The 107,464-nt window shown below is 45.1% G+C and overlaps 1 protein-coding gene across 1 annotated transcript; it reads right to left on the reverse strand.

Annotated features, from left to right (window-relative positions):
* Positions 1-16,106: 16,106 nt before the first annotated feature.
* OCLN (occludin) lies at positions 16,107-82,859 on the reverse strand. Its single transcript, XM_040341562.1, has 9 exons — positions 82,752-82,859; positions 69,055-69,127; positions 53,461-54,145; positions 50,543-50,704; positions 31,681-31,817; positions 28,798-29,001; positions 27,840-28,011; positions 17,936-17,977; positions 16,107-17,345 (listed from the first exon to the last, which is right to left on the reverse strand). Exons 2-9 carry the CDS (start codon positions 69,102-69,104, stop codon positions 17,247-17,249), a joined length of 1,551 nt encoding a protein of 516 aa, XP_040197496.1. The 5' UTR covers positions 69,105-69,127; positions 82,752-82,859; the 3' UTR covers positions 16,107-17,246.
* Between the last annotated feature and the right edge of the window lie 24,605 nt (positions 82,860-107,464).

Here is a 107,464-nt window from a genome sequence, read left to right on the forward strand (position 1 = left end):
ATTATTTTATATATACTGAAAAGCTCCCAACTGTCCCTGATTGAGGGACTGTCCCTGATTTAGGGCAATGTCCCTCTGTCCCTTTTTCCTCCTCATTTGTCCCTCATTTTAATCTGATCTGTATAGTTGTATATAAAATGCACCTTTTTATCTTTCAAAAAGTGTTTCCCAGTGCTTAACCTTTCATCAAAGCTGCTGATTGATGTAAACATTATATTATGGGTGGACCTTCCCTTTAATGCACAGAATGCATTAAAGCAGAGCTCCAGCCCGCCCACCAAAAATGTTTTAAAGTCAGCAGCTACAAATACTGTAGCTGCTGACTGTTAATATTAGGACACAGAATACCCAAAGGGCACAAAGATGGAGTTTTGAGGTTCAGAAAAATTGATCAACATCAAATTATCAAAAAATAGAATTTTTTTATTATATTACATAGACAATATAAAATTACTATAAAATATTTGGGCATAAACAGCCCTGTGGTTACAATACAGAAGAATTGTTGCCTCTACGTGTTTCACCACAATGGTGGCTTCTTCTGGAGCTTCTGTAGTACCTTTACATACACTATCACCCTTAATGTGTGTATGACTGTGTGTCCCAAGCGTGTCACGATCCCACGGGGTAAAATGACCACACCAGCCAAGCAGACTCTGGCTGGAAAAGGCGCCCAGAGGCGATTCAGTTCGCATGAGTAGCGCTATACAAGTCATTCATTCATTTATTCATTCATTCAATGATTATGGTTCCAAACAGTGGCGGCCCGTCCATAGGGGGCGCATGGGCGCCGCCCCCCCTCTCCCCAAAGCCAGTAAAAAAAAAAAAAAAAAAAAAATGAAAAAAAAAATTTTTTTTTTGGGCCCTTTAAGAAAAAAAAAAGGTCCTTTAAGACGGTGCATGTTCAGGGTGAGCGCCGGTCAAAGACTCAGAGCACTGCTATAGCATCATTGAAGCGTCATGCCAATGCAGCAGGCAAGACGCTTCATTTGCAGTTTTTTTTTAAGCTCTGTGGCTATGTGCTGTGCGCCATGAGCCAATCACTCTCCAGTGTCTCCACTCTCCTCTCTAATTGGGTCCTGCTGCTTCCTCACTGCAGAAGGAAATGGGCGGTGCTTTCCCCAGGGCAGTGTTACTTCGCTTTTGACTCCAGGAGGAATCAAGGTAAGAAACTTTATTAAAAACACTTTATTTGTCTCATTGTCTGTCCTGTCCACCCCATCATGTCCAGCACCCAGGCCCGTCGGAACAGGACAGGCAATACAAGCAACTGCTTGGGGCCCCGACCTGGTCAGGGGCCCCCCCAAGCAGCAGCCCGCATGCCTGTCCACTCTGGCTACGGCGCCGCAGAGCGCCAGGGTATCCTGATCGTTAGTCCTGATTGTGCACCCCCTCGCGCCTGGCGGCTGTTGTGTATTCTGCATGTACGAGGAGGAGGTAGGCTGTCCCACCTCTTCCCCATGTGTTAACTTCCTCCTCAGTACCTACTGATTTGCTCCACCCACCTCTTCCCTGCGTCCAAACAGCAGAATGCATAAATTCATGAAGGAAAGGATAATAAAAGGCAAGTACAAACCGATGCACTCACCATGGCAGTTTGGGGTTAAAATGCTCAGTTAGATCTCCCCCAGCAGCCAGCGTGCTGTGCTGAACTGTCAGCACTTCACAGGAGCTCCGAGTGTGTGTCAGCCTGGAGCAAACACTGATAAGAGGACGGGGTCGGCAGGAGAGGACACCAACAGATGAGATTACACCCTCGAGGGATGGAAGGAGGACAGATCCTTAAATATCAGGGCAAGGTTCATGCTGGGATGGGCCCCCCCCCCCCCCCCCAAAGTTAAGGACTACAGGTCCCAGCATGAACCCCCCCAGAACTGAAGATGCCCCCCTCAATCAGTGAACTACAGGTCCCAGTATTAGCATGTGAAATCTATGAGCTCACAGTAATTCTCAGGGGCCCATGCTGGGACCTGTAGTCCTTCAATATGGGGGGGATCACATTCCTAGATGTCAGGGGTCCATGCTGGGACCTGTAGTCCTTCAATATGGGGGGGGATCACATTCCTAGATGTCAGGGGTCCATGCTGGGACCTGTAGTCCTTCAATATGGGGGGATCACATTCCTAGATGTCATGGGTCCATGCTGGGACCTGTAGTCCTTCAATATGGGGGGATCGCATTCCTAGATATCAGGGGTTCATGCTGGGACTTGTAGTCCTTCAATATGGGGGGGGGATCACATTCCTAGATGTCAGGGGCTCATGCTGGGACTTGTAGTCCTTCACCTTTGGGATGTGACCCCCCAAACGTAAAGAACTACAGGTCCAAGCATGAACCCCTGACATCTAGGAATGTTATCCCCCCCATATTGAAGGACTACATGTCCCAGCATGGACCCCTGACATTTGGAGGCAGGCTACAGGTGGAAAGTGGCACACTGGTCTCTGAGCATTTTCTGTATCATGTCTGCAGACTCTGACCACCTCTTGTATGATATCTGCGGGGGTATATACTTATTGGAGGGGGGGTCCGTACTGAGGTAGGGGGCCTATACTTAGTGGAGAGGGGGGTCCGTACTGAGGGAGGGGGTCCATACTGAGGTAGGGGGCCTATACTTAGTGGAGAGGGGGGTCCGTACTGAGGGAGGGGGTCCGTACTGAGGTAGGGGGCCTATACTTAGTGGAGAGGGGGGTCCGTACTGAGGTAGGGGGCCTATACTTAGTGGAGAGGGGGGTCCGTACTGAGGGAGGGGGTCCGTACTGAGGTAGGGGGCCTATACTTAGTGGAGGGGGGGGTCTATTATTACAATGTAATAATGGAATTATATTCCAAGCATGGTATTTGGATGATATAAGTGCTATAACCAGCCATTCACCTGACAAAACACCCTGCACCGAAATCCCGCCAACCCTGAAATTACATTCAACACGACCCCCCTGGTCCTTGGCAAAATTGTCCCTGAATGGCAGTTTGGAAATGTGGTCACCCTAGATGGGGACACCTGCTGTGGGGGGGGGGACTCTGATGGGGACACCTGCTGTGGGGGGACTCTGATGGGGGCACCTGCTGTGGGGTGGGAGGGGGGAGTAAGAAATATGTTGGATTTAGTTATTGTGCACTTTTTTATGTATATTAATTGATTTTATGGTACAGTGGTGTTTTTTGCAAATGTTCAATTGTTGAAATTGTTCAAATTTTATGCACATTATATGCAACAGCAGTATTTGCACTGTAAACCTTTTTTATTTATATAACGTATGGGTGAACTTAAACTGTATCCCTATGCTGTGGTTCCTGTAGGCTTTGCGTGCGTGCCGGGGGGGGGGGGGGTCGGGGTTTCTGGGGTTTGGGGGCCTCCATGTCCATTTTGCTTGGGGCCCCCAAATTCCTTCAAACGGCCCTGCCAGCACCTTATGCTGTATGCTCAGCCTGTACTGTGATCGGACTGAGAGAGGACAGGAGGGAGGGGGAGGGTGCCGTGCTTCACATCTCCTGTCTGTGTGTGAGGGCTTAGAGTGCCTGCGTCCTGCAGCTGTGCTTTACAAATCTCTTATCTCTGTCTGTCTATCTAATCTATCTGACTGTCCTGCCTGTCCCCTCTCTCTCTCTTTCTCTCTCTCTCTCTCTCTCTCTCTCTCTCTCTCTCTCTCTCTCTCTCTCTCTCTCTCTCTCTCTCTCTCTCTCTCTCTCTCTCTCTCTCTCTCTCTCTCTCTCTCTCTCTCTCTGTCTCTCTCTCTCTCTCTCTCTGTCTGTCTGTCTGTTTAATTATCTATCTATCTCTCTATCTATCTATCTCTCTCTATCTATCTATCTCTCTATCTATAGCTCTATGTCTCTATCTATCTATGTCTCTATCTATCTATCTATAGCTCTATCTATCTCTCTCTCTCTCTCTATAGATCTATCTCTCACTCTCTCTATAGATCTATCTCTCTCTCTCTCTATCTATCTATGTCTCTATCTATCTATGTCTCTATCTATCTATGTCTCTATCTATCTATCTATCTATTAGCTACCTCTGTCTAATTATCTATCTATTTATCTATCTATATCTATCTGTCTGTTTAATTATCTATCTATCTATCTATCTATCTATCTATCTATCTATCTATAGCTATCTGCCTAATTATCTATTTATCTATCTAATTATCTATCTATATCTATCTGTCTGTCTGTTTAATTATCTATCTATCTATCTATCTATAGCTCTATGTCTCTATGTCTCTATCTATCTATCTATCTATCTATCTATCTATCTATCTATCTATCTATCTATCTATCTATAGCTCTATATCTCTATGTCTCTATCTATCTATCTATCTATCTATCTATCTATCTATCTATCTATTTGTCTGTCTATCTAATTATCTATAGCTAGCTGTCTGTCTGATTATCTATCTATCTATCTATCTATATCCATCTAATTATCTATCTATATCTATATATCTGTCTGTTTAATTATCTATCTACAGCTCTATCTATCTATCTATCTATCTATCTATCTATCTATCTATCTATCTATCTATCTATCTATCTATCGCTCTCTATCTAATTATCTATCTATATCTGTCTGTCTGATTATCTATCTATCTATCGATCTATCTATCGATCTATCTATCGATCTATCTATCGATCTATCTAATTATCTATATCTATCTGTATGTCTAATTATCTATCTATCTAATTATCTATAGCTCTATCTCTCTCCCCCTCCCTCCATCTATCTATCTGTTTAATTATCTATTTATCTATAGCTCTATCTAGCTATGTCTCTCTATCTATCTATCTGTCTGTCTATCCAATTATCTATCTAATTATATATAGCTCTATCTCTCGCTCCCTCCCCCTCCCTCTATCTATCTATCTATCTATCTATCTATCTATCTATCTATCTATCTATCTATCTATCTATAGCTATCTGCCTAATTATCTATTTATCTATCTAATTATCTATCTATCTATCTATCTATCTATCTATCTATCTATCTATCTATCTATTTGTTTTATTATCTGTCTGTCTATCTATCTATCTATCTATCTATCTATCTATCTATCTATCTATCTATCTATCTGTCTCTCTGTCTGTCTGCAGGTCCCATTGTCTGCGAGTGGCGGGGGGGGGGTTGACTGGGGTTTTGTTTGCGCCCCCCCAAAAAAATAGAGCACCAGCCGCCACTGGTTCCAAATAATCCCTAAACCCCTCCAGGATGTCCGATCGGGGATGTCTGTGCCAAGAGCAGGATGGCAGAACAAATACCCTCCAGTTGAGCCTGTTTGCCTTAGAGAAGGGCGCTTAACAGATTTAATCAGTCAGTATCCTTTTTCCTTTTTCTAGTGAGAGCTTGAGACAGTCACGGCAAATTTCAAAGTGCTTGTGCAATCTAAGTGCTTCCCTCACAAAAATGGAACTTCCACTTTTCGGAACCCCCCCCCCCCTCCGGTGACACATTTGGCACCTTTCAGGGGGAGGGGGGTGCAAATACCTGTCTTCGCACCCACTTCCGGGCATAGACTCCAGTGGGAGTCTACGCCACTCCCCCCCCCCCCCTGCTGTCTCCTGGGAAACACACTGTTCCCAAGAAAGAGCGGGAACCAGTGACGGCGTGTCACGCTACTCGCGCATGCGCAGTAGGGAACCGGGCAGTGAAGCTTCACTTCCTGATTCCCTCACCGAGCATGGCGGTGGCAGCATCTGAGGATCGAGCGATTGCTCAGCCTCGTCTGCCGACATCGCGGGTGCGCTGGACAGGTAAGTGTCCATTTTATAAAAGTCAGCAGCTCCAGTATTTGTAGCTGCTGGCTTTTAAAAAAAAAAATTCGGGTGAACATCCGCTTTAACTTTGAATTGTCTCCGTTCCTTAATTCAGTGTCAATAAAACATCTGTTTAACTGGAAAGATCGGCATTAAAGTTGATCCAATCCAAGGGAATAAAATAACCCTTTTTGAGCAGTTCAGTTATTAAACGCTTCACTGGCAGCAGGACAAATGGCAACAGCTGTTAAAAAAGGGTTATTCTCTTGGATTGGATCAACTTTAATGCTGATCTTCCCAGTTGAACAGGTGTTTTATTGACACTGAATTAAGGAACAGAGGCAATTCAAAGTTAAAGCGGGGGGGTCACCCTAAAAAAAAAAAAAAATTCTAACATGCCATCCAGCATACTAACGCGAGCTACAGTATGCCTTTATTTTATTTTTTTGCGCCGTACTCACTGTTTAATCCCGTAGTTAAGTTTCAGACTAGTAGGCGTTCCTATGCAGAGGGGAACATGATTGACGGCCGGCTATGGCGCGTCACAGAAATAGCCGAAATAGGACTTGGCCGTATAGCGCCGTGAAGAGCCGAGTCCTACTCGGGAAGCGTGACGCGCCATAGCCAGCCGTCAGTCATGTTCCCCTCTGCATAGGAACGCCCATTCCCCGTGGGGAGTCTGAAACGTAACTACGGGATTAAACAGTGAGTACGGCGCAAAAATAAATAAAAAATAAAGGCATACTGTAGCTCACGCTAGTATGCTGGATTTCATGGTAGAAACTTGCTTTTTAGGGTGAACCACCGCTTTAAGGAAGCACTTACACATGTACACATGATCGGAAATTCCAACAGCAAAAGTCCGATGTGAGCTTTTGAACGGAAATTCCGACAGTGTGTATGCTCCATCAGACTTTTGCTGTCGGAATTTCCACGTGTATGCAAGCCAAGCTTGAGCGGAATTCCATTGGAAAAACCATCCAAGTCAGTAAATAAAGTCCCAACATATAAATTCATGACCGTCAATCGCAGCAGCAGGAATCAGTAGACTGTTGCCGCTGGAAATTGCAGCGCGGTTAAATGCCCGTGTGTGTGCATCCCAACTGAAAGATTGTACCTCAGGATGGTGGAGCTGGAGGAGGAATCTGCAGTAGTTGGCATTGCGCGCACGATTTACCGATTGAGGTCAAAGTTTTGTAGACTCATTTGCAATTGAGTAAATAAAATTATTTTTCTTTCTGCATACATGTGCATTTATTGTTTGTTTTTTTGCAAAAGGTGGACACATGGTTTTTAGTCAATCTAAAATAATAAAACGCATATATTTTTGCAGGAAATAATTTGTGCAATTATTTTTCCCCAACGGGAGCCAGCACTGCAGTTGCGATTGTTGGAGGCTCCTGCAGACACATCCTCCAGTTTTCTACTTGTACCTCTGTATAGGCTTTGTTAGAAAGCTGCAGGAAGTGTCAGTGGACTACACGTGCGCTAAAATTAGTGGCGGCCCGTCCATAGGGACGCACGGGCGCCACCCCCCCTTCCACAGTCACAAAAAAACAAAAAACGGGCCCTTTAAGAACTTTTATTCGGCTAAAATGTCATATTGACATTTTAACCGCAGTTCTGGCGGCCGTCTATAGAGGGTGCTGCAGCCCCTCTCGCAAATAACACACATTCGTGCATAAATGCACGAATGTATGTTATTGGTTGGTTGCCAGCTGCCTTGTCTATTCAATAACCGGACGCGGGACGCCGGTTACCCGAATAGCGGCAGCTGGTTGGCTGAGGGGAACTGCCTATCAAAGCCAGCGGCTCTGATAGGCTTTTCTCCGGCTCTCAGATGTCTATACTCGGAGCGCAGGCAATCTGCGCTCCTTGCATAAGACAAACGGCCGTTTCAGCCAATCAGGTTCCCGGATTCTGGTTATCAGGAACCTGATTGGCTGAAGCTTCACCACAGCGGCAGAAGACATCGAGGGAGGACATGGAATCCTCAAGTAAGTGCTTTTTACAGGGAAAGGGGCACAGTGACATCATGGGGCACAGTGGTGACAAAGGGCACAGAGGTGACAATTGGCACAGTGGCATCATGGGGCACACTGGTGACAAAGGGCACAGAGGTGACAATTGACACAGTGGCATCATGGGGCACAGTGGTGAGTGACAATGGGCACAGTGGCATCATGGGGCACAGTGGTGACAAAGGGCACACAGGTGACAATTGGCACAGTGGCATCATGGGGCACAGTGGTGAGTGACAATGGGCACAGTGGCATCATGGGGCACAGTGGTGACAATGGGCACAGTGGCATCATGGGGCACAGTGGCATCATGGGGCACAGTGGTGACAATTAAAGGGCACAGTGGTGACAATTGGCACAGTGGCAACAATTGAGGGGCACAGTGGCTGCGTTTGATGGCATGGCACAGTGGTGACAATTGATGGAACAGTGGCTGCATTTGATGGCATGGCACAGTGGTGACAATTGATGGCACACTTGCTGTGTTGCATGGCACAGTGGTGACAATTGATGGCACAGTTGCTGTTTGATGGCATGGCACAGTGGTGACAATTGATGGCACAGTGACTGCATTTGATGGCATGGCACAGTGGTGACAATTGATGGCACAGTTGCTGTGTTGCATGGCACAGTGGTGACAATTGATGGCACAGTGACTGCATTTGATAGCATGGCACAGTGGTGACAATTAATGGCACAGTTGCTGTGTTTGATGGCATGGCACAGTGGTGACAATTGATGGCACAGTGGCTGCATTTGGTGGCATGGCACAGTGGTGACAATTAATGGCACAGTTGCTGTGTTTGATGGCATGGCACAGTGGTGACAATTGATGGCACAGTGGCTGCATATGGTGGCATGGCACAGTGGTGACAATTGATGGCACAGTTGCTGTGTTGCATGGCACAGTGGTGACAATTGATGGCACAGTGGCTGCGTTTGATGGCATGGCACAGTGATGACAATTGATGGCACAGTGGCTGCGTTTGATGGCATGGCACAGTGGTGACAATTGATGGCACAGTGACTGCATTTGATGGCATGGCACAGTGGTGACAATTGATGGCACAGTTGCTGCATGTGATGGGCACAGTGAGGCTGCAAATTTTTTTTTTTTTTCGTTTGCGCCCCCCCCAAAAAATTTTGAGCACCAGCCGCCACTGATCAGTACACTCATAGTCCTTTGAGAACTACAAATCCATCCTCTGTGGTGGAAGATGGGACTTGTAGTTTATTTATTCACAGATCTCCATTTCAAATCTGACAGCTGCTCCCAGAGAAGAAGTCACCCAGCCCCACACATCTACCCTTATTTTAAATGTGTGTGTGTGTGGGGGGGGGGTAATGATAGCACACGTTACACCCTAAACACAGGTGTAACATGTTCTAAAGATGAACTTATCCTTTAACTGCATCTGCTGACATTTAGAACAATTAAACAATATTCACCAGACAGATGCTTGTTGCTACCAACGATCATTAATTGGTACATTGCAGAATCATGAAGTGTGGATAATCACAAAGATGCAATTGTCTAGAAAACACTGTAGCACTGAATAGGCAAGTCAATTAGCAGCTTATTGTGAGAATTTTTATAGTCATACAATAAAGAAATCACCCAAAGCATTGTTGTTTTTAGGTGTTGGCTTAAACATAAGCGTCCTGGACTTTAATTATAAATACTGTAAAAAAAAGTCTCCTATTCACAGAAAACATGTCTATTGATCCAACATCACAGTCCATGTGAAATTAATAAAAACAAAAGTATGGCTATTCCAATATTAATATCGCAGTCAAAAAGTATAAGGGCTTGTGCACACCATTTTACTAGTGCAGAACGAGCATGGATACACAGAAAACAGGTATTTTCTATGTGCCCCATGTCCCCTGCCCCACACTAAAACAGAGTTGTCAGATGCAGAGCAATGTTGTGTGGAAAAATGCATGCTGGATGCATTTTCCCGCAACAGAGCAGTGCATGGAAATAAAATGAAGTCTCACCAACACAGAGCTACATTTAATATTTTTGGCCAAATTTTATGATAACAGACAAAATGGAAAAAGTGTCTCTTTGATACCAAATTAAAGGGTCACTAAAGGAATTTTTTTTTTTTTTTTTTTTTTTTTCTGAAATGACTGTTTACAGGGTATAAAGACATAATAGTTAACCGATTCCTTTTAAAAATGATTAAAAATAGATAAAAACCAATCATATAATGTACCTGCAGTTTAGTTTCGTTTTTGCTGTTGTTTCCTGGTTCTCTGATGTACAGAGACAAAGAGCCAATAGAGGGCAGTGATGCTTTGTAAAACGAAACGGGATTGGTGCTGACACACAGTAATCACACCTCCTTGATTAGTCACCACAGTGAGAAATGTCCCAGTACTGTGGTGATCAGGAAACAGACAACCAGGAAGTGTCCAGAACAGAGAGGAATTACAGCAACATCAGAGCAAAAACGAACAATGAGGACATGAAACCAGGACTGCAGTAAGGTAAAGGAAGCTATTTAGCTAAAAAAAAAAAATCCTTTAGTGACCCTTTAAATCCCCTTGAGAAAATAGAAATACTTTTTATTAAAAGACTAAAATATATATAAAAATATTATATGTTCCTCCAAGTGGTGCTTTAAGTCAGGAATTCAGTAACATGAATAAACTAAACTAGCCATGAAGCAGTTAATATCAATAAAAGCAAAATATAACTAGGATTATCAAATCAAAAGAACAAATGGCTCCCTAAGGAGACTTCAGTTCCAAGGGATCATTTGCCAATACTAGCGATTAAAGAGGAACTGCCGTCTGCTTACATAATTTGTAATATATATATATAAAAAAAAAAATCATTCTGAAGCTTCCCTCCAACCACTTTGCATATTATTTTATATATACTGTGATTCTGTACTTGACAAATATGCTGCAGAAATCTCCCTTCACTGAGACTGGCCATTTTAAAGCGGTTGTATACCCGCAGCAGTTTTTTTTATTTATTTTTTTACACCTGAAAGGGCAAAAAGGCATAATGAGCTAGTATGCACCACATACTAGCTCATTATGAAATACTTGCATTGGAAAGAGGTGTGGAGAACTTACCTGATCCTGATATAATCTTGCCTCGGCGTGTCTTCTGGGTATCGCCGCTCCAGCGCTGTGATTGGCTGGAGCGGCGATGTCGTCACTTCCGCGCATGCGCGGGAGACTTTATTGCGGCAAGGTCCGGCGGCTGCCGGCCCTTTAGCCAAGGATCCCCGCTGCGCATGCACCGCTGCAATCAGATGGAGATGGAAAAGTTGAAAAAGGACTGAAGGTCCACTTTAAGCTTTAGCAATTATAGTAGCAGGGTCGAGCTACTAAAAATCTCCTTTGTAGCTGTAGCATAATGAACTGAATGCCAGTTGGGGGTTTGTAAGGTGTGTTGAGGTGCCATTTAAAGTAATGTTACGCTTTTGCATGTGTGAAGCTAGCCTAAAGTGTATCTGTGGTCAAAATTGCAGTTATTTCTAGCCTATTCTTAATTAGAAAAAACATCTTGACGTCTGAAAAATGTACTTTTCAAAAATCCCAACATATTTACTTTCCTGAATTCTGTGGTACGAATTTACTATGCCCTGTGAACAGGCACGGCTGTGTCACACATTTCACAGAGCCTGCCGTCAGAACTGCAGAGGTGCTGAGAGGAGGGGTTTCAGGGGGTGGAGTTAGTAGAGGAAACACTGGTTGCAGACAGCAAGGTACCTTGGGATATGTAGGCCTTAGAAATTGAAAAAAAAATGGCAGAGGAGCAGCTGCAAAGCATGCATGGAATCCAGGAAGTTGTGGAAAGAGGGCCAGCAGACAGGCAGCACTCACAGCATGAATGGAGATTGTTCCCAGTAGGCCTATATTGGAATGCCAAAAATGTTTGTATTGGCAATAAAATTCTGGAGGTTATAAAATGAAAGTGTATGTAGTGATTAGAGGTTTGATATGGTTTAAAAAAAACAAACAAACACACACACACCTTTAAAAATTACCAAATTCTGCAAGAAACACATTTTATATGTAGATATGAAACATATAAAAAAAAAAAAAAAAGAAAGCACACCTGTTGGCATTCTTCTCCTAATAAACAAAACCACACATACAGTACCTACACAAAGCCAATGCTCATTGGAACTGTCAAAATGGGAATAAAATAAAAAAAATCGTTACTCTCAAATCTAGTTAAACTGACCCACATTGAAACCTTTCTGGGGGGGGGGGAGCCTAGACCCACACACCAGTAACTTCCTTACCGTTAATGTTTATCCTTGCTCTAGTTATAAGTTCAACATTACTAGGGTCAATATCTTGTGCAAAAAGAAATCTTTGTAGGGTCTTTATTTCTGTGGCTAAAGCCCTTATCCCTAGACACAGATGGGTTCCGGGTACCAAGCATGGACATGAATCTTCTGGCATTATCTTCCACTCAGGCCCAGATTTACTCCCTTTGCCGCCCCAAGGCCGGGTCCTTCAAAGCCGCCCCCCCCCCCCCATTAAAAGGGGGGGGGTGACGCGCGAGGGTAAGCGATTTCTCCCAGACAATGACTGGTGTTCGTGCTTCAATCATCCCGGCACCATAGTTGTTATGGTGTCAGGATGATTGAAATGCATTATTTCTATCATTACATTGTAATATAAAATTAAATAGTTAAACTCAACATAAAGCAGAATGAGTGTGAGCCCTGAGCGTGTCACTTGCCACCGTTGCTTGTCACCAGATGGGAATGTCACTTGCCACCGTTGCCTGCCACCAGATGGTGAGGTCACCTGCCACCAGATGGTGAGGTCACTTGCCACGCTGCCTGCCACCAGATGGTGAGGTCACTTGCCACGCTGCCTGCCACCAGATGGTGAGGTCACTTGCCACGCTGCCTGCCACCAGATGGGAATGTCACTTGCCACACTGCCTGCTAGCAGGATGGGAATTGCCACAGTTACCTGGCTGCCACTCAAAAAGTATTAGTTTGTCACTAATTGCATGTAAAATCAAGCCCCCCTCCAGCATTGCAGAGTACTTGCAGCCAGGTACAATGCCGTCAGCCTCTCCTCTCCCACGCGGGGAAACTAGCTGCAGGTTAACCGTGAAACAGAGGCAAATGAGACTCGAGTGAGAGCGGGTGGTGAGAGATGACGTAATTGTCTCTCTTCTGTGTCACGCAGCCTGTAAGTAAGGGTGGAAGTTGGAACAGCAGTGCGAACAATGAGAGAAGATGTAATCTCTCTCTGCCACCGCATGGCCCGCACCGCTGAAAAAATTCCTTGTCTCCTCCGCCGCGCGGTGCCGCCCCTGCACACAGTGCCGCCCCGAGGCCTGGCCTTGTGGGAAATCCAGCCCTGCTTCCACTAGCTTTATACTATAAAACATTAGCACATTGTCTTTATTCCCTCTTTTGGACTTTTCCTTTCCACCTCAGACCATTTACATCCAACTAAAACAATTCTTACATCCTCTCTCCAAAACACACAATGCCTCTCTACATGGCAAGAAAACAATGAGATGAAAATGCTGGTCATTGAACACCTGAAGACCTGTTCGCTTGTTACAATGATTAAAAGATTGTACTTGTTTCTAGGGCTGCAACCAACGATTTTCATAATCGATTAGTTGGCTGATTGTTTTGATTAAATCGATTAAAAACCTAAAAAAACATTTTTGGCCAATTTGTTGTTGGGCAGATTAAAAAAAACACAAATTGCCGCAAAAATACATTACACGCTTTTCTGCAGCTTCTCCATTGAAGTATATTGAACAAAAAATAAATTAAAAAAATAGCACTGGTTTGCGTTAAAAAAAAAAAGTCCTTGCCCTTTCCAAATATGCAGGAGCTGAAAAAAAAATCATGGATGTGAATGTGTCCCATAGGAAACCATGTAAAATGAACTGTAGTGAGTTTCTGCAAAAAGCACCAAAAAAACACAGAGGTGTGACACAGGTCTGAGGTGTTTAGTAACATAATGTGGTAAAAAAATTTTTTTTTATATATATATATATATATATATATATATATATATATATATATATATATATATATATATATATATATATATATATATATACACACACACACACACATATACATATACATATACACACATATATATGTATTACAGTTGTGTTCAAAATTATTCAACCCCCCCAATGCTGTAAAGGGTTTTAGGGAATTTAGTGTACATTTGTAATTGTATTAAGAATGAAATCCTACAAGGACTTCTTAAAGAACCATATGCAACTAAAATGACATCAATCGGTTTTGTAATACAGTAGTAAATGTTTATTTTGTGAATTCTTCATTTACACAATTATTCAACCCCTTAAAGACTACCACTCTGAAGAACAGAGGTTCATTGAAGTGTTTTCAATCAGGTATTGAAAACACCTGTGGATGTCAGGGAGCAGCAATAAAGCCTAATAAGCACCAATCAGGCAGCTTTAAAATGACTGTGATACTCAGCTCCTTCTAGACATTTACTTGTGTGGTTACAAACATGGTGAAGTCAAGAGAATGGTCGGGGAAGACAAGAGAAGAGGTGATTACTCTTCACAGGAAGGGCAATGGCTATAAGAAGATTGCAAAGATGTTAAACATACCAAGAGACACCATAGGAAGCATCATTCGCAAATTCAAGCCAAAGGGCACTGTTGAAACGCTACCTGGTCGTGGCAGAAAGAAGACGCTGACTGCGACTGCTGAGCGCTACCTGAAGCGTAGAGTGGGAAAAGTCCCTGTGTGACTGCTGAGGAACTGACAAAAGATTTGTCAGATGTGGGTACTGAAGTTTCTGCTCAGACAATACGGCGCACACTGCGTAATGAAGGCCTCCATGCCAGAACTCCCAGGCGCACCCCCTTGCTGTCTCCAAAGAATAAGAAGAGTCGACTGCAGTATGCAAAAATCATGTGGACAAACCACAGAAGTTTTGGGATTGTGTTCTGTGGACTGATGAAAAAAAATTAGAAGTGTTTGGGCCCATGGATCAACGCTATGTTTGGAGGAGGAAGAACAAGGCCTATAATGAAAAGAACACCTTGCCTACTGTGAAGCATGGCGGGGGGTCAATCATGCTTTGGGGCTATTTTGCTTCAGCAGGTACAGGGAAGCTTCAGCGTGTGCAAGGTACCATTAATTCTCTTCAGTACCAGGAGATAGTGGATAACAATGTGATGCAGTCCGTCGCAAACCTCCAAGTCCACTAGAGCATGGTTGCAGATTAAAGGCTGGAACATTTTGGAGTGGCCATCGCAGTCACCAGACTTAAATCCGAAAGAGAACCTCTGTGGGAATTAAAGAAAGCAGTTGCAGTGCGCAAGCCTAAGAATGTGACTGAACTGGAGGCTTTTGCCCATGACGAATGGGCGAAGATACCCGTAGATCGCTGCAAGACACTTGTGCCAAGCTATGCTTCAAGATTAAAAGCTGTTATAACTGTAAAAGGATGTTGTACTAAGTACTAAGATTGAATGTCACTTGGGGGTTGAATAAAACTGATAATGATGTGAGCACAGAAAAGACATTTGTGGTTATTTCATTATAAATGTTATGTTATATTTGTCGGACCTACACGTGCCTCTTTGATTTAATTGTAAGCAGGATGACTGAATGATCAAAATCAATGTCAAACTGGGCAAAACAATCAATTTCAGTGGGGGTTGAATAATTTTGAATACAACTGTATATACACACACACACACACACACACACACACACCAAAATTACAAAAAGAGAAAATTATTGCTACTGTAGGGAATTTATTTTTTACTGTTGGACAGTGAAAGTAATATTTACAGTAGCGATTTGCTTTTTTGTACTATAAAAGGGATAATTTTTTTGTTTTTTTATAAACCCCATTATGTTACTGGCCGATTAATCGATTATGAAAATGGTAATAGATTTCATAAATCGATTAGTTGTTTCGACCCTACTTGTTTCCATTGGATTTGTATTCTTAATCATACTCGTGATTATGGTAACAGTCTGCCTTTTAGGTCTTTAATAAAATAGTGTAAAAAAATTAATAAAAAACTCACTGCATTTGAAACAGAATTTTTTTAACATTTATTATCAGTTTACGTGAAATATGCATCCATTTTCTGCATTTGAAAAGGTTATAATATTTTGTCATATAACTCAAGTGCCAAAAGGCTCAATATCGTGAAGTAGAAATACACATTCTTTATATCTGTAACAATCATATGGTATGTTGAATCAAAAAAAAAAAAAAAAAAAATTCAAAACAAAAAGGGGAGGGGGGGGGGGGGGGGACACGGCAAAGAAAATATATACACACAAAAATATTTGTTAAAACACAGTACATAGCAAAGAAAAAAGTAATTTTTACATTCATTATAGCATAGTTGTCATACTGATTTCAGCGACTTACACCTAGTAAAGTACAAAATAGAAAAAAAAAAACATTTTGGGCTGCATCATCATTTACAACACCTATTAGACAAATATTAAAATGAAAGGAAACATTTTAGCCCTTTACGATAGAACATAATTGAACACTCTTGTAATGAACATTGCATTTGTAAAGTTTTAGTTTTAATAATAAGCAAGAAAGATGGCTTGATGGCACACAGACGCACTACCGCAGATAATGTGATCACCATCTGGCTTATTCTGGAAGTCGGTGTCAGGATTACAAGATGGGGACCATAATTAAGACCATTATTCAATTATTGCCCGATTGCTCTCTGGGTTGCTCATCTCTACCAATTCCTTAACCACATCCTTTGGTTTTTCCATTTAGCTTTTTTTGTGCGACACAGATCTGTGACAACACATGCATCATACACTACTTATTCCAACAAGATGCACCTATGGATTTCTTCATACTATCAAGTGGACCAAAACAGTGAACAGTGGTCCCCAACAGATAGATACCCAAGTTGTACAGCTATAAATAGTCAAATGCACTGGCTGCCATATATTGGTACAAAAATCAGTGCAAAATGCCATCTAAAATCTCAAACCCTTTGGTGTCTTTCCTTTTTAAATCAAGGCATTCAAATTTTAAAGATGTGCTCCATACAAAACATATATACACATATTCTAACTTGAAATGGGACAGCACAAGTTTAAAAAAAATAAAAGTACAGCTTAGTAGTTAGCTTTTAAGAACTATAAAAAGATATGCACAGATGGCCCTTTGTGGATTTAGGAGGCCAAATACGATGCCAATTTGGAGATGTTCTGCACCCATAAAATGGAAGCTCAGATATTATACACGATTTATAAATGCACATTTAAATCTTTTAAAAATTGAAAAAAATAAAATGAAGAAAAAAAAAACATACAAGATCCAAGGCTTATTCATAAAAATATATGAAATCTGTATTATCTATAAGCCACTACCAAAATCCCGTACATGGCTCAACCACATTAATACAAAATTTTGATGGCCAGGACCACAAAGTTTGGCTTGTGTTTTCAGCATGAAAGTCCAGATGGTTATTTGTTGTCGTCATAGTTGCTGACCATACTTTTGATGTGGTTTAGTTTGGCCTTGAGCCCCTTGCAGCGGTTCCGTTTGTTCTTGAAATCTGAAGACTGGAAGGAAACAAAGGCTCATTTTATCGTAACCAAAAGATTCTCACTGTAATTCGTAAACCTTTATTTCTTTGTCAATTTACTATAGTCATATAATTACATACAGTACATCTAGTTTCTTTGGGTTATTGGATTGTGTTCGTAGTAGTCAAAGGCTGCACAAAGAATTTAAGTGTATTTAATGTGTCCTAGTGTATGCAGTCCCCCGGTCAGGACACATCAGTACAGCTGGGAGAGTTCTGTACCAACATTGCATAGTTGGGGGGGTGCACTGTGATGCAAAGGAGGGGGTGCACATCTAGTATTACAGACACATCTGGTTCTTTGAGGGTAACCATAATGTTGACGCAGCCCGCAATGAAATAGAGTTTGACACATTCATAAACGATGCAATATTAACAACGTTCATTTTTGTAGTAGGTTCCTTTTAACATGACATCCCTAGGATAACTTTTTTTTTTTTTAAATAACAAAGGGGTTATGACCGCCAAAGGCCATTTATCCTTACTGCTGCCTATAGGTCAAATAGGCTTATAAAACAGATCAAAAAAATTATTGAATATCTCCACTTAAACTGTAAATCTACATACCGATTTAATGTTCTTTAGACGGTTGTATTCATCAGCAACAGCCTGTAACAAAAGATAAGAATATTATAATGAAATGATTGACTGGAGTATAGTAATCTTTCCTCCCTTATCAGTGTATACAATTTATTCTGTGAGTGTTTTAACAAGAGGTCCTTGGGACAGAAGTAAAATGTTTATTGTTGCTTTATTAACATGAAAGGGCAATTCAAGTCCAAAATGAATATTTTCCTATTAATAGTAGTACGTTAAATATCTTTATCTTAAATTTTTGGCCTAGCTGTCTAGCTTAGAAAGTGTTATCCAAGCTAGGCAATCAGTTTCTTCACCGACAACACTCTCTCCCTTTATCTGAATTTGCCAAGCAGTCTTTCACTTCCTGAAAAGGTTGTCAGTCTTAGACAGGCATGCCTAGTCCTGCTCAGCCCCACCCTTATCCCTCACAGAACATGACCTCCTGTCCTTATAGCCTCAATTTGGCGTACGCAAGCGAAAGAGCTTTGGATGTATGTTATGCTCATTCCCTAAGGTTCAAACAGCACATAACACACACACACACACACACACACACACACACACACACACACAGTTAGAAACTGTAAAGGCCCGTACACACAATCTGACTTTTTGACAAACTTTCAACGGACCTGTTTTTGCCGACAATCTGACCGTGTGTACACTCCATCGGACAAACTTTTTTTGCTTTTTCATTGGAGAAATGTTCGCTGTGAGAACAAACGGTCTGCTGAATGCAGAGCCTGCCTTGGCAATTCTGCAGTTAACCTTGATGTCAATCTTTACTGCGTGGGAGAGGGTACTGTTAAGGTATGCAAGTTGGTCCACTGCTTGCAGCTTTTGTCCCTTCAATGTGATGGGTCTTGGCGTTGTCTCCAAGGTGATTGGGAAGTGAATGGCGTGCAGGGTGACAGCTGGGCCACAACTTTCAGCAGCCCCTACAAGGGTACTGCTGAACTACAGAGAATAGGAAATAACATTGGGCAAATTACAGAATGCTTAAGGCATTTGCACAGAGTCTTTTATAAACAGACCCTTTGACGTTACAGTTCTCAATGAGCATTTAAATGAAGTCCGAATGTTTGCGTGAATGCCATTTGGGTGTTGTATTTGCCTCCTACATTGAAAAAACATAGCAGTAATTAAACGGAGACAGCCATTAACCAGTTCGACAACCCACATGGTGCGGCAGGGCAGCCTGGCTGCACGAAACAATGTACCTGTACGTTGTCCGCGCACTGCTCCCACTGTGATTGTGCACAGCAGAATCCAATCAGCGTGGCCGCCGGCCACCCGCGATTGTTCTCGGGAATGACAGAATGGCGGCATGCCTATGTAAACAAGGCAGATCGTTGTCCTCTCAAAGATCAGCGATTCCTAGTAATCAGGAACACAAATCTGTCTAGTGTCAGCATCCCCCACACAGTTAGAAGGCACTCCGAGGGAACACATTTAACCCTTTGTTTGCTGGTGTTCACCCTTTCCCTGCTAGTGTCATTTATACTGTGTGAGTGCATTTTTTTTAGCACTGATCACGGTATTGGTGTCACTGGTCTCCAAAAAGTGTCACTTAGTGTTCAATTTGTCCGCTGCAATCTTGCTATATATAATAATAACAATAAAAAAAAAAAAAAAAGTACCTAAATCTATCCCATAGTTTGTAGACGCGATTACTTTTGCACAAACCAATCAATATGCGCCATATGGGATTTTTGTTTAACAAAAATGTGTAGCAGAATACAAATTGGCCTAAACTGACTTACTTATTTTTAAATCGGATATGTTTTGTAGCAGAACGTAAAAACTTTTTTTTTTGTTTATAGCACAAAAAATAAAATCCGCAGGAGGTAATCAAATGCCACCAAAAGAATTCTCCATTTGTGAAAAAAAAGAAAAAAGACAATTTTGTTTGCCTACAACATTGCACAACCGCGCAATTGTCAGTTAAAATAAGGCAGTGCGGGGGCGTGGCCTGGACATGGCTGAGTGAGGACGCAGGAACTTGGAGCTCCCGGCCCTGTCCCCTCTTTAACCGGCCAAACTCAGCGAATTTAGGCATGCAATCTGCCAAAAAGTCCAAAAGACGATCTGCAGCCCGCACCACCCGCTCCACCACGAAATCGGGAGATTTACACCGTTTTTTTTGGCTCCTCTACGGCGATTCCTCCGGGCGCGAGGGTGGCGGCGCCAAGAGCAAGCCCACGTGGCGGACCAGCGGAGGAGCTAGAACAAGACCTCTGGACCTTTCGACCGGAGGAAGCAGCAGTACACCCCGCTACTCCGGGCACACCCGAGGACCGATACCCAACTATGGCGGCCCTCTCCCCTCCGGCCGGAGGCTCCTCAGCGGAACAGGAGATAAGGGCGCTGCTGCAGGCCCTCCCCACAAGGCAAGACATAGAGTCTCTCATCCTCAAGCTGGAGGAGACTCATAGGAGAGACGTCCAGGAGGTACGAGCGGAGATATCCACGCTGTCAGACAGAGTGACCACCGGGGAGGGATCGCTGTCGACCCTGGAGCGGAGAGTGGCGGATCTGGAGCGGGACCGTGACCACCATAGAGAAGCGGCTACTACGCTCCAACTGCACCTGGAAGAGGTCGAAGACAGGAGCCGCCGCAACAATCTTCGGTTGCGGGGGATCCCTGAGACGGTAGAACCCGAGGCCCTGGATGATGTTCTGCTGGGCCTGTTCCGCGACTTGCTAGACAACCCGGCGGAGATCGTGGAGGTGGACCGTGCACACCGCGCCCTGGGCCCAAGGTCGGCCGATCCAGACAGACCGCGGGATGTAGTGTGTCGGCTGCTGCGTTATACACAGAAGGAGCGCATCATCCGCGGCGCGTGGGACAGAGGGGAGATCCTCCTGGAGGGGGCAGTGGTGAAGGTGCTCCCGGACCTTTCAAGAGCGACACTGCGCAGAAGGGCGATGCTGAAGCCCGTCCTGGACCTAGCTAGACAGCGGGAGTTTACCTACCGTTGGGGCTACCCGCTGGCGGTGACCTTCAGGAAGGATGGAGCAGCTTTCACGGTCCAGTCACCAGCGGACCTACCGGCCCTCTTCCGTTTTCTGGATGCGGACCAGATACCGATCCCCGACTGGCTGCAGATACTACCCCGCGCGGCAGGAAGATCAGGTCCCTCACACTACAGACCGGGAATGGAGAACCGACAGAGGGGACGTGGACGGAGGAGACAGCGAGCCCCCTCAGGAGAGGAACGCCGTGAGTAGGCCTTGGGCCACGATTCCCTGACCCCCCCCAGACTCCCACCTAATCCGTTCTCCCGGTCCCTCCGGTACCCTTCAGTAGATGTCCCGGTAACTCTCCCACGATGGTGTGATGCGAGCTCCAGAACACTGGACACCGCTCTTTGCGGCTCCCCCGGGACTAGGCAACCACTAGCCACTCAGATCCCTGTTGAGGCCCCCCCGGCCCGTACCATGCCCCGAGCACTCTAAACTATGTCACCTACACTACTGGGGACCCATGGTTTATATCCGGGCCTTGGGGGTATACTGCAATAATGGGGCTCCCGCGCTGTTAGAGCGCGCCCCGATCTACCCTATAGATGCATAAGTGCCCCCCACGAGAGAGAGAACCCCCCTGCACCAATGAAGACTTTGCCATGCCAAGGATATTCACACGGGACAAACGGGGCTCGTCTACCCTCCTTTGACTGTGTTCTTAAATCACCTGATCTGTTTTTCACTTTTTATTTTCTTTGCTCTGCCCGGGCATGATCTTTTTGTTCCCCCTTTTTTTTTATTATGCCTACCCAACCGTTGGCAAGGCGGACCACTGGGGGAAACTTTGAAATCGGGGGAGGGAGACTGCCCCACTGGCCAATGCTCATGTTGAGAACGAGAGACCATTGCTGGGATATGAGCACGTGTGTTGTGATGAGATGCAGGAGGGGAGGTGATGCGGCTTCCCCGGGGGGAGGCGGGTAGGGGGGAGAGGAGACTGGCCCTTTACCATCCTGAGGAGAGATATGAAGTTGGGAGACGCCATGAGTTATTGGGGCGTTATGAGGGAGAGGACGGGAGGAGGGATCTGACATTACGCGGGAGGGGTGCCAGGGGAGATGGGTCATATATATCCCTTACTGAGCCCACTGATCGGTCCCCCTACCGGTTGTGCCCCCTCGATGTTGAGTGGGGTCCCCCGGAAGGGTGCCTTACGGGATACGGGCTCCTTATGTTATATGTCACTGTTTGCCACTTAAATGCTGTTATATGTATATATGGTTTAAGATTGATTGCATTGCCATACTTATCTTATTTACGTTGGCCGGGGGGGGGGGTTGGATAGAGTCGGGAGCTCGCAGTGCTGGCTCTGTCCAACCACCGACCCACATAGGCCTGCGCTCGAACTCCGGACTAGCTCTGGTGAGCGCTCTAGCTAGTTAAGCTAATTTAGATTTCTCTACCAGCCGCACTCTCTGGTGTCGGCCTTTCTTACTACACTCTATATCTTCTCTATTCTCTTCTTTTTCTGTACCCTATAACTTTTCCATCCCTGGACTCATCCGGGACACCTCCCACTACCTTCCCTTGACCCTCCCTGACTGACCTAACCCCCCCCCCACTTAACACCCCCCCCCCCCCCCGCCCGCCCACGAGCATGGAGGCACTGACAATTGTTTAGTTGAACACTAAGGGCCTAAACACCCCCGAGAAACGCAGGATGCTGCTACAGGAGATGCGCAGCCTGAGAGCAGACGTGGTAATGCTACAGGAGACGCACTTCAGGGAAGACAGGCTTCCAATCTTAAAAAATAGATATTATCCGACGGTTTACCACTCCTCCTTCTCCGAGGCAAAATCCCGAGGTGTCTCTATTCTGATTGCGGCCGGTGTACCTTGGACACTAGACGACATACAGAGAGACACCGGGGGACGCTTCCTGTTTCTAAAAGGACGGATAGGGTCGACAGGCGTTACCCTGGCGAGCTTCTACGTTCCTAATGACAACCAAGACACCTTCCTGACGAAACACCTAGACCGACTGACGAGATTTGCCACCGGGCAGGTGATAGTAGGGGGCGATTTTAATGTTCCACTATCTCCCTTGGAGGACACATCCTCGGGGACATCCTCCACCTCGGGGAAAATGCGCGGACGCATACAAGCAGCACTTCATGCATGCCAACTGGTGGACACATGGCGTCTATTGCACCCGGGGGAGAAAGATTTTACCTTTTTCTCTAGACCCCACCAGGTATACTCCCGGATAGACTATTTTTTGGTCCATCATAGGAACCTGATGGCGGTCAAAGAGGCTAAGATAGGCTCGATAACATGGTCAGACCACGCCCCGGTAATATTAGTATATGCCCTGACAGATAGAGAGACGGAGAGAAGACACCCATGGCGGCTAAACGAATCCCTTTTGCAGGACCCCGAAACACTAGCAGACGTGGTTAAAGAATTGGGACACTATTTTTCCGCCAACACAGTCCCAGACAGTAGTCCGGAGGTGGTCTGGGAGGCCCACAAGGCGGTCGTCCGCGGTATTTTTATTAAGCACGGGGCCAGACGGAAAAGACTTAGGACAGAACAACTAACAACATTAATGGCTAAACTAACATCCTTAGAGACGCAACACAAAAAATCACCGAAAGAAACAACTGGGCTTGGACCTGGACACAGTACGACGACAGGTGACGGACGTCCTTACGTACAAGGCCAAGGCGACCATCCAGATCTGTAGACGCAAGGTTTATGAGTCAGGGGACAAATGTGGGAAGATGTTAGCCCGCTCACTGAGGACACAAACTAGTGCAGCATATATACCCCACATTGCTACAGCCGGCGGGCAGAGGGTGTCGATGCCACAAGAGATCGCCAGAGAATTCAGGGACTTCTATGACACGTTATATAATATACCCTCAGCGACTCGGAACCCCGACGGAGACCCTTCCCGAGACTATTTGACCACTTCAACCATGCCAACACTCCCAGTCGAAGCCAGAGAGGTATTAGAGGAACCCATTACCCTGCAGGAGCTTCAAGCCGCCCTTGGTAACACCAAACCAGGCAAGGCTCCGGGCCCTGACGGCCTGACAGTGGCGTACTACAAAGCATTGCTCCCTACCCTGGGCACGCATCTGGTTGAGTTATTTAACGGTCTAGGCCTAGGGGGGAGGCTACATGTATCCACCCTACAGGCGCAGATAGCTATCATCCCTAAAGAAGGGAAAGACCCCAGTCAGTGCGGTAGCTACCGCCCTATCTCGCTCCTTAATGTGGACCTTAAACTCCTTACCAAAATCGTGGCGACTAGAATCCAACAACACCTGACGAGCCTTATCCACCTGGACCAAGTGGGATTTGTTCCTACTAGGGAAGCTAGGGACAACACTGTCAAAGTCCTCAATCTATTGCACGCGGTGAACACCTCAAAGACGCCATGCGTCTTGGTGAGTACGGACGCCGAAAAGGCGTTCGATCGTGTTAACTGGCGATTCATGTTTGACACTCTAAGACACATCGGCCTGGGACATAGGATGATGAACTGGATTTCGGCGATGTACACAGAACCGACGGCGCGGGTCAGGGCCAACGGGGTGGTGTCAGAGTCCTTCCAGATTAGGAACGGAACGAGACAGGGATGTCCCCTGTCGCCACTATTATTTGCGTTGACCCTCGAGCCATTCCTGAGACATGCGAGACTGAACACGGACATATCAGGGGTCAAGGTGGGAGAGGGAGAATATAAAGTGTCTGCCTATGCAGACGACCTAATGTTCACACTGACTGACCCTGAGGTATCCCTACCGAGCCTGATGAAAGAGTTCGAGACTTATGGGAGACTGTCCAATATGAAAATCAATATAGGAAAGTCGGTAGCAATGGGAGTGGGAATCTCGAGCCCCCGCCTAGATCGACTGCGCCACGGCTTCAGTCTACAGTGGACGGATACAGCCATAAGCTACCTGGGAACCCGTATCCCTCCGTCACTGCCTCAACTTTTTAAGCTCAACTTCCCGCCACTATTGAAAACCACTCAGAAGCTGCTAGACCAATGGACAACCGGGCTGCACTCCTGGTTCGGGAGGTGCGGTATACTTAAGATGTCCATTCTACCTAAATTCACCTACCTCCTTCAAGCCCTGCCTATACGCATACCGACGGAATACTTCAAACAGGTGCAATCCATGTTTAAAAACTTCCTGTGGGCTGGGAAACATCCCAGGATTCACAAAACAGTGTTGTCCCTACCCAAGGCATATGGTGGATTGGCTATGCCCAATATCCGCACGTACTACCACGCGGCACACTTAAACAGACTAGTGGACTGGTGTAGACACGGGAACACTAAACTATGGCCCCACATAGAGCAAGCTCAAAGCGACATCCCCTTGCGGAGAGCCCCGTGGTGTGTTACGGGGCTGCCCAAACCTCTACGATCTCACCCGCTGATAGGTGCCACGACCAGTATCTGCGAGAAGCTGCTTACTCAACTGGGGTCACCGCCGGCGAATTCGTCCCTAAGACCAGTGCTAGGTAACCCGAATTTTGAACCAGGGCTACGAGACGGTAGGTTCCGAGCGCTAAGAGAGTCGGGTGTGTGTCAGGTCTCCCACTTTAGCATAGCAGGACGCTGGAGGACACCAGCAGAACTAACGGATCAGGGAGGGGGATTCCAACTAGACTTTATGAGGGCAAACCAGCTGAGCCACTTCCTACATACCATGAGACCCCCACAGACAGGGACCCTACCTCTCACACCAATAGAGGAGATATGCTCGGAGACGGGCACATTACCCCACGCGCTATCCATCTTACACAACATACTAGTAACACCGCAAGAGGGATATCAACTCCCCTGTATCACGAAATGGGAACAGGAACTCCAATGCACGTTTTCGACCAAGGTGAGACAGCAGATTCTGACTTTCACACACAAATCCTCTATCTGTACCAAAATACAGGAAACAAACTACAAAATCCTGACTAGGTGGTACCGCACCCCGGCTTTGCTTCACAAACTCTTCAGGTCTACCTCAGAGACATGCTGGCGCTGCCAGGGGGACGTAGGTACACTGACCCACATTTTCTGGTCATGCCCACTGCTGAAGCCCTTCTGGGCGGAGGTCAGGAGAATATCACAGAAATTTACTGAACGCCAGATCCCTGATGACCCAGCATACCTCTTGCTACACGCTAACACATATCCTACACGCGTATACAAGAAATCGGTTATCCGACACCTTCTAGACGCAGCCAAGGCATGCATTCCAGCCTGTTGGAAATCTCCACACCCACCGACGGTGACGATGTGGCTCCGGAGGGTAGATGATATCAATAGAATGGAGGATCTTATCCTCACAGATCAGGATAGACAGGAGTCATATATAAAGACTTGGCAGCTATGGAATGTGTTCACCTACTCAGATGAAGGACAAGCACTTAGGGGACAGACCTAGATTCCTTGACACGGCTCCCCCCCTCTTCAGGGGGGAGTTGGCTTGGATACTCGGCGGAACGTTGACAGGCCGGATGGCTGACATGCTCCATGCCCGTGGGCAAATCCCTTCACTTCCCCCCCCCCCCCTCTCTTTTCTCTTTCTCTTCCCTTCCTTCCATGATGCTGTCGGGAACCCGGCTCCCGAGGCGACAACTTTTCTCTAATCTTTGGATGGGTGGCGGGAGGGGTTACTCCCTGCCGCTCCATTCTCTCCCTGTTTTCTGCTCTCCCGATAATGGAAAAGAGAGGGCGTGTCCGCGGATCCTTGACTTCACACCGCACTCCGTTGCTGGAAGCTCCCTAGGAGCAGGGTTATCACGAGGAAAGATGGTGAGCCCGATGCCACGAGTACGGAACAGACGGACCACGGACTAGGTCATACTCACTACCCTGCCACACTGTACTGGTATACTCTTAAACGTCTGAAAATGTTACTGTTTATATGCTGTTAATGTGATCTACGTGGACATGCTCTTTGGTGTGAGTAAATAAAGAATTTTGAAAAAAAAAAAAATAAGGCAGTGCTGCATTGCAAAAAATGGCCTGATCATTACGGGGGTAAATCCTTCCAGGGCTGAAGTGGTTAAGTGTGCATTTTATTAAAAGAGACTGATGCGAGTGATAAAAATACACCTTGCAAAGCATTATAAAAAAAAACACAAACAACCAGAGCATTGCGTCTACATATATGGAAAAGAGATATAGATTTTTTTTTTTTCATTGCTATAAAGTCACTGGTGCATAACAGTAATAATTTGGCAGAAAATTGATTAGATTTTAGCCTTGAAATCGCATTTTAGTTTTAGTCCCATTTTAGTCTTCTGCAATCGTTTTAGTCGTACTTAGTTAACTAAATCTCAAGTACATTTTAGTCGACAAACTAATTTTAGTCACCTAAAATCTAATGGGTGTAATGCAAGAGTTAACATTTCTCTACAATTTCCAAACCCATTATATACTGCTACAGTGAAAAATCTCATATTTAAAGGTATTGAGGTATGAACTTGCACTACAGACCAGTGTTAATTTAAGTCAAATTTCAATTTAGTCTTAACTAAAATGCCATTTTAGTTTTAGTCGTATTTTAGTCATCAATTGTTTTAGTCAACTAAAATTAGTATTCATTTAATCAACTAAATTTTATTCGACAAAATTAACACTGGTGCATAACATCCAAGCATAGGTGTGTGCAGCCTATTGCATTAGGGTGTGCACCCTAAATGTATTAAAACATGGACGGTGTCAGTAGAGCAGTGGACAGGGTCAGTAGCTTTTTATTTTTAGTATTTTAATATTTATTTTTTTCAGAGGCATTAGTGCAATGTCAGCAGTCTGCACCTCAATCAGTGATTAGGGTGTGCCTAGGCACACCCCCTGCGCACGCCTATGCAACCAAGTTAAATATTTCGGAGATCGTACCTTGTATGATTGGCTCCCTGGTGGATGTTCATCCAATTCTTTGTCCAGCCTGGATAGAGATTTTGTGACATCATCTAGTTCAGCTTGCAGCTTCTTGTATTCCTGTAGGCCTGTATCAAAGTCTCTCTTGTACTCTTGTCTCTGTTGGTCTGAAGCGATAGGGGGATACTCGCTGTATAAAATAACAATATGGCGAGCAATTGTCAATACAAGGTATAGTCACATCTGGTACCAACGTCTAAGGATATCATTGTTTAAGTGATCGGATTTTAAAGTGGTATTAAAACAAATATATATTGCAGCTTACAAATTAAAATGTTGCAGCTGCATTCTTTTTGGATCTGGCCAATTCCACTCCTCCTTATTAGAGTGCCTATACTTTGAATGAAGGGGCACCTTTTCACAGCAACATTGTCAGTCTTGGGGGGGTGTTAGATGGACTAGCAGATTTGGATACACTAACCAAAAAGCCGAATTCCAGCTAACACTTTATAAGCAGTTACAGCAAAAAATTCCACGTTTGGGATAAAGGTTTAACATAAATAAAAGCTGATCATTATAAGCACCTACACAGTGTTAAATGGTTTGTCACAACCAAAATCGGGTCTCAAGACCCACTTCCTGTTCAGCCGGGAGGAGAAGCAATGGCCCCAGCATCAGTCTCCTAAGCGAAGACCACTGATCGCAGCTGTCCGTATACCGTGGAAGGTTCGCTGATCACCACTGTCACTCTCCTGCAGGGGGTTGCAACGATCATTTTTAGTATCCAACAGGGGGTTTGTTTCCCACCACCGCTCCCAAAAAATATTGAGCACCAGCCGCCACTGTTGCGATCACTACACTAAAAAGGGGTGAAAAGCTTTTTTTTTTTTTTCATGGGTTCATTTTGATCTTAGGGTTGGATACATTCCTCAGTGCGGCATTTACAAGTTTGATGTAAACACATTGCTCATCATACCTGTCCCAGTCCTCATCCTCTAGCTCCTCCCCAGATTCTCCTCCTGTGGTATAGTCTGCATCATAATTCTCATTAGGAGATCTCACGGCTCTTCCTGGTCTTTTATGGCGAGGTGGACCTTTCTTGCTTGCATCTGAACTGCTACTGTAAGCATTTGGAGAAAATCCATACTCTTGCCTTACCGGAAGCACTTCTTCTGGAATCCTAATAATGAGAAAAGTGCAGAGCGACAAATGAAATTATTCCTCTTCAAAAGAAAAAGCCACTGTTCTTCAGATTACCCAAAGTACATACACTCCTGGTGCTTCAATGACACCATCATGTGTTCAAGAGCTTAACACACAACCCTGCAATCATCTCTTCTCAATGCTGCATAAAGAGTTACCAGAGTAGCAATGGCAGACACAGACTGTGGACAGTTCCTACAGGACGCAGTTTTGTCGACCTTGACAGTCACCAATGTAGCAAAATGTCTTTATGGTGCACCCCTGCAGACCACCTAACTTGCTCTATGCACAAACACCTTCCCTTGAAATCATTTCATTGGCCACACCCAACATCAAATAAATCCAGGTCACAGAAAACATGAAAGTATAAAATGCGCACACTTCTTAAAGCGGAGTTGCACCCAGATTTTTTTTTCTGTCACCTGTTTTGCTGCTAGGAATTAAATACTGTAAAGCATGCGATTAATAAAAATAAATTGCCGTTCAATTACAGGTTTAATTGACTTGCGTTTGTTTTGTGTATTCCTGAGCGCTTCCATCTTCAATGTGGGCATGTGAAGCCCACAGAATTTTTGTTCTGGGACAAGGTGCTGCTAGCTACCCAGCATGCGCCTCCCGATCTCAAGCATGCGTGCATTCTAACCAGGGCGTAACGAAGAAATATCATCTGCGGCGATCCCGAATAACTCCTGGGAGTGATGACACATCTCCCAGGAGTCAAGGTGCCGCATGATATGACATACACCGTGGCCTGGAAGGGGCAAATTACAAGGGACACCCTAGCAACAAGCCACAAACTGCAAGACACAAAAAAATAAAAAAAACACACACAAGTATATTCACAGCCTTTGCTCAATACTTTGTTGAAGCATCTTTGGCACCAATTACAGCCTCAAGTCTTTTTGAGTATGATGCTAAAAGGCTTAGCACACATTTTTAGGCAGCTTCTCACATTCTTCTTTGCAGGACCTCCATCAAGTTGGATGGGGAGTGTCGATGCACAGCCATTTTCAGATCTCTCCAGAGATGTTCAATCTGGTTCACTCAAGGTCAGTCACAGAGTTGTCCCATAGTCAGGGGGAATGCACTGTATGTAGGTTTTTCAAAGAGATGGAGCAGATTTGAACTTTCAAACTCTAAGGGACAGAAGCACATTTCGTTCCTTTACTGGATAGAGGAAGGCTCAAAATGTTATGGTACTTGGAGGTTGTATGCACTCAACATGAGCACCATGTGTTGCCCGACATACATCAAAACTGTAGGCCAGGGAAGTGCAATTAGCGGACCTTCAGCTGTTGCAAAACTACAAGTCCCATCATGCTTTGGGTGTCATGCTTGTGGCTGTCAGAGTTTTGCTATGCCTCATGTAGTTCTGTGTAGTTCTGCAACAGCTGGAGGTCTGCCAATCGCATATCCCTGCTGTAGGCCATTTCTTGCCACACATCAACTGGTCGCTAGTTATTTAATTCATAGCTTCAACAACTCGATGTCTCAGATCTTGAAGAGTAGCAGACATAAATGGGTCATGTTCAACAACTATGCAAGGATTTTTGCTCCCCCAAATTCGGACATTGTAGCGTTTAACCTTACCGGAGCTAAAACGATTCATCCGAAAAACCCATATGTGGCACTGAATGAAACTTTTAGGTGGGCTTTAAAAACTTTCCTCTATCCAGAGATGTGTGGAATGTGCTTCTATCCCTTACAGTCTGAAATAAAAAGTTGAAATATGCTCCATCGTTTTGAATAACCCTGTATTTTACCAGGCAGCAGTTGATAAGCCAGACACATTACATACATACCAAACATGTAACTTCACGTCAACAGCCTTTAGAAAAACCAGCAGCACCATGGTAGTTCAAAACCATCAATGATAATCAAAACAGTTGACAAATCTACCCCGGGTTACAAACATCCAACTGACAAACGACTCCTACTTACAAATGGAGGGAGACAACAGGAAGTGAGGAAATCTACCCCTAGGAAGAAAAATTCACTACTGTAAGTTATCATTGGAAAAAAAATCCAATTGTCATTAGGGACAGAAAAATTAGGTGAAATATTCTGGACAGAAAAACAAATTTTACAGGGGTGTTGAGCTACAAATTCAACTTAAAGCTGAGTTCCACCCAAAAGTGGAACTTCCGCAATTTTTTTTGGGGGGGGGGCGAGTGGGGGCTTTGGTAGGAGTGGGACTTCCTGTCCTACTTCCACCTAGGGACTGCCTAGGCGGCGAATCCTTTGCCCCTAGGGCGGTCCCTCCCTCTAAGCGATCTCCTGGGACACGTGACAGGTCCCAGGAGATCGCCTGTCCATTCCGGGAGGGCAGCACGACTCACGCATGCGCAGTGTGTGCCCGGCCGTGAAGCCGAAAGTCGTCACGGCCAGGTGCCCAGAATGTGAATGGAGGCGTGACGCTCCGTGCGGCATCGCTGGACTGTGAAACAGGCAAGTCAGTTTTTAAAAGTCAGCAGCTACACTTTTTGTAGCTGCTGACTTTTAACAAACATTAAAAGGCTGGAACTCCGCTTTAAGAAAAACCTACAGACCCCATCTTGTTTGCAACCTGGGAACTGCCTGTATTACATACACAGGCAATACTTAAGGAATAGATTCCCAATATTCTTTTGTTAGTAATGTAAAGGTTTATACTTACACACGTGATCCAATGTTGTGATCTGAATAGGCTTGCCCACCATTCACACTTCTATAATCCAGAGCAGATCCATTTAATTTCTCATTGTATTCTGACATTGAAGGTACGGCTTCAGGATTGGTTGCCACAGTTTTTACCTATATTTGAGCAAATACAGCAATATTATTTTTTTTCCATGCACAAGTCATCCAGACACAGTATAGCCAGTACCATTGAGTATCTAATCTTACTTAGAATGTGCTCCCCCAATCTGCAGACCAAGTCTAGTCAGAATTCCAGTAATTTTAAGTATTGTGCAAATCTATACATATACCTCTGCCCAGACACTAGTTGAATGCAGTGATTGATGCCTGAGCAGCCAAGCACCAGGACCCAGCACTGATCACATGGGGTTTTCAGCAAACGTTATACAGAAAAGTTAACTACTTGACCCGCGGAACATTTACCCTCCTTCATGACCAGGCCATTTTTTGCGGTACGGCACTGAGTCACTAACAGAAAATTGTGCAGTCATGCAACACTGTAGCCAAATAAAATGTATGTTTTTTTCCCCCCACAAATGGAGCTTTTGAGGCATTTGATAACCACTGCATTTTTTTTATTTTTTTTGCACAAATAATAAAAAAAAAAAAAAAAAAATTATGTTCTTTATAAAACTTTAGCCCGATATGTATTCTTCTACATGTTTTTGGCAACCTCCGCCGCCCCCGCCCCCCCCCCAAATAAGCGTATATTGATTTACGCAGTCTCCAACAATGCTATTTATGCAATTCGTTTTTTTAACCACTTCAGGCCCGGAAGATTTTTTCCCCCTTCCTGACCAGAGCACCTTTTACAATTTGGCACTGCGTTGCTTTAACGGACAATAGCACTATAAAACAAAAGGTGACAAAGTAAAAATCGCAATAAGTGTATATTTATTGGTTTGCGCAAAAGTTATAGCATCTACAATTTATGTGAAAGATTTGTGGCATTTATTTTTTACTAGGAATGGCGGTGATCTGTGATTTTTAGCGGTACAGCAACATTGTGACCGACAGATCGGACACTTGACACATTTTTGGGACCATTAACATTTATACAGCGATCAGTGCTATAAACATGCACCAATTAATGTGTAAAGGTCACTGGCAGGGAAGGGGTTAAGACTAGGGGGCAATCAAGGAGTGTGGGGAGATGGGATTGACTAGGAGACACATCGTTGTTCCCACTTAGACACATGATCAGTCTTTCGATAGGACAGGGATTTGTGTGTTTACAAACACACAAATCCCCACGCTGCTCCTCATGCACACGATGACTCGTTGGCCAGTAATATGCACCATCACTGTACTAAATGGGAAGGGGTTAAACATTTAGGGGGATCAAAAGGGTAAATGTGTGCATAACCGTGTTTGTGTACTGCATGGACGGCATTTACTAGGGGAAAGAGATTGATGTATTGCCTGCTTTGCACAGAATCCATCCCATGCAAAAGGGATTGAACATAAAATATTAAGTACAAATTTTAGCAACATTTTCAGGGGCTCAATTGTAAACGGACAAATATAAATCAAATAAAATGTTAATTTTTTAAATATTTTGTTGAGAATCTTTTTACTGGCAATGATTGCCTTAAAGTGGAGGTTCACCCAGAAATGTTAATTTTTAACCTTAGATTCATGCTCATTTTGTCAAGGGGAATCGGGTAGTTTTTTTAAAATCGAAGCTGTACTTACCGTTTTAGAGATACATCTTCTCTGCCGCTTCCGGGTATGGGCTGCGGGACTGGGCGTTCCTATTTGATTGACAGTCTTCCGACAGGCTTTCGACGGTCGCATCTATCGCGTCACGATTTTCCGAAAGTAGCCGAACGGTGTGCAGGCGCCGTATAGAGCCGCACCGACGTTCGGCTTCTTTCGGCTACTCGTGACACGATGTATGCGACCGTTGGAAGCCTGTCGGAAGACTGTCAAATAGGAACGCCCAGTCCCGAAGACCATACCCGGAAGCGGCGGAGAAGTACTGCTTCGTTTTTAAAAAAAATACCTGATTCCCCTAGACAAAATGAGCATGAATCTAAGATTACATTTTTTTTTTTTTAGGGTGAACTCCTGGTTTAAGTCTGGAACCCATAGGCATTGCCAAATATTGGGTTTCCCTCTGATGCTTTGCCAGGCTCTGACTGTATTCACTTATTTGTTAGTGTGTGCACTTTCAGCCCATATCCATTATAGAACTATAGCTTGAATATGTTTTGGTAAATACCTGAAAAAACGAAAAATTGTGCCTGTGATCCATATCATATCTATATATCTAAATCTATACATACACACACACACACACACACACACACACAATCCTGTGCAGAGCTGCCGCCCTGCAGCAGTAAAACTGCTATAGGGCAGTCAGCAAGTGGTTAAACAGATAACCAGTATGCTTAAGAGTAGAGGTCGACCGATATGGGTTTTTCTCTGGCCGATACCGATGGCGATATTCCAAAATTGGGGCGGCCGATGGCCGATATTTTAGGCCGATTTTTAGGCCGATTTTTGCGGCCGATATTTTAGGCCGATTTTTTTTTCCTATTATATCAGAAAATCTAGGTTGGGGAGGAGGTTATTGTTTAGGGTGGAGTGCAGCCTATCAGTGTCCATCAGTGCCCACCAATGCAGCTCACCAGTGTAGCCTATCAGTGTCCATCAGTGCCACCTCATTAGTGTCTACCAGTTCAGCCTGTCAGTGCAACCTCATCAGTGCCTACCAGTTCAGCCCATTAGTGTCCATCAGTGCCACCTCATTAGTGCCCACCAGTGCAGCCCATCAGTGCCACCTCAATTATTAAAAAAGAAAAAAAATACACTGGGCATGGGTGGGGATGCATTGTGGAGAGGGGTGGGTGGGGATGCATTGCGGAGAGGGATGGATGGTGCTGGGGGTGGGTGGGGATGTGTTGTGGAAAGGGATGGATGGTGCTGGGCGTGGGTGGGGATGGGTTGTGGAAAGGGATGGATGGTGCTGGGTGTGGGTGGGGATGCGTTGTGGAGAGGGGTGGGTGGTGCTGGGCATGGGTGGGGATGCATTGTGGAGAGGGGTGGGTGGGGATGCATTGTGGAGTGGGATGGATGGTGCTGGGCGTGGGTGGGGATGGGTTGTGGAAAGGGATGGATGGTGCTGGGTGTGGGTGGGGATGCGTTGTGGAGAGGGGTGGATGGGAATGCGTTGTGGAGAGGGATGGATGGTGCTGGGTGTGGGTGGGGATGCGTTGTGGAGAGGGGTGGGTGGTGCTGGGCATGGGTGGGGATGCATTGTGGAGAGGGGTGGGTGGGGATGCATTTTGGAGTGGGATGGATGGTGCTGGGCGTGGGTGGGGATGCGTTGTGGTGATGAGTTGTGGAGAGGGATGGATGGTGCTGGGCATGGGTGGGGATGTGTTGTGGAAAGGGATGGATGGTGCAGGGAATGCGTTGTAGTGGGGTGGATGGTGCTGGGTGGGGATGAAGATGATTGTGTTGCATTGTGAAGATGGATGAGGATGACTCTGTGTGGGGATGAGAGTTACATTGTGAAGAGGATCTCCACAATGTAACTCTCATATCCACCCAGAGTCATCCTCATCCATCTTCACAATGCCAGCCTCAGCCAGGTTTCCCTTTTAAAAGGAGTTTAAATAAATTCTGCAGGGGGGCACAGTAGCACATAATTTGGGCAACTTACCCTCCATACATGCTGGGTATCATAATCCAATTCTATCTGCATGCACCTAATAGGCTAGGTGCATGCTGATGAGCGGATCAGCCAATCATTGTTTAGAACTTGGTGTAATGCCAGCAGGTTCCGCCTCAGCAGGGAAGGAAGACATTCCTGCTGGGGGGAGTTACATTAGTCAGGCGGCAGTTGTAAGCCAATGATTGTTTCTCCCTGTCCCTAATACAGCACGCTGAGGGGGCGGGGCACGGCGGACGGCGTGATGCCAGTGAAATCTATATCCCTTCTGTGGTGGCCGTGCAGATAGGAGGAATCGGATACATGGGAGCGGGGTCAGTACTGCAGGGCAGGCGGCCATGCGGGCCGGACACTTTAGCCGCGAATCGGCCGATTCTTTCACAAAAAATCGGCCGATGCCGATTTCACAAAAACGGCCAAATATCGGCCGATATATCGGCCGACCGATATATCGGTCTACCTCTACTTAAGAGTCAGGTAGAGTTCTGACTTTTAGTTACGGTAGTACATATTTGTTCTCCACCAGTTGCTCTGCTTTTTATGTAACAGCACAACAGCCAAGCAAGCAACATTTTCAGAAGGCCAACAATGACAGCCCATGTTTAACAAAAGTTTCTATTCTTGCAAGTGTACAATAATGTACAGCAACACAATGGCATTCATTAGTCCAATACCCATTTTAAAGTCTTGTTACTGTGGATTATTGTGCAATACTGTACTACGGTTTGCAATTGGTTATTAAACAAACCCATTACAATTAAAACTTTCCATAGCGGTGGGACAAGATCCTGTGTACATAGGCATCTTGGATCCAATCTTTTCTCTGTGTTGCGTCTTGAGGACAAGAAAAGATGACAACTATCACGAAAAGTGTAAAAAAAAAAAAAAAAAAAAAAAAAAGCAGCCAAACAACCCTTTCTACCACTCCCGGAAATGCCTCTCACGCTTTGTCCGTTAAAATGACAATGCACATATATAAACCATCCCAGTGTTTTAAATCTAAACAGAAAGGAGACAAACTGGTTTTTCTTGCTTTTATTACCATCACAAATGGATATGGAAAAAAAAAAGTGCCAAAAAGTACAAGAATGCAATGAATTATAGGAAGAAAGCCATGAAGGGGGGGACACACACACACTTTAAAAACAGACCACACATCCAAATGACAATACATGTGCAGTGTGTAGAAATGCTTCCTAATAAACACTTCTGCTAACCCAATTCCTTCTAAAGAGGGGCTTCCATGAGCCACTGCACTGTGTCTTGGCATTTAAAAAAAAAAAAAAAATATAAATATAAATATAAATATAAATATAAATATAAATATATATATCTGTCACAATAATAGACATACACGTAATGGTGATTTGGGCAGCCCTCAAAAATTCCACTCGCCTGCTTACATTTTGCAAATGGAATTTGAGGGCTGGCGAGGAAGGGCTGCCTGGGAGCGGAGGCGATCTCCGCCAGCAGGCAGGTTGAATGGGAGTCCTTCTCCCAGCGATCGCTGAGGGGAAGAGTGAGGAGAGAGCCAGACGGATGATTAGCATGAATACAGCAATTGAAATTAAATCTGTTCTAGTGATGTTCACCATGCTCTGATCACCCAGCTGGCAATTCTCTGTTGCCCTGCACATGTAGGATTGTACTCGTTGGCACAGGCATGCTGCATTAGTGGGCATGCTGCATTGGTAGACACGGATAAAGTTAATATTTTTATAACTTAATTCTGCATGAAACAATTAAGTCATTTATGACTTTTGAGATAATTTATAAGGGCATGTTTAGGGGCAGGGGTGGGACAACTGGTGGCGAGTAACACTTGAGGCCTGGTTAGTAGCTCATGACTTTAAGTGGAGGTTCACCCAAAAAAATAAATTTTTAACATTAGATTGAGGCTGATTGTGGGAAGCACAATCGGGTGTTTTTTTTTTTTTAAATCAATGCAGTACTTACAGTTTTAGAGATAGATGTTCTCCGTGGCTTCCGGGTATAGGCGGCGTTCCTATTTGTTCCCATTTGATTGACAGCCTTCCGACCGTCGCATACAGAGCGTCACAAGTTTCCGAAAGTAGCCGAACGTCGGTGCGCAGGCGCCGTATAGAGCCGCACCGACGTTTGGCAACTCGTGACGCGCTGTATGCGACCGTCGGAAGGCTGTCAATCAAATAGGAGTGCCCAGTCCCGAAGATCATACCCGGAAGCCACGGAGAACATCTATCTCTAAAACGGTAAGTACTGCATTGATTTAAAAAAAAAAAAAAAACACCCGATTGTGCTTCCCACAATTAGCCTCAATCGAATGTTAAAAAAAAAAATTTCGGGTGAACCCCCGCTTTAAGTTTTGAGCCTCGATTTGTGCCCAATTCAACAAAGGTTCTTTAGCTTTCTTTTAGGTCCAAAGTGGCGTCATTTGGTTTACCTTCTATACAATAGGAAAGTGAAGTATCTGCATCAACTTTATTCAACCATCTGCTTCTTTGCCAGATCAGTGGTCATCGATACAACAGATCACACAAAATGTTTGGATACTTGGTCTGATAGATACCGTGTTTCCCCGAAAATAAGACCGGGTCTTATATTAATTTTGCCTACACAAAACACACTAGGGCTTACTTTCAGGGGAGGTCTTATTTACAGCATGTAAAATGACGATCTTAAAAGTGGTTGTAACCCTAAAATAAATGTTTTATAATATATCACAGTGCTTGGTGCTGTGTCATTTTACCCCTTGTTCTAAAAATCCTGGATTAAATCAATAAAATATTCCTATTTCTCCTGTCTTTTCTCCCTCTCTCCCAGTCAGGTCAGTATTTTGACATTAAACAAAAAAACATCTTGCTTAAAATTATGTCATACGGTACTGGTATAAGTGTGGCAATGTGTCTCCCTTTCCAACCGTTTTTGGAAATACGGTACTTTTCTACGGTAACAGATGCCATGGGCCCGCACATGATCTTCTCTTCTCTGAGATACCTGACGTCGGCCCGCTTCGAGGAGAGAGGGGCCGAGATCCCTGCTGACGTCAGCCCGCTCTGAAGAGGCAAGGGCTGCAGACGTCACCGGGAGGAGGGAAGAGCCGAGATCCTGCTGACGTCGGCCCGCTCCGAGGTCTGAAGAGCAAAGGGCTGCAGATGTCAGCCGGGAGGAGAGAAAGAAACCTCCGGCAGAGCAGTGGCTGTAAATATGGGATTACTGTATTAAATGCAGTTACAAAGGGAGACACGCACTGCACCATATACCAATTTTACAGTTTAATGAACGTAACTAGGGCTTATTTTCGGGGTAGGGCTTATATTGCATCCCTCCCTGATAATCAGGCTAGGTCTTATTTTCGGGGTATGGCTTATTTTCGGGGAAACACGGTAGATATTTATTTTTTACCATGACAAAGGCTACAAATAGTCAAGGTATAGAAGAGGGTGTTGCAAGATACCAGCATTTCACTAAACCAAAATAGATACCACACCTACACTATCTGGGTAAAAAAATAAATAGATATTAAAAAAAGTGAACTGTTCCTGGCTATGGTCCATTTCAATCCAATGTTGGCAAGGCTGCCAGGTACCCAATTAATCATCTGTATTATCTGAATAACTTTTTCTGTGCTAGCAGAGTTATTACATTGTTGGTATTCTAGTCTCAGTTTATTGCCTTTAAAGCTTCTCCAACTGAATAAGACTTGCAACGTTCTCTTATCATAACCTTTACTGCATATCTCTGGAATTTAAAATGTTATTACCATTGATACAGTTTTACTTAATTTACAAACCTCTTGAAGTAAAATCAAGATAAACATTTCACCTAATCACTATGCAGAACGAGAAGTTAACATGCACCGGAGTGATCCAGATGAACTCAATTTCACTTTATTCTATTGCAACTAGTGAAAGAAATTCCAAAAATTCTACTAGGTAAAACACACTTCCCTATATGTTTGGACACAGGCACAATTTAATCTCCCCCCCCCCCCCCCGGTATTTACCAAAACATAGTCAAGCTATAGTTACATAATGGATATGGTCAGGGCTCGACAAATCCCAGGCGCCAGCTCGCCATTGCGACTAGAAATTTCACCCTGGCGCCTGGCCTTTGATCAGTGACAGGTGCTTCTGCTAAAGGGCCAGTTGCGGGGTTTTGGCCAGGAACGTGATTAGCAGTGGCAGCGGGGATGGAGCAGGAAGAGAGCGGCACAGCAGCGGCTGACACGATGGGAGGAGATACGCTGAAGCAGATGTCCGAGGTAGGCGGCCGCCTTTGAAAACACGTCCAATGTGTTTACATTACCAATACGTGTTTTACACGGGAAGCGGTGTTCTCTGTCCAGCTGAGCGGCAATAGGTTGCAGCTTCCTCTCAGCGAACTCCCGGCATGTGTCCCGCAGTGTGTATCAGGCAACTTGGCGCTCTGGTAGACAGTGTGCAGGCAGCGGGAAGCTGACGTCATCTGAAGTGGCCATCCTCCCGGTGTGTACCGTTAGAGTGTAACAGACATGTACCGTGGGTTGACGGCTGTGTGCCGCGCTTGGCGGCCGCTTCATTCAGGTGAGCACGGAGTGAATATGGTAACCTTGTGCTGACCACCGTACCCCTGCTGACCTCTTTTTTTTGTCCCCAAAGCTTCCCGCTGCCTGCACACCGTCTACCAGAGCGCAAAGCTGCCCAATACACACTGCATGCTGCGGGACACATGCCGGGAGTTCGCCGAGAGGGAGCGCGCCCCCCCCCCCCAAGTCTTAAACAAGACTTAAGCACTGCCATCCTAGCAACATATATGGCACTACAAGTCCTAGCAAGCGCTGCCATCCTAGCAACATATATGGCATTACAAGTCCCAGCATGCACTGCTACCCTAGTGTTCTCTATAGAACTACAAGTTCCTGCATGCACTGCCACCCTCATGTTATGTCACTACAAGTCCCAGCAAGCACTTTTACCCTAGTGTTCTCTATGGAACTACAAGTCCCAGCATGCACTGCCACCCTAGTGTCATCTATGGAACTACAGCATGCACTGCCATCCTAGCAACATATATGGGTGCTACTCACGTATGTGTTCGCTTCTGCGCGGGAGCTTGGCGGGACGGGGCGCGTTTTCTGGCTGTTAACTTTTTTAGCTGGCTCCTAGATTCCAATCAAATTTGTCAAACCCTGGATATGGTGGTATTTGATCACCTCTGCAGTTTTTATTTTTTGTGAACACACACACACACACACACAAAGTAAAAAAAATTGAATATCGTGCAAAAGTTCATTTATTTCACGAATGCAATTTAAAAAGGTGAAACTAATATATGAGATAGACTCATTACATGCAAGGCAAGATAGTTCAAGCCGTGATTTGTCATAATTGTGACGATTATGACTTAAAGCTCATGAAAACCCCAAATCCACAATCTCCGAAAATTTGAATATTGTGAAAAGGTGCAATATTTTAGGCTCAAAGTGTCCCACTCTAATTAGCTAATTATTCCATAACACCTGCAAAGGGTTCCTGAGCCTTTAAATGGTCTCAGTCTGGTTCAGTAGGAATCACAATCATGGGAAAGACTGCTGACCTGACAGTTATGGAGGGTGTCAATGATGGTTTTCTGCACAAGGAGGGAAAGCCTCAAAAAAGGTAATTGCAAAAGAAGTTGGATGTTCCCAAAGTGCTGTATCAAAGCACATTAATAGAAAGGTTTCGTGGAAGGAAAAAGTGTGGAAGAACAAAGCAGCACAAGCAGCAGGGATGATGGCAGCCTGGAGAGGATTGACAGGAAAAAGCCATTCAAAAGTGTTGGGGACTTTCACAAGGAGTGGACTGAGGCTGGAGTCAGTGCATCAAGAGCCACCACACACAGACGGATCCTGGACATGGGCTTCAAATGTCATATTCCTCTTGTCAAGCCACTCCTGACCAACAAACAACGTCAGAAGCGTCTTACCTGGGCTAATAAAAACACACCTGGTCTGTTGCTCAGTGGTCCAAAGTCCTCTTTTCTGATGAGAGAAAATGTTTCTCATTTGGAAGCCAAGGACACAGAGTATGGAGGAAGAATGGAGAGGCACACACTGCAAGATGCTTGAAGTCCAGTGTGAAGTTTCCATAGTCTGTTGATTTGGGGAGCCGTGTCATCTGCTGGTGTTGGTCCACTGTGCTTCATTAAGTCCAGAGTCAACGCCACGGTCTACCAGGAAATTGGAGCGCTTCATGCTTCCTTCAGCAGACGAGCTCTATCGGGATGCCAACTTCATTTTCCAGCAGGACTTGGCACCTCCCACACTGCCAAAATCACAAAAACCTGGTTCAATGACCGTGTGATTGGGTCATCGGTGTTGATTGATGCGACAGAAGCAGCCGGATGAATTCTGCAGCGTTGAGATACTGTCAGCCCAGATTCAGCCAAATGCAGCAAAGTTGATTGGACGGTGCTTCACAGTGCAGAGCTACCATGATCCAAAACACTGCAAAAGAAACCTAGGAGCTTTTGAAGAAGTGGAATATTCTGCAATGGCAAGTCAATCACCTCAACCCAACCCATTTAAGCATGCATTTCCACTTGCTGAAGGCATAATTAAAAAGGCAGAAAGACCCACAAAAGAACAACTGAAGACAGCTACAGTTAGAGCCTGGCAAAGCATCAGAAAAGGAGGAAACCCAGTCTTTGGTAATGAATGGTTCCAGACTTCAGGCAGTCATTGCCAGTAAGGGGTTCTCAACAAAATATTAACAATTTATGATTAATATTCATTTTTTCAATTACATTTTAGCCCCTGAAAATAAAGGGGGGGGGGGGTCTGTGTATAAAAATGGTAGCAATTCCTTAAAAATTTGTACTTGATATTCATGTTTAACCGCTTGAATTAAAGTTGAAAGTATGCACTTCAAATTCATTTGGGATTGGTTTTGTTTTAATTTTATTCTGGTGGCATTCAGAACCAAAAGTATTAAGAGACAGAAACACATATACATAACATAGTGAAACAGAGGTAGGCATCAAAAAATTGCCTTAGGACATCTCACATGCACTTAGATGGACAAAACAGTGATAGCCTGGCCAAGCAATTTTTTACTACTCTTTGTATTTTGTCCAGTCAAGGGATGGCACTGTGGAACCCAAGGGGTTAATCCTGCGCACTGTGTAAAAAGCTGTTTGATCCCGTCTTCCACAGTCTCCATGCCATCTCCTGATAGAACAGAGCACCTTGGGATCAGGCTGCAAATGCTCAGTTTGGCAAGTATTGCTAGAGAGCTTTTTTTTTTCTTGGGAGGGTGCATGTGATGAATGAATGAATGAATGAATGAATGAAAAAACGTATAAAGCGCGGCGCATGCGAACTGAATCGCTTCTGGGCGCTAGTTCGTGTCTCATGACATCAAAAGAGCAGAGTTTTGATTCGTCTTCTGAAAGTCAGGTGGTTTTCCTCCAACCGAATGCTGGTTGGTAAAGCGTTCCATAGTCTAGGACCCTGAAAAGCAAACCTTCTTTCTCCTTTGGACTTGTATTTGGTTTTTGGTACCCTGACCAGATTTTGGTCGGTGGATCGCAGAACGCGATTCGAATTGTGAGGTTCTATCTTGTCGCAAAGATATTGCGGAGCCTTCCCATGGATGCACTTATGTGTCAGGCAGAGTGCTTTAAATACAATTCTGTCTTTTACTGGCAGCCAGTGAAGGGTTCTCAACGAAGGTGAGATTGATTCCCATTTTTTTTTCCCAGTCACCAGTCTGGCGGCCGTATTCTGAACGACTTGCAGACGGGAGATTTGGTACTTTGGGAGTCCGAGGTACAGGGCGTTAGCATAGTCCAGTCTGGAATTCACGATTGTTCCCACCACGACTGCTACGTCTTCTTTGGGGATAAATGGAATAAGTCTGCGTAGTAGGCGCAACAGATGGTGCGCTCCGCTGACTACTGACCCTATTTGTGCGTCCATTGTCATGAAGGTGTCGAAGATGACCCCGAGACTTTTGACTTTGGAGCTAGGGGTGATGATTTGGCCCAGAATGGGCGGCGGTGTCCAGGTTGTTGCCAGTTGACTCTTTCGGCTGGCGTGAAACATAAGGAGTTCTGTTTTTGAACTGTTGAGTTTAAGATAACTCTTAGTCATCCAGTTTTCTATCAAAGAGAGACATTTCTCTAAACTGAGATGATGATCCTTTTTGTTGCAGATGCGAAAATACAGTTGCGTATCGTCTGCATAAGAGTGATAGAGTAGTTCTTGGCTACTGATAATATCAAAGAGAGGGCGAAGATAGATGTTGAAAAGCACCGGTGACAGGGGGGATCCTTGGGGGACTCCACATGACACCGTGCGCTTTTCCGACGTGAAAGAACCCAATTTAACTGTTTGTGATCGGTTTTCAAGAAAGGAAGAAAACCATGGTAAATCACCTTCTGCGACTTCTGCTACCTTGGCTAGTCGCATCAGTAACAGTTTGTGGTCTACCGTGTCAAAGGCTGCGCTTAGGTCCAGCAGAACCAGGAGACAAGATTCTCCTTCGTCTGCGGCCTCGAGGGCATCGTCCCATATTTTGAGTAAGGCCGTTTCTGTCCCGTGTCCGGGACGGAAGCCTGATTGTAATGGATCCAGTAGATTGTGGGTATCTAGATGCTGTTGCAGCTGTTGTACCACTACTTTCTCCATTATCTTGGAGAGAACATTTAGGCCTGTTATGGGACGGCGGTGAGTTGGGTCCTTGGGATCCAGGTTAGGTTTTTTCAAGATGGGCTGGATTGTGCCCTCTTTCAACAGGGATGGCACTGTGCCTTCCTTAAATGACTGGTTTATAAGCTGTGTGATGGGTGGTGCCAGGATGTCGGCACATTCCTTCAGCAGTTTGGTGGGGATGATATCATTGGGCGATGTGCTGTTCCACAAAGCACCAATGATATTTTTTGTGGTATCGATGGAGATCGGTTCCAGAGTGAACTTTGTTGATTGTAGAGCGTTTCTGAGGGTGTTTTGTGGTTGATTGACGGTGGGGTTGAGGGGGGTATTGTTTTGCATGATGCTTTCCCGGATTCTTTCAATTTTGTTGATGAAGAAATCCGATAGTTCATTGCAGAACTCTTGGGTGTCTGAGTTGGGGACTTCAAGACATCCTTGATTCATGGTCTGGGTGACCATCTTGAAGAGTTTGCGGGGGCGGTTTAGGGCGCTGTTAATCGCCATAGAAAAATGATGTTTCTTGGCTTTGAAGATTTCTTTATGATATCGTGTTGTTATTGCCTTGTAGATGATGAGGTTATCCTCTGCAGGACTTCTTTTCCAGGCGGCTTCCGCCCTTCTGCGCTCTTGCTTCAGAAGCGACAGCTGGTTGTTGAACCAGCCAGACTTTCTTTTTCGGATGCAGGCTTTGCGTTTCGGTGCTACTAAATCGGCTGACTGTAGCAGAGCTGCGTTTATGGCATCCAGTGTATCTGCGGCTGTTTGATGTGGATGGATTGTTTTGATTCTGTTTCCCAAGGTAGATTTGAAGAGTTCCGAATGGAGCTTTTTCTGAGATCTAGCCCAGTGTATTGTCACCGGCTTGGGTGCTTTTATCACTGGGGGAATTTTGGAGATTATGAAATTAATTGCATGGTGGTCTGTCCATGGCAATGGTTCATTTTCTAAAATGCTTATTTTCAGATTTTGTCTGAAAATTAGGTCGAGTGTGTGACCTGAAGCATGTGTTGGCCCGCATATAAGTTGCTGTAGCCCTAATCAACACAGGGCCAATCAGCACGTCCAAACTAAAGAGCAGGGGGTTTTGCAGCGTCATAGGACAGTCAGTAGAATGAAAAAAATCCTCCTACAAGCTGTAACGAGACACTCATAAGACTGCTAAATCCTGCTGATGAGAAAAGGTCTTTAGCATTTTATATTTACTAAACTACTTGCATTTTCATGTTCTGTGGGAGACCAGATATAGTGCATCCAGAAAGGATTCACAGCGCTTCACTTTTCATTTTGTTACAGCCTCATTTCAAAATGAATTAAATGCATTATTTTCCTCAAAATTCTACAAACAATACCCCATATTGACAATGTGAAAGAAGTCTGCTTGAAATTTTTTTTTTTATATATAAATTTGAAAACACACACACACTTTGCCGTGACACTCAAAATTGAGCTCAGGTGTATCCTGTTTCCACTGATCATTCTTGAGATGTTTCTACAACTTGGAGTCCAGTAAAGTCAGTTGAATTGGAAAGGCACACACCTGTCTATATAAAAGGTCCCACAGTTACCAGTGCAGGTCAGAGCACAAACCAAGCCATGGAGTTCGAGGAATTGTCTGTAGACCAAGACAGGATTGTATCGAGGCACAGATCTGGGGAAGGGTACAGAAAAATGTCTACAGCACTGAAGGTGCCAATGAGGACAGTGGCCTCCATCCTTAAAGGGAAGCCGTTTGGAACCACCAGGACTCTTCCTAGAGCGGGCCGCCCAGATGGTCACCGACAGAGCTCCAGCATTTCTCTGTGGAAAGAGAAGAACGTGCCAGAAAAACAACCATCTCTGCAGCACTTCAACAAGCAGGCCTGTATGGTAGAATGGCCAGACGGAAGACACATGACAGCCCGCCTGGAGTTTGCCAAAAGGCGCCTGAAGGACTCCGACCATAAAAAAACAAAATTCTCTGGTCTAATGAAACAAAGATTAAACTCTTTGGGCTGAAGGGCAAGCATGATAGAGGAAACCAGGCACCGCTCATCACCTGGCCAATACCATCCCTATAGTGAAGCACGGTGGTGGCAGCAACATGCTGTAGGGATGTTTTTCAGTGGCAGGACCTGGGAAACTAGTCAGGATCGAGGGAAAGATGAATGCAGCAATGTACAAAGACATGCTAGATAAAAACCTGCTCCAGAGAGCTCTGGACCATTTTGGAATAAGGCTGTAACATAACAAGATGTAAAAAAAGTGATGCGCTGTAAATACTTTCCGGATGCACTGTATAGTGAATGCAGGGTCCTGGGTTTATAACACTATTTTTATCCTCAAATACTACACCACACCCTTTGCGGACCAATCCAAATATGATTTTAGATTCAGAGGGCACTACCATCGCAAGCAAATTACATTTATGGCTAGCATTAGTCTGGAAGGCAGTAAAATGTAAGCATGTATAGCCATCCAACCTGCTCAACAATTATGTGGACCCATCATGAGGTCAATGAGAAGATGGTATTGAAAATTTGTCACAGGTTCCCATGTACACTTGCATGTACTTTGATAGCCAGAACACAATGGTAGTAGGTAGGCTAGACATTTAATTCCATTTACTACTTTTAGTATTTTGTCCATACAAAAGGCAAGGAATGGTCATTTTTTACATGTAAAATGATGCCTGGAATAGTGGAATTGTTATAGGTCTAGCAATTTGTCCCTTTCACTTTGCAGTATAAAATGTGCTTTCAAAGGGTAGCAATGAAAGCAGACCACAGACTGCACGCTCTGTTGTAGATCTCAGCATGAAGCCAGAACAAACAAGCTGACAATGTCATGAAACTACAGTCCCCTCCCAGAAACTCGAGTCTCTCACTACAAACACGTCCCTATCGTGAGACATCATCTTACATCATCTCCAAGCAGCTGAAAGACTTATCAGCGCCCTCATCTTTGACTTGGAATTCTAACCTGGCAGGCATACAAGGCAGCAATACCTGTATATCTTGTCACAATCCCTGTTGCCCATATTTCTGCTAATACAATGAAATACTGTCAAAATTCTGAAGTGTCCTTTGACACTTTTCATAGCCAAAAGTAATGCTCTTGCTGTGGCTATACCCCACCGATTACCAACACCTTGTCAGTGGTGTGCCATTATCTTAACCTTTGCCATATTTAATAAAAGAAAACCACCCAACCCACTACACAAGATACTGTTCGCAAGACATATCAGCCTTGTCGTTGAGGGGGCAAATGCCCAACCTTTACCCACCCTTTGTCACGGTTTCACTGGTACACTTTGCACAGACATCTTTACCTTAAGAATACTTTACTGAACCTATTGTGAACACTGTACTTGGACATCTTTAGCCTTCTTCACTACAAGAAACATATTGCTTCTTACCACACCCTAGCAGATTAAAGTTAATGAGCTCCTACGTACCGGTGAAGACCATCAGATCTGCAACGGGGACATTACTGATACGAGGGTCACCACACTATTACTTCCAGGCCCCTTCTTGTGTCATTCAGGGGAATTCCTTTGCCGAGTTGGCGCTGTTGCCCAAAATTTTAATTCTATTACCTCCTTGTGGCAACATCCCTTTAATTGGATCAAGTAAATATTATTAGACTATAGAGTGTTGCCCGATTACTTTACAGTGGTACAAGGATGTCGGAACCCAGAGTGTCAGGTGAATTGGAATGTTCACCAGGTCACGGCAGTGCAGATGACCAGGTAATTCCAAGCAGTCCCTTAGGGTGATCGTGCTACAATAGCATTACAGAACATGCAAATATTCTGTTCATGAATTGCTTGGCAAAGCTGTAAGTAGGCGCTTGTGGGGTATCATTGAATGTACTGTATTTCTGCTGTTGTATTAGATGCTCTGAGCAGCCATATAGTTTGTTCAGGCTGCCCATGATGAGTAGGGCGACTAGACTCTTTCCCAGGCGTTCTGGGTCCTGCCCTGTTGTAAGCAGCATAACTACAAGAGTGGGGCTCAGAGCTACTCTTCCTCATGGGATTTGCAGAAGGACTACTGCCTCATGTAGTCCTACAGGAACACATGGCTCCCTTCTAAGACCTGCCAGCGAGGCAGCACGGTAAGCAGTAAGGGCCGGATCACCAGAAAGATTTAACCCAACGCATCATTTGTCTTCCACCCCCAACTGGACTTTGCTAGTGTTGGACTTGCACCTATACAGGCAAGTCTGGGCAACCACAGTGTAGTTAGTTTGGAAAACTAAATGTGCACTGAGACCTGTATGTTAAAGAAGAGTTCAGTTAATTACTGTTAAAAAAAAAAAAAGAAGAGTTCAGTAAAGTTCAAGAACTGTTCAAATGCCTGGTCTGAAAGTACTAAAAAAGGAATACATGGCGTATCAGAAGAACAGGACCTGTAACGCACACAAGATACAAAACGAAAAGCCACTACAAAAAAGTTAACTCAGCAGAAGTGTAGTTGCCATGGGTACCCATAGCACATGCCATGGTATAATGGGAGCCCTAAAAACCTACAAGATTCTTGAGTTTCACAGCTATTCTGAAGTACAAGTAACTTCTACAATAAAGCATTTGTTTGATGGCTGTGATGCAACATCTTTTTCCTTGGCAACCCTTAGTGTTTGGCAATTGCATTCCCTCCAACATTTTTTTTTCTTTGTCAAACAAGTTCTCTTAAAGAAAGGTAAAAGTAAAGTATAAAGAATAAAAAGTGATCCAGGAGACGCATCAGTAAATGTGACCATCGGGTATTAAAATAAACCTGCTCTTCATTGCAAGCAAAGATTTGTGGCTATGTTCTTACACAAAATAAGAAAGCAAATCTGGGAGATTCACAGCATTAAATAAAAAAAAAAGTCAATCTGTGAAATCTGCATGGCAGAGCCATAGCCAACTGGTTTTAGCTCTAACCAATCTAACATAAAAAGTTAATCAACTCTGCCCCCCCCCAGAATTAAATGAGAACAGTTTCAGAAGTCTAAGGACAGTGGAGGATTGGCAGTGCTACATTGCGGCCCAAATGCAACATTTGATTGGATCCATGGCCCAGGATCCAGCAGGCTCCTCGGCACAATTTTACATTTTTTATAAAAAGGGGGGTTGCCATTCGGGCCCCTTACAGGTGTACTGCCTGTACCCCACTGATGGAGGCCCTGGATGCTACCAACTGGGCCCTGTCAAGCACCCCCATTTTTCACTTGCTACAGACTAGCACTGGAACTAAGGGGATCATATCAAATTGTTACCAAATGCTACTGACACCACTAAAAAAGCCCATCCCACTAAGGCACCATCCCTGTGGGAGATAGATGTAGGTCCACTTCACGGGAGACCAATGGGAAGAAGTCCTGCAGTCAATTACTACTTGCTCTTTGAACATGGCCCAAAAGGTTTCCCAACTGTACATTGTACTTAGGGTGCATTACACCCCACTTAAATTGCATAAGATGGGCAGGCGGCCTGACTCCCTGTGTAGCAGATGCGAGCGACATCAGGGTGACCTCATCCATCTGCTGTGGAGGTGCCCAAAACTCCACAGATACTGGAGCGAGGTGCTGGGGGTGCTTAACCAAGTGTTCTGGACGACTGTCCCCTTGGACCCAATTCATTGCATATTAGGGGTGCTTGAGGACGCCGTCCCGAAGGAGGTGTCTAGAATAGTATTCTCTAGGGCATTGTTCCAGGCGCGTAAGCTTATCTTGATGGGTTGGAAGTCTCCCCACCCTCGGTAGCCTCCTGGATAACACATATGGGGAAATTCCTTGCTTATGGAAATATATGTTTTAGGGCCGAAACAACTAATCGATTATGAAATTAATCAAGTAATCGGCCAGCAACATAATGGGGTAAAAAAAAAACTAAAAAACTAAAATTAGCCCTTTATAGTATAAAAAAGCAAATCGCTACTGTAAATATTACATTCACTGTCCCACAGTAAAAAAAATGAACCCCTTACAGTAGCGATTATTTGCTCTTTTTGTACTTAGTTTTTTTTTTAAGCCCATTATGTTACTAAACATCTCAGGCCTGGGTTCACACCTCTTTTTTGGTGCTTTTTGCAGAAACACACTACAGTTCATTTACATGTTGTTTTCCTATGGGACACGTTCACAATTTTTTTCAGCTGCTGCGTATTTGGAAAGGGCAGGGACTTTTCAATGCAAAACTGTACTATTTTGTGGTTCAATATACTTCAATAGAGAAGCTGCAGAAAAGCATGTAATGCGTTTTTGTGGCAATTTGTGTTTTGTAATCTGCCCAACAACAAATTAATCGAAACAATAAAATCGCCCAACTAATCGATTATGAAAATAATCGTTAGTTGAGAGATATAGATACATACATACATACATACATATATACAAAGGAATACAAATAAGCACCTTGTGGTGCCTCAGATCATGGTCTAGCGATAGGTTATTTCTAAAGATGCTGAAATGGAATTTAATGGTAAGGGAGAATAAAAAGGTAATTGACAATTACAAAAGTGCTCTTGAGCTCAGACTCACCCATTCTTCCACATGCGGATCTCCCTCGCCCCCAAGCCTTTCTTTCCTCCAGAGAATGTTCATTTTACCATGTTCGTTGATCTTTCTTCTGGTTTTCACAGCAAAGAATATGATAATGGCAAATGCCACTACTATCAGGAAACCCAGGACAATGGCAATGGCCTAGAAGGAGAAAACCATGACATTACGTAGGGTTTTGGTGCTTCTTGAAACGAAAAATACAAAGACGACCCATAACTCTGGAGAAGTTAAAATCCTAATCAGGCAGGAATGGGACAACATGACTCTGCAAAAGCTCCAGCAACTGGTCTTGGTTTCCAAAATTGTTAAAAGAAGATGAGATGCTACACTGGTGCACATGGCCCTGTCCCAACTTTGAGATATGTTGCAGCCATCAATTAAAAAAAAAAAAAAAAAAAAAAGAAGGTTTATATAAAAATTCTTAATACATTTTCTTAGTTTAAAACATTTTGATATTTTATATTCTCCATTATGAATAAAATATGGGTTTACGAAATTTGTAAATCATTGCATTCTGTTTTTATGTAGATTGTACAGTGTCCAGGGAGCCAGGGGTTGTAAAATGGTCATTATTACAAAAAAGAAAAAACAACACACACACACACACACACACAGCGTAGAAAAGAAAAACATTCAATTGTATAGGCAGCAAAATCAACCGTTTTACCCTGTTATGACCACATAACAGATAAAGGTTCTGAAAGCCACTGGCAAGATGAATTCCGGGATCTAAATATGAGAGACTTAGAAGCACTTGTTTATTAATAGTATTATATGTTCTAATAACTGGAAGAGTGGACCTCACAAAAACAAATTTATTGGGCCTGGCAAGGGTTGGACAGAATGCATTCATTTTAAAATATTTATATTTTACACTGAACAGGGCTTAATAAATCCCAGTCACCGAGGTTAATAGGGGCATTTAGCAAGCATATACAGTACAGACCAAAAGTTTGGACACACCTTCTCAAAGAGTTTTCTTTATTTTCATGACTATGAAAATTGTAGATTCACACTGAAGGCATCCAAAATATGAATTAACACATGTGGAATTATACATAACAAAAAAGTGTGAAACAACTGAAAATATATTTCATATTCTAGGTTCTTCAAAGTAGCCACCTTTTGCAGCAGACACATCTCTAGAACTGGTAAGAGGAGACTGTGTGAATCAGGCCTTCATGGTGGAATATCTGCTAGGAAACTACTGCTAAAGAAAGGCAACAAGCAGAAGAGACTTGTTTGGGCTAAAGAACACAAGGAATGGACATTAGACCAGTGGAAATCTGTGCTTTGGTCTGATGAGTCCAAACTTGAGATCTTTGGTTCCAACCCCCGTGTCTTTGTGCGACGCAGAAAAGGTGAACGGATGGACTCTACATGCCTGGTTCCCAACGTGAAGCATGGAGGAGGAGGTGTGATGGTGTGGGGGTGCTTTGCTGGTGACACTGTTGGGGATTTAATCAAAATTGAAATCATACTGAACCAGCATGGCTATCACAGCATCTTGCAGTGGCATGCTATTCCATCTGGTTTGCGTTTAGTTGGACCATCATTTATTTTTCAACAGGACAATGACCCCAAACACACCTCCAGGCTGTGTAAGGGCTATTTGACCAAGAAGGAGAGTGATGGGGTGCTGCGCCAGGTGACTACCTCTTGAAGATCATCAACCCAATGCCAAGAGTGTGCCAAGCAGTAATCAAAGAAAAAAGGTGGCTGCTTTGAAGAACCTAGAATATGAAATATATTTTATTTATTTATTATTATATTTAGTTTTGATGCCTTCAGTGTGAATCTACAATTTTCATATTCATGAAAATAAAGAAAACTCTTTGAATGAGAAGGTGTGTCCAAACTTTTTTTTTTTTTTTAAAGTCCATAAAAATGAAGGCCAATTTGAAATCTGCACATCACAACTCCTAGCCTTCCACCTTCCCAATCTCACACTATCCTCCCTCTCAACTAGTGCTTTTATTTTTACTGGGTATAAACTTTTTGAAGTTGGCACCTAGACTTAGGAAGATTTGTACAGGCTAGCATCAACAAATATACAGTAAAACCTTGGTTTGAGAGCGTTTTGCAAGACAAGTAAATTTTTTTAATACATTTTGACTTGATATACAAGTGATGTCTTGATATACAAGTAGCGTCACAATGCTATAGAAGGGAAGAAAGGAGCCTCTAAGTGTAGCTATAGGTTTACATTTATTGAGGGTACAAGATTTTGCTACGCTTCGAGGCATCTCTTCTCTTTTATACTCTGTGGCTCCTGCTGGATTTTGCTTCCAATCACCTTGTGGATGGACATTTTATGGTTACACAACCCATCACATTGCTATAATATTTTTATATGGACTATAAACTGAAGGACCTATGAATAAATGGTTGGGGAACAAATTATTTGAGTTTCCATTATTTCTTATGGGGAAATTTGCTTTGATTTACAAGCATGTTTCTCAGGAACGAATTAAGCTCTCAATCCAAGGTTTTACTGTAGTTTCAATGTAATAAACACTAGTTCATGACCTAATTGCACCGTCAACATAAATGCTTTCTGCGTCATATTTATTAAATGCTTAGATAGTGTTGTGACAGGATGTCTACAAAAAGTAAAAGTATATTCTATTTCCTTATCTGTGCCATTTGTGTCCCATTGGGAAGATTTTCCTTTCAATTCCTGTAGCCACAAGAAATTGTGAAGAAGAAATCTCAACAAAAAGGGAGAAGGTCCTTTTAGACAGTTATTAGAAAATGTCTCCCTTTTTCTGGAGACAACTCCAAACTTTTGGTCTGTCACCTACTATCCCAGGGACAAATCGTCCATGACAAAGGGGCAATGGTTTATAAAAACTCCCAATCCGTTTGTAGATTTTAATTAAAAAGGACAAGCTTACCTCCTGCGGCTCAACTACACAGTAGTGGTAAAGGTACTGATTCACAAAAACTCCAGTTGTGACTGGTGAATAGAACTGGTTGCACAAGGACACAATTTGTGTGTAAAAAGCAGATCCAGATGCCTGTGCTACAGGATTCACTCCTATGGTGTACACGATTGTTGCAATAAAGACCAACGCTCCGATAATCGCACTAGCAACCATAACAATCAGGTAAAACCGTCTGGTAGTAGAAGTTTCCGTCCTTGTCACAAGCATCACAAAAAGCACCATACTAATAATAAAGCAAATAGCGGCCATGGCGAGGATGAATCCTTTGGCAGCTCTCGGGTCAGTATAATTTCCTCCATAGGCAAAACCCATTCCCATCTGAGATGTACCAAATCCATAGCCATTGTATCCTCCAGAGTATCCAGAATATCCTCCTCCTCCTCCCATGCCGTAACCCATAGATTGTCCTGTGACATCCAAATCCCATGGCAACGTGGAAGCTACACAAGCAAATATGCCAACACACATGACAACAATAAGGATAGCCATAATCTTGATGATGCCAGGTGGGGAGCTCCATTTGTAGAAATGCTGAGTCATAGGGACCTCATCGTCTGGATAGTAAGAGTAAGCTGGCTGTGAGCGAATCTCTCCTCCGTACATATCTCGACTTGGGGCATAGTTAGAAGGCCGGCTACAAAAAATAAAAAAATAATTACAAAACAAATAAGACAAAAAACCCAAAAACATCTTTTCCTATATAGCAGCAAAAGCTTGGATGTTATTATCTGAATGATAATCCTTTAGAAAGAAGATATGCATTGCTATGCCAGATTACATACTTGTCCAATTACATGTGCATTATGTTTCATATACAGTGGAGGAGAATTGCGTTAGCTTCATATTAAAAAGGGGTTGTAAAAGGTACAATTTCCCCCCCCCCCCCAAATAGCTTCCTTTACCTTAGTGCAGTCCTCCTTCAATTACCTCATCCTTTGATTTTGCTTTTAAATGTCCTTATTTCTTCTGAGAAATCCTCACTTCCTGTTCTGCCTTCAACGACACATCGTAATGTGAGGCTTTCTCCCAGTGTGGAGTGTGGTGCTCGCCACCTCCCTTGGGCTACAGGAGAGTCAGGACGCTCTCTACGTTGCAGATAGAGAAAGGTTCTGTGTTAGTGGGCGTCCTGACTCTCCTGTAGTCCAAGAGAGGGGGCGAGCGCAACACTAGGGAGAAAGCCTTGCATTACTATGTGGAGTTACAGACAGAAGAACAGGAAGTGAGGATTTCTCAGAAGAAATAAGGACATTTAAAAGCAAAATCGAAAGAATGAGGTAAGTGAAGGAGGACTGCACTAAGGTAAAGGAAGCTATAGGGAAAAAAATAAAATAAATTGTACCTTTACAACCCGTTTCAGACTGTGTGCACTGCAGCCAGTCCGGCCGGCTTTTGTCGAAGGGGCATGACTGAAAAAGGGCAACAGGCACTTGCCAGGGGCTTTGGGGGGGGGGGGGGCAAGACTTCCCCCTTTTAGAACACAATAGAACAGCAGGGGAGATCGCTATACTAACATCGCATTGTTGGTAAAGCAGCTCCAACATGAGCTTTTTTTTTCGTTCAGCCTGCTGGGTTGAACGGAAAGAAAAAAAAAAAACCTAGCAGTGTGTACCAAGCTTTAAACATGTCCATGTTCTCAAAATATTTCCACCAGGGTCTCATTACCAAAAACGGGTTCATAAATAAATAAGAGGTTTGTGAATAATAAAAGCATTTTGTCCTCTAGGAAAAACATTCTGCAACAAACAATAGGTTCTAAATGGAAACTTACATGGAGGTTCCCCATTTGTGTTTAAAAGGAACATAGGCAAGATGGAATTTTCTGCATGGACCCAAGTTTTAGGAAGAAGACCACAGCAATGACAGCTTTTAGTTCATTTTATGCTTTTTATATTGTCCATTTGTCTTATAGTTCTGGTATAACTTGCAAGCTTCAATATAAGTAAAGCAGCAATAAGCTGGCAAGCAAAAATTACACTAAATAGGCAATGTTAAAAAAATAAAATAAAAACCATTCTGTGTTGACAAATTCAAGCATGCCTGCATTTGTCTGAGGACTGTCTATTTACCAAAATCCCAGGGTCCTGCAGGTCCACCCCCATGTCCCAGAACCCAATGGCTAGAATAATGCCTAAACAGCACAGTGTCTGCACAATAGAATGGCAATGTCTAACCCCAGCTACTGCTTCAGGTCCTATAACAAAATGTTTTTACAATATATATTATCCTCTAGGAGCAGTGTTTCAACCTTTTTTTCAGTCACAGCACCCTTTAATTATGGACAATCTTGAGGCACCTCAATGTAAAAAACGAGACTTGTATAACAAAGCAAGAGCCACACGTAGGACACCCAACTTAAAAAAGGCCATTTATTCTTAGATTACATTACACATTTGTACACTGGTAGTCCTAAGTTTCTTTTCTCCCCCAGAGCCACTTTCACACAGGGACGACTTTGGATCCGACTTCAAGTCGCCCCTAGTCGCGCTGTATGAGAAAATCAATGTAAGTGAATAGAGCCGTCTTAATGCACACCACTGCAGTCGCTCCGACTTCAGAAAAGGTTCCTGTACTACTTCAATCCGACTTCTAGGCAACTTGTACCCATCGATTTCAATGGAAGTCGCCTCAGAAGTCGGATCACTGTCTTAACTGAAGCAACAATACAGGAAGAGAACATACATTTCTCAGGCAAACCCCTCCCCCTCCCTCCCACAGAGCCGATTGTTGTTTGATTGGCCACTGGAAAGCCTCCAGTCCTGGAGGCGACTTGAAGTTGCCTTGTACTGTCCTGGAGGCAACTTGAAGTTGCCTTGTACAGTCCTGGAGGCGACTTGAAGTTGCCTTGTACTGTCCTGGAGGCGACTTGAAGTTTCCTTGTAAGTTGCCTGATGATTCATACTCAAGTCGTGTCCAAGTTGCCTCCCAAAGTCGTGCTGGAAGTAGTGTTGCCCCTGTGAATGGGCTCTTAGTTGCTCTCGCTCATTCAGCGAACGTTACATCAATACTGATGGAGAGTGGCAGGAAGGGGCAAACAAGGATGCTGTGCAGGCACCCAATGTCCTCATCAACCAATGGCATCATTGGATGCTAGGACACTGTCCGCTAGGTTATTTTTGGGCAATTTTTTGGCATTTCCCCCCCCCCCCCCCCCCAAGGCACCCTGGTTGAAAAAGGCTGCTCTAGAGTACGTACATGAACACACACGTGTGATAATATACAGTGTATACATAATGTCAACACTAAACCACCAAGTATTGGGGGCTCTCTAACCACCTTACAAAGGGGGGATTGTACAGTACCTCCCAATGAAAGCTTAGCATACCTATTTAAGCCACACTCAATATTCAGCACGATTTAAATAAGCTCACTTTTTGCCAGGCCATGCCAGCGCACTACATATCATTCCTGCGTCTGACCGTCCAGTCTTGTTAGCACTGTAGGTGAGGACCATGGATGAGTGGGAATCAAGTACTATTCACATTATTCAGCACTCTAATAAAGTGGATATCAAGTGTTTGCCACAAATCTTTCATGTTCAGGGATCAGAGGAACTTATTGGAAATATTTTAGTTGAGTAAATCTAGAGCAAATACATATATTTAAGAGATGCACATTACTACTTAAAATACAATAAGATGTATGAATTTTACAGCAGCAAACCAGACAAAGGTGTCCGTTTATGAAGCAGTGAATTCTATTCACTGCTTCGTTCTCCGGATATCACAGTGAAGACTGTTCTCCTCTGTGTACCGGTTTATCAAGCGGAGAAGATCGTTTCACCCTTGGAGGAGTGAAGTGATCTTCCAACGCTTCTAACAGTGGAGAACGGCCCCTGATACTGGAATCTCGTGAGACTCTACGAGATTACAGTACCAGAAATTCACAGAAACACAGAGATGTCAGTTTATTGAGCGGTGATAAATTATCACCGCTCATTACACCGACAGACCGCGTGGTCAATGTAATTAAAATAACGAGTCCCCCTACATAATATATACATGTATACACACACACACACACTATATACATATACATGTATATGTATATGTATATATACACATAAATATTACAGGGGGACATGGTTACAGTGTTGGGGGGTCTGAACGAGGTAGAAAGAAGTTAAAAATCTTCCTCCTTCCTCCTCAGAACCCCCGGGATTCTCTCTTCACTCCCCACTTCACCAGCTCTGAGATGGTGATTCGGGGGTTTATGGGCTGGGATCACCGCTCTTCACTGCTTCATAAACGGACACCAAAATGTGAAGAGAAGCTGAAACATTGATGCACCTTGCATTAGATTTGTAAAATAAGGATTTTATATGTAGCACTACCCCCGAAGGAGCTGCTGGTTTTGGGTGGCATGTTACCTCTATTGCTTCGCTGTCTAGGGTATACAATGAGAGTTGAGAAGAACTGCATCGTCCACACTTTAGGTGTCTTTTTCTGTGCTTTATTACCCAATGGGGTAGTAGAATAAAAGGAGTAGCTGAAGAGGTAGAAGGTTAGTAGGTTCAGGTGTAAAACTTTGTTCAGAAACAATCCTGCTTCCAGCAATGTAACTTCTGTCGCCACTCTAGCCAGAGTGGGTAGTGTGCACCCGGATAGGCCTCTCTCACCAGCCTAGCTGCCAAAATGTCAGACGGAAACTTCAGCAAAGTCTCTGCCACAGACCTTCCTAAATGTAGAGACATATTTGGTCCAGAATCCTTCTCAACACAGGATTAAGCACCCGGATTTCTCTTGAATAAACTTGAGAACTCATAACTGACAGGCGACCATCAATCAGTCTTTCAGCAATCGTGTTTCCTTCGATGAAGTTCAAGGCCTCTCCTGAGATACCAGCCTCATGCACGGTGCTCTCCAAGACAGGTGCTTCATCGGGTGGCTTCCTCCCTCAGGATGGACAGCACAGGACCACTCTGCAATTGTAGACCCAGTCTGACTACCAGGCTTACATAGTAGATCACAACCCCGGACCAACGTGGTCCTGAAGCCAGGAACACTTAAACACGCACCCCCGGCCACAAGGGATGACAGACCAGCGATCGACGACCAGAAACTATTGACGTCTGCCCCTTAAGTACTCTCCCCCAGCATGCACAGCGAGGCGATCAACCCTCACTGATGGGTGTTTTTCCTCAGCAGCCAAATACACCCTGGCTCGACTGCTGCCACCCTCAGGCCTGGGGTGGGACCAACACCCCAGACAACAACAGTGGTCACTCACAGTACAGCCATGGCTGGAACAGAGGCCCAAATTTGGTAAAACAATACAGTCAGAGGTAGTTAAATCTCTGACAACCCTCTAAATTGAAGGCAGTGCCAGCTATGAAAGTAGCAGGCTGCTACATATACAAAAGAAGATTATTATAGGTAAACTTTGGAATAAGCGAATATTGTCTAAAAATACAATAGGCATGTGCATGCTTCCTTGAATCATGGTATGCTTTGTCTATTTCTTCCAGGTCTGTTTAGTAACCCAATCTGAAACTCGGAGGAGCTTCCTTTAATAAAGACCAGTTCCTGACATTCGCTCTGTGTTCAGACTGACTGGTCTTGTATCCTCCCCCTCTGTAGTTTTTTGCAGGCAGCATGTAGCGTCTAACTTCACACAGTATTGCGAGGCTTTATCCTTGGTGTGGAGTGCCGTGCTCGCCCCCTCCCTTGGACTACGGGAAAGTCAGGACGCCCACTAACACAGCTCCCGACTCTCATGTAGTCCAAAGGAGGGGGAGAGCACGACACTCCACACCAGGGAGAAAGCCTTGCATTACTGTGTGGAGTTACAGACAGAAGAACAGGAAGTGAGGATTTCTCAGAAGAAATGACATTTAAAAGCAAAAATCGAAGAATGAGGTAAGTGAAGGAGGACTGCACCAAAAGGTAAAAGGAAGCTATAAAAAAAGAGAAAAAATAAATAAATAAAAAAAAAAGTACCTTTACAACCCCTTTAAGAGCCATGGAAGAGCCGTCGCTTCCGCCCTGCAATTGTATGGAGCCGAGTGGGGGCCATATTCCCTTCACTCAGCTCCAAACCTGACACGGAAGAGGACGAAATTGCCTCCGCTGCTGCCGGTGGCTCCCATAAGTGGCGGAGGACACCCGCCACCGATAAAAGTGATCTTGGGGCGAATCCACCACAGAGACCACTTTTATCTAAAAGCAGACCGCCCACTGAAAAAGGGGATATCGGGGTTATGGCAGCTAGCTGCTGCCATAACAATGATATTCCACTTTAAATTACCACTGTATGAAGGCAGCAGGCTGTCCATAAGTGGTTTAAAGGGTCACTAAAGGAAAAAATTTTATCAGCTATATAGCTTCCTTTACCTCATTGCAGTGCAGTTTTCATTTCCTGCTTCTTCGTTTTTCCTCTGAATTCTGAGTTCTGTCTTCTCATTTCTCTCCACTTCCTAGTTGTGTAGATAAGAAAATGATCACTGAGCGAGGAGTTCTCAGTGTGGTCAGTAACGTGCTCGTTCCCTCTGCTTAGACTACAGGTCTGCGTGAGAACGTTGTGCACGTCTCTGTAGACTAGAAGAAGCTGTGAGATCGTGGGTGTGTCTAACACCCCAGCACCTCCTCTCTATCTGAAAGATTTGTTTCAGGCTCTGCCCTGCCTGGATCCCGCCCCCTTTGCTAAGAGGAAAACTTCACTAAAGACACTGACTTTCCAAGCAGCTGCTGAGGGAGGACAAACGTTGCAGAAAAGCCCCCCCAAAAAAATGGGAAATCTTTCACTCGGTTTCATCATCAGATACAATATCATTGCAATATAAAACTTATTATCAAATTTATGTTGCTGGTTTTTCTCCCTATGCAATAATGTATGTGCCTCCTAATCCCATCCCATCCCTCTCTCACCTCAATATGACCTCCATCCATCCGTTCATCCCATCCCTCTCTCACCTCAATATGACCTCCATCCATCCATCCATCCGTTCATCCCATCCCTCTCTCACCTCAATATGACCTAGATCCATCCATCCGTCCGTTCATCCTATCCCTCTCTCACCTCAATATGACCTAGATCCATCCATCCGTCCGTTCATCCCATCCCTCTCTCACCTCAATATGACCTAGATCCATCCATCCATCCGTTCATCCCATCCCTCTCTCACCTCAATATGACCTCCATCCATCCATCCGTTCATCCCATCCCTCTCTCACCTCAATATGACCTCCATCCATCCATCCGTTCATCCCATCCCTCTCTCACCTCAATATGACCTCCATCCATCCATCCATCCGTTCATCCCATCCCTCTCTCACCTCAATATGACCTAGATCCATCCATCCGTCCGTTCATCCTATCCCTCTCTCACCTCAATATGACCTAGATCCATCCATCCGTCCGTTCATCCCATCCCTCTCTCACCTCAATATGACCTAGATCCATCCATCCATCCGTTCATCCCATCCCTCTCTCACCTCAATATTACCTCCATCCATCCATCCGTTCATCCCATCCCTCTCTCACCTCAATATGACCTCCATCCATCCATCCGTTCATCCCATCCCTCTCTCACCTCAATATGACCTCCATCCATCCATCCATCCGTTCATCCCATCCCTCTCTCACCTCAATATGACCTAGATCCATCCATCCGTCCGTTCATCCTATCCCTCTCTCACCTCAATATGACCTAGATCCATCCATCCGTCCGTTCATCCCATCCCTCTCTCACCTCAATATGACCTAGATCCATCCATCCATCCGTTCATCCTATCCCTCTCTCACCTCAATATGACCTAGATCCATCCATCCGTTCATCCCATCCCTCTCTCACCTCAATATTACCTCCATCCATCCATCCATCCCATCCCTCTCTCACCTCAATATTACCTCCATCCATCCATCCGTTCATCCCATCCCTCTCTCACCTCAATATGACCTCCATCCATCCATCCGTTCATCCCATCCCTCTCTCACCTCAATATGACCTCCATCCATCCATCCATCCGTTCATCCCATCCCTCTCTCACCTCAATATGACCTAGATCCATCCATCCGTTCATCCTATCCCTCTCTCACCTCAATATGACCTAGATCCATCCATCCGTCCGTTCATCCCATCCCTCTCTCACCTCAATATGACCTAGATCCATCCATCCGTCCGTTCATCCTATCCCTCTCTCACCTCAATATGACCTAGATCCATCCATCCATCCGTTCATCCCATCCCTCTCTCACCTCAATATGACCTAGATCCATCCATCCATCCGTTCATCCCATCCCTCTCTCACCTCAATATGACCTCCATCCATCCATCCATCCGTTCATCCCATCCCTCTCTCACCTCAATATGACCTAGATCCATCCATCCGTTCATCCCATCCCTCTCTCACCTCAATATGACCTAGATCCATCCATCCATTCATCCCATCCCTCTCTCACCTCAATATGACCTAGATCCATCCATCCATCCGTTCATCCCATCCATCTCTCACCTCAATATGACCTCCATCCATCCATCCGTTCATCCCATCCCTCTCTCACCTCAATATGACCTAGATCCATCCATCCGTTCATCCCATCCCTCTCTCACCTCAATATGACCTAGATCCATCCATCCATTCATCCCATCCCTCTCTCACCTCAATATGACCTAGATCCATCCATCCATCCGTTCATCCCATCCCTCTCTCACCTCAATATGACCTCCATCCATCCATCTGTTCATCCCATCCCTCTCTCACCTCAATATGACCTAGCTCCATCCATCCGTCCGTTCATCCTATCCCTCTCTCACCTCAATATGACCTCCATCCATCCATCCCATCCCTCTCTCACCTCAATATGACCTCCATCCATCCATCCGTTCATCCCATCCCTCTCTCACCTCAATATGACCTCCATCCATCCGTCCGTTCATCCCATCCCTCTCTCACCTCAATATGACCTAGATCCATCCATCCATCCGTTCATCCCATCCATCTCTCACCTCAATATGACCTCCATCCATCCATCCGTTCATCCCATCCCTCTCTCACCTCAATATGACCTAGATCCATCCATCCATCCGTTCATCCCATCCCTCTCTCACCTCAATATGACCTAGATCCATCCATCCATCCATTCATCCCATCCATCTCTCACCTCAATATGACCTCCATCCATCCATCCGTTTATCCCATCCCTCTCTCACCTCAATATGACCTAGATCCATCCATCCATTCATCCCATCCCTCTCTCACCTCAATATGACCTAGATCCATCCATCCGTTCATCCCATCCCTCTCTCACCTCAATATGACCTAGATCCATCCATCCATCCGTTCATCCCATCCATCTCTCACCTCAATATGACCTCCATCCATCCATCCATCCGTTCATCCCATCCCTCTCTCACCTCAATATGACCTAGATCCATCCATCCATCCGTTCATCCCATCCATCTCTCACCTCAATATGACCTAGATCCATCCATCCGTTCATCCCATCCCTCTCTCACCTCAATATGACCTAGATCCATCCATCCGTTCATCCCATCCCTCTCTCACCTCAATATGACCTCCATCCATCCATCCCATCCCTCTCTCACCTCAATATGACCTACATCCACATGTGCGAAAGTGATTTGATGAATGGATGGATGGATATAGGACAGTCTGATCCGTGCATCAAATCACTTTTGCACGTATCAGACTGTCCTCTATCCATCCATCCATTCATCAAATCCCTTTAGCTCTAATCATTCTGACCTACATCCATCCATTCATCAAATCCCTTTAGCTCTAATCATTCTGACCTACATCCATCCATTCATTCATCAAATCCCTTTAGCGCGTATTAAACTCTCCTCTATTTATCCATCCATTCATCAAATAACTTTGGCTGTTATGAGTTTGTTCTACATTCATCCATCCATTCATCAAATCCCTTTCACATGTAATAAACTGTCCTATATCCATCCATCCATTCATCAAATCTCTTTCGCACGCATAAGACTGTCCTATATCCATCCATTCATCAAATCCCTTTCGCTTTTATCAGTCTGACCTACATCTATCCATTCATCAAATCACTCTCTCAATTCAGTCTGACCTACGTCCATCCATCCGTTCATCAAATCTCTATCGCACGTGTGGATGTAGGTCAGACTGAGCTGTGAGAGGAATTTGATGAATGGATGGATGGATAGAGGAGACTGATACGTACGAAAGGGATTTGATGAATGGATGGATGTAGTTCAGACCAATAAGAGCAAAAGGGATTTGATGAATGGATGGATAAATAGAGGACAGTTTAATACGTGTGAAAGGGATTTGATGAATGGATGGATGGATATTAGGACAGTCTGATAACAGCGAAAGGGATTTGATGAACGGATCAGACTGTCCTATATACATCCATCCATCAAATCCCTTTCGCTCTTATCAGTCTGACCTACATCCAGAGACAGCGGACATGGTACAGGAGGTGGAGGACAGAGACAGCGGACTTGGTACAGGAGGTGGAGGACAGAGACAGCGGACAAGGTACAGGAGGTGGAGGACAGAGACAGCGGACATGGTACAGGAGGTGGAGGACAGGGACTGCGGACATGGTACAGGAGGTGGAGGACAGAGACAGCGGACATGGTACTGGAGGTGGAGGACAGGGACAGCGGACATGGTACAGGAGGTGGAGGACAGAGACAGCGGACAAGGTACAGGAGGTGGAGGACAGAGACAGCGGACAAGGTACAGGAGGTGGAGGACAGAGACAGCGGACATGGTACAGGAGGTGGAGGACAGGGACTGCGGACTTGGTACAGGAGGTGGAGGACAGAGACAGCGGACATGGTACAGGAGGTGGAGGACAGAGACAGCGGACATGGTACTGGAGGGGGAGGACAGAGACAGCGGACATGATAAGGAGGGGGAGGACAGAGACAGCGGACATGGCACAGGAGGTGGAGGACAGGGACAGCGGACATAGTACAGGAGGTGGAGGACAGAGACAGCGGACATGGTACAGGAGGTGGAGGACAGAGACAGCGGACATGGTACAGGAGGTGGAGGACAGAGACAGCGGACATGGTACTGGAGGTGGAGGACAGGGACAGCGGACATGGTACAGGAGGTGGAGGACAGGGACAGCGGACATGATACAGGAGGTGGAGGACAGGGACAGCGGACATGATACAGGAGGTGGAGGACAGAGACAGCGGACATGATACAGGAGGTGGAGGACAGAGACAGCGGACATGGTACAGGAGGTGGAGGACAGAGACAGCGGACATGGTACAGGAGGTGGAGGACAGAGACAGCGGACATGGTACAGGAGGTGGAGGACAGAGACAGCGGACATGGTACAGGAGGTGGAGGACAGGGACAGCGGACTTGGTACAGGAGGTGGAGGACAGAGACAGCGGACATGATACAGGAGGTGGAGGACAGAGACAGCAGACATGGTACAGGAGGTGGAGGACAGAGACAGCAGACATGGTACAGGAGGTGGAGGACAGAGACAGCGGACATGGTACTGGAGGTGGAGGACAGAGACAGCGGACATGGTACAGGAGGTGGAGGACAGAGACAGCGGACATGGTACTGGAGGTGGAGGACAGAGACTGCGGACATGGTACAGGAGGTGGAGGACAGGGACAGCGGACATGATAAGGAGGTGGAGGACAGGGACAGCGGACATGATAAGGAGGGGGAGGACAGAGACAGCGGACATGGTACAGGAGGTGGAGGACAGAGACAGCGGACATGGTACTGGAGGTGGAGGACAGAGACAGCGGACATGGTACTGGAGGTGGAGGACAGGGACAGCGGACTTGGTACAGGAGGTGGAGGACAGAGACTGCGGACATGGTACTGGAGGTGGAGGACAGAGACAGCGGACATGGTACAGGAGGTGGAGGACAGAGACTGCGGACATGGTACAGGAGGTGGAGGACAGAGACAGCGGACAAGGTACAGGAGGTGGAGGACAGAGACAGCGGACATGGTACAGGAGGTGGAGGACAGAGACTGCGGACATGGTACAGGAGGTGGAGGACAGAGACAGCGGACAAGGTACAGGAGGTGGAGGACAGAGACAGCGGACATGGTACAGGAGGTGGAGGACAGAGACTGCGGACATGGTACAGGAGGTGGAGGACAGAGACTGCGGACATGGTACAGGAGGTGGAGGACAGAGACAGCGGACAAGGTACAGGAGGTGGAGGACAGAGACAGCGGACATGGTACAGGAGGTGGAGGACAGAGACTGCGGACGTGGTACAGGAGGGGGAGGACAGGGACTGCGGACATGGTACAGGAGGTGGAGGACAGAGACAGCGGACAAGGTACAGGAGGTGGAGGACAGAGACTGCGGACATGGTACAGGAGGTGGAGGACAGAGACAGCGGACAAGGTACAGGAGGTGGAGGACAGGGACTGCGGACATGGTACAGGAGGTGGAGGACAGAGACAGCGGACATGGTACAGGAGGTGGAGGACAGAGACAGCGGACATGGTACAGGAGGTGGAGGACAGAGACTGCGGACATGGTACAGGAGGTGGAGGACAGAGACAGCGGACATGGTACAGGAGGTGGAGGACAGAGACAGCGGACATGGTACTGGAGGTGGAGGACAGAGACAGCGGACATGGTACAGGAGGTGGAGGACAGAGACAGCGGACATGGTACAGGAGGTGGAGGACAGAGACAGCGGACATGATAAGGAGGGGGAGGACAGGGACAGCGGACATGGTACAGGAGGTGGAGGACAGGGACAGCGGACATGATAAGGAGGTGGAGGACAGGGACAGCGGACATGATAAGGAGGGGGAGGACAGAGACAGCGGACATGGTACAGGAGGGGAGGACAGAGACAGCGAACATGGTACAGGAGGTGGAGGACAGGGACAGCGGACATGGTACCGGAGGTGGAGGACAGAGACAGCGGACAAGGTACAGGAGGTGGAGGACAGAGACAGCGGACAAGGTACAGGAGGTGGAGGACAGGGACTGCGGACTTGGTAGTGACAGCCAGGCAGACTGGTATTGTTGGTAATGACAGCCAGGCAGACTGGTATTGTTGGTAATGACAGCCAGGCAGATTGGTATTGTTAGTAGTGACAGCCAGGCAGACTGGTATTTTTGGTAATGACAGCCAGGCAGATTGGTATTGTTTGCAGTGACAGCCAGGCAGACTGGTATTGTTGGTAATGACAGCCAGGCAGACTGGTATTGTTAGCAGTGACAGCCAGGCAGACTGGTATTTTTGGTAATGACAGCCAGGCAGACTGGTATTGTTAGCAGTGACAGCCAGGCAGACTGGTATTTTTGGTAATGACAGCCAGGCAGACTGGTATTGTAAGCAGTGACAGCCAGGCAGACTGGTATTGTTGGTAATGACAGCCAGGCAGATTGGTATTGTTCGTAGTGACAGCCAGGCAGACTGGTACTTTTGGTAATGACAGCCAGGCAGATTGGTATTGTTCGCAGTGACAGCCAGGCAGATTGGTATTGTTAGTAGTGACAGCCAGGCAGACTGGTATTGTTTGTGGGTAATGACAGCCAGGGAGACTGGTATTGTTTGTGGGTAATGACAGGCAGACTGGTATTGTTATGCAGCACATAAAAGAGCTGGATCACCTGCATGTAACACAGACACCATTCTGTAAACTTGGAGGAAGGTTAGTGGGCTGGAGGAGGCGGGAATATGTGTGGGAGGAGGGAGGAGAATCGAATGTGTATAGGCAGAGAGGCGGGAATATGTGTGGGAGGAGGGAGGAGATACTAATGTGTATAGGCAGAGGGGCGGGAAGGGGTGTATACTGGGGGTGGTTTGGGCGGAGTGCTGCTAAAGTGTGCATGAGAACTTTGCTCGTTCTCATCCACACTTGGAAACTAAAAAATCGCTTCTGCACATGCGCGAACCGCTAAGCCTAATGGGAACTGTAGTTCCCATTAGGCGGTGATGTTTAGAACAAGAACGCGCACCGCAAAACCAGCATGTCAGGAGAAAGAAAACTCAGGACGGACGGAAGATACAATGAATGTCCTTTTAAACAGGTACAGCAAGATTTTAAACAATAATTATGACGTTTTTCGTTCACATATGTGTGAAGACTATATTTTAAACCAATAAAATTTTTTCCTTTAGTGACTCTTTAAGTGATTGTAAACAATCACCTTGTAAAACAACCCATTCCGTTTTAAACTGAAATCAAAAAAAAAAAAAAAGACAAAACATTTGTGTATAGATCTAAAAAAACAAAACACAAACAAACAAACTATAGCTTTTTTTGTTACAGGTGATCACATTCCCTCTGTTCTCGGCTTCATAAGAGCTGGAGGAGAAGCAGCAGCAGTACACTGAACTCTACAGTGAATGAATGTGCAGAGTGGGTATGTCAAGACAAGTCTAATCATTGGAGGAGGGCAGGTCGAGTTCCCAGCATAGCTAGAGAACTGACCACGGCTGTGCTCCCCTGCTTAGTTTCTAATAGGAAAGCAGAGGGACTAGCAGAACACCAGGGATTTCACACAAAGGAAGCAATATAAATAGCACAGGATACTTTTCCATACAAGTACATGGTACAGTAGCCACATATCAGGAATATGAAATGCTGGGGTAACAAACAATTTAAGTCACAGGTGTCAAACTTAAGGCCTGCGGGCCGAATCCGGCCCTCCAGGTCATTTCATGTGGCCCAATGCTTTTAAGTAATGCATCTAGCTTCTTCCCAGCAGCAGCATAAGGAAAGGGGGGTGCACTGTGATGTAAGGGAGAGTGGGGGACTCAACTTCTGATGGTGGGGTGCCTCTTGACATCTAATGTAAGGGGAGGGGATGCGCTGGACATCTAATATTAGATACAACCGGCCCTTTTGAGGACAATCATAATGCTGATACAGCCCACAATGAAATTAAGTTTGACAACCCTGCTTAAATGATTAAACTGCCCTAATTTACAGACCCATCCCTGTTATTTAAAAGAACCAAACGATACAATGGTTTTTATTTTGTTTATTTCAGCACTAAGCAATGTTGTGATAAACTTGGCAGGCTGCTTTTTTGTTTTGTTTTTTTGACAGCCGTCAGCTGTGAGCAGAGAACTCTGCACTGAATCATAAAAATGCTGGATTAAGATCATGAAGGATGTTGAATCGAGATAGCAATTTGTTAATGATTAATCGTGCAGCTCTATACATTATACAATATTCTGTTGCAACGTTCCTTTAGCTTTACTAAAACCATAGAATATGGAGGTCAAACTCAAACATTTTCAAATTGTATGCAATCAGGCAGGCACTTGCACTACATAGTTGAAGGTACCGGTAAATCAAAAAGGAAATTGAATAAGAAAATTGTATAATGTGTGGCCAGCTTAACCCTTTAAATATAACAAGCATGTAAAACCAAGCTTTGGAGATGGAAGAGATCTTTCTTTGCCAGCAGAAGCATTCTAAATCCTTCTACTGGCTAATCAACTTACAAGTGTACATAAAAGTTAGACACTATCACCCGCTTATCACATAAGCTCAGTGTAACAGGCGGCACCTAGTTTACATTTCTTATCAAATGTTTATTTGATATTAAATAAAGACAGATACGTACTACTCATCGGGCCTGTACGGAGGAGGACTTTCAAATGGCTTGGAAAACATTTTTGATGCTGGTCAGAAGGAACCTAGAAAAAAGGGAAAAGGAAAAATGTGGATTAACGAGCGTGTTCTGTCCAGATCAGCTACTCTGAACTTTAATATACTAAATCCTACAAAGCACACAAATGACAGTTCTGTAAGTATAGATCTGAAAACATCCTTTTTGTATAATAGTAGGTATAAACATAAGAAACAAAGATGCATTATTCAGTAATCACAGTCACCAATTCCCTGTGTCCTGTGCCACACTGCAGAAGACAATGGACTTACTATTAATGGAAGATCACAAAGGCATATATTACAAAAACTGCTCACTAGTTATCTAGTGTAATGAGCGGTTTGTGAATAGGTAGCACTGGGAAAATGGACACAATAGAGTCCATCAGCAGCTACTTGTGATGTTGAAATTCCTCTATCCTCTAAATTACACACTGCCGTCACAAAGGATTAAAAGGTATACAATTTGGAAGAGCACATCCTTTGAAAATTATGTTTTTCAAGTCAATTTCCTGTTGGGTGCACGGAGACAATTATGATTCTACCACGTTTGTGAACATAAGCAGCACACACATATAGATGTCTTTCCAGAAAAATTGTAAGGCAATGAGTAACAAAAACTATTTTATCACAGATGCACTCTTCATTGTATAGATCATAAAAAACAAAGTCCTGCTACCTATAAAAAGACAAAATGTACAAAAACACATTCCAATCCAAAAAGGTATGACTAGTAATTTCCGTACGCAAACATTTAGGCAACATCCTATGTCTGGCCATACTTCATCTTCACAAAACCAAAACAAACCCCAGGAACAGAGTACCCAACGCAGCTGAAAACACTAATGCCGCGTACACACGATCGGACATTCCGACATCAAAACCGTGGATTTTTTCCGGCGGAATGTTCGCTCATACTTGTGATGCATACACACGGTCACACAAATGTTGTTGGAAATTCCGAACGTCAACAACACTACGACGAGCCGAGAACAATGAAGTTCAATGATTCCGAGCGTGCGTCAAATTTATTCCGCGCATTCTTAGGATTTTTGTGCGTCAGAATTGGCTACAGATAATCGGAATTTCCAACAAGAACTTTTTTTTTTACAACAAACAAAAAATTCCGACAGCAAATGTCCGATGGAGCATACACACGGTCGGATTTTCCGACAACAAGCTCACATCTAACATTTGTTGTCGGAAATGCCGACCGTGTGTATGCAGCTTAAGGCTGGATTCACACCTATGCATTTTTAGTGCTTTCTGCATTTCGCACTATAGAATGTGTTCCATAGGAAACCATGGTAAATATTCTGTAAAGAATGAAAAAAAAAAAAAAAACACTAAAACTGCATAGGTGTATGTATGTATGTATGTATGTATGTATGTATGTATGTATGTATGTATGTATGTATGTATGTATGTATGTATGTATGTATGTATGTATGTATGTATATATATATGTATATATATATATATATATATATATATATATATATATATATATATATATATATATATATATATATATATATATATATATATATATATATATATATATATATATATATACACACATACACACACATACACACATACATACATACATATACACACACACACTCTAAACTTGGTCTGCACAGACATGTGTTACATGGCCCGTTTTAGACTTGCTTCTACAACGTGGTAGACATCTCTGGAGATATTCTCCCCAAACAAGCCTGCCTCAAGCACAACTTGAATGAAGGGTTCTATACATTCATGTACAATCGTTTTGTTTTTCTTTATACTTAAAAACACAAGATAGTACAGCGCTATAAAATAAATGACCACCAAAAAAAGTTCAAATGCAAACTAATAAGGTGAAATACTAAATGGCAACAACAAAACTTGAAAAATTGTTGAGTAGAAAATTGTACACATGTAGTCCAAAACACAAAAATAAAAAAACATCCAAGTGTGTGAAACAGTTCAGAAGTATTCTTCATAAGTGAATATCATATATAACAAAAAAGTAGGAAATCATCCACCAGAAAGAGCACCGGATAAGTGAGAATGTATTCTCCTTACCAAAAGGAAAGACCGGATTTGCAGCGGTCTTATGAAGCCCAGGGATGTTTATGACTGGAAAAATCCAAAGGACTGGTTCCGGATCATAAGTACTCCAACAATCACAAAACGATATGACCACCTGGTATAATGTGGGGTCATCATCTGGTGACTGAGGTTCAGATACTCGAAAAAGTGTGGCTGGGGTGGGCCGGCACCTCCGGATCTGTCTCATGTGTCCATTAGAGGTCTTTCCTTTTGGTAAGGAGAATACATTCTCACTTATCCGGTGCTCTTTCTGGTGGAGGATTTCCTACTTTTTTTGTTATATATGATATTCACTTATGAAGAATACTTCTGAACTGTTTCACACACTTGGAAGTTTTTGCCGGGTCTTGAATAGAAATATGCCGGAAAGTGCCAGTCCCGCGCGCATGCGCGGGAGTAACATCGCCGATTCGAAGCGATGATACCCAGAAGTAACCTCGGGGAGCGATGGCTGCGGCTGGAGGGGAAGACGAGGACGGCTTCGATCTAAGGCAAGTAATACACAATGAGCTAGTATGCTAGTCATACTAGCTCATTATGCCCTTGTCACAGTTTTTTTTTTGGGTGTACAACCGCTTTAAATGTAACCATATTGCTACACTTAGAGGCTCCTCTTTTTAATACTCAGTTGTGACATGACGCTACTCTTATATCAAGACATCGCTTGTATATCAAGGCAAAATTAAAACATTTTGCTTGTCTTGCAAAGTGCTCTCAAACCAAGGTTTTACTGTACATGTATATGAAAAGTTGTCTTTATTGTACCTGTGCAACACCTTTAAATAAAAAAAAAATAAAAAAAAGAAGACAAGGAACCCTACAAGGGGTTTACTGATATTACAAAAAGCACCCCCCCCCCCCAATCTGACCTAAACCTCAATTCCACGATTAGAAGTGTTGGCAATTCAGCACACAAGAAGCCTCTGGATCTGAGGCCATATCTGAATTTCCTTCATCCACCTCGTGACTCCCTTTCAGACAATGGCTCTGCTGACTGTAACACAGGGGAACAAGTGCAGCGGGGAAAGCTCACATGTTTGAGGTTGTTTTTCTACAGGAACAGACCAGGAATCCTGCTGTGCATCACAGCCAAATCAGTCGGAGCAAAGTATGCATAATACAGGGAGGAAGCAGGAGAGGCCTGTTCACAGGGAGTTTCCTCACATCAAATACATTTTTGGGCTTATTTACAAAGCTTCATGTGACCTAACCTTCTCCTCCTTGCAAATATTAGCCTCAAATGAAAGAACAGATTGTAGCTTAATAAACTAAAGCAATCTAAAAAAATAAAAAGCTTGATTTGTAAAATTTTCTATACAACATCCTTTAGATTTACCAAAACGATACGATCAGAGGAAAAACCTAAACTATTCATGGAATTCGTATCTAGCAATACAAAGCTTTTATAATCACAATCCAAAACCCGAGTGCCAAAAAGCACACAGAGCTCAAACCCAGTCTGGATTAGTCTTAAGTAAGGCACAGTTAATTTAACCACTTCGTTACTGGCCCATAGTCAAATGACGTCCTGTTTTTAAAGATGGATATCTCAGTAACGGCAGCAGCTGCTGCCACAACTGAGGTATCCATCTTTAGTGCCGACGGTCCTGTACACGATAACGGCAGTCTCCGCGGCGAATTCGCTGCGAGATCGCCGTTATCGGTGGCGGGAGAGGGCCCCCCCCCCCTCCCGCCGCTGTCCCGCGCCCTCCGCCGCTTACCGGAGCCGTCGGTAGCGGCGGAGGAGATCGCGACCATCCGGCAGCTGAGCGGGGACGAGACTGAAGGAAAAATCTCCTTCGCCCGTCCCCCATAGCTCTGCTGGGCGGAAGTGACGTCAAAACGTCAGTCCCGCCCAGCCTCTTAAAGAGACATTTTTTTTTTTTGTCATTTGAAAAAATTACATTTCCAAATTTTTTTTTTTTTTTTGCATTTAAGCCCAAATATGAGATCTGAGGTCTTTTTGACCCCAGATCTCATATTTAAGAGGACCTGTCATGCTTTTTTCTATTACAAGGGATGTTTACATTCCTTGTAATAGGGATAAAAGTGATAATTTTTTTATTTTTTTTTATTTCAGTGTTAAAAATTGTAAAATAATTAAAAATAAATGCGAAAAGCAAAAAAAAATTTTTTTAAAGCGCCCCGTCCCGACGAGCTCGCGCGTAGAAGCGAACGTATACGCGAGTAGCGCCGACATATGAAAACGGTATTCAAACCACACAAGTGAGGTATCGCCGCGATCGTTAGAGCGAGAGCAATAATTTTAGCCTTAGGCCTACTCTGTAACTCAAAAAATGCAGCCTGTAGAATTTTTTAAACGTCGCCTATCAAGATTTTTAAGGGTAAAAGTTTGACGCCATGCCACGAGCGGGCGCAATTTTTAAGCGTGACATGTTGGGTATCATTTTACTCGGCGTAACATTATCTTTCACAATATATAAAAAAATTGGGCCAAATTTATTGTTGTGTTATTTTTTAAATTTAAAAAAGTGAATTTTTTCCAAAAAAAGTGCGCTTGTAAGACCGCTGCGCAAATACGGTGTGACAAAAAGTATTGCAATGACTGCCATTTTATTCTCTAGGGTGTTAGAAAAAAATATATATATAATGTTTGGGGGTTTTAAGTAATTTTCTAGCAAAAAAAACTGTTTTAGTCTCGTAAACACTGAATCTGAAAAACAGGCTCGGTAACGAAGTGGAACAAAAAAACAAAAAAAAAAAAAAAAAAAAAAACACCCCACACCAAACACAAATAACTGTTTTTCTAAAAATCTGATACAACATAAATCAAAATAATCAATGCACACGAGTAGCCAAGAACTAGACAAAGACGAACGCTAAGGCCGAGTATGTGGCTATGTGCTGAGCTGCCTGCGCTGGGGGGAATTCCATCTATACAAGGAAGGGGGAGCAAGCCACCATAGTGTAGTATCATTAGTAAAAACACAAATTTCTTCTCACAAGGTGTGTGACATGACACACATGGGAGCTGCCATGATGGACATCAAATGACCATTATGGCGTCCACAGGCCCTGGCCAGAGGCATGAATGTAAACAAGAACAACAGGATCCCAGAAGCCAACACTGACCATCTCTACTCACTTTGAGGAATTTGCTGAAAATTTGCTCTATTCAGAAAATCTTTAATAAACACCAGAGTATTTTTGATACGATCCCAAATTGGCTTGTTGGATTCCTGAGCGCACTTGAGTTGTTTTTCAGGAAAGCCAAGAGGTGCAAGAACACGATAGCCCCCAACAAAGTATCAAAACCAGGATGGGTTCCAAGATGCCATTTGCTTACTTTTATGGCACTTAAAGCGGGGTTCCACCCACAATTAGCATTTTTTAAAAGCATGTCCTTTCATCGTGTGTTTTTATATTATAAATCCGATCGCTTACTATTTTACAATCCACCGCCGCTCCTCATAGTTATTCAAAAAATAACCGTTGTCATTTTGCTTGTGGGCATTGTGAAGCCTACAGGCACTTACTTCCTGGAACTCTTGGATGGGGAGTGATAATTGGGTAGCGCACTGCATCCTGGGAAAGGACGACACACATTTCCCAGAAGCATTAGAGGGAGATGATGTCAGGATCCTAGGTGATTCCAAAGGCAGATTTCATGGGACCGCATAGCAACAGGCATTTCCATGTGAGAATTTTTTTTTTTTTTTTTTTTAGGTCTAATGAGAACAATAATGAAAAAAACATTTTGGGATGGAAACTCCACTTTAAGGGTCGTAAGTGAGATTGCTTGACATGTCCCCTTATCAAGCATGACCAGTAGACTTAAGGATCGCTCTGGTCACACTTTCTATATATTAACATGTTCTTTGACCCATGTAGTTTACTGCCTACAATGTGTGTCTTTCCCCTTCTTTGTTTGTTTTACTACAAAAACTTTTGGCAGGGCCATGTCACCTATGAGGCCAATTGAGGTGGCTGCCTCAAGCGGCACTTAAGGAAGCACAGTAAGGCCCCACGCACACGAGACGCCGGTGCAATCTCTGCTGAACACGTGTTTTAAGAAACGGCTGTTTTACCGCGATTAACTACATTTGCGTCTATAAGGCTCCATTTAGACCTCCGCGACAAGATACGCCACGTACGCGGCGTATTTTGCCGCGAGTGTGTAATTTTTTATTTTTTTTTTACAAAGCCTTGCCATTGCTTTGTATGGCCGAATGCCAATGCCGCCTGAAAAAAATGGTCTTGGACTTTTTTTTCAGGCGGCAGGTGTACGGCGTCTATGAGATGTGAACCATCTCCATAGACAGCAATGGGAATTCTCCCCTCTAGCGGCACAAGCGTCTGGCGTTTTGTCGCCTAGATGTGAATGGGCTCTAAGTGTTTATAGAAGAAACATCAGAAGACTCTCCCTAAGCTCAAAAAACAGTATTATTTATCCATTTCAGCCATCGTGTGAGACCAGAGTGAGTAGCAGCTGAGAGAGCAGCAGTGTACTTGTATTTAGCGGGTCACCTGCCACAAGTGGTAAATTGTCCACAAGTTGTGGATTGTCCACAATGCAAGCAATTACTGTTATATATATATATATATATATATATATATATATATATATATATATATATATATATATATATACCATCATTTTTGAGATTTCTAATGTAAAAAAAAAGTCACCTTTAAAAAAGAAAAACGTGGCAAAAGCGCCGGTACCGTGTTAAGCCGCGTTTTGCGTCTAAACCCATTTCTTGGCTTCTGGAAAAATTAGGTTAAAACGCAACTGCCTAAAAACGTTTAAAAACTAGACTGTGTGCATGGACACATAGGATAACATTGAATGTGTTCAGGGGGAGTTAAAAAAAAAAAAAAGTCTCCAACTGCCTCTGAACGCGGGTTTAACAGCATCTCGTGTGCATGGGGCCTAAGGTGCGGCGCGGAGGGCAGATTGTCCATGCCAGTCACTTCATCCTCTGTCATTTGTGCTGGTTGAGGTGACCAGAGTTGGCAGAAGCGCGACAAGCTATTTTTTTTAGCTTTGTCGTCGCCTTTTAACAGCAGCCATTTACTACACACTCATTTACTTTCTACCAAATTTAAAAATAGTATTGGAAAATAATCAAAGCCAATGCATCACTAGTCTAAAGGGATTTCTCAATTATATGAATTGCCTGGTCACTCAAAATAGGCAAACAAGTGAAAATGCTGGCGGTAGATTAAAATGCTCAACAGAACACGACGAAACCAAATAACCAAACTGCCACGTGAACAGCCAGGAAACTCTTCACAACAGTTTCCCTGATATTCCTGCTTAGACTGGAAAACCAGCTTTAATTAGAACAGGAATGGCATAAACAGGGCCACGTGCTGCCAAGGTGGAGCCAACACTTATTAAATTAGATTCTTTGACACTAATAAAAATACACGTCAGTGAAAGGCCCTAGTAAAAGTAAGGCTGTCCATTTACCAGGGTTTCCTATGGAACACATCCTGTAGTGTAAATCTGCAAAATGCAAAAAGCACAAAAAAAACGGCATAGGTGTGAATTAGGCCTAAAGCTGGATACACACTACAATTTTCTTAAAAATAAATAAAAAGAAATCTTTAAAAATGTACAAAAAACATTTAATATGAATTTAAACCTAAACACTTAATTTTATGCAATCAGGCAAGCCCCTGCACTACATAGTTGAAGGTGAATCTAAAAAGGAAATCAAAACAACAAAAGTTGTATAGTGTGTATCCAGCTCAAAGTGATACAAGCGGTCCTCATTGGACAGATTGCTAGCAGCAGGAGCTATTGGCTCCCGCTGCTGTTAATCAAATCCAGTGACATGGGAGCAGGGGAACAAGCCCGCATGGGTGCCCCCATGAAAAGCTGCTTGTCATGGGGGCACCTGATGAAGGGGAGGAGCAAGAAGCATCTTGGGGCACCCCAGAAGAGGAGGATCGGGCTGTTCTGTGCAAAACCCTTGCACAAAAGCAGGCAAGTATGACATGTTTGCTATTTTTATTAAAGTGGTTGTAAACCTCACTTTTTGACTTTTACCTACAGGTAAGCCTATAATAAGGCTTACCTGTAGGTATAAAGAATATCTCCTAAACCTGCACGGTTTAGGAGATATTCCCCTCGCAATGCGCCGCTGACTGCAGCGGCGCATGCGCAGGGGGGATCCTCGGCTAAAGGGCCGGCCGCCGCCGGCCCTTGCTGGAATCAAATCTCTTGCGCGGGAGTGACGACATCGACGCTCCAGCCAATCACAGCGCTGGAGCGGCGATACCCAGAAGACACGCTGGGGCAAGATGACATCTCGCTCATGCGGTGCATACTAGCTCATTATGGCTTTTACTTTTCAGGTGTAAAAAAAAAAAAATATGCAGGTTTACAACCGCTTTAAAAAAGCAAACCTTTACAATGACTTTAGGTTTAGACTAAACTGTAGCTCCTCTGAAAAGCGATCTGTATTGCTGAACGTGCCCTTATTGGGCGTTTCCAACAGCTTTGCCACTCTTTTTGATGGGCCATCAGGACTGGCTCCCAATCAGGTAATCGCTATGACAGCCCGTCGCTGCAATCATATGATCAGAAAGCTGCTCTGCCTTCCAGTATTAAAGCCCACCGAAAGGGTTGCTGGGAAGCGACAGGAAGGGGCGCACGTCCACCTGCTGTATACGACTATTTTCAGGAATAATCTTGGAAAGGAATATTAACAATATATAAAAATCAGACTATAGAAACTCTGGCGTCCTCTAACATAAGGAATCAGCGGACACAGGCAAGGGTGCCCCCTCCGACACAGGCAAGGGTGCCCCCTCCGACACAGGCAAGGGTGCCCCCTCCGACACAGGCAAGGGTGCCCCCTCCGACACAGGCAAGGGTGCCCCCTCCGACACAGGCAAGGGTGCCCCCTCCGACACAGGCAAGGGTGCCCCCTCCGACACAGGCAAGGGTGCCCCCTCCGACACAGGCAAGGGTGCCCCTCCGACACAGTCGGTTTCTCAGAGTTAGAGACCAGCTCTTCCATGTGGTCCTGGCCTCAGTATGCTTATTCACACTACAAAAACAAACCAGACCAAGGGGGTGCCTGGGCACGGTTAGAACCGCCAGTGTAAGGGCACCCTTAAAAGTAGTTCTAAAAGGCTCAAAGTTTTTTTTTTTAACCTATGCTGCTGTCAAACACAACCAGTGAGCCAATGAGGAGAGAAGAGGGGTTGGGACCGAGCCAATGAGGAGAGAGATGGGGTGGGGCAGAGCCAATGCTCTGTAAAAGGACACTCAGGGCAGAGGCTTGGGAGCGAGCCTGCTTGGGTGCCCTAACAGCAAGATGCTTGCTCTGGGGGCACTCGACAGGAGGGATGGGCCAGGAGCTCCAGCGGGGGACCCAAGAAGAGGAGGGTGTGGAGTTGCTCTGTGCAAAACCACTGCAGAGCAGGTATGACATTTGTTATTAAAATAAAATAGCCTTTTATGTCATTTTAAGCTAACCGCACATGGATCGAAACTCTGCCAATTCAGAAGGAACTGGACGAATGTCGATCCATGGCAGGCTGGTTGGACACTAGTTGATCTACATTGTGTACAACCAGCTTGTCAGGGTTTTTCCCAAATGATTAATGGCTATAGCTGGCAAAACTGATGATAATGCATAATGTATCAGCTGCCTTAGGGTTCCATGGAACCTTAGTTGAGTAAGACAATCAATAGCAGCGTCCTCCTTGTGTACACAATAAGCAAGCAGAACAACAGAGGACTGCCTAAAAATTTCCTTCTAAAGAGTGAAATTCCTTCCAAAAATGGTCTCCGCACTCCCCACAAGTAACCAAATCTCAACCGAGCCCAATGGTGGCACTGGATGGCAGTGAGAGACCTCTGACCACACAGTTCTAGGAGACAAAAGGAAACGGAGGAATACTTTGTTTCTAAGCAGTGTGACACTGACAGGTGACCTTCCTCGGGCCGATCACAAATACACTGATAGATGTCCAGCTAGGTCACCTTCTATAAAGTCCACCATAGGGGAACCCAGGATTCCATCCACAAAACAGTACACAGAGGGGTCACTGATCATCAGGCCAGGCTGAGGAGGTACAAGTGTTATGAGTGGGGACAGGCGGGGGGAGACACATTACAGAGGACAGGTGAGGGGGGGGGGGGAGAGACACATTACAGAGGACAGGTGAGGGGGGGGGAGAGACACATTACAGAGGACAGGTGAGGGGGGGGGGAGAAGACACATTACAGAGGACAGGTGAGGGGGGGGGGGAGAAGACACATTACAGAGGACAGGTGAGGGGGGGGGGGGGAGAAGACACATTACAGAGGACAGGTGAGGGGGGGGGGAGAAGACACATTACAGAGGACAGGTGAGGGGGGGGGAGAAGACACATTACAGAGGACAGGTGAGGGGGGGGGGGAGAAGACACATTACAGAGGACAGGTGAGGGGGGAGAAGACACATTACAGAGGACAGGTGAGGGGGGGGGGAGAAGACACATTACAGAGGACAGGTGAGGGGGGGGGGAGAAGACACATTACAGAGGACAGGTGAGGGGGGGGGGGGAGAAGACACATTACAGAGGACAGGTGAGGGGGGGGGGAGAAGACACATTACAGAGGACAGGTGAGGGGGGGGGGGAGAAGACACATTACAGAGGACAGGTGAGGGGGGGGGGAGAAGACACATTACAGAGGACAGGTGAGGGGGGGGGGGAAGACACATTACAGAGGACAGGTGAGGGGGGGGGAAGACACATTACAGAGGACAGGTGAGGGGGGGGGAGAGACACATTACAGAGGACAGGTGAGGGGGGGGGAGAGACACATTACAGAGGACAGGTGAGGGGGGGGGGAGAGACACTACAGAGGACAGGTGAGGGGGGGGAGAGACACATTACAGAGGACAGGTGAGGGGGGGGGGGGAGAGACACATTACAGAGGACAGGTGAGGGGGGGGGGAGAGACACATTACAGAGGACAGGTGAGGGGGGGAGAAGACACATTACAGAGGACAGGTGAGGGGGGGGAGAGACACATTACAGAGGACAGGTGAGGGGGGGGGGAGAGACACATTACAGAGGACAGGTGAGGGGGGGGAGAGACACATTACAGAGGACAGGTGAGGGGGGGGGGGAGAGACACATTACAGAGGACAGGTGAGGGGGGGGGGAGAGACACATTACAGAGGACAGGTGAGGGGGGGGGGAGAGACACATTACAGAGGACAGGTGAGGGGGGGAGAAGACACATTACAGAGGACAGGTGAGGGGGGGGGAGAAGACACATTACAGAGGACAGGTGAGGGGGGGAGAAGACACATTACAGAGGACAGGTGAGGGGGGGGGAGAAGACACATTACAGAGGACAGGTGAGGGGGGGAGAAGACACATTACAGAGGACAGGTGAGGGGGGGGGAGAAGACACATTACAGAGGACAGGTGAGGGGGGGGGGAGAGACACATTACAGAGGACAGGTGAGGGGGGGGGAGAGACACATTACAGAGGACAGGTGAGGGGGGGGGAGAGACACATTACAGAGGACAGGTGAGGGGGGGGGGGAGAGACACATTACAGAGGACAGGTGAGGGGGGGGGGGGAGAGACACATTACAGAGGACAGGTGAGGGGGGGAGAAGACACATTACAGAGGACAGGTGAGGGGGGGGGAGAAGACACATTACAGAGGACAGGTGAGGGGGGGAGAAGACACATTACAGAGGACAGGTGAGGGGGGAGAAGACACATTACAGAGGACAGGTGAGGGGGGGAGAAGACACATTACAGAGGACAGGTGAGGGGGGGAGAAGACACATTACAGAGGACAGGTGAGGGGGGGAGAAGACACATTACAGAGGACAGGTGAGGGGGGGAGAAGACACATTACAGAGGACAGGTGAGGGGGGGGGGGGGGAAGACACATTTCAGAGGACAGGTGAGGGGGGGGAGACACATTACAGAGGACAGGTGAGGGGGGGGGGGAGAGACACATTACAGAGGACAGGTGAGGGGGGGGGGGAGAGACACATTACAGAGGACAGGTGAGGGGGGGGGGAGAGACACATTACAGAGGACAGGTGAGGGGGGGGGGAGAGACACATTACAGAGGACAGGTGAGGGGGGGAGAAGACACATTACAGAGGACAGGTGAGGGGGGGAGAAGACACATTACAGAGGACAGGTGAGGGGGGGAGAAGACACATTACAGAGGACAGGTGAGGGGGGGGGGAAGACACATTTCAGAGGACAGGTGAGGGGGGGGGGAAGACACATTTCAGAGGACAGGTGAGGGGGGGGGAGACACATTACAGAGGACAGGTGAGGGGGGGGGAGAGACACATTACAGAGGACAGGTGAGGGGGGGGGGGAGAGACACATTACAGAGGACAGGTGAGGGGGGGGGGAGAGACACATTACAGAGGACAGGTGAGGGGGGGGGAGAGACACATTACAGAGGACAGGTGAGGGGGGGGAGAGACACATTACAGAGGACAGGTGAGGGGGGGGGACACATTACAGAGGACAGGTGAGGGGGGGAGACACATTACAGAGGACAGGTGAGGGGGGGAGACACATTACAGAGGACAGGTGAGGGGGGGAGCACAGATTACAAGGGAGGACAGGTGAGGGGGGAGGGAGGACAGATTATGGCAGAGGACAGGTGAGGGGGGGGGCAGATTATGGCAGAGGACAGGTGAGGGGGAGATACGGGAAGACAGGTGAGGGGGGGACAGAAATGTAGGACAGGTGGGGGGGGAACAAAAATGGAGAGGGACAGGTGAGGGAACTGTAGGGACAGGTGAGGGGGGGAGACACATTACAGAGGACAGGTGAGGGGGGGGGAGAGAGACACATTACAGAGGACAGGTGAGGGGGGGGGAGAGAGACACATTACAGAGGACAGGTGAGGGGGGGAGACACAGATTACAAGGGAGGACAGGTAAGGGGAGACACAGATTACGAGGGAGGACAGGTAAGGGGAGACACAGATTACGAGGGAGGACAGGTAAGGGGGAGATACGGGAAGACAGGTGAGGGGGGGGGGGGACAGAAATGTAGGACAGGTGGGGGAACAAAAATGGAGGGGAACAAAAATGGAGGGGAACAGGTGAGGGAACTGTAGGGACAGGTAAGGAGTAAGTACAGGAGGGGGGGGGGAGACACAGATTACAAGGGAGGACAGGTAAGGGGAGACACAGATTACAAGGGAGGACAGGTAAGGGGAGACACAGATTACGAGGGAGGACAGGTAAGGGGAGACACATTACGAGGGAGGACAGGTGAGGGAGGGGAGGACAGGTGAGGGAGGGGAGGACAGGTGAGGGGGAGGGAAGGGGGAGATACGGGGAGACAGGTGAGGGGGGGACAGAAATGTAGGTCAGGTGAGGGAACAAAAATGGAGGGGACAGGTAAGGCGTAAGTACAGGAGAGGACAGGTAAAGGGGAGATACGGGAGGACAGATTATGGCGGAGGACAGGTAAGAGGGCACAGAAATGTATTACAGGTGGGGGGAACAAAAATGGAGGAGGACAGGTGAGGGAACTGTAGGTACAGGTAAGGAGTAAGTACAGGAGAGGACAGGTACTCACCCGTGTGCTCCTGATACTCTGCAGAGCAGACAATACAACTCCTGTTCGTGTTCCCCAAACAACAGCCAGTCCGGTCTGGGCAGGACGAGCTCTCAGGATTGCAGCGCCCCTAAGCCCCGCCCCTTTCCTCGCTTCCCCTCCTCCACTCCCCCGGGGATCAGGGCGTGGCCCAGCAGGCAGCACACCTGAAACTGGGAAGAGAAGATCGGGTTTCAGTGTTGTCAGTGAGCTGTAATCCGAGCCCGCTGTGTGCTGCACTGTGCACATACACTGTACGGGGATCGGTCTATTATTGCTCAATGTGTGCTGATCTTTGATCTCCTATAGAGCAATCATTGGGAAAGGTGACATGTGATGATCTCTGGGTGAATTTACCTAATGATAACATTCTGTACAGGAATTTCACTTTTATTGTCTCCAGACTTTTCACTTCTAGGGCCACATCCACATCAGATATTAAACAGATATACAAAAGTAAGTAACTTATACATAAATCTGCAGCCAGAATGTGAAATAGAATCAGTGGGGCTGGATGGTGTATTCCCCCCCCCCCCCCCTGCGCATGTGTCCCCATCAGAGCCCCCCCCCCCCCATATTTGTGTCCCCATCAGTGCCCCCCTGTACATTTATGTCCCCATAAGAGTCCCCACCCCCCTGCACACTTATGTCCCCATCAAAGCCCCCCTGTACATTTGTGTCCCCTTCAAAACCCTGCCTGCATACTTGTGTCCTCCACATCAGAACCCCCCGTGCGCATTTGTGTCCCTACCAGAGTTCCCCTCTCACATTTGTGTCCCCAAACCCCCCTCCGCATACCTGTGTCCCCATCAAAGCCCCCCTGTACATTTGTGTCCCCATCAAAGCCCCCCTGTACATTTGTGTCCCCATCAAAGCCCCCCTGTACATTTGTGTCCCCATCAAAGCCGCCCTGTACATTTGTGTCCCCATCAAAGCCGCCCTGTACATTTGTGTCCCCATCAAAGCCGCCCTGTACATTTGTGTCCCCATCAAAGCCCCCCTGTACATTTGTGTCCCCATCAAAGCCCCCCTGTACATTTGTGTCCCCATCAAAGCCGCCCTGTACATTTGTGTCCCCATCAAAGCCCCCCTGTACATTTGTGTCCCCATCAAAGCCCCCCTGTACATTTGTGTCCCCATCAAAGCCCCCCTGTACATTTGTGTCCCCATCAAAGCACCTCCCTGCACACTTGTGTCCTCATCAGAGCCCCCAATATACATTTGTATCCCCATCAGAGCCGCCCTTGCACACTTATGTCCCCATCAGAGCCCCCCCACTGCACACTTATGTCCCCATCAGAGCCCCCCACCGCAGATTTGTGTCCCCCCATCAGAGCACCTTCATGCACACTTGTGGCCTCATCAGAGCCCCCCCTGTACATTTATGTCCCCATCAGAGCCCCCCACTGCACACTTGTGTCCTCATCAGAGCCCCTTTGTACATTTGTGTCCCCATCAGAGTCCCCCTGCACACTTATGTCCCCATCAGAGCCCCCCACCGCACACTTGTGTCCCCATCAAAGCCCAGTCTGCACACTTGTGTCCTCCACATCAGAGCCCCCCCCTGCACATTTGTGTCCCTACCAGAGTCTCCAAACCCCCCTCTGCATACCTGGGTCCCCATCAGAGCCCCCCCCTGCGCATTTGTGTCCTCATCAGAGCCCCCCCCTGCACATTTGTGTCCTCATCAGAGCCCCCCTGCACATTTGTGTCCTCATCAGAGCCCCCCCCTGCACATTTGTGTCCTCATCAGAGCCCCCCTGCACATTTGTGTCCTCATCAGAGCCCCCCCCCTGCACATTTGTGTCCTCATCAGAGCCCCCCCCCTGCACATTTGTGTCCTCATCAGAGCCCCCCCCTGCACATTTGTGTCCCCATCAGAGCCCCCCTGTACATTTATGTCCCTACCAGAGCTACAAGTTCCATGAGCCATTGCAAGACCTGGACAATCACAGGCATGACTCCTAGAGGCAGAGGCATGATGGGATTTGTAGTTTCACCACAGCTGGAGGACTGCGGTTGCCCACCCCTGAGTTAGAGGGATGAGACAAACCGTTTTTTTTTTCCCCTTCATTTTTCATTTTCAGAATATACAGAAAAATAAGCAAAAAAATCCAAATCTGACTTCTGGAAATAACAGAAAAAAAATCGCATCACTGACTCAAGGATGTATACATCAGAAAAGTATGACAGCCTCAGTTAGGAAATATTTTCAGTAATTCACATTGTAGCGTAAGTAGCCAGTATAGAAACCAGCCTTCCCTGTTTCGGGTAGAAAAGAGTTCATTCTTGTCTGGCCACTCCGTTTACAGGTTCCACAGAGACAGCCTGACTTCCCACGAGACAAACCATTTACCACTGACCGGGCTGCTTACAATGGTCAGCTTTTGTTCATTTATATTAGGGCTTGTTCAGAAGCACAACCAGGGGGACCAACAAAATGATACCCCGTCTTATTCGGCAGGCAGTACTGCTGAACATGACCCATTCAAGCATCTCAACCGCCCTGCAACTGCATGCAATGTGTACAGTTGTGGCATTAAAATAGGCAGGGAAAATACAACATATCGCCTTCCAGCCACCTGTCAACCGCCCTCTAAAAAGCAATCCACATCAGATCATTTTTCAGGGGGTGGCAAGGGGTGCTGCACGCCTGAGCAAGCCCTAAAACCTTCATCCCAAAAAAATACAAATATTAAAGAATGTTAGCCGGAGTTCAGCTTTAAATTGTTAGTCACTTAAAGTGGTAGTAAACTCTTCGTATTTAACCGCTTGCCGACTGGCTCACACCAATATACATCAGCAAAATGGCAAGGCTGGGCAAAACAACGTATGCGTATGTTGTTCTCTTTAAGAGCCGCTAGTGGCGCACGTGCAGTACCGAGGGGGACCCGATGCGTGTGGCCGGCGGGCGCAATTCCTGCCGGCCACCCGCGATCGCAGACACGAGAAATGACACAGCGATTTGTGTGTGTAAACACACAAATCCCTGTTCTGTCAAGGGGAAAAGAGACATATTGTTTGTTCCTACTAAGTAGGAACAATGATATGTCTCCTCCCCCAGTCAGTCCTATCCCCCAAAGTAATAACACATCTTGGGAACGCACAGTTAACCCCTTGATCGCCCCCTAGTGGTAACCCCTTCCATAACAGTGACATTTACACAGTAATCAGTGCATTTCTATAGCTCTGATCGCTGTATAAATGTCAATGGTCCCAAAAATGTGGCAAACGTGTCCGATGTGTCTGCTGCAATGTCTCAGTACTGCTAAAAACATCGTAGATCACCGCCATTACTAGTAAAAAAAAAAATGCCATAAATCTTTCCCATAGTTTGTGGATGCTATAACTTTTGTGCAAACCAATCAATATATGCTTATTGAGATTTTTTTTTGTAGAAGAATATATATTGGCCTAAACTGATGAAGAAATTTGTTTTTTAAAAAATTTTTGGGGATATTTATTATAGCGAAAAGTAAAAAATATCGTTTTTTTTTTCTTCTAAATTTGCCGCTATTTTTTTGTTTATAGCGTAAAAAATAAAAACCACAAAGGTGATCAAATACCACCAAAAGAAAGCTCTATTTGTGGGAGAAAAAGGACGCGAATTTAGTTTGGGTACAGCATTGCATGACCGTGCAATTGTCAGTTAAAGCGATGCAGTGCCAAATTGTAAAAAGTGTTTTGGTCAAAAAGGGGGGTAAAATCTTCTGGGGCTGAAGTGGTTAAAATCTGCTGACAGGTAGGGTTTATTATAACAGAAAAGACCCTAGTAGTCTCTTCTGTCATCAACGCCCCCCCCCCCCCCCCTGTCTGTCAGCAGGTAATGTGATCTGAGCTGAGACAATACAGTTACAATACAATAAAATACAAGAGGCTTAAGAGGCAGTGTCATCTTAAGAGCATTATAGGCCCCCGGGCAATACAGTGCACTGGGGCCCTGTCTACACAATCACGCAGGAGAATTTACTGACAAAAATCATAACATTTACTGGCAGAACCACATTTTTTACTGCCACTGCAAAAAAAGTACCTAAAATTACAGTTTTCAGTGCCAAACAATGCAAATGTCAGTATTTAAACTATACACATATAGCTAGTGCTATTAGCAATGTGTTTAAGTTAAACAAAAGTAAAAAATAATAATAATATGTCTTCATTGACATGAAGGTTACTATAACACAGGCAGCACAGAGTTTCCTCTTACATCAGAGTCTGCAGGATTCCCCCTTACAGTGAAAGGGAACTCTTATGTAAAGGGGAACGCTGCAGATCATGATCTAAGGGGGGAACTCTGATGTGGAGGGGGGCTCTGGTGACCAGAGACAACCTTATATCAGAGTCCACCGCTTTCTCTTTCCCACTTACATCAGGGTCCGCAGACTGAGTTCCCCCTTGCATTGTAAGGGGGAATCCTGCAGACTCTGATGTAAAGGGGAACTCTGATGTGGGGGGCACTCTGGTGACCAGAGACCACCTTCCGTAGAGTAAATACACTAAGGCAGCCCTCAAAATTTCCACTCGCCTACTAGCATTTGGCGAGTGGATTTAAGCTGGTGGCGAGTGATGACAGGGCTGCATGACCAATCTTCCTCCAATCTGTGCCTACACTTAGAGTCCCAATGAGATTGGTGGCCGAAGAGGAAAGGGGCATGCTCGGGAAAAGTAGTCTGGTGAGCCGCGCACAGGCAGAGCAGTACACAGGTGCTCTCCTTACAATTCTCATTAAGCCATGGGACCTGATAGTATGACCTCTCTGAGCCTCCCCCGGGCCCCGACCAATGTAGCTGGAGAGCAGAAAGTAATGAGTGAGGTGGAGGATTGCAAAAATTACCACTCCGGTGCAGCGCTCACTGAAAGTTGCCCTGACATGAGAGTGGCAGCCTTCTAGTTTGTGCAGTTTTCTTCTCCTTGTGCTCTATGTAAGTGTCCAACAGTTTAGCCTGAGCACTGTGAACAGACTGGTCTCAATGTGTGCGGTGCGCTGTCAGTGTGTGCTGTGCTATGGTGTCAATGGCTGTGCAGTTGTGTGGATCTCAGCGCTGGATTGTACTCCCTCCCGCTGTGCTGCAGCTCCTCTCCTCTTTGCCAGCCTGAATAAAAGGGGGAAGTGGGGACATGCAAGCGTGGAGCCGCACACACAGGCTCCTGATGATGAGATGAATGGGAGAAAGAGAGAGGATGGATGGGAGTTGCAGAGGAGACAGCAAGAGAATGGGGAAGAGACCCAGTTCTAGTGCCCTCTGGTCTGCCCCCAGTGCCCTGTCCCTCTGGTCTGCCTCCAGTGCCCTGTCCCTCTGGTCTGCCTCCAGTGCCCTGTCCCTCTGGTCTGCCCCCAGTGCCCTGTCCCATTTTGTTAAAGTTGTTGTTGGTAATATTTAATTTTGTAATTTGATTCTGCATAAAACATTGTCATTCCATGAGATAATCTACGAGGGCGTGTTTACGGGTGCAATTAGGCGCAGGGCAGTGTATGAATTAGGTGGGGCAACTGGTGGCGAGTAACTCTTGAGGCCTGGCTAGTGGCTCAGGACTTGAAATTTTGAGCCCTGCACTAAGGTAAGGGGGGTCACTAATATAGGAGGGGGAACCTTTATATCAGTGCCCCCTTACATTTTTGCATTCACTCCCCCCTTACATCAGCAACCCCCCCCGCACTCGTGGAGGACCCGCACTCGTGGAGGACCGGATCTTCTCTGAGATTTCCGCAAACTGGGCATGGGCAGTTCTAACCCGTCACTCTCCACAATTTTTTACTAGGCAGCCGGTGGGGCCCCCCAGGCAAGCGGGGCCCCCGGGCAACTGCCCAGCGTGCCCAATGGAAAAGATGGCCCTGTTAAGAGGGCCCTGTTTGGAAGAGCTTACAATCTAATAGTATGCATACTATTACATTATGACTTAATCCTGCAGGGAACCAGCTTTTTTATTTTTAGGAAATTAGTTTACTACCGCTTTAGGCTCGCTTCACACTTGTGCAATGCGGAAAACCCTGCGAATCCACTTCGGGTTCCCGCATCGCACCTGACTCGCAAGGCAGTTCACACCGCCATATGAAAACTGCTGGGAGTGTCAATACAATGTTAATGACACACCCCCATATCAGCTTGCATATCGCACCGCGAACTGACAGTTCGGACATGAATCGGAAATGCATAGGTGTGAACACCCATGTTATCCGATTCTGGTGTGGACCAAAAAAAAGGGTCTTGCAAATTCAGCCTCATTATCTGTATGGCTGAAATCGCATTGCACGGACATCGCACGGGATCTCGTACCACGCACAAGTATGAACCCAGCCTTAAAGTCCATCTACTGTCAATCTAACTAGTCCATCTAACACTACCCACTCCATAGGCTGATAATACTGCTGCCAAAGGTAGCTACTCTGCTCTTCCGTAGAAAAATTGAATAGGCGGTGGGTACAGCCACCCCAAGCTCCCTTTCGCACTGGCGATCCGATGAAGTCCACCTGTCAGGTTTTTTTTCATGTAGATCTGATTGGATGGTAAGGGGTGAATTGACAGCAGAACAAATCAGGGACAGTCCCTCGAAATCAGGGACAGTTGGTAGCTATGAGTAGGTATTCAGTGGACAGATCCTCTGCTAGGCAAATAGGATTCAAATTCCGCGGCTAGTGGGAGTTTACTATTTAAATCAGGTGCGTCCCCGCAGGCTAAATGCGCCGCAGGCTAAATTTCCCAGCGTGCATTGCTCCAAATGACGTCGCTAGGACGTCATTGGTTTCGACGTGTACGTAAATTACGTCCATCCGTATTCGCAAACGACTTACGCAAACGACGTAAAAAAATCAAAACTCGGCGTGGGAACGACGGCCATACTTAACATAGGATACGCCGCATATAGCAGGGGCAACTATCCGCCGGAAAAAGCCGAACGCAAACGACGTAAAAAAAAAGCGACGGGCGGGCGTTCGTTTCTGAATCGGCGGATCTCCTCATTTGCATATTTGTCACGTACAAACGGAAGCGCCACCTAGCGGCCAGCAGGAGATTGCAGCCTAAGATCCGACGGTGTAAGTCACTTACACCTGTCGGATCTTAGGGAGATCTATGCGGAACCTGATACTATGAATCAGGCGCATAGATCCGACCGTCGGATCTCAGAGATACGACGGCGTATCAGGAGATACACCGTCGTATCTCTATCTGAATCTACCCCCGTATGTCCGCTTTTTCATCCATCCGTTTGCGGATGAAAAAGGGATATACATTGGTCCCTATGAGATCGTGGATGTCAGTGGATGAACATCCTGTAATTGTTATATCATTCATTTTAGTGCACACAAACACAACACTCCACTTGTTTTGTCAAACACAACAATTAACATATAAATAGATACCAACTATGGCAAGCTTCAAATTACGTGTGTCTGCAAAACACAGGTAAACTTTAGTACCCATAACCAGGGTGGATTTGATTTAAATCACTAGTAAAAAGGCTTGATTTCATCAACTCGATTTAAATCATCATTTTTAAAGAGCAACTGTCATCTCTGTCCCGCAGCGGCTCCTCCTCTGACCTGCTGTTGACTGACCAACTGTCCCATTCACTTCAAGGTGAGGGACGTGGCGGCAGCGAGTGAGTGGACGCCCCGCTAACAGGTGCTGCCATGATGTATCTGAAATGACAGGTGCTCTTTAAACGTAAGGACTTATTATTGCTGGTAGTTAGAATCTTTAACCCCCCTGGCAGTATTCCCGAGTTTGGCTTGGGGTGGAATTTCAGAACCAAGAGCGGTAACCCCAACCAGACTCGGGATCGCCTCGCAGCATCCACAGGCATGGTTTACTTACCTTGTCCCTGGATCCTGCAATGCCTCTCCACTGTGTGATCGAGCTGTCTCCTCGCTCTGTTCCCTGCGACGTTACGACGCACGGGGGCGGAGAACGGCGCAGGGCCGATCCTAGGCAGGGTGCACGGGGTGCTCTGCACCCAGGCACCGCAGAGGTGGGGGCGCCAAAGCTCCAAAGTGCTCCCCTCCCTCTTCCTTGTCTGTGTCAAGAGGCAGAGCGCATGTAGCGAGTGCTGCGGTTCCCCATCCCGCTTCCTCTCTCGGCTGGCAACTGACAAGAGCGCATACCTCTCGCTGTCCCCGGAATCCGGGCTGGGTACCACAGAGGGGCCTAGTACCGGAACACGTTCCGGGACTAGGCTCTACTAATTAATTCTGTCCAGTGTGCATGGAGCAGTCTCCTGTCTTCCCTGCCCCCTCTGCGTGTGTCGGCTCTTCTCCCATAGGCGATGTGATGAGAGGCTTCTGGGTTGGCCGGAGCTGCTGCCAATCATCCCGTGCCACCCTCCAAGTAACCAAAGATGCCACGTATGCCCCGCCCCCTGTAAAGTGCTTCTGCTCCCAGCGCACCCGAGCTACAGGGATCTAATTGACAAGTACTGATCTATGGGGACACCTGATGTGGGGGACTCTGATGGGAACACCTGCTGTGGGGGGGCTCTGATGGGGGACACCTGCTGTGGGGGGCTCTGATGGGGGACACCTACTGGGGGGCTCTGATGAGGGACACCTGCTGGGGTGCTCTGATGGGGGACACCGGCTGGGGGGACTCTGATGGGGGACACCTGCTGGGGGGACTCTGATAGGGGACACTAATGAAGACTTCTTAGGGGAGCATCTCTGTGTTTGAGTCGTAGCCATAGAAACATGTGTAAAGGGGAGGAGTTAGTAAGATGACCACGCCCATGTGGTGGCGCCAGAAATATTTCTGCACCCAGGCGTCTGTGACCCTAGGATCGGCCATGGAACGGCGCCAAATTCAAAAAAGTAAATAAACACAATACATACAGATTACAGTACTGTATGTAAAAAATACACACCCCCCCTTGTCCCTAGTGGTCTGCCCAGTGTCCTACATGTACTTTTGTATAATAAAAACTGTTCTTTCTGCCTGCAAACTGTAGATTGTCCATCGCAACCAAAAGTGTCCCTTTATGTCAAAAGTGGTTTTAGAGCAGCTAGAAAACAGCGATAATAAATTATAATCACTTGCAGAATTGTGCGATAGCGATTTGTGGGGAAATTCGTCATAAAAAATAAAAGTAATGACAGTGACAATTCTGCAACTGAGCAAATTTCAGTGATTTTGATTTGATTACATTATTGAATAATTTTTATTATAATTATTATTTGTTATAATTATTTATAGTTATTTATTATATTATAATTTATGATTTTGTTTTTCAAACTTTATCATACCCGGGATGTCTACTAGACTCTTGTTTGGACAGATTTAAGTGAGTTATTTCTAAGAATTACAGGCTTACAATGTAAAACGCCAAATTTCCTTGCAAAATAATGGTACCGCTTTCAGCACCTAAAATCTGAAATAATCATACTGCCAGGGTTAATATTTGTAAACAAAATGAAAGCTTCTTATTTAGAATAATAAGCTGTCAGGTTAGTAAAACAGCGATATCAGAACTGATTCAATCACACAGTTTAAGTGTACATAGATTTGCAAAACAATAGGATAAAGGAATATTCCTGAACTTTGATTTATCTAATGGTTACTATGAAATTGTGTGAATGCATCAGTGCATGTTATCTCAGCTTACAGAGCTTAGATTTATTAAATGAGTTTACCAAAAATGTAAATATTGCAGAATATACAGCCTCATCCTACATAACTAAGCTCCATTTCATGCTGAATAAATGAAAATATTAATGGATCTTAAATAGATAACTATCTTTAGATTTTTACTCCAAAAGCATTTTATTAAAATAAATTTGATCAAAAAAAAATCAGATTTAAATTTAAAAAAATCAGATTTTTTTTATAAAAAAAAAAAAAAATCATTGATTTTTATCCACCCTGCCCATAACTGAAGATACACATTTCCCTCATTCCGGCATACACAGCAATACCTAATATGTGCTGTGACTCTTTATTTCTATATATAAGCTGTACTTCCCTGGATGGCTTGAGGCCACAACGAGTACAGCTCATCGATACAAAATGTTACAGCTAAGTTTTGTTTCACTTTAGGTTTGTCTATAGAACACATCACACTGTCTATTCACCCCAGATCACTCAAGAAGCAAAATGGAGACATGTACGTGAGTCAGTGATATAGATCATGGCAACCGATCAGATCCAGTATTCTAAATAGCAAGAATTGTTGGATTTGTAGCTGTATGTAACTAAAGGTTCACCTATGTATTGAAGTGATGGACAACATACATATACACTACAGTGCATTATACATAGAAAATCAGTTATTGCAACAATGGTTCTCTGTGTATTTTAGTCCTAAAGTACTATTAAACCCTAGCATTTTTTTAGCCTAACACATTAAAGGGTTTGTAAAGGAATTTTTTTTTATCTTAATAGCTTCCTTTACCTTAATGCAGTGCTGTTTTCATGTCCTCATTGTTCGTTTTTGCTCTCAAGTTGCTGTAATTCTTCTCTGATCTCCACACTTCCTGGTTGTCTGTTTCCTGATGACCACAGTGCTGGGAGCTTTCTCTCTGTGGTCACTAACTTCAAGGAGATGTGATTACTGTGTGTCTAAAACCCCTCAGCACCAATCAGTTTCGTTTTCCAAACCATCACTGCCCTGTATTGGCTCTGTGGCTCTGTACATCACAGAAGCAGGAAACAACATGCAAAAACGAAACTAGAAACTGCAGGTACATTATATGATTGATTTTTATTTATTTTTAATCATTTTTAAAAGGAATCAGTTAACTATTATGTCTCTATACCATGTAAACAGTCATTTCAGCAAAAAAAATGTTTTCCTGTACAACTCCTTTAAGCATGATAAAAAATAAATAAATCTCTGGCAAACTGGTAAATTACTTACCCCAGCACTTGTTGTTTACAACTGCAAATGCTGCTGGATTCTGCTCTCTCTGTGCTTGGTTTACTCCCTATAATAAGACTTACCTATAAGTAATGTAATATCAATGTGCACCGTCGGTCAGGAGGGAGGGGGGAGGCAAACAAACCTGAGACCTGATAGATTGATGCATTATGATAAACTGTATAAATATAAATATTGAAACATGGTCACTGTGACATTGCATCGTAAAAAAATCTCTACGCGTTTCGTGGTTAACATTACCACTCGTCAGGAGCAGATGCTAGATGTATCTATAATTAAATAAAATAGTCAAATTGGTAAATTGGTTAAGAATTATATATGTGTAGCGCTTGGTTACTTCCAGTAACGGTGATTTGTTAAATTTAGAGAGGGATCAGAGAGTTAATTAGCTCTGATACAGTTAATCTATTCAAATTGGGCCTCTATCTTAGTTTGGCTGTGCTGTGGTTTTTTTTCTGTTGTTCCTGGGGTGCTGTTTCCACCCCAGGACGATAGGTGGCAGCAGTGAAGTCGAGATTTGGGTGCTTTTCCCCAGCAGCCTATCAGGAGGGTTTCTTCTCGCTGTGCATGCTGGGGGAGGGTATTTATGAGACAGACGCCATTGGTCTGGGCTCTTCTTCTTCGAGTGCGGCACCCACCTTTAGGGTGACTGCATCGCGGCGCCCCGGCAAAATGGCCTACCAGGCCGGGGTGCACGTGCCACGCGGTGTTCCTGGACCAGTAATCGACTGGGACCCCAATCCTGAGAAGATCCCAAGTGAGATAACTGTTCGGTGGGGAGTCCATCTGAGGAGAGCCAAGAGAGGTTGGCAATCCAATAGGGTCTCGACAATCCATCGGGGATCAAGGTAACCGAATACTGAAAGGATGGACGTTGGTCGCCTGTCAGTTGGTAACCTGTAAACTACCTGAAGGAGATACAGGCCAAAGTCTTTTAAGGAGGATTACCTCCGCTACCTCAATCCTAAGGAGTGATACTCTGACTGCCAGGTCAGTGAGAGAGGCCTGTCCAGGTACGCTATACCCACTCCGACTGGAGTGGTGAAGAAGACTAAGTATTATCAGAGCCGTCTTAATAGCATCATGGGCCCCTGGGCAAAGTAATGCTCTGGGGCCCCTACAATGGAGACAGTGCAGGTAAACAGACATCAAGTAGGTAGGAGGCAGACAAGCTGAGTTTGCCCTTTTGCGTGGAGCTCCGCATTAACTACACGAACAATCATTCTGTACAGCAAAGAAACAGTGGGAAAATACTACATACATAAAGTAACAAAACTGTCCTGTGCATATAATATATCTGCTAGATTGATGCCTCCCCAGCACTATGGCCCCTCTATGCACTAGATATCCCCCCAGCACTGTAACCATATACCATAAGATACCCCTTGTATTGTGACCCCACTACATCCCTGATACCCCCTACACTGTGGCCTATCTACATCCCTGATACCTCTAGCACTATAGCCACACAATCTACCCCAAGCATTGCTATCCCCTATACACCCCAGATTCCCCCTCAGCAATGTTTTCCCCCATACACCCTTGATATCCCCCAGCACTATTATCCCATCCATGTAGTACCCCCTTTTCCAGTTGAGATACAGTGCATGTAAACTTTTGGCTCTGTGCCCACCTCCAGCACTGCACTCACCTATACCAATCAAGCAGGCAGAGGGAGGGGCGTAGGAGGGAGCATCCCTTCGGGCATTCCAAGCCTTTGGGTGCAAACAGTGCTGGACAGCTGGATTCACCATGACACCATCCACAAGGCTACTTCCACAGGTGGGCTCTCAGTGCTGCCAACTCAGCAGCTCCCACTCCAGCTCCTACCCCGCAGCCTTCGAGTCCCGAGCATTCAATCTGCATGGGGCGGGGTCAGAGCATCACTGGCGCTCTGGCCCTGCCCCTCCCTGCTGGCTGTGAAATAATAGGTATTATTCTGCACAGCACGGCGCACCACTGCCAGCCTTCCTCCCCTGTGTATCCATCACTCTCAGTGCCATCATGGGGCCCCCAATTTCAGGGCAGCTTGGGCTCAAGGACCAGCTGCTTTGGGTAAAGTGCAGGGGCCCCCATGCAGCTGGGGCCCCTGGGCAATGCCCAGGTGTGCCCTCTCATTAAGACAGCTCTGAGTGTTGTTGGAAGCAGGACTGTTTCCCTTTTGATACGCCTGAATCTGCTATTTCTCTTAATACTTCAACTCTTCTATCACCACAAAGTTTTATTGTTTTTACCTGGCTGGGTAATAAAGAGCACAGAAAAAGACACCTGTCGTGGACATAACGTTAATGCTACATCCACCATACACCCTTAGACAGCCGAGGAGCCATGAGGTAACATGCCACCCAAAACAAACCAGCAGCTCCTTCGGGGTAGTGCTACATATGTAATGTAAAGAATATTGGGCCAGATTCAGGTACCTGCGCCGCGGCGTAACGTATCCCGTTTACGTTACACCGCCGCAAGTTTTCAGCATAAGTGCCTGATTCACAAAGCACTTACCTGTAAACTTGCGGCGGTGTATCGTAAAGACGTCCGGCGCAAGCCTGCCTAATTCAAATGGGGCGTGTACCATTTAAATTAGGCGCGCTCCCGCGCCGAACGTTCTGTGCATGCTCCGTTAGTAAATTTCCCGACGTGCTTTGCGCGAAATTACGGCGCCCCGACGTGTTTGTGAATGGCGATGTGCGTAACGTACTTACGCCGTACTTACGCCGAAAAAAAAAAATTAAAATTAGACGCAGGAACGACGGCCATACTTTAACATGGCTGGTGTAAAGTTAAGCAATGAAAAAGATTGCTTAACTTTGCGACGGGAAAAAACGACGTTACGCACGCGAGTAGGTTCGTGGATCGCCGTAAATGCTAATTTGCATACCCGACGCTGGAAAACTACGCAAACTCCACCCAGCGGCGGCCGAAGTATTGCAGCCTAAGATCCGAAGGCGTACGAAGCCGTAAGCCTGTCGGATCTTAGCCAAAAGCCGTCGTATCTTGTTTGTGAATCACAAATTAAGATGCGACGCGGCAAATTTGAAAATACGCCGGAGTATCAGTAGATACTCCGGCGTATTTGTTCTGTGAATCTGGCCCATAGTATAAAACTTCCAAACACTCTCACCTCATTGTACTACGCTGATATAATCTTGGTAGTATTAACGATTATTAACTATATGATTATGTTGTTACTATTCAATATACCGTATTTTCCGGCATATAAGATTACCTTTTTTATGTAAGTAGGATGGGTAATCCTACTTACTTATTGATATGTTCACCATTCTGGTCACCAATTTGGGTTTTTATTATGTTCTATGTCTACTATACTCACCTTTTCCCTATATTCACACTGGTGTGGCCTTCTTCTTCAGTTCTTTGGCTGTATGATTCACTTACTGTCATTACTTTCTTACTGTTACAGTTATCCTTGGGAATTATATTCAAACTATACGCTACCAAGCAACAATCATACAGACTACAGCCAACCACTGGAGATCCACATTCACTTTCTGGTTACCTGCTGCCACCGTTGTGCCTTTGGTTTATACCACCTCAGCTCCCGGGGAGGACGCTATCTATATTAAACATATCCCCTTTTTATCGTTAATACTACCAAGATTATATCAGCGTGCTACAATGAGGTGAGAGTGTTCGGAAGTTTTTCCCTCCTCTCTCTTATATACTATATTCTTTACAATACATTACATATATAGGGCCAAATCCACAGCCCCGCAGCGCAACGTAACTTAAGTGATTTAAGTTACACTGCCGCAAATTTCCTAAGTTAGGTATCGATCCACAACACACTTACCTGGAAATTTGCGGCGGTGTAACTCAAATCCGTCCGGCGCAAGGCGTGCCGAATCTAATGGGGCGAGTCCCATTTAAATTAGGCGCGCTCCCACGCCGGACGTACTGCGCATTCTCCGTCGGGTAACTTACCCGACGTGCATTGCGCTAACTGACGTCGCTCCGATGTCATTTGCTTAGACGTAAGCGCCATTCACGAACGTCTTACGCAAACGACGTAGAGTTTAAAATTTCAACGCGGGAACGACGACCATACTTAATAGGGCTTAGTCAAATGGGACTCAGCCCTATTTTTACGCGGCGTAACTCGACGTAAACGACGTAGATTTAGCGCGACGGGCCCGTCGGAACGTTCGTGGATCGCCGTAAGTGTTCATTTGCATATTCTAGGCCGGCCGCAATGGCCTCGCCACCTAGCGGCCGGCCTAGAATTGCATCCTTAAGATCCGACAGTGTAATTCAATTACACATGTCGGATCTTCTGCCTATCTATGGTAAACTGATTCTGTGGATAGCCGGCGTATCCCTTTTGTGGATTACCCCCATAATTCTTACCAATTCGACCATTTTATTTAATTATAGATACATCTAGCATCTGCTCCTGACGAGTGGTAATGTTAACCACAAAACGCGTAGAGATTTTTTACGATGCAATGTCACAGTGACCATGTTTCAATATTTATATTTATACAGTTTATCCTAATGCATCAATCTATCATTGTTTATATGTTATTATCATTATAAGTTTGGTCTGCTTGCCTCACATTGCTTCTGTTTAATGACTATACATTATTAACTATATGATTATGTTGTTACTATTCAATATAATACTTTCTGCTATCTCATGATGTATGTATTCCTTTGTATTCATTAAACCATGTTTTATTGATTGATGCATTCAATTCAGCAGTGTTGCTTCATATAAAGTCCCAACACTTTATTTTGTTTCCAAACCCTTCAATTTTTGATCCTAAGTTTCATATAATGTGCTAGTATGCGATGCATCAACTGCTGAAAATGCTTATAAAACGAAAGGTTTAATATGACTTGAGGTACTTGGCCGGTCTGGCCCTGATATCAATTATTACAATATCTTAGCTAGTGTAAAGTTTCCAGTTTCTGTTGTGGAGTTACTGATACAACCTAACATTCCTTAGAGCAAAGTAAACAACACTACGCTAGAAGAAAAAAAAGATTTCCATAAGTCATTATTGCAGCCGTCGCATCTGGTATGTCATAAAGTATGCCCCTCGTTACTCTACATTTACAATAAGCAAGAAAAAAATATCATTTTTAGGACCATTGTTATTTTATATATGCAGCATATTTGCCAAGTGTCCTGATTTTCATGTTTTTTTCACTTCCTCAGACCAAGTGGCTTAGATCTTATTGGCTGATAGGAGTGGCAAGATCTGAGATCATAATGAGGAAATGCAAAAGACGTTTAACCACTTAAGCCCCGGACCAAAATGCAGCTAAAGGACCCGGCCAGGTTTTGCGATTCGGCACTGCGTCGCTTTAACAGACAATTGCGCGGCCGTGCGACGTGGCTCCCAAACAAAATTGGCGTCCTTTTTTTCCCACAAATAGAGCTTTCTTTTGGTGGTATTTGATCACCTCTGCAGGTTTTTGTTTTTTGCGCTATAAACAAAAATAGAGCGAAAATTCTGAAAAAAATGCAATATTTTTTACATTTTGCTATAATAAATATCCCCAAAAATATATAAAAAAACATTTTTTTTCCTCAGTTTAGGCCGATACTTATTCTTCTACCTATTTTTGGTAAAAAAAAATCACAATAAGCGCTTATCGGTTGGTTTGCGCAAAATTTACAGTGTTTACAAAATAGGGGATAGTTTTATTGCATTTTTATTAATTTTTTTTTATACTACTTATGGTGGCGATCAGCAATTTTTCCGTGACTGCGACATTATGGCGGACACTTCGGACAATTTTGACACATTTTTGGGACCATTGTCATTTTCACAGCAAAAAATGCATTTAAAATGCATTGTTTACTGTGAAAATGACAATTGCAGTTTGGGAGTTAACCACAGGGGGCGCTGATGGGGTTATGTGTGACCTCATGTGTGTTTACAACTGTAGGGGGATGTGGCTGTAGGTGTGACGCAGGCCATAGCCAGCTCCCAGCAGGACCTACAGGCCAGCAGGACCCGCAGACCATGGCCAGATCCCAGCAGTAATCACAGTGTTGAGGACTATGTTGATTTTACTGGGTGGGCACTGGGGCAGGGTAAATGGGGTGTATGGGGGAGATAGATGGAATGTGGGGGTCAGCTGGCCCTGGAGGTGTCAGGTTCTCTCACCTCAGCAATGGCAGCTGCCAGTGCCAGCTCAGCAGAACCTTTCATGGCCTCCTCCAGTCCTGGGGGGAGGGGGTGATGCTCCTGTCCTTCTGGGGTCAAGTAAAGTTGCAGCCTGAGCCAGTCACGTGGGTCACGACTCCTTGACGCCAAGATCCAGGAATTGTAGTTTTCTGGCTTTGATGCGCTTCTTCTCTGCGCTTGAGCATGTGCAGTGTGGACTACAACTCCCATAATGCAACAGTGTGTGTCAGCAGCGAGTGGCCATTTGGCATGTAAGTTACGGCAGCCCGCCCCTGTTGCAAACCCTTTGTTTTTAACGTGAACTGTTAGACGGGTCAATTCAGTTTGTTGCAGGCTGGCTGGTAAGTGAGCTGAGAATTTGTGTTTGTTTTCTGACATGCGTTACCCTTCCATGTGCTCCTTGCTGTAAAGGCCAGTTATAAGTTAGGGTGGTTGCCATTTGTTTGTATAGATGGTGAATTGGTGCCGGGGCACACTGGATACCTTTGCTACCATTGTGCTATTGATGGGTGTCCAGTGCATCCCTGCACCTTTAGGGAAGGGTGGGCTCCTTCCAGGCAAACCTGCCTTTAATTTATCCATCATTATATATTATATGTGCTCCAGTTTTGGAGACTCTCAAATTATAGGAATTAGGACTGCAGTACACTCACGCATATATTTGCAAATGTGTGCAAACTAAATCCCTTGTTTTTAACGTGAACTGTTAGACAGGTCAATTCGGTTTGTTGCAGGCTGGCTAGTAAGTGAGCTGGGATTTCTTTTTTTTTACATGCATTGCCATGGCATGTGCTCCTTGCTGGAAAGGCCAGTTACAGGTTGGGGTGGTTGCCATTTGTTTGCATTGTTTGTTGAGCATTTAGGCCTGATTCACACCTAGTGCATTTTCAGTTTTGAAGAAACACACTACATGGTTTCCTATGGGTCACATCTATGCATTTTATGGAAAGGGCCAGGGACTTTTTTCTGTTTTTGGGATGAGGTGACAAGGGAGTTTGAGAGAAGGAGGTCTTGGGAGGCGCGAAGAGAATGATTAGCTTGGTATTTTGAGGCTAGTTGTGTGATGTAGCTGGGGACCAGGTTGTGGATGGCTGAGTGGCAGCCAATTTAGGGATTGGCAGAGGGGTATAGCAGACACTGAGTGGTTTGTGAGGTGGATGAGCATGGCAGCAGCATTCATGATGGACTGAAGTGGGGATAGCCTATTTAGAGGTAAGCCAATAAGGAGGGAGTAATCGAGGTGAGGGATGACCAGGGAGTGGATTAGAAGCTTTGTGGTGGCATTGGTTAGGAAGGGGCATATCTTGGAGATGTTGCAGAGTTTGAGGTGGCAAATTTTGGCTAGCGATATGATGTGGGGCCGAAAGGTTAGTTCAGAGTCCAGGATTCCACCTTGGCATGGGGGGATAAGTTGATAGTTGAGCCGTTGATATTGACAGAGAAATCAGGGGAAGTGGACCTGAGGGAGGAAATATCATGAGCTCGGTTTTAGATAGGTTGAGTTTGAGGAAGTGATGTGACATCCAGGCTGATATGTCTGCTGGTAAGTTGGTGACGTGTGAGGAGACAGATGGAGAAAGCTGGGGTGTGGAGAGATAGATTTGGGTATCATCAACGTAGAGATGATATTAAAGCCATGGGAGGCAATCAACTGACCCAGGGAGGTGGTGTAGATTGAGAAAAGGAGAGGTCCAAGAACAGAACTTTGGGGGACCCCAATGGAGAAAGGAAGAGGAAATGTAGACTGGAATGGCCTGATCAATGCTATTGGGCTGTCGTCATTTTGCACAAGCCATTTGAAAAGCAGTGCATTGGAGTGTGTATTTTTACAAGATTTCACGATTTATGAAATGTAGTAGCATGTTAAAACGTCTGAGATTTCAGAAATTAAGTTTACTACTTTCCGTTAGAATACAAGTCTGTGCTACTGCAGAGTACAATAGATTATGATGTTATTTGATAAATGAAAAGTTAGAATAAACATTTTGTTTCTGTTTACTAGGAAGAATTTAATAAATCTTGGACAAATATAGAAAAGTGTGGGAAAAAGTTACTAAAACTAGAGAGTAAAAAATCGGTTGCAGTTCTGCTTAGAAACCAATCAGCTTCCAGGTTTTATTGTCAATGCTTAGACCCCTTTCACACTGAGGGCGCATTGCAGGTGCTATAGCGTTAAAAATAGCGCCTGCAATCCCCCCTTAAAAAGCTGCTCAATTGTCTCCAGTGTGAAAGTCCGAGGGCTTTCACACTGGAGCGTTGCACTAGCAGGACAGTAAAAAAAGTCCTGCTAGCCACATCTTTGGAGCGGTGAAGGAGCGGTGTGTATACCGCTCCTCCCCATTGAAATCAATGGGACAGCGCGGCTTCAGCAGCGCATTGCGGGCGGTTTTAACCCTTTCTTGGCCACTAGCAGGGGTTAAATGTGCCGCAAATCCACCCATAGCTTTGGCAGTAAAAATATAATTCACCCCAAGAACTGCCTACTGGGCATTTTTGGTGACTTACACATGTCAACGCATTCCAAGAGACTGCTCCGTATACTATATTTTTACCGTTCTACTGTCCTGGAAGGGTGCGCAGACCTATATGAAAGCCCTTTGGCTTAAATTTATTAATGACTCCATCCCGCTATATAAGCTTACTTTTGAAATCCGAAAACGGACCAAAACCTTTCATAAAATTTGGGGTAGGTGGCCCACTTACGTTTTCCCAGCACTAACTGATGTACACTTGTTTGGCCAGTGTTGGACAGTGCCCTAAGGATCTCTAATGTATAGACTCCCACCTTTGCTGTGTGCCTACTGTATAGCCTTTGTATTGGTATCTCTTTATTTGCCTATGTCTGAGCATATTGCCTACCATTCCGAACCAGTCCATCTGGTACGGTGATTGTGTTTTTTCTTTGTGTGTGTATTGTTTTTTTTTATTCCCGTTTGTCAGTTTGTTGAAAAACTTCAATAAAAATATCTTTAAAAAAATAAATTACCTTTCCTTTTCAATCTGCAGCTGCTGTCATTTTCTGCAATGCAATATGGTAACCTGGAGACATTCTGTATACAGATGGTGTACTAAACCCCACCCCACCTCGGAAATGTACGGTAATTTCCTGCTTGTGTGATTGGCTTACTGATTTTCTCAGAAGTCTGCACTAAGATACAAGTCAGATTTTGGGCATCCTCACATCCTCGGCAACAAACATTTCAGTTTTGGTGAGATACTACCAAAGAGTTAATCACATCCAAAAGGGACTCAGACCCCGCAACTTTCCTCATTAGAACCCAACAAATGCAGCAGCTGATGACTAATGAAAAAGTCACTCCCATTTACATTCAAGTTTTTCAGCAAATTTTTGGGTGCTGAAAATGCCCCCCTTGGCTTATATTCGAGTCACCTTTTTGCGCCTGATCTCCCGGATTTTGGGGACCCGGGACCGGCCGGCCATAGGTCCCCTGGACTCCACACACATATAGCCCCCACTCTTTCTCTACAAGTGTGCAAAGTTTGTTGTCCGGGGAGCACCGATTTTTCAAAGTTGGGCACCCCTTCCATAGATTCCCATGTTAAACAGTAATTTCTCTGGTAACTTTGGGGACCTGGTACCAGCTGGCCATAGGTCCCCTGGACCCAAAACTTGGCACACATGTAGCCCCAGTTGTTCTCTACAAGTGTGCTGTCTGGGGGACCTACGGCCAGGGAGCACTGATTTTTCAAAGCCGGCACCCCTTCTATATACTCCCATGTTAAACGTAAGTCTAGTCATGAGCACAGTGAGGCATGCAGATGGACACCCTAGGCTTATACTCGAGTCAATAAGTTTTCAATTTTTTTGTGGTAAAATTAGGTGACTCGGCTTATATTCGGGTCGGCTTATACTCGAGTATATACAGTACATTTTATGTCACAGCTACAATAAAATTTGATTTGCTTTGTTTCAATCTGTATTTGCATAGCTATTAATACAATGACTTCTTTGTGTACTGTTTGTTAGAGGAGTGAACATATTTCTCTGGCTCTTGTATATTTTACAGATACTGATTGACAGTGGTTTATTGTTCTTAGTTTTGGTCTTATAAAGACTGTGAGCGAAACTCAACCATTCATATGTTTAACTGACAGTTCACATTTCCCTTTTTTTGTTGGTATTTTAATGGGTTGAGGACCTTAGACATGCTACACCTGAATATTTTATAAAGGTTTTCTTCCTGAAATCTGAAATTGACAACCTAGGTCTTTCTCCCACATCAAGATGTAGTAAGGCAGGGGTGCCCAACCTTTTGAAGAGCGAGGGCCACTTAAGCGACTTTGCAACCGGTCGCGGGCCACAATGAGCGGAGCGGGTGGATGGCAGCCCACTTGGCTCTATAGAGCCCACTCTACTTTTTTTTTGCAGATTGGATTGTAGGTAGGCGTTTGTAAATATACATTTACATCTTCCAGGTGAATAGAAGGTCCGATTGGTTGGACTGACCATGTGAAAGGGGCCTAAGGCTGCTTTCACACTGATGCACTGTTTAATCGCATCACGGGTGCAGCACAGTTCACCTGTGGCTTTCCTGCAGGTTAGCTGCACTTTGCCATAGACTTCTATTATATCCTGTAGGTGTGGTGCACTTTCAGAAAGCTCACCAAACTCGCAGGTAATAGAAGTCTATGGCTCAGTGCAGGTAACCCGCAGGTGCACTTCTCTGTACCTGTGGATCAGTTTGAAAGCAGCCCAGTAACCACGGCAGAACAGATATGCCCATATATACACTGTAATTTGAATAACAGTATTCTATTCTATTTTATTCCATCCCAGAGCAGGAGGTCGCGGGCCACATTAGAAGGCTCCGCGGGCCACTGGTTGGGCACCCCTGTAGTAAGGTGTAGGCCGGGGAATATCTGTGGCACAGCAAGATGTCATTTAGTTGTGATGTGATGTTTGGAAGTCCTGTGAGCAGAGAAATTCAAAGGGGGGTCAAGTCCCTCAAGGTCAGTCCCCCACGTCTCAGGTGTGTCTGGGTTACTTTTAAATTGAACATATTTAAGTTGGGAGTAAAGTGTAGATTATAGGAGAGTGTGAAAAAAAAGTTTGATGTTCTCCTGTTGTAGGGCACCAGAGATCGGGGAGGGATAGCTATGTGTCTAATTGAGGCAGGAAGGGAGGGATAGCAATTGGTGGAAACGCAGAATTTTCCATAATGGGGATAATAGGTCTGACATATAAAGATATCTGTTGGTGTTTCAGAATAGAGTCAGGCTTTTAACAGAGGAGGATTCCAATAGGCAATGTAGAGAGACGGAGACGAATAAGAAGTTGTACCCATTGGAAAGCGATCAGCAGAATGGGGTTGGTTTTTGATTGCAACTCAGTTTGTTTTTATGCTGATGTACGCATTCTAATGTGTAGGTGAGTAGGGTCACTTTATGGTCCTTTAAGTGGGGAAATCCTACTCTACTGACCGATTTTCACCCAACTAAAAATTTCATATCGCAAGCAGACAGGTGACCTGGCTCAGATGTATTTCAATAGTGTGGATTTCAGGGTGTGGAAAGACATCTCTTTAGAATCAAGATCAGCATTATTTGGAACAAAATACAAGAAAGGATATACATCTTGAATAAGCAATGTAACTGAACCAGGCATGTTTCTAGTGGGGCCATGCTTAGGCCCAGATTCACATAGGGAGGCGTAACTTTAAGCGGGTGTATCGTATTTACGCTACACCGCCGCAACTTAGAGAGGCAAGTGCAGTATTCACAAAGCACTTGCGTCCTAAGTTATGGCGGCGTAGCGTAAATATGCCGGCGTAAGCACGCCTAAATCAAATGAGAAAGAGGTGGGCGTGTTTTATGTAAACTAATCATGACCCCACGTAAATGACGCTTTTTACGAACGGCGCATTCGCAGTATCACGTTGAATTTTCAAAGTAAATTGCGCCTGCTCAATGCTTAGTCAACGTGAACGTAACCTATGCCCAGCCCCATTCACGGACGACTTACGCAAACAACGTAAAATACGACGCTGTTTGTACGTTTCCGACGTCCATACCTAACATGACTTACCCCTGCTTTATGAGGGGTAACTTTACGCCGGCGTATGTCTTACGTAAACGACGTATCTTGATACGCCGGCCGCACGTACGTTCATGAATCGGCGTATCTAGCTATTTTGCATATTCTACGGGGAAATCTACGGAAGCGCCACCTAGCAGCCAGCGTAAATATGCACCCTAAGATACGACGGTGTAGGAGACTTACGCCGCTCGTATCTAGGCAACTGTGAGGCGTATCTGATTCTATGAATCAGGCGCCGAGTTGCGACGGTCCGCATTCGGAGTTACGACGGCATATCTGAAGATACGCCGTCGTAACTCCTTTGTGAATTCGGGTCTTTTAGAGTCTACTGTCTGGCAAGGATATTTTAAAACGGTGGAGAAAATTTCAAGCCCAGGAGGCTACAAGGGTAACTCATTTTAATAGTCAAGAAACGGTGGCCTAAATGATGCTACCTAACAATTAGCAGTGAATTACTGAAGGCTAAAAAAATATATATATATATATATATATATATATTGATTTTGGCAGCTTATCGATTGTCAGAAAGAAGTAAGCCTCCACTTTCTACAGCCATCATGGTACCCATAGACTGTCCTGTTGGCAGCATTTGTAAGTGGACATCACTGCTATATTTGATGTACTGGAAGAGATGCCCTCTTGCTTGAATCTGTAGAGAAGCTGTATATGCATGTTGACTATTCTTTGATATGCCATCTCTTGTTGGGTTCTAACCTTTGTTGGCTGACAATAGAATGGCAAAAGTATAAACCTCAGCCACTAGGGCAGTGATGGCAAACATTGGCACCCCAGATGTTTTGGAACTACATTTCCCATGATGCTCATGCACTCTGCAGTGTCGTTGAGCATCATGGGAAATGTAGTTTAAAAACATCTGGGGTGCCAAGGTTCGCCATCACTGCACTAGGGGCAGGTATTCTTTAATAAACACATAAGAGGAGGTGCCTGTAAAGGGCTCCAATTTATTCTGGTTATGGCATAGCTTGAGTAGTTCATCACATTCAACAGAATTTGTTGTGTGATTTTGACGATGTTTCACAGCTTATCCAAACTGCTTCTTCAGTTTCATTAGTTGTCAGGATAATTTCTCAGCACGTTGGTCACACAGGTAACATGGGCACATTAATCCAATCCCCAAGAAAAATGATGATCATCTAAGAACAGGATGGTAGCTAAAAGTCTGGCTTTTCTCTGCTGCATTTGAACAACACTTCTTACTCTTGTACCTTGCCCAGCCTGTGACTGGAGTGGGAGCGGCACACTAATAAACACGTATCTCTGCTCTCTTAGCATGTTCCTTATTGGCCCATAAGCACTACAGCACAACAGATTGGCTCCTTGTGCTGCTTCTACCTTTTTCACTCTAAGCGCTGCTGTACATGGCCTGATAGACGCAGATACCAAATCATAGTCATGTACTTTCACTGCTAGCATTTAATAAAATGCATTTAATTTTGTATTACTGAATACCAGGCTGCATTAATGTGCATCTTTTTATACCAGCTTAAGCCCAGTACACACGATCCGAAAATCAAACAAAAAATGCCGCTCTCGAAGCGATCGTACAATAATCGGATCGCTAGTACAGAGCTTTCGAGAGCCGATCATGACAGTTC

This window comes from Rana temporaria, chromosome 1 (genome assembly GCF_905171775.1).
Source record: "Rana temporaria chromosome 1, aRanTem1.1, whole genome shotgun sequence".
Classification (NCBI taxonomy): domain Eukaryota; kingdom Metazoa; phylum Chordata; class Amphibia; order Anura; family Ranidae; genus Rana; species Rana temporaria.

Coding starts and splice junctions, on each gene's coding strand:
- OCLN (XM_040341562.1), bottom strand. CDS start 69,104: ATGTTTTCCAAGCCATTTGAAAGTCCTCCTCCGTACAGGCCCGATGAG. Junction 54,146..69,054: donor CCGTACAGGCCCGATGAGTA/GTACGTATCTGT, acceptor TATTTTTTGTAG/CCGGCCTTCTAACTATGCCC. Junction 50,705..53,460: donor GTGTAGTTGAGCCGCAGGAG/GTAAGCTTGTCC, acceptor TTCTCCTTCTAG/GCCATTGCCATTGTCCTGGG.